Source organism: Chiroxiphia lanceolata, chromosome 5 (genome assembly GCF_009829145.1).
Source record: "Chiroxiphia lanceolata isolate bChiLan1 chromosome 5, bChiLan1.pri, whole genome shotgun sequence".
Classification (NCBI taxonomy): domain Eukaryota; kingdom Metazoa; phylum Chordata; class Aves; order Passeriformes; family Pipridae; genus Chiroxiphia; species Chiroxiphia lanceolata.
Genome location: NC_045641.1, coordinates 301,882 through 438,653, shown reverse-complemented (window position 1 = coordinate 438,653; position 136,772 = coordinate 301,882). Strand labels below are relative to the sequence as shown.

Here is a 136,772-nt window from a genome sequence, read left to right as displayed (position 1 = left end):
GGAGGGGGGTCCTGAGGGATCAGTGGGTTCCCAGGGCAGGAGGGGCTGTGGGAGGGGGGTCCTGAGGGATCAGTGGGTTCCCAGGGCAGGAGGGGCTGTGGGAGGGGGGTCCTGAGGGATCAGTGGGTTCCCAGGGCAGGAGGGGCTGTGGGAGGGGGATCCCAAGGGATCAGTGGGTTCCCAGGGCAGGAGGGGCTGTGGGAGGGGGATCCCAAGGGATCAGTGGGTTCCCAGGGCAGGAGGGGCTGTGGGAGGGGGATCCCAAGGGATCAGTGGGTTCCCAGGGCAGGAGAGGCTGTGGGAGCAGCCCGGGCTGTTTTTAGGCCGTGGGTAAATGTTGGTAGCCCTGTAATTATGCCCCGGGGTGCCAGTGCAGGGGGGTGATGGCTCCCCTGGGAAGCAACTGGAATTTGGCATCAGGTAAAAATAGAAGAGGTTCCTCCCCCAAACGCTTTTAGCAGCTCTGACCACACGGAGCCGCGGCCGGACACGACCATGGAGCTCCGGATGGACATTGGGATCCTCATCCCGGGGAACTGAGCCACAGCACCCACCCCAGGCCAGGGCATGGAGTCAGAGTCATGGAATGGGTTGGGCAGGAAGGGACCTTAAAGCCCATCCAGCCCCACCCCTGCCATGGGCAGGGACACCTTCTACCAGCCCAGGTTGCTCCAAGCCCCATCCAACCTGGCCTTGGACACTTCCAGGGATCCAGGGGCAGCCACAGCTTCTCTGGGCAACCTGGGCCAGGGCCTCCCCACCCTCCCAGCCAGGAATTCCTTCCCAATATCCCATCTGTCCCTGCCCTCTGGCACTGGGAAGCCATTCCCTGTGTCCTGTCCCTCCATCCCTTGTCCAAAGCCCCATTCCACCTGGCAAACAGGATTCTCCAGGAACTTTCACTGAAATGATGAATTTTGAGTTGTGCTTTGTACTGATTTGGGATTTTCAGTCCCAAACCCACCCAGGCTGTGCAGTCTGAGCTGGGCAAAGCTGTTTTCCATGAGGTTTGGGTCAGGGAGAGCCATGCTGTGCTTCCAGGAGTGGGATGGGGGATCTGTGTCCACTCATCCCCTGCCCCAGGGTGTGAGGCCGTCAACTCCATGGTGGGCACCAGCCTGAGCAGCAGGGAGGCACCAGGGCAGGGTCAGGTTGGATACTGGGAAAATTCCTTCTGGAAAGAGCTGTCCAGCCCTGGCACAGCTGCCCAGGGCAGGGCAGAGTCCCCATCCCTGGGGGGATTTCAAAGACCCTGTGGATGTGGCACCTGGGGACAGGGGTCAGTGGTGGCCTTGGCAGTGGTGGGGGAGAGTTGGACTCGATGGGCTCAGAGGGATTTTCCAGCCTAAATGATTCCGTGTTTCCACACAGCTTCCATCTCTCCAGATCACTCCTGGTCCCTCTTGGTTTGAAGGAACCCCCTTGGACAACCACCCCACTTTCTCCCAGGCACTGTCACCTGGACGTTTTTTATGGAATCCCAGAGGATTTGGGGTCTGAAGGGACCTTTAAAGGTCACCTGGGGTCCCCTAAAGCAGCTCCTGGGCCCTCCGCTTGTCACAGTTCTCCTGGAGGGCTCCTCCAAGGGGATCTCCGGCTCCAGCCCTGGGCTGGAAGAGCCGTGGGGCCCAGCCCCGTGTGAGGGGTGGTTTGGGGGCCCTGGGGCCGTGTCACCCCAGGGGTTTGTGGAAGGTTTCCTGTCCCAGCAGTGGCTCCGGTGGCAGCTGCGGAGCCTTATCCGTGTCCTGCTGCCAGGCCCCCTCCGGGCCCGCAGCGCTTTCCTGGGACGAGCTCTCGGAAACAGGCGGGTTTTTTTTTTGTTTAATTACTTCCTCTTCTGCCTTAATGTTTCTAAAGATAAACACAGCTCTCCCTTGGCACCAGATCAAGGAACAGCCGGGCTGTGCCAGGGACTCCGCTCCGTACGGGAATGTGCCGTGTCCGCTCTGCAGCCCCGCTGGAGCCGGTGGGAAATCTGTCACCCCCTGCCAGGGCAGGACTGATTCCACAGGGAGCTGTTCCCTCCTTCACCGAGCGTTCCCAGATCCCGGGATCTTCCCTGACCCGCTGGGGCGTGTGTTGAGTGTCATCCCGAAAGCGCCGTGTGTGGGCAGGAGCAGCATCCGCTGCGTGGGGACGTCCGAGTGGATCTTCCCGCGGGATCCGGGGCGGTGGGAGAGGGGAGAACCCCACATTCCACGGGCCCACGGGGGTTTTCCAGCCAGAGGGGTTTGCCAGCATTCCCGATCCCGTGAGTCCGCACCTCCAGGTCCCGGCAGGGTACCTGGCGCTGCCCCGGGGGTCCAACACAGCCAGGGGAGATGGGATCTCTCTGACACTTCTCATCCTTAATTTCAGAGGGATTAGGAAGAGGTTTGAGGAATAATGACAGCTCAGGGCCAGGGCTGGTGTGACAGAGCAGTGAGAGCCCTGCAAGGAGGATCAACTCTGTCCTCTCTTTCACCTGCTTCATTTAACTGCCTGTAAACACCTCGTCATCGTGGGGCTCATCCAGAGCCTCACGTGGGAGTGCCGGAATTGCCCTGCCGGGAACGAGAGCCCTGGAATTGCCGTGCTGGGAATGTGCCCTGGTCCCAGCACCCCGTGCCAGCCGGGCAGTGCCATCCCCGCTGAGTCTGCTCGAGGATGTTGTAACTGGAAGTGAGTGACCCCGGGGTGGAGGGCTCTGCCTCCTCTGGGAAGCGTTGGGTGGCTGGAAGGAGTGTTTCCAGCCGGGAGCTGGTTGGGATTGCATTGCATGCAGACACTGCTTCGGCCCGAGCTGTTTGTGTCTGATCGTTATCGGCCTGTTTACAGAGTCAGGCACGTCCTCACACATCGCCGGGGCCATCACTAAACACGGAATGAGGCTGCCTGGCCTTAATTTACCCCCTTTTTTTTAGCTGTGGTCAGGACAGGAGTTGGTGTTCCCGGTGTGACTTGTCTCTTTGCAGAGAGTTTTGCCCCGAATCCCATCCAAGGCCCGCTGGCAGAGCCGAAGGGGTCGGTGTCACCCTGATCCTGCCCTGCCCACCCACAGCCACCTGGAGTTCCTGCTGCCTGGGAAAGGGTGTTGTCCCTGCCCAAGCGCCTTGTCCCGTGGAATTGCACTAAAACCTGGAGAGAGGAGCACGAGTGGGTTGTTATTCCTTGGGATTGTTCACTCACCTGCTGTGCTGGGTTGTTATTCCTTGGGATTATTCACTCACCTGCCGTGCTGTCCCTGTGCCAGGGGCATGTCCCTGTGCCCACAGCAGGGATGTGGCCTTGGGGGCAGCCGGAGGGGACAGTGGGATTCCAGTAAGTGCCATCTCAGGAGGAATTTGTTGCTGGAAAGGGTGGTGAGGCCTTGGCAGGGGCTGCCCAGGGAGGTTTGGAGTGCCCATCCCTGGAGGTGTCCCAGGAAGGCCTGGCCGTGGCACTCAGTGCTCTGGGCTGGGGGCCAAGGTGGGGATGGGGCCCAGGGTGGATCCATGGGCTGGGAGGGCTTTTCCAACCTCAGGGATTCTGGGATTCATGGACACAATGCAGCAAAGTCCCTCCTCACACCGGTGGGTGGCACAGGGAGCTGCCAGCACCCACCATTGGTGCTGGTGGGGTCTGGGCTGTCCCCCCCCGTGCCAGGGGGACACTGCTCGTGGCCAGGTGTGGGGACAAGGGCTGTCCCCTCTCTCACCCTGGGCTGGGTGGGCTTTCCCCAGAGGCAGCCGTGGGGCCGTGGTGTGGCCGGAGCAGCGGGACAGCCCCAGCCCTCACACAGGCCTTTTGTTCCCCTCCATAGCAAAGCCATTCTTGGTGCTCCTTTCGGGAATACGTAAGGAGGGAACAGTGCCTGCATTGTCCCGGGGCAGACACTCGCAGTGTTGTTCTGGGCCAGCCCTGTGCTGGGGCTGGGGGGGCTCTGGGGTGGGGATGACTCCGTCCCTGCTCCGGCCTTATTCCTGTCCTGTTAATCCCCCAGAGCTTCTCCGGCCCTCCGTGAGGGAGGAGCTGGAACATCCCGGCTCTGCCCTCCCTCCGGTGTTGGCTCCCGGGGAACAGGAGGGCTGAGCGGTGCTCCGGCCGTCCGGGACACCTCTGAGCATCATGGAATGCTTTGGGTGGGAAGGGACCTTAAAGCCCCCTCAGTGCCACGTCCTGCCACGGGCAGGGACACCTTCCACTAGCCCAGGTTGCTCCAAGCCCTGTCCAACCTTTGGCACTTGGGATGGGGCCCGTCCCACCCCGTGGCCCCGCTCAGCCGGTGGTTGATGCAATCGCTCCCACATCTTACAGGGCATTTCCCAGGCCGTGGCGGGGCTGCCTCGGGGTTACGTGGATCTACGTGGATCTACGTGGATCCTGCCCCATTCCAGGAGCTCCATTAGTGACCTGCTGGGGCTGGGCCTCGTTGGCCTCTGCTGGAGCAGCTCCGGCTGTTTGGGGTTGTGGCGTCGGCACCGAGCGCTCTTGGCAGGAGCTCCTGGCCCCGGGCAGGCTGTGTGGCCTCGTGCCCGGTGCCTTTGCAAGGAGCCACCTCAGCGACTCCAGGCAGGGCTTTGGAGCACGAAGGGTTTCAGGGTGCTTCAAAACTGCTAAATTTGTCAGTGATTTCTGCGCTGAGGCAGCGAGAAGCTCTCGGCTAATGGTGATTCAAAGCAGGGATGAGGCTGGAAAATCACCGGTGGTGTGAAATGAACATTTTTGAAATAATTTAATGTGTCTGAAGTAACTGAATGTTTCTGAAGTGACCCCCCCCACCCTCTCCTGGCCAAGCTGACACCTTTGGAGCTGGTGACACAGCTGGGGGGAGGGAAGGGTGAAGCACATCTTGCTCCTGTGGTGAGGACTTAGAAGAACCACAGGATCATGGAATGGTTTGGGTGGGAAGGGACCTTAAAGCCCATCCAGTGTCCATTATCCTGGGTTGCTCCAAGCCCTGTCCAACCTGCCCTTGGACACTTCCAGGGATGGGGCAGCCAATGCTGAGCTGTGTTGGCTGAGCTTTGTGTTCCCCTGGATGATATCATCCCGAATTTCCGAGGTTTGGGCTGTGGGAGTCGTGTCTGAGCCTGCAGAGGCCCCCCTGTTCCTGGGCACTGGTGGTCCCGTGCCGTGGTGTCGGTCACTGGGAGTGGGGGGTGTTGGGTGGGAGGGGTGGGACAGGACTCCTGAACAAGGAAAAACTTTGCCTCAAACCCACATGCAAACTCCTCTCTCTGTGCTCTCCATCACCCCCGGCTCTGCAGGGAAGGACCAGGGAAGCTGCAGCACGGCTGGTTCCTCGCTGGCCAGGCCCCGTGGTGTCCCTGGGGCAGGACCTGGCTGTGGGACCGGGATGGGCTGGGCCACGGGGAGCATTCCAGGGAAGGTGGAACCTCTCTGTGGGGTCCAGGAACGCTCCAGACCCCGGAGATGGAGCCCTGGCTCTGTCTGTGCGTGGTGTTGGGGCTGAGCTGCCGTTGTCACATCATTTAAGGGGCGCTGGGAGCGAGGGGAGCGCCGGGAGCCGCTGGCGTGGCCGTGACCCCTGTCCGTGACCCCCGGCCGTGGCAGGGGCCGTTCCCGCCGTGCCAGCGCTCCCGGCGGGGTCATCCTGCGGCTGAGAGTTTAACTTTGTGCTTATTTAGAACTTCCTGCACTGCAATAACATCCCGTAAACTTCCCAGTGCAGCCGGTGGGGACGGGGACAGGGGCGGGGACAGGCTCCCCCAGGTGTCACCCCGGGCCTGCCGGAGCAGGAAGGAAAACAGGGAGCCAAGCAGCTGCGTGGAGGCCGAGGTTCACAGGCACACGTGCTTTCCCAGGAATCTCGGCCGGGAAAGCAGGAGAATGGATGGGGCAGGTCCAGTTCCCCCTGGCAGGAAGGGACGCGCCGATCCCACAGCCCGATACGGCCCTGCCTGTGCTGAATGCTGGGAAGTGGGAAGGCTGGGATCAGGCTGCCCGAGGAGCAGCTGAGGGAAGCACCGGGAGGTTGTCCAGGATCCCTGAGTCAGGCTGTTTGTTGGTGACAGTCCCTAAAATCAGGATGTACCTGCCTGCAGGTGGCTGAATGGTGTGGGAGCACTTGGCTCTGGGAAAACCCCAGGAGTCAAGTTTCCCTTGGCTCTCTACAGCTCTTGGAATGAGCCCAGAAACACCCCCCCTGCTGTGTCCTGGGCAGGGCAGGGGGGGATTCTGCCCCTCTGCCCCCTCAGGGGAGACCCCTCCCTCCTGCAGAGCTGCTCCAGCCCTGAGAACAACAGCAGGAGGACGTGGAGCTGCTGGAGAGAGTCCAGAGGAGGGCACGGAGCTGCTCCCAGGGCTGGAGCCCCTCTGCTCTGGAGCCAGGCTGGGAGAGCTGGGGGGGTTCCCCTGGAGAAGAGAAGGCTCCAGGGAGAGCTGAGAGCCCCTGGCAGGGCCTAAAAGGGCTCCAGGAGAGCTGGAGAGGGACTGGGGACAAGGGATAGAGGGACAGGACACAGGGAATGGCTTCCCAGTGCCAGAGGGCAGGGAGAGATGGGATATTGGGAAGGAATTGCTGGCTGGGAGGGTGGGGAGAGACTGGAGTGGATTTCCCAGAGCATCTGTGGCTGCCCCTGGATCCCTGGAAGTGTCCAAGGCCAGGTTGGAGGGGGCTTGGAGCAACCTGGGCCGGTGGGAGGTGTCCCTGCCCATGGCAGGGGTGGCACTGGATGGTCTCTAAGGTCCCTTTCCCACCCAACCCATTCCATGCCTCTGGGGTCTTGTATCTGTTTCCCCTGTGCCCGTGGATGTGCCAGCGGAGCCGCGTGCGCTCGTGGCAGGACTGGGGTGAGCTGATGTGGAGGGCACAGCTTGGAGCCATCAGAGCCATAGTCCTGACCCGTGGATCTAAAGGGATTTTCCTGACGGGAGCTTGAGCCGGGCCCTTGGCCCCGGGAGCAGGAGCCCTTGCCCAGGGTGTGAGGAGCAGGGCTGTGGTGTGGGAGCGCACGGGGCTGTGGTGTGGGAGCACGAGGCTGCGGGTCTGGTTAACCCCGTCCCTGTCTCTGTGTCTGCCCAGCTTGGCTCTGGCCTTTCCATTTTGGGCCTTGGGCTATAAATGGCACCTTTCCTGCTGCCCTGTCCTGCTAAATCCAGCTGTGGCTGCCGGGCGGGAGCGGGGCCCTGGGGACGCGGCCGCGCTCCCAAAATAACCCTTTGGGGCTGCGCTGCTCCTGTTCCCGGCCCCAAGGGCTGTTCCCTGGCCAGGACCCGGCTCCCAAATCCAGCAGGCGTGGGAGAGGCCCTGGGTGGTCCCCTGGATGATGCAGTGGATGTGATAATCCCTCAGCAGCTCTGGAAGGGGCTGGAGTAGCCGCCCTTTCTCCTTCATGGGCTGCCTGTGTTCATGGCTGTGCCAGAATCCTCGGGATCTCTGATCCCCAGCTTGATCCATGAGCAGTGTCATCGCTGGGAGGACGTGTCCAGTGTGGAAGTGCCTCCCCAGCCTGGCAGCTCCTGGAGGTGGCTCAGCTGTCACCTCAGGCTGTCCAAGGAGCTTCTGCCCCTGGAGCCCTTTCCATGCTGTCTGGGCCCACTCCGTTGGGAAACAGCAGGATTTAGTGTTTGGGTCGGTGTGGGCTGGGGGGCAGGTGAGGGTGGGAGTGCTCCCAGTGCTCCCAGTGCTCCCAGTGCTCCCTGCACAGCGTGGCACCACAAAGCCATGGGGCAGCAGGAGCTGCAGGGAAGCCAAAGGCAAAGCCGAGGACAGGATGAGGTTGTTTGGGAAAGGCCGAGTGCCAGGCTGGAGATAAGGAGCAGGGAATTGCCGCTGGACCCGGGGTGTGTGATCCCTGTCGGGTGTGTGATCCCTGTCATGTGATCCCTGTTGGGGTGTGTGATCCCTGTCGGGTGTGTGATCCCTGTCGGGTGTGTGATCCCTGTCCATGTGTGTGATCCCTGTCGAGGTGTGTGATCCCTGTCGAGGTGTGTGATCCCTGTCAGGTGTGTGATCCCTGTCCATGTGTGTGATCCCTGTTGGGGTGTGTGATCCCTGTCCATGTGTGTGATCCCTGTCAGGGTGTGTGATCCCTGTCCATGTGTGTGATCCCTGTCCATGTGTGTGATCCCTGTCCATGTGTGTGATCCCTGTCAGGGTGTGTGATCCCTGTCCATGTGTGTGATCCCTGTTGGGGTGTGTGATCCCTGTCAGGTGTGTGATCCCTGTTGGGGGGTGTGTATGATCCCTGTCCATGTGTGTGATCCCTGTTGGGGTGTGTGATCCCTGTCAGGTGTGTGATCCCTGTTGGGGTGTGTGTGTGATCCCTGTCCATGTATGTGATCCCTGTTGGGGGGTGTGTGTGATCCCTGTCCATGTGTGTGATCCCTGTCCATGTGCGTGATTCCTGTCAGGTGTGTGATCCCTGTTGGGGTGTGTGATCCCTGTCAGGTGTGTGATTCCTGTTGGGGGGTGTGTGTGATCCCTGTCAGGTGTGTGATCCCTGTCCGTGTGTGTGATCCCTGTCAGGTGTGTGATCCCTGTGGGGTGTGTGATCCCTGTCCGTGTGTGTGATCCCTGTCCATGTGTGTGATCCCTGTCAGGTGTGTGATCCCTGTCAGGGTGTTTGATTCCTGTTGGGGGGTGTGTGTGATCCCTGTCAGGTGTCTGATCCCTGTTGGTGTCACGAGGGAGGAGGCCTGGCCTGGAACGTGACCGGAGGTGCTGCCCCGCGGCCCTCGTGCTCCTCAGATAACACACCTGGAGCTGTTTGCTCCCGGATCCCTTGGAACTGCCGCCATTCCCTGCTGGGGTGGGCAGTGCCACCGTGCCTGTGGGATGAGCTGGGGTCTCTCCTGTGCTGCCTGTGTCCGTGGAGGGCTGAGGTGGTGCTGGAACATCCCAGTGCTGCTTCCAGCCTGGCATTCCTGGAGGTGGCTGTGCCAACGGGGGTTCCTGCTGCCTGCTCTCTAATCCCAGTGTTGCTTCCAGCCTGGCATTCCCGGGGGCTGGCACTCCTCTAATCCCTCTCTTGTCTCTACAGGGAGCGGGGATGGACAGGGACAGATCCTCCAGCGCTTCCCGGAGAAGGACTGGGAGGACAACCCCTTCCCACAGGGCATCGAGCTGGTGAGTCACTGTCCCTGGGGACCCTGGGGTGACACCGGGGTGGGTGACACGGGGACACATCCCACAGGGTCTGATGGGGGGAGGGGTTCCCACCTGCCCCCAGTGCAGCTCCAGCTCCAGAACACTCTGGAAACAGTGGGATCCAGCGTGCTGGCTCCTCTCCCTGCCTCTGTGCTCCCCTTCCTCCTCCGGGATCAGCTGCTGGGGGTGCTGGAATGTTTCCTGGAGGAGCCAGGGATGCAGCCTCAGGAGCGTGGTCAGGCCTTTCCCTGTGCCTTGCCCCTTCCAAGCAGGGGGAATCCCGAGGAGCTGCTGGGGCCTGGATCCCTCCCAGTGCTCCGGACACAGTCACCAGCTGTCACCAGAGTCCTTTGGGATCAGCTCAGTGCCAGGTCGTTCCCAGAACGTGGCACACCCAGCTGGATGTGGTGCTTCATGGGATCCTCCAAACCAGGAGAGTGGGATTGTTCCCCTTGGTTGCTAAATTGGAATGGAAGCTCTTCCCAAGTCCTGTGCTGTGCCCTGGTGCTCTGAGGACCCCAAGGGAGAGGAGCTGGAGCTCCACTGCCAGCGACAGGACAGACCCCAGACTGAGCCCCCCCGGGGGCTGCTCCGCTCCTCTCTGCACTTTGTGGAATCATGGAATCATTTAGGTTGGAAAATCCCTCTGGGCCCATTGAGTCCAGCAGTCCCCCTGCAGTGCCAAGGCCACCAGTGACCCCTGTCCCCAAGTGCCACATCCCCAGGGTTTTGAAATCTCTCCAGGGTGGGAACTCCCTCCCTGCCCTGGGCAGCTGTGCCAGGGCTGGACAGCTTCCCGTTGGCACTGGGATCAGTGGGAGCAACTGGCTCCTCTTCCCACTGGGATTGACAGTGTCCAGCCCCTCTTTCCATCGCGTGTTCCCCAAAACTCCAGCACGATTCCGGAGTTTTCTGGGCTGTTTTGTGTGAGGCAAAAATACACATTATTCTTCTGGTCCGAGTTTCCTGGTGTCTGCAGGGACTTGGGAACGGTCCCAAACAGGAGGAAAGCTGCTTTTTTCCCAGGGGTCAAACCGTCCAGCCAAAAAATCCCTGGAATTTAAACAATTGGAGCCCTGTCCTGTTGGGAGCCAGGGGTGGCTCCAGGGCTTCCCACAAGCTCTCCGAGGTGTCCCGGGGGAGCAGCACGCGGGGCTGAGCCGAGGGCAGCTCCCGAAAATCCGAGGGAGCCCATCGTGGGGGATTGGGTGGGACGTGACATTGCGGTCGCAGCTGGTTCTTTTTAGCAGCTTTTTTGGGGAGAAAAGGCTTTCTGGGGTGTCAGGGAGCTGCAATTTGTAGCTTCTGGCCTTGCGCGGCGCCCGACAGCAATTCCAAACAGAAACATCTCGTGTTGACGGAGCCGGTTCCTCTGGGGACACACACAGGATGTGGCCGTGTCCCTGCCACAGCTCCTCCCTCCCTGCCCAGAGCTCTCTCCTCCAGAGCCCCTGGAGCTGCCTGGAGTGGGCATTCCCAGGGGAGCAGCGGGAGAACCGAGGGATCCTGGTGGCAGTGGCTGCCCCGGCCCCGAGCGAGGTGTGCGATGGGAGCGGAGATTCCTGTAAATCCGGGGCCTCCGTGTGCTCCAGGGAGGGTCAGGGCCATTCCCACTCTCCCTTCTGGATCCTTCCCGTGGTGCTGGGCCTCCTGTCCTTCCATGCCGTGATCCCACAGCTCTGCCTGACATGGCACAGGATTTTCCGTGTCCTGGGGCGGCTCTGGGGTGGTTTTGGCACCCACTGGGTGCGCCCAGGCCTCCAGATCTGTTCCACCTCTGGCAGCACAACCAAGCCAGCATTCCAGACATCCAGCTTCCAGTGCCTAAGGGAGCTCTAAGAGAGCTGGAGAGGGACTTTGGATAAGAACCTGGAGGGACTGTGGCTGCCCCATCCCTGGAAGCGTTCCAGGCTGGGTGGGATGGGGCTTGGAGCAACTTGGACTAGTGGAAGGTGTCCACGTGGAAGGGGATGAGCTTTGAGGTGTGGATGTGACTCAATCTGTTGGACTTGGTGAAATTCCCTTTTAATTGTGTGTCATGTTTTTTGCTGAAGCTGGAAAATACTTAAGGTTTTGGAAAATTATTGAGGGGAAGAGGAGACAGGGAAGTAGTGGATTCCCCATCCCTGGAGGAATTTAAAAGCCATGTAGATGTGGCACTTGGCTGGGAGGGTGGGGAGGCCCTGGCACAGGGTGCCCAGAGAAGCTGTGGCTGCCCCTGGATCCCTGGAAGTGTCCAAGGCCAGGCTGGATGGGGCTGGAGCAACCTGGGCTGGTGGAAGGTGTCCCTGCCCATGGCAGAGGTGGCACTGGATGGGCTTTAAGGTCCCTTCCCACCCAGACTGTGCTGGGACTCTGTGATCTGTGACCCAACAGCAAATTCCTGGGGGGCAGCAGCTCCGTGGGCTTTGGGCTCCTCATTCCTGCGATGCCCAGGAGATGTTTGTGCTGAGCTGGGAGCTCGTGGTGGAGCCCAGTGAGGGGGGAACTGTTGTGTGGGGACAGTGACACCGTGTGCTCACCCCCGTGGCTGCTGAGCCAAACCTTCCTGCGGCAGGAGCACCGGGATGGAGAGCTCCCAGACATGGGTTTACAGGGGCACCCCTGGCAGAGCCTGGGAAGCAGTTTCTGGGGTGCCTTTGCCTGCCCTCCCATCCTGGGTGTCTGGGTAGATCCAAACTCCTGCCCCGTGGCCAGTGTCCAGCTCTTACCAGGGAGGAGAGGAGGTTCCATGTGCACCATGAGCACAGGGAGTGGTGAACAGCTGGAAAACTCACCAGGTGGGAACTTGGGTTCCTGAGGGTCTGGGCTGGGGCAGTGACTCCTCGTGTGTTGGGCCCCGTGGCCGGTCTGGCCCTGGTGCCACCTCGTTCTTGTCCTCGGGTTTGCTCAAGTCCCTTGTCCTCAGCATGGCCCCGGAAGGAGCCGAGCTGTCCCGCGCCCAGGGAGCTCCCAGCACTGCCGGGAATTTTCCACAGGGCTGAGGAAATGCGGAAAAACCCCTCGAGACTTGGAAACCTGGGGGAGTCCTGGGGCCGCTGGCTGGAATTACCCCCGGCCCTGGGAGGGGGTTTGGGAAGTCCCAGTGGCAGGTCCAGCGGGGTTGGGAGGTGGTGGCACAGCCAAGGGCAGTGTGTGCCCAGGGGAGCAGTGCCACCTCCTGGAGCCACCCCGGTGCCCATGTCCTGTGTGTGCCCAGGGGAGCGGTGCCACCTCCTGGAGCCACCCCGGTGCCCATGTCCTGCGTGTCCCCAGCAGTGCAGGATCACCTTTCCTTCCTGACCTTGTGGTGCCAACGTGTGGTTGCCTGGCACCGTGGTGGGCTGGAGTTGTGCAGAGCCTGGGGGGCTCAGTGCCTTGGTAGGCCTGGGGGTCTGTGCAGAGCCTGGGGGACCGTGCAGAGTTGGGGGGCTTGGTGCCAGGGGGGCTGCAGAGCTGTGCAGAGCCCAGCAGGTGAGGGGGACTCAGTGCCAGGTGCCAGCAGCCCCTGGCCCAGCCAAGCCCCTCACAGCCCCTGTGCTGGGGTTCCTGTGGTTGTGGGCAGGGTGCCCATCCTGGCCGAGGTCTCCCATCACCCTTTCTTCCCGCTTGGGTTTCTCCAGGCAGCTCCAGCTGTCCCTACAGAGAGGAGGGGATGGCACTGGCCCTGGGAGGGGGTTTGGGAAGTCCCAGAAGCCGGTCCAGGGTGTTGGGAGGGTGTCTGAGGTGCAGTGAGTGAGGGGAGGGGGGCTCTGCCCGGTGCTCTCCCCATTCCCAGATCACGGAGCTGCCCTTCCCTGCAATGTGGTGCCACACCGAGCTCCCTGTTCCCGGGATCCAGGGCCGGTGGGGTTGGGGTTTGCTCTCACCCCCTCCAGGGGTGCAGGGGTTGAGGGGCAGTGGTTGGCAGCCCCTCTGACCCCAGCCCTCCTTCCCCACAGTTCTGCCAGCCCAGCGGCTGGCAGCTCTTCCCGGAGAGGAATCCCCCCACCTTCTTCGTGGCCGTGCTGACCGACATCAACTCGGAGCGGCACTACTGCGCCTGCTTCACCTTCTGGGAGGCCGTGGAGAGCCCGCAGGTGCTGGGGGCACTGGGATGGGGGCAGCAGTGCTGGGGGGAGGCATCCCACTGCCACTGGCCCTGGCCAGTGGTTCCTGCCTTCCCTGTGCCACAGGAATCCGGGGATGGGTGGGAGTGGTGGGCAGCAGCACTGGTAGAGAAGCATCGGGCTTCCATTGGCTCTGGCCAGTGGTTCCTGCCTTCCCTGTGCCACAGGAAGCTGGGGGTGGGTGGGAAGGGTGGTCAGCAGCACTGGGGGAAGCATCCAGCTGCATTTAGCTCTGGCCAGTGGTTCCTGCCTTCCCTGTGCCAGGGGGATCCGTGGCTGGGTGGGAAGGGGGGTCAGCAGCAGAAAAGCAGTGGTTCCTGACTTCCCTGTGCCGGAGGAATCTGGACCCTGGCTCTGGGATCTTGGGAGAGGGAAGAGCACCCTTTAACCCCGTGCCCTGGCTGGTGTGTGTCTCCCCAGCCCCAGAGCCACCCCAGGAATGGTGAGGGCGAGGAGGGGGAGGAGGAGCCGTCGTCTCCCGTCCAACCTGCCCAGCTCTTCGCTCCCAAGAGCCTGGTGCTGGTGTCCCGGCTGGACCACGCCGAAGTGTTCAGGGTGAGTCCGGGATGGGGGAACCGGGATCCTGCTCGGGGAGCAGTGCTGGGAAAGGCTTCCTGACTCTGGGAGTGAGGGCTGCAGGAACAGCCTGGCACAGCACCCGTGGGAGCGAGGCCTGTTCCCATCCTGCCCTTTGCATCCGGAGCCGGGCCCAGTTGTGCTGACCCTGAACGGCCACGGGACACGGAGCCAGGGCCCCCCCGTGCCAGCTGGACCCACCTGGTTCATGGAACACAGGGAGGAACAGCCTGTTCCTGCAGAGTGTTGGTCTCTGCCAGCTGTGTTTGTGTGAAGGTGCTGCATTGTGTGCCTGGGAAGGGTTTGGGAGGGCTGGGGCTGGGAGCTGGGCTGTATCCATGGGGATGGGGCTGGGAGAGCTGGGGGGGTTCACCTGGAGAAGAGAAGGCTCCAAGGAGAGCTGAGAGCCCCTTCCAGGGCCTAAAGGGGCTCCAGGAGAGCTGGAGAGGGACCTGGGACAAGGCATGGAGGGACAGGCCAAGGAGGAATGGCTTCCCAGTGCCAGAGGGCAGGGTTGGATGGGATATTGGGAAGGAATTGCTGGCTGGGAGGGTGGGCAGGCCCTGGCCCAGGTTGCCCAGAGAAGCTGTGGAAGGAACCTACAGCAACCACCCAGGGCTGACCAGAGTCAAAGTGTGTTGTCAGGGGCATTGCCCAGATTTTGGGAACCTCGGCCAACCCTGCTGGGAAAGGGTCTCCTGCCCATCCCTTCCTTGGAGTATTTGTAGACTGGGAGTGCTGGGGGGCTGGAGAGCCCAGGTGTTCCCAGCCACTCTGCTCATGGAGCTGTGGGAAGCCCCTGCTGCTCCAAGGGGGTCAGTGTGGGGATGGGGATGTGCTGCTGACTGGAAGCAAACAGAGCCTGTGCCGAATATCCCATCCCTGTGGACGAGGAGGAGGAAGACCTGGAGCACTGCACCTGGGATTGGCAATCCCAGGGTGTGTTTGGCTGGGGACAAGCCCTGGGAGCCCCTCCAGGGGATGGGGTACCACGCTGGAGGGTCTCCCCAGCTCCCAGCCCTGCTCATCTGTGCCCTGCTCCCCCCTCCAGAACAGCCTGGGGTTGATCTACACCATCTACGTGGACGGGCTGAGCGTGTCCTTGGAGAACGTCATCGGGAACCTCCTCACCTGCACCATCCCCATCACGGGGGGAGCACAGGTGGGTGTCCTGCCCCTCCCTCTCCCTCTCCCTCCCTCTCTGTGCCCTTCCCTCTCCCTCTCCATGCTCTTCCCTCTCCCTCTCCATGCTCTGCCCCCTCAGCAGCTCTGTCAGAGCCAGGCCTGGGGTCCTGCTCAGCTGGGCTCTGGGTTTGCTGTGCTGGGTGAGCTGAGTGGGACCCGTGGGCAGGGCCTGGCTCCGTGCCCTGCTGCCTTCCCAAGTGCTTTGGAGCACAAACACCAAATTTCCGTGACGTGGAGCCGCTCAGCTGAGCAGGTCCTGCTGCTTGGCTGCACTGCACTTCCCATCCCAGCCAGTGGTCCTGGCTCCTGCTCCCTTGGGAAGGAGACCGGGGGCTCCACCACCAGCTGACGTGGGTGCTGCTCCGTCTGTGCAAACACAGTCCATGGGCCGTGGTCACTCCTGCACTCCTGGCTCCAGTTGCCCGGAGAGCTGCTCGGGGCCGAGTGGTCACGGGCCATCTGTGAGAGCAGGGCTGGGGCAGCTGCAGGGACACGGGCCAGGGAGGGCCAGTGATGCCAGACGGGCAGCCTGCAGCTCTCCTCGGAGCACTGGGCTGTTCCTGGGCCTGGGCCTGTGCCCGTGCCTGGTCCTGTGCCCATGCCTGGCCGGCGTCTCTGCTGGACAGGGCCTGTGCCCAGAGCTGAGGCCATCACACCCCCTGCCCCTCTCAGAGCCGAGTGTCCCTCCAGCAGCCTCCTCCTGCTCCAGGCAGCCCAGCTGGGCTCAGCAGATGGGACAGGGGGGGTCAGCTGAAGCTGCCTTGGGGATGGCACAGAGGGAGAGCCCAGCTGGACCCCCTGGCAGGTGATTGGGGACAGCAGCGCGATGCCCTGGGGCTTTCCTGCCATGGTGACACCTCAAATGTCACCAGGGAGGTGTGCTTGTCTCCCCTTTCAGCTGAGCTCCTCTTCCTCCAGCACAAAGTGACATTAATTATCCCACATCCAAGTGGGGGAGTCTTGGCAAGGCTGGAACAGCACCAGAGTGCACTGGGACAGCACCAGAGGGCACTGGGACAGCACCATGGGGCACTGGGACAGCACCAGAGTGCACTGGGGCAGCAGCAGAGGGCACTGGGACAGCACCATGGGGCACTGGGATGACACCAGAGGGCACTGGGACAGCACCACAGGGCACTGGGACAGCACCAGAGGGCATTGGGACAGCACCACAGACCCCCAGTGCCTCCAGACAGGGGTCTCCTTCCCCCTGTGCCCGTGACCCTGAGGGGGGTGTCCTTCCTGCCCCCGTGTCTGAGCAGGTTTTTGGGCAGGAGCCCCTGGAGCTGCCGTAGGTTTGGGGCTCCCTCTGAGCAACCAGAGCGCTGCAGATCCCGGGAGAGCCCGGCACTGCTCCCGGTGTCTGCAGAGAGGGATGGAGCCAGGACTGTCCAGTTCTCCGGAGAGGAGAGCGGGGTGCTGCCCACTGCCAGGGCACAGGGGCTGTGCCAGGCACCCTGGGTTTGCAATCCAATCCCGTGGGATCTGCCCGGATCCGGTTCCTCCCCGGCGGGACGAGGAGGGCTGGCCGGAGCAGGGCGGCTTCTGCAGCCGCTGTGGCTCGCTGGGTTTGGCTCAGATCCATCCCCCCAGCTGGGGCAGGACCGCTCTGTGCTGTGGGAACAGGGACTGTGTGACAGGGGGGACAGTTTGGTGGCACTTCCCTTCCCTTCCCGTGCTTTACCCGTTCTCCTGCCGTGTCCAAGGCTCTTTCCCAGTGCTGTAGCCATGGCTTTCACTCCATGTCTGTGTTTGTGTATGTGGGCTCCTCTCTGAGCATTGTCCCTGCTCGTGGCTGTCTCTGCCCGTGTCCGTGTCCCCCTTGTCCGGTTGTCCCTTGTCCGTGTGTCCTAACTGACTGTGCTCTCTGTCTGTCCCACCTCAGCCTGACGCGGACGACGAAGCAGCGGTACGAACTTCTTTTCTTTCCCACATTTCTTTCCCACATTTCTTTCCCACCTTGGGGTCTGTCCCCTCGTTAACAGCCTCTCTGTTAATTGCTCTGAGTGTGGCCCACCCAGGCCCGTGTCCTGGTGGTCTCAGGGCACCCTGGGGTGTCTGTGTCCGTGTGTGTCCCGGGACGTGTCCCTGGGCTCCGGGAAGGGGCTGCATTCCTGGCTGGCTCATCTGCCTCTCTGTGTGTTCTGGGGGTTGTGAAAGCTGGGCTGGAGGAGCAGGTCAGGGGTCTGGCTCTGCTCGGCCATGGCCCCGTCCAACACTGGATTTTGGGGCTGTTCCTGGTGGGATCTGGGAGCTCTTGTGGCTGCGGGGAGGTGGCGAAACCTGCTATTGCGGGAGTGTGTTCCCTGGAGAGGTGTGGAAAAAGGAGGAGAAGGGCCAGAGCTCCGCTCCTGCCCCAGCCCCTGCAGCCTCGAGGGAGCCTTGGGATGTGTAAGCGTCCCTGTGCCAACTGGGAATGGGTTCAGTCTGGGAATGATAAGCGGTGTTGGGGAAGAAGCAATGAGCCTGTGCCCCATCTGTCTGTCCCTTCACCGGGAGGCAGCAGGGCCTGCTCCTGCTGCCAGAGAGACTGTGGAGCTGGAGCTGCTCCTTGGTACAGCAGGGCTGGGTTGGCACAGACAGGGGAACTGCTCCCCTTGGGTCCAAGGGCCTGGAGAGCCCCCGTGGCTCTGGAGAGCTCTGGAGTCCTGGGGAGCCGTAGTGTCCCACATCCCCGTGCGGATCTGGGGACTGCCGGGATGTCACTGGTGCTGGCCAGGAATATTGGAACAGGTGCCCTTCCTCCCCTCAGCCCGTGGACCCAGTCAAACACCCAAGGGGTTCAGTGGCATCATCCTCTTCCTTCTTTCCTCTTCCTTCTTCCCTCTTTTCTCTTCCCTCTTCCCGCAGCAGCCGTGCTCCAGCCGTGCTGGGGGCGGGGGCTGTGCCAGGGGTGCCCTGTCCCCTGCACCGGGGGGGTTTGGCTGCCCCTGCCTTGCCCTCGTGCCATCCGGGGTGATCCCGGTGACCGGGTGTGTGTTCCCTTGCAGAGGACGATCTCCCTGGGGGCAGGGGACAGGCAGGTGATCCAGACTCCCATCAACGACTCGCTCCCCGTCAGCAGCTGCAGCGTGGCCCTGCTGTTCCGCCAGCTCGGTGAGACCCGTCCCCACCCTGCCATGACCTCGGGGTCCCTGCAGGTCATTCCCACCTGGCTTGTGGCTCCAGAGCCTCCCCGGACCCTTTCCCAGGGGGGTGGGATGCGGGGCAGGAGTCATGAGGAGCAGCCTGGGTGCAGGAGGAGAACCCAGAGCTGGTGTTGGCCTTGTGCCTCCCAGTAAAGGACTGGGGCAGCCCGGGAGCAGTGGGAGCATCTCTGGGAAGAGGGACTTCCCTGGGTGACCCGGGAGTGGCTCTTTGGGGGATGCTGAGCTCCTCTCTCGGGCAGGGTGTGGGGATGGGGAGTGGTCTCCAGCCCTGGGGGGCGGGTCAGGGGTCTCTGGAGGGGTGCAGGAGGGGTCCCCCCGTTTCTGAGTGCCCTCCCGTGCCCTGCCCAGGCATCACCAACGTGCTGTTCCTGTTCTGCGCGGCGCTGACCGAGCACAAGATCCTGTTCCTCTCCAGCAGTTACCAGAGGCTGACAGACGCCTGCCGGGCTCTCCTGGCTCTCATGTTCCCCCTCAAGTACAGGTGAGGGGTCCCTGAGCCCCCGACCCTCCACCCTGTGCCAGCTCTCCTGCCTCCCAGTGTGACTGGGCAGTCTCCCAGCCCTGCCTCCCTCCTCTCCAGGCAGGATGGGCTGAGCTGGGAAATGTTTTCCCTGGTGACCAGGGACAGCACCCAGGGAAGGGCTGGAGCTGTGCCAGGGCAGGGTCAGGCTGGATCTCAGGGAAAGGTTCTTCCCCCAGAGGGTGGTTGGGCACTGACCAGGCTCCCAGGGAATGGGCACAGCACCAAGGCTGCCAGAGCTCCAGGAGGGTTTGGACAACACTCTCAGGGACAGGGTGGGATTGTTGGGGTATCTGTGCAGGGCCAGGAGTTGGATCAATGATCCCTGTGGGTCCCTTCCAGCCCAGGATATTCCGTGATTCCATAAGCAGGAGTGAGGTGTTCCCAGCAGTGTCCCCAGCCCTGTTCCTGGCTGGGGCAGCTCTTGGCAGAGGGAGACAATCCCATCAGAGCATGGGATGTGATCCAGGGCTGTGCAATCACTGCATGGTGCACATGGGAGAGGCCAGAGGTGCTTCTGCCTCCAGAATCCATCCCTTTCCCTTGTCTCAGTGGGATCATATCATAGAATTATGGAATCGTGGAGTCCCAGGAGGGTTTGAGTGGGAAGGGGACCTTAAAGCCCATCCAGTGCCACCCCTGCCATGGGCAGGGACACCTTCCACTAGCCCAGGTTGCTCCAGCCTGGTCTTGGACACTTCCAGGGATCCAGGGGCAGCCACAGCTTCTCTGGGCAACCTGGGCCAGGGCCTGCCCACCCTCCCAGCCAGCAATTCCTTCCCAATATCCCATCTCACCCTGCCCTCTGGCACTGGGAAGCCATTCCCCCTTGTTCTGGCCTTGTCCAGAGTCCCTCTCCATAACACTTCCAGGGATGGGGTGACCACAGCTCCTCTGGGCAAGTGTCCACGAGCCTTCAGGAGCCGTGGGCAGGTGCTGCCCGAGGGACTGGGAGTGCCAGGGGCAGCCTGGGCACACATCCCCCCCTCTGGAGCCGGGATGGGGGCTGGTGCTGGGTGTGGGTGCAGAGCAGGGCCCAGGGGCTGCACTGAGGCTCTCTCTGGTTGCAGTTTCACCTACGTGCCCATCCTGCCTGCCCAGCTCCTGGAGGTGCTGAGCACCCCCACCCCCTTCATCATCGGGGTCCACTCCATCTTCCAGTCGGAGACGCAGGAGCTGGTGAGACACCGTGTTCCCTGTCCCCTGTTCCCTGTTCCCTGTTCCCTGTGCCAGGGGAGGGCTGGGCAGGAGCGGGGGGGGGGACAGCGGGGTTGGGGGACATCAGGCGTCATCCTCGGAGTGCCCGGGGCCACAGACTCTGTGTGCTCAGCTGGGACATCCAGGTGTCCTCATGAGCCCAGTGGGAATGGCTGGGTCCAGTGGGAATGGCTGGGTCCAGTGGGGATGGCTGGATTCAATGGGGATGGCTGGGTCCAGTGGGAATGGCTGGATCCAATGGGAATGGCTGGGTCCAGTGGGGATGGCTGGATCCAGTGGGGATGGCTGGGTCCAGTGGGGATGGCTGGATCCAGTGGGGATGGCTGGATCCAGTGGGGATGGCTGGGTCCAGTGGGGATGGCTGGGTCCAGTGGGGATGGCTGGATCCAGTGGGGATGGCTGGATCCAGTGGGGATGGCTGGGTCCAGTGGGGATGGCTGGATCCAGTGGGGATGGCTGGATCCAGTGGGGATGGCTGGGTCCAGTGGGGATGGCTGGGTCCAGTGGGGATGGCTGGGTCCAGTGGGGATGACTGGATCCAGTGGGAATGGCTGGGCCCCATGGGAATGGCTGGGCCCCACGGGGATGGCTGGGTCCAGTGGGACCTGTGGGCTGTGGGGTTGGGAAGCCAGGCCTCATCCCACCCTGTGCTGCCCTTCCAGCTGGATGTGGTGATCGCGGATCTGGATGGTGGGACCGTGAATGTTCCCGAGTGTGTCCACATCTCCCTGCTCCCCGAGCCCCTGCTCCAGCAGACCCGGGAAGCCCTTTCCATGGTAGGTGCTGCAGCATTCCCTCCATCCCTGAGGTGCTAAAACCCTGGGAATGACACACGTGTCCAGGGAGCTGGGAATGGAGCTGGGGCTCCTCAGAGAGCAGGGTCCACTCCTTGGGCTCCTCCTGATCCTGTCACAGGGACCATTCCCAATCCTGATCCGATGGCTCTGATGTGCAGCAGTGCCAGAGAGCCTCCTTTGCCAAAGGTTTCTGGGAATGGGAATGCTGGCTCCCAGCCCGTGGGCAGGAAGCAGCTGTGGCCCTGCAGCCCTTCTGGCTGTTCCTGTGTTCCCTGTGTGTGCCCAGGGCACTGTGCCCAGCAAACGCTGCAGCTCCAGCTCCTCAGCCCAGGGCACTGGGGAGGAAGGTCTCCCTGGCAGGGCCAGAGGGGCTCCCCCTTCCCTGGGACCCCCACTCTGCCAGCAGTGCTTCCCAAGGAAGGGTCAGACCGTGAGGCTTCCCGTGTCTGATCCCTGATGGTTTGTCTCCAAACCCCTCAGTGCTTTTCCAGGGGGACTGTGGGGTCTCTGGGGAACACTCCTTGGCTTTTCTGGCCGGGAAAGAAGCTGTGTGTGTTCCCTGGGCAGGTCCTGGACCCGGAGCTGGAGGTGGCTGATCTCGCCTTCCTCCCTTCCACCATTTCCGCCTCTTCCCTCAAGATGCAGGTGAGTGGAGCGGGGACCCCTCGTGGGGAGGCCATTCCTGATGGACACCCTGTCTGCCGGGCACCATTCCAGGCCTGTCTCCATCTCGATGTCACTGGCACTGCCCGGGCACCGAGGGCACTGCTCCGAGCCCTGGTTGGAGCCTGCAGTGCCCGTGGGTTCATGGCTGGGCTGGAGGCAGATGTGGAATGTTTGGGCCCTTCAGCAAACCCTGGGGCTGTGAGAGCCCCTTCTCCTCCCTGTGCAGCATCCGGGGGGCAGAGCAGTGAATCCAGGCTGCTGTGCCCCTTTTTCCCTGGAATCCCTGATGTGTTTCCTGCCCTGACCCAATGGCTTGATCCCCTCCCCTCGGCACTGGGGGGAAACTCCTGCCCCGGGAGCCGCCTCATCCACACCCTGTCCCACCTCGCCATGACCACTCCACGAGCAGGGTGTCCTTCCCTTTCCCAGGACAAGGAGATCCGAGCCGTGTTCCTGCGCCTGTTTGCTCAGCTGCTGCAGGGCTATCGCTGGTGCCTGCACATCATCCGCATCCACCCCGAGCCCGTCATCCGCTTCCACAAGGTGTGTGCGGGGCCTGTTCCAGGGGCAGGGCTGGGATGAGTTGGGCTGTGACAGCTGAATCCAAAAAACAATTCTGGGTTTCCAGCCCCGACATCCTTCCCGGGCCCACCTGCATCCCGTGTTTGTCCTTGAGCCTCCCGAGGTCTCTTGGATCGGGCAGCGCTTCCCTGGTCGTGCCCCCAAGTGCTCGGATGCTCCATGGCCATGTCCCTGCTCCTGCAGCCAGGGCAGCTCCCAGGCTCAGGGAGGAGGGAGCCCAGGCCTGGAGCTGGGGTTTTATTGAGACCTTGGCATTGGGGAGAGGACCCCTGGAATCCTGGGGCAGTTCTGGGCCCTCAGACAGGAGAGACCTGGAGGGGCTGGAGCGTGTGCAGGGAAGGGAAGGAAGCTGGGAAGGGTCTGGAGCAGCAGGAGGGGCTGAGGGAGCTGGGGGGGCTCAGCCTGGAGCAAAGGAGGCTCAGGGGGGACCTTCTGGCTCTGCAAGTCCCTGCCAGGAGGGGGGAGCCGGGGGGGGTCGGGCTCTGCGGCCAGGGAACAAGGGACAGGCCAAGGGGAAACGGCCTCAGGCTGGGCCAGGGGAGGCTCAGGTTGGGGCTGAGGAGGAATTTGTTGCTGGAAAGGGTGGTGAGACCTTGGCAGGGGCTGCCCAGGGAGGTTTGGAGTGCCCATCCCTGGAGGTGTCCCAGGAAGGCCTGGTCGTGGCACTCAGTACTCTGGGCTGTTCCTGTACCCCTGAATTCCTGTATCCCTGTGCCCATGTCCCTGTGCCCTTGTGTCCCTGTGTCTTGTGTCCTGTCTCTGCACACTGAGGTGACACTGGTGCTCTTCCCTTGCCACCCGTGTCCTGCTGCTGCAGGCCAGAGGTTCAGGTTTCCGTGCAGACCCTGTCCCCGTGCCCAGCTGGGACAGGGCAGGAGGTGGCACCTTCCGGGGTGTGTGTCCTTGGCTCCGTGTCCCCTCTGCTGACAGCACACGCTCTCCCCCTGCAGGCAGCGTTCCTGGGGCAGCGGGGGCTGACGGAGGACGATTTCCTGACCAAGGTGTTGGAGGGCATGGCCTTCGCCGGCTTCGTCACCGAGCGCGGGGCCCCGTACCGGCCCATCGACCTGTTCGACGAGGTGAGCGGGGCCCCTTCCCGGCCACCCCGGAGCCCCGATGGGATCTGCTGGGACCCTGGGGGCACACGGGGCTGTGGGAAGGGCTCCCCTCAGCTCCTGGGGGCACACGGGGCTGTGGGAAGGGCTCCCCTCAGCTCCTGGGGGCACACGGGGCTGTGGGAAGGGCTCCCCTCAGCTCCTGGGGGCACACGGGGCTGTGGGAAGGGCTCCCCTCAGCTCCTGGGGGCACACGGGGCTGTGGGAAGGGCTCCCCTCAGCTCCTGGGGGCACATGGGGCTGTGGGAAGGGCTCCCCTCAGCTCCGCCTCGTCCCCAGCTCGTGGCGTACGAGGTGAAGCGCATGCGGGCCGAGGAGGGGAACAAGCAGAAGATCCTGCGGCACATCAAGGAGCTGGCGGAGAAGCTGTACAAAAACGTGAGTCCTGCAGCCCCCAGGGCAGCACTGGGAAGGTGCTGGGAGGGTACAGGGTAGGGAAACCCTGGGTCACAGCACTGGTCGCTCTCTCCTCCCTCCGTAAGCTCTTGGGGCATGACCCTCTCCCCCTCTGCACTGTGACCCTGGTGTGAGCTGCTCCCAGGAGAGGGACTCCCTGGCTTTATAGAATCCCAGAATCCCAGAATCCCTGAAGTTAGAAAAGCCCTCTCAGCCCATGGATCCACCCTGGGCCCCATCCCCACCTTGGCCCCCAGCCCAGAGCACTGAGTGCCACGGCCAGGCCTTCCTGGGACACCTCCAGGGATGGGCACTCCAAACCTCCCTGGGCAGCCCCTGCCAAGGCCTCACCACCCTTTCCACCAACAAATTCCTCCTCAGCCCCAACCTGACCCTCCCCTGGCACAACTTGAGGTGTCCAGTGGCACTTGGCCAGCACAGGTCACCTGCCCATGGCACCCTCGGCTGTCTGGGATGGAGCTCCTGAGCAGGGCTTGGCTCTCTGTCCGTGGGGCTGGGCAGCAGGTCCTACTGGCACTGCAGGTTCCTGGGGGCTGTAGAATCCCGCTGGGAGCAGTGGAGGTGGCTGAGGGACACCTCGCTGGGGCTCCCACGCGGGGAGAGGACGTGCTGTGTCCTCAGGCCTGAAAGGAGCTGTCCTTGCCTTGGCAGGAGAACCCCTACCCCGCAGTGACCATGCACAAGGTGCAGAAGCCCACGGAAGGTTGTCACCTGCGGCTCCACCAGAAGCCCTTTCCCCGGCTGGACGAGGGGACGGTGCAGTGGATCATCGACCAGGCCACGGCCAAACTGCAGACGGCCCCTCCGGCCGTGAAGGCCGAGAAGAAGTGCATGGTGCCATCAGGGCCCCCCATCGGTACGTGTGGGTGCTGGGAGGGACAGAGGGACCCTCCTTGGCGTGTCCGAGGGGCCGTGGCAGCAAAACGTGGAGGAGCAGCAGCACCATCCTCCTTAACTCCTGCCCCTCGGGCTGCTCAGAGCGCCCTGGGGTCTGTCAGCACCCTGAGGGGGCACACCCCGGGGTCTCTTGGAGCCCAGACCCTGCCCACAGGGAGCAGGGGGGCACCATGTCCCCCCCCGGGGGTGCAGGTCCTGCCCTGACTGGACTGACGGGATTCTCTTCCCAGCTGCCATCCTGGAGCGCAACGGCAACGCCCTGGCCAACAGCGCCCGGCGCCTGGAGGTGGTCAGGAACTGCATCTCCTACGTCTTCGAGAACAAGATGCTGGAGGCCAAAAAGGTGGGGGGGGTCCTGAGGCTGGGGGGAGGAGAGGGGCGGGTTGCTCTCCTCCGTGGCAGCGTGAGGAGGACATTCCCTGCCCGTGTCCACATCTTTGCTGGTCGGCTTATGTTCATGGAATCATGGAATGCCATGAGGTTGGAAAAGCCCTCGGAGCCCATCGAGTCCAACCATCCCCCAGCTCTGCCAAGGCCACCACTGACCCATATCCCCAAGTGCCACATCCACAGGGCTTTAAAATCCCTCCAGGGATGGGGACTCCCTGGCAGCTGTGCCAGGGCTGGACAGCCCTTTCCAGGAAGGAATTTTCCCCAATATCCAACCTGACCCTCCCCTGGCCCAGCTTGAGGTCGTTTCCCCTTGTCCTGTCCCTTGTTCCCTGGGAGCAGAACCCGACCCCCCCTCAGTAATAGAACCATGGGGTCACTGAGGTTGGAAAATCCCTCTGGGACCTTCGAATCCGACCGTTCCCCAGCACTGCCAAGGCCACCACTGCCCCATGTCGTGTTCCCCCCTGAGCCTGCCCGTGTCCCACAGCTGTTCCCGGCGGTGCTGCGTGCCATGAAGGGCCGGGCCGCCCGGCACTGCCTCACCCAGGAGCTCAACCTGCACGTGCAGCAGAACCGGGCGGTGCTGGACCACCAGCAGTTCGACTTCGTCATCCGCATGATGAACTGCTGCCTGCAGGTGGGACGGGGCTGGCGGGAGCTGCTGCTCCCTCCTGGGAGCGGGGCCAGGCCTGGGAGTGGGGTCCTGGTCCCAGATCCCCCGTCACCCCCGCTCCCTTCCCCAGGACTGCACGGCCATGGACGAACACGGGATCGCCGCCGCGCTCCTGCCGCTGGTCACCGCCTTCTGCAGGGTGAGCTGGGTCAGGGCCCGGCACCTCAGAGTCCCTGGAGAGGGCAGAGGCTGAGGGTGGAAGGGCAGAGGGCCAGGGGGTTGTCCCGTCAGGGCTTCTCAGAGCACAGCTCCTGCCCAAACCTTCCAGCCCCTCACGGGCTCCCGGGGTGGCTGGAACACCTGTGGGAAGGGCACTGCTCTGGAATGCCAGCTTCATCTGTTGCTCTGGAATGTCAGCTTCATCTGTTGCTCTGGAATTCCAGCTTCATCTGTTGCTCTGGAATTCCAGCTTCATCTGTCCGTCAGGGCGGGCCGGGATGAGGTTCTACCTCCTGTAAAACAGTGGCACTGAGGGCTCTGGGTGGGCACTGAGCTGGAGAAGAGTTTTCAAGGAATCCTGGAGGAGCTCTGATGCAGACGTTCCCCCTGCCTGCCCAAGGACTGGGGGCTGTCCCAGCAGGTGGCTAGAGCAGGGATTGCCAGGGAGCAGAGCCTGGCACAAAGGCCACGTTTGTATGGGCCTTTTCCACCTTCTCCATCCACAGAAACTGAGCCCGGGCATCACACAGTTTGCCTACAGCTGCGTGCAGGAGCACGTGGTGTGGACCAACATCCAGTTCTGGGAGGCCATGTTCTACTGCGACGTGCAGAACCACATCCGGGCCCTGTACCTGGACAGCAGCGAGGAGAACCACGCGGAGGAGGTGAGGAGACCGTGACCGAGTCTGGGACGATGAGCAGCTCTTCACAGAGCTCTGCAAGCTGATCGTGGAATCGTGGAATGGCTTGGGTGGGAAGGGACCTTAAAGCCCCTTCCATCCCATGGGCAGGGACACCTTCCACTAGCCCAGGTTGCTCCAAACCCCGTCCAGCCTGGCCTTGGACACTTCCAGGGATCCAGGAGCAGCCACAGATGGTCTGTGCTAGTTGCCTGTTCTGGGCAACCTGCTCAGATGAGAATCAGGGACCTCATCCTGGTTCTGGGAGATTCCTGTGGGAACAGTGGGGTGAAGGCGGGTGGATCTGTCCATGCCAACAACCAACACCTCCCTCCAACCCCTTCAGGAGAGCATGGAGGAGCCCCAGGAAGCCAAGTCCGCCCTGGAGATCGCGTCGGAGCAGCTGCGGCTCTGGCCCACCATGAGCCGGGAGAAGCAGCAGGAGCTGATCCAGAAGGAGGAGAGCACCGTGTTCAGCCAGGCCATCCACTACGCCAACCGCATGAGCTACCTGCTCCTGCCCCTGGACACCAGCAAGAACCGGCTGCTCCGCAGCTCCGGCCTGGGGGACGTCGAGAGCGTCAGCAACAGCTTCGTCACCAACAGGTGAGGGGACACACGGGGGGACACCCGTGATGGGGACGGCAGCTCCTGGGGCACCCCGGTCAGTCACTGCCCTCGGGACACGGGAGATGTCCCTGCTCGCTGCAGGGAGGTTGGACCAGGTGGACTTCAAAGGTCCCTTCCGACCCCAGCCATGCTGGGATCCCAGGATTCTGTCAGGATTGAGGCAGGTTGTGGTGCCCAGGGGGTTTCTGGGAGTGGGAGCTCTCCTGTGTTCCTGTCAGGAGTGGGAGTTTTCCTAGATCCATACCAGGAGTGGGAGTTTTTCTAGATCCATATCAGGAGTGGGAGCTCTCCTGGATCCATATGAGGAGTGGGAGCTCTCCTGTGTTCCTATGAGGACTGGGAGCTCTTCTGGGTCCATATGAGGACTGGGAGCTTTCTTGTGTCCTATGAGGACTGGGAGCTCTTCTGGGTCCATATCAGGAGTGGGAGCTCTCCTGTGTTCCTATGAGGACTGGGAGCTCTTCTGGGTCCATATGAGGACTGGGAGCTTTCCTGTGTTCCTATCAGGACTGGGAGCTGTCCTGGGTCTGTATCAGGAGTGGGAGCTCTGCTGGAGCTCTCCTGCATTCCTACGAGGAGTGGGATCTCTTCTGGGATCCCACCAGGAGTGGAACCTCCCTGGAGCTGCTCCCAGCCCGGGTTGCAGCCAGGCAGGGCTGTTCCAGGTTGACCCTTCCCTGCTCCCCGGGCAGCATCGCCGGGAGCGTGGCCGAGAGCTACGACACCGAGAGCGGCTTCGAGGACGCCGAGAGCTCCGACGTGGCCAACTACGTGGTGAGGTTCATCAACCGCTTCGTGGACAAGGTGTGCACCGAGAGCGGCGTCACCAACGAGCACCTCAAGGGGCTGCACGTCATGATCCCAGGTGGGGACGCCGGGGGTGGGCACGGGGGTCCCGTGGGGAGCAGTGGAGGGCACGGGGTGGGCAGGGCAGGGCTCTGCTCCGGCCTCACCCCCTGCATGTCACAGACATTGTGCAGATGCACATCGAGACCCTGGACGCCGTGCACAGGGAGAGCAAGAGGCTTCCTCCCATCCAGAAGGTATGGGGGTCCCCCTGGGACGGGGCTGGAGCCGTGGGGGGCTGCGGAGACCCCCCTCCCGTGCTCCTCGGGGGCTGAACTCCCCATTGTCCCCCCCAGCCGAAGCTGCTGCGCCCCAACCTGCTGGTGGGGGAGGAGTGTGTGATGGAGGGGCTGCGCGTGTGCCTCATGCCCGACGGGCGCGAGGAGGCTGCCGGGGGCAGCATCGGGGGGCCGCCCCTGCTCCCCGCCGAGGGAGCCATCTTCCTCACCACCTACAGGATCATCTTCAAGGGAACCCCCACCGACCCGCTGGGTGAGGGGATGGGGCACCGCGGCCTCGGGGGGCAGCGGGGATCCCTGGGGAACAGGGGGATGGTTGGGGATCCCTGGGGAACAGCGGGATGGTTGGGGATCCCTGGGGAACAGTGAGAAGGTTGGGGATCCCTGGGGAACAGGGGGATGGTTGGGGATCTCTGGGGAACAGGGGGATGGTTGGGGATCCCTGGGGAGCAGCGGGATGGTTGAGGATCCCTGGGGAACAGTGAGATGGTTGGGGATCCCTGGGGAACAGGGGGATGGTTGAGGATCCCTGGGGAACAGTGAGATGGTTGGGGATCCCTGGGGAACAGGGGGATGGTTGGGGATCCCTGGGGAGCAATGGGATGGTTGGGGATCCCTGGGGAGCAATGGGATGGTTGGGGATCCCTGGGGAACAGTGGGATGGTTGAGGATCCCTGGGGAACAGTGGGATGGTTGGGGATCCCTGGGGAACAGGGGGATGGTTGGGGATCCCTGGGGAGCAATGGGATGGTTGGGGATCCCTGGGGAGCAGCAAAGGGAGGACTTGTCGGTGATCCCTGGGGAGAAAGGGGCTGGTTGGTGAACCTTGGGGAGCAGGGAACTTGTTGGAGATCCTTAGGGAAGAGGGGGCTGGTTAGTGATCCTTAGGGAGCAGGTTGTTGATCCCTGAGGATGAGGGGGCTGGCTGTATCCATCCTGCCCTGTTTCCAGCTACTGTGTCCTGGGGGACTCTGTGGTGGGCACAGCCACCGAGGGTGGCCCAGGGTGGCCCGTCCCTGTCCGTGCCTAGGCAGGGATGAACCTGACCCGTTCCCATCCCTGTGTGCAGTGGGGGAGCAGGTGGTGATCCGGTCCTTCCCCATCGCCTCACTGACCAAAGAGAAGAAGATCAGTATCCAGGCCCAGGCGGATCCGTTCCTCCAGGAGGGTTTGCAGCTGCGCTCGTGCACATTCCAGGTGAGACCCCGGGCTCTGGGGGGCTCTGGGGGGCTGTGGCTGCTCCCTGGCATTGCTCTGTCTCAGCTGGTGAGACCTGTGTGGCTGTGACCTGTGCCCGATGCCCACCTTGTCCCCCAGCCCAGAGCACTGAGTGCCATGTCCAGACCTTCCTTGGACACCTCCAGGGGTGGGCACTCCAAACCTCCCTGGGCAGCCCCTGCCAAGAAGGTGTGAGGCATCCCCACATGGGGCTCCAGGAGGTGGTTCTGCCAAACCTTGTACAGGTCCTGGGGGAGAGAAACACAGCAGGGAGAGATGTCACAGCAAATGGAGTTATTGGGCATTTTACATCTTTGAGAGATGTGTGGGAGAGAGCTCCTAGATTTTCTGGCTGCTCCTGCCGTGCTCAGAGCTGCCTTGACCAGTCACTGGGACACCCTGGAGCACCCTGGAGTCTCCAGGAGGAAAGGGAATGGGACAGAGTAACCAGCACGGAGGGTCAGGCAGGGCAGCCTCCCAACCTGGCCTGTGCCCGCTGCGCTCCCTGCTCCCGACGGGATCCGAGCCCTGCCCCGATCCTTGGGAAGGGTGGGTGACCCCTGGGCCTGCTCCCTGCCATCCCCAGCTGCTGAAGATCGCCTTCGACGAGGAGGTGGCTTCGGACAGCGCCGAGATCTTCCGGAAGCACCTGCACAAGCTGCGCTACCCCCAGCACGTGCGCGGCACCTTCGCCTTCACCGTGGGCCAGTCGCCCAAGCAGGCCATGCAGCCCAAGGCCAAGGAGAAGAACCCCTCGCTCAGGTACCTGTGCTGTGGGGACAGACACGCCTGGGATGGGCCTGATCCTCTGGGACACCTCGGGGCTCCTCCTGGCCCTTCTCCAGCCCCCCAGCTGAGCCACCAAACAGGGACCACTTGGGGAAATGGGGCACAGGGACCTGAGCTGGACATGGCTCCCTGAGCCCACCTTGCTCAGACCTGTCCTCACACAGGATTTCCACTGATTAGAGGTCAGAGAATGCTTTGGGTTGGAAAATCCTGCTGAGCCCATCGAGTCCAACCATCCCCAGCACTGCCAAGGCCACCACTGACCATGTCCCCAAGTGCCACATCCACAGGGCTTGGAAATCCCTCCAGATTGGGGACTCCCCCTGCCCTGGGCAGCTGTGCCAGGGCTGGACAACCCTTTCCATGAAGGAATTTTCCCAATATCCAACCTGACCCTTCCCTGGCACAGCTTGAGGCCATTTCCTCTTGTCCTGCCCCTTGTTCCCTGGGAGCAGAGCCCTTCCTGTCAGGGAGCTGTAGGGTGAAGAGCTGTAGGATGTCCCCTGTCCTGCAGAGGATGGGTCACATTGGGACCCAGGAGTTTGCTGCACTGGCATCCCCAGCCCTGCTGAGGAGGTGTCCCATGGGGGAGGTTCCAGTGGGCTGGGTGACTTGGAAATATGATCCTGCAGTGCTTGGGTGACCTGGGGACATGATCCTACAGTGCTGGGTAACTTGGAGACATGATCCTGCAGTGCTGGGTGACCTGGGGACACAGTCCTGAAGCACTGGGTGACTTGGGAACATGATCATGCAGTGCTGGGTGGCTCAGACACACAGTTCTGCAGTGCTGGGTGACTCGGGGACACGGTGCTGCAGTGCTGGGTGACTTGGGGACACGGTGCTGCAGTGCTGGGTGACTTGGGGACACGGTGCTCCTGCTATGAGTGACTTGGGAATGCAGTGCTGCAGTGCTGGGTGACTTGAGGACATGGTCCTGCAGTGCTGGGTGACTCAGGGACACAGTGCTCCTGCACTGGGTGGCTCAGGGTCGTGGTACTGCAGTGCTGGGTGACTTGGGACATGGTGCTGCGGTGCTGAGTGGCTCAGGGACATGGTCCTGCAGTGTGGGGTGGCTCGGGGACATGGTCCCACAGTGTGGGGTGGCTCAAGGACATGGTCCTACAGTGTGGGGTGGCTCAGGGACATGGTCCTGCAGGGCTGGATGACTTGAGGACACGGTCCTGCAGTGTGGGGTGGCTCAGGGACGTGGTCCTGCAGTGTGGGGTGGCTCAGGGACGTGGTCCTGCAGTGTGGGGTGGCTCAGGGATGTGGTCCTGCAGTGTGGGGTGGCTCAGGGATATGGTCCTGCAATGTGGGGTGGCTCAGGGACGTGGTCCTGCAGTGCTGGGTGACTCAACAGTGCAGTGCTCCTGCTCTGGGTGGCTCAGGACCACAGTGCTCCTGCACTGGGTGACATGGGGACATGGTGCTGCAGGGCTGGGTGACGTGGGGACATGGTGCTGCAGGGCTGGGTGGCTCAGGGGAGCAGTGCTGGGTGACCTGGGGACATGGTCCTGCAGCGCTGGGTGGCCGCTCTCGCTGTGCCCTGTGCCCTAAGCGTGTCGGTGTTTGTGACAGCTCCCAGCAGGTGACCCATCTGTTCCAGGGCCTGGCAGGGGGGGTGCTGTCCCTCGGGCACCTCGGCCATCCCAGCACGTAAGCTGCCTCCGGCCTGGGCGGGCGCTTCCGAGGTGGCGGCTCCGGCTCAGCCCTCCCTGCTCCCAGGGCTCCCTCTCCCTGCTCTGCATGTGGCTGTCCCTCGGGAATGCCCTTTCCCGGGCTGCCGGGTGTGGGGTCTCTCACCATCGCATCCTCTGGTGCTCCCTGGCACTGCTGGGTCGCAGGAGCTGTGCCTGTACCACTGACCCCGGGGGTTTCCAGAGCTCTGGCCTGTGCCCCGTCTCAGAACTTTATCTGGGTTTGTGACATGAGCCTTGTCACCCTTCCCAGTGCAATCCAGTGCCTCCACTGTCTGCAAGTCTTGTCCCTCCAGTTAGGAAGCTCTCCCGTTCCCAGCCTCTGTTCCTGAGCTTGTTCCCAGGACAGTGTTCCTTCTCAGTCCCGAGGCTTTCCCTCCCTTGGTACTTGTAGGGAGCATTGGGACTCCCTCACTGTCCACTTTGCAGAGCAAAACAAGGCACCTCCTGGTCTCCTTTTAGCCCCCACCTTGAGAGGAGGAAATCCCAGGAATCTTAGCATCAGTGTGGCTCTTGTCCTGGGCTGGACAGGACTCCTTCCCTGGCTCATGGATATCCCACATCCCCTGGGCTGGATGTGGCTCCTTCCCTGGCTGATGGATATCCCACATCCCCTGGGCTGGATGTGGCCCCTTCCCTGTATCCCACATCTCCTTTATTTCCCCCCTTGGAGCCCAGGACTCACCGAGATGGTGACAAGGCCGAGGCCCTGCGTGTGGTGAGGCTGTTCCTGCCTTCAGGAATTCCTGCCCTCTGGAGCTCTGTGGGGCAGAGCCTGTTCTGACCACACAGCCCAATCCCTGTGGGTTTGGCAGCTCTCCCTTCCCGAATTTCCCCAAGTGCCTCGGGAGCACCTGAGCCCAGCTTTGCTCTCCCTGTTCCTGCTGTGCCATCAAGGTCACTCCCAGGGAGGAGCAGCCCTGCACCCAGGATGGGCTGGCAGGGACCCCCTGCTCCATGTGGTGGATCCCCAGGTCCTTGCTGTGGATCCCCTGATCCCAGCAGCAGATCCCTTGGTTCCTGCCATGGATTCCTGATCCCAGTAGTGGATCCCCAGGTCCCTGTTGTGGATCCTCTGATCCCAGTGGTGGATCCCCAGGTTCCTGCCATGGATTCCTGATCCCAGTGGTGGGTCCCCAGGTCCCTGTTGTGGATCCCCTGATCCCAGCAGCAGATCCCCTGGTTCCTGCCATGGATCCCCTGGTCCCTGTGGCAGATTCCCTGGGCACTGTGGTGGTTTCCCTGGTCCCTGTCATCGATCCCCTGGGCCCTACCATTGATCCTATGATCCCAGCAGCAGATCCCCTGGTGATGGATCCTGACCCCTGCAGTGGATTCCGTGGCCCCTGTGGCAGATCCCCTGTCCCTGCCACGAGCTGGAGCCCTGTTCCTCTGGGATGAGCTGTGGTGGCTCCAATGTGGAGGACACTGTTAGTACTGGGATGAGGCTGGATCCCCTCGGATCCGGAGGGGCTCTGCCCCCGCCCTGGTGCCCCCAGGGCCGAGGTGCTGGCAGGTGACACGTCCCCTCCCACATGGCAGTGACTGAGCGGGGCCGGGGCTGCTCCTGTCGCTGCTTTGCTGGGTGACAGTGTTGTCTCTGACCCTCTGGGCTCCTCTGGCCCTGCTGGCTCTGGTCACACCCGGGCAGGAGGTGTCACTGGGCTCAAGGCCCTGTCTGGTTTCCCAGGACGCTCTCCAAGAACCTGGTGAAGAACGCCAAGAAGACCATCGGCCGGCAGTACGTGACACGCAAGAAGTACACGCCGCCCGCCTGGGAGCAGCGCGGCAGCCAGCACTTCCCTGAGGACAACGAGGACGAGATCTCAGGTGGGGAACGCCCCGCGCAGGGGTGGGAGCATCGTCCACCGGGGAGAAGCCCCTTGTTCCGAGGGGAGCAGGGTGGGAGATCCCTGGTGCAGAGCACTGCCCCCACGGGACCCTCTCCCCGCTCCCGACAGCCCCAGCTCTTGGCTGCTGGTGGTGCCCAGTCAGAGCTCAACCTGCTTCCAACACAGAGGGAGGAGGGAGGTCTTTGGGCAGTGTCTTTGGCTCCTCAAGTGGAAAATCATGGATTTGAGGTGCAGGAGGGCAGGTGAGGGTGGACAGAAGAGCTGGACTGGTTTAGGAGCAGCGAGAGACTGGAAGGGACAGGAGCCCTGTGTGTGGAAGTTTAGAACCTGCCCAGGTGGGAAGCCTGGAGGAGGTGTGGTGGATGGGATTTAGGGTTTCCATGGGGGATCCAGTCCCAGTTCTGCCCAGCTCTCTGGTTTCAGGTGAGGGAGCCAGGAGGCAGCTCAGTCCCTGTCCTGCCCCTGCGGGTTTGGAGATGCCTCCATCCCATCCCATCCCATCCCATCCCATCCCATCCCATCCCATCCCATCCCATCCCATCCCATCCCATCCCATCCCACCCCACCCCACCCCATCCCATCCCATCCCACCCCATCCCTCTCCTCCACGGTGGGACACCATGTGTCCATGCCGAGCGTGTCCCCAGACCCCAACTTGTCCCCGCAGTGTCCGAAGACATGGACAGAAGCACTTTGACCCCCAGCACCACCATGAGGCCCTCGGACAAGATGACCAACGCGCACGTGGTGGAGCGTGCCTGCTGCCGGGACTACCAGCGGCTGGGGCTGGGCACGCTGAGCAGCAGCCTGACCCGCTCCAAGAACGAGCCCTTCCGCATCTCCACCGTCAACCGCATGTATGCCATCTGCCGCAGGTGAGCTGGGCCCGGGGGGTCCCGCCGCCCCAGGGGGTCCTTCCCGCCCCAGGGGGTCCTTCCTGCCCCATGGGACCCTGCTGAGCCCCGCTGTGTCCCGCAGCTACCCCGGGCTGCTCATCGTGCCGCAGAGCATCCCGGACAACACCATCCAGCGCATCTCCCGCTGCTACCGCCAGAACCGCTTCCCGGTGGTGTGCTGGAGGAACTCCCGCACCAAGGCCGTGCTGCTCCGCTCGGGGGGGCTCCACGGCAAGGGCGTCGTCGGCCTCTTCAAGTCCCAGAACGCCCCGACCGCAGGTGCCCGTCCCCCCGCCCCGGGAACGTGGAGCCAGGGGGCTGCGGGGCCCCCCCGGGCTCTGGGGTGGTCACGCTCGGGGGTCTCCCTGTCCAGGCCCCTCCCAGACGGATTCCACGAGTCTGGAGCAGGAGAAGTACCTGCAGGCCGTGATCAATTCCATGCCCCACTACTCCGATGCCAGCGGGCGCAACACACTCAGCGGGTTCACCTCGGCACACATGAGCAGTGCAGGTGAGGGAGGGGGGCACAGAGGGGGTGGGGGGCATGGAGAGGGGTGAGGGGATGCAGGTGGGCTCCTGCCAGCATCCTCCTGTGCATCCCAAGTGACCTGCTCTCCCAGGCTCTGGCATCCAAGGAGGCAGCAGAGCCTCTCCAGAGCTCCCAGCTCCAGCTGGATCCCCGTGGCTGGTGGTGGGGTTGGGTTTTGGGACACCTGGTGAGCACTGGGAGCCCTGATTTTGGGAGATGCAGTGGCTGTGGACCTGTGAGCACCGAGAGCCCCAGGGAGTTTGGGAGACCCAATGTCCCCAGATCTGTGAGCACTGGGAGCCCTTAGTGCACTCTCTGGAGCTCCAAACTCCAGCTGGGACTCCGTGGCCGGTGGTGGGGATGGGAGCCCTGATTTTGGGAGATGCAGTGGCTGTGGACCTGTGAGCACTGGGAGCCCCGAGGGATTTGGGAGCCCCGGTGTCCCTGGAGCTGCAAGCACTGGGAGCCCCAGCCTGTGCTGGGATCCAGGCACTCACTGGGGCTGGCAGGGACAGACCCTTCCAGCCGGGATCTCGGCACCATGTGCCTCCCCTGCACACGTCTGGGGTCTGTCCGGGGACCCCCGGTAAGTCCGTGCACACCTTGATGCCCCACTAGTCCAGTCGGGCCTTTCCCTGCAGGACAGAGCTCCACCCACCGCCCTGCTCCAGCACCAACCGTCCTGTCCCAGCCATTCCATCCCATCCCAGCCATTCCATCCCATCCCAGCCATTCAACTCATCATCCCTTCAAGGGGGGTGTGGGGAGCTGGGGGGATCCCTGAGCTGGGGGGGGGATAGAGGACATGCCGAGAGCCCCTCCGAGGCTCCTCCTCGGCGGGGGGACGTGCCGGGAGGAGGGGGCTCAGCCAGCGCTGGGGGGGCACAGTGACCTGGCAGGGCAGGGGCTGGGACAGGGTGATCCCCCACCCGGGGGGGCAGGGCCGGGTCGAGCCCCCTCCCACACGGCCGCACCAGGCGCCTCTTGGCCGTGGCTCCAGCGGGACGGTGTTTCCCACACGCTGGGCTCTGGCTCCTGGCTCCGGGTGCACGGTGCTTCCCTGGCTCGGGTGGATGGTGCTTCCCTGGCTCGGGTGGACGGTGCTTCCCTGGCTCGGGTGGACGGTGCTTCCATGGATCCGTGTGCACGGTGCTTCCCTGGCTTGGGTGGACGGTGCTTCCCGCGCACTGGGCTCCGCATCCCGGCCCCGGGGGCTCCGCTTGCTGCCGCTTTCTCTGAGCCCCTTCCCCTCCCTCGGAGCAGCCGAGGGGAGGCCGGGAGGGCCCTCGGGAGCTGACGTTCTCTTGGTGCTGCAGATTTCTCCGACAAGAGGCAGCAGCCTAAGCTGGGATCGCTCATGAAGCAGGTGATGGGAGGGAAGGACGAAGGGCCTGGGACTTTTAGCCGCGGAGGTGAGGACATGCGGGGGGTCACTGCCTCGGGGGGCCTCGCCGAGACCCCCGGTCCGGGCAGCTCTCGTAGAGTAGACGCTCCCCGAGCCGAGCAACCGCTTCTGCTCCGCGGGGCGGCCGCAGGGAGGGGGGGAGGGACCCTCCGCACCCCCGGCGCCATCGCCTCCATCCCACCCGTTGTCCATCGCTCCGCCCCCGTCCCTCGCTGAGCTCGCTTTGTCCTGTGCCCCCAGGGCTGGGTCACAGAGCCCGGGTCATCACCCTGTCCACCCCCAAGTGCGCGTCGCCGAAGGGCCGCGAGACGCCCCGAGGTACGAAAGCGCGGCCGCCCGACCCGCCCGGGCACCCACTGACCCACTGACCCCCCACTGCCACCCCTCACACCACTAATGCCCCAGTAACCCCCCCTCAGTCCCCACGCCTGCTCCGAGCGTGCCACGGGCACAGGTAAGTACCGGGCAGCCTCGCCAGGTTTGCTTTGGGCTCCTCGTGCCGCTGCGGGTGCCGGGTGGCGGTGCCAGGGCTGGGTGCGGTGCCGGGGCTGGGTGCGGTGCCAGGGCTGGGTGCCGGTGGCACGGTCGGGGTGCAGGTGGCGGGTCCCGGCGATGCCAGAGCGCGGTTTGGCGATGCCAGTGATGGGATATGGAGCAGCCGGGGTCAGGCTCCGAATCCAGCGGGCAGGAATTCCTGCAGCGCCCGGCGGGGAGCAGGAGCCAAAGCAAACCTGGTGCCCAGCACGTCCCCGGCATGTGCTCCCAGGGCTGGGCTGGGGGGCACAGCACTCGGCCCCCCCGCTCGCCCTGTGGCCCCCCGGCTGGGGGTGAGCCCCCGGACCCGCATCCCGACCCGTCCCGTGGCTCCCGCAGGGAAGTGGGGCAGCATCCGGGCCAGCGGCCGCATGAGCAGCTACGCCCTGAACGTGGAGATCGGGTCCCGCCTGGCGGGGAAGGACCTGCTGGGGGCCCAGCACAACGGGACCCCCGCCGAGACCACCTTCCTGCGGCAGCACCGAGCCTCCCTCTACATCATCGGAGACAAGTCCCAGCTGAAGGTGACCCCACCCCCGGCACGGCCCGCGGGGGAACAGGGCTGGGGAAAGGAACGGAGCCGGGAAGGGGCTGGAGCTCTGGGGAAGGGGCTGGAGCAGCAGGAGGGGCTGAGGGAGCTGGGGGGGCTCATCCTGGAGCAAAGGAGGCTCGGGGGGACCTTCTGGCTCTGCAAGTCCCTGCCAGGAGGGGAGAGCCGGGGGGGTGTCGGGCTCTGCTGCCAGGGAACAAGGGACAGGCCAAGGGGAAACAGCCTCAGGCTGGGCCAGGGAAGGGTCAGGTTGGATACTGGAGAAATTCCTTCTGGAAAGGGCTGTCCAGTCCTGGCACAGCTGCCCAGGGCAGGGGGGAGTCCCCACCCCTGGAGGGATTTCCAAGCTGTATGGATGTGGCACTTGGGGACAGGGGTCAGTGGTGGCCTTGGCAGTGCTGGGGGAGGGTTGGAGTTGGTGATCTCAGAGGGCTTTTCCAACCTCAGCGATTCCATGATCTTGAGGGGGGGGTGTGGCTCTGCTGGGGGTGTCCCTCAGGACATCCTGACTCTCTGCTCTCCCAGGGGGTGAAGCCGGACCCTCTGCAGCACTGGGAGGTGGTTCCCATCGAGGTGTTCGACGTGCGGCAGGTCAAGGCCAGCTTCAAGAAGCTGATGAAGGCCTGTGTGCCCGGCTGCCCCTCCAGCGACCCCAGCGTGGCCTACCTGCGCTCCCTGGAGGAGTCAGAGTGGCTGTCCCAGGTCAGGGTCAGCACAGCCCTGGGTCCTGTCCCCCCCTTTGCCCGAGGCTGTGGGCTCCTGTGCTCTGCCCTCCCGGCCACCCGAGGACGGGGGTCCCCGTGCCCTGCCCAGAGCAGCCCTGGGACACGGAGTGGGGGACACAGCTTGGTGTGAGGGACAGGGATGGAACAATCCAGAGCTCTGCTCCGTGGTGCTGGATGTGGGCGCTGCAGGTCTGGGGCAGCTGCTGGATGGGGAAACCAGACAGGACCCCCAGGAAATGCCCCTCTGGAGGGGCTGGGATGAGGCAGTGCCAGCAGTGACTGGGGTCACCAGGTGGCAGCTGCCTGGTGAGACTGGTCCCAGTGTGAGCTGTGGGAGGGGTCCCACTCTGGCTGCTGGAGGGAGTGAAGGTCTCCTGGCTCTGTCGCTGCTGCCGTGTCCAAGTGTGGGGTTGTGGCCCCGTGTGACTCCCGAGCGTGACCTTGCTTGGGAGAAGGGGACACTGCCCCAGCCCCCAGCACAGGAGTTCCCTGCACCCTCCTAACTCCTGGCCCTGCCCTTGGCAGATCCACAAGATCCTGCAGATCTCGGTGCTGGTGGTGGAGCTGCTGGACACGGGCTCCTCCGTGCTGGTCAGTCTGGAGGACGGCTGGGACATCACCACGCAGGTGAGAGCCCACCAGGGCCTGAGGTGGCCGTGGCCCCCCAGCAGTGCCTGGAGCCCCCTGTCCCTGTCCCTGTCCCCGTCCCTGCAGGTGGTGTCGCTGGTGCAGCTCCTGTCAGACCGCTATTACCGGACGCTGGAGGGGTTCCGGCTGCTGGTGGAGAAGGAGTGGCTTTCCTTCGGCCACCGCTTCAGCCACCGCGGTGCCCAGACCCTGGCGGGGCAGAGCAGCGGCTTCGCCCCCATCTTCCTGCAGTTCCTGGACTGTGTGCACCAGGTGAGCCCGGGATCTGTGCCAGCGGGGCCCCCGGGCACCCACCGGGCACCCACCGGGACCCCTGAACATCGGGAGCGCTCCAGGGGCAGTGGGAGGGGCCCAGAGCTCCGTGTGATTTTGGGTCCCGGGGGTCTCACCTCGCCGCTCCCCACAGATCCACCTGCAGTTCCCCATGGAGTTCGAGTTCAGCCAGTACTACCTGAAGTTCCTCAGCTACCACTACATTTCCAACCGATTCCGGACATTCCTGCTGGACTCGGACTACGAGCGGATCGAGCTGGGTGAGGGCACCGTGCGGGGCCCACGGGGGGACACCCAGACCCCCACCCCAAATAACACCCCTTCCGCCCTCCGTGCCCCCCAGGGCTCCTGTATGAGGAGAAGGGCGAGAGGAAGAGCCAGCAGGTCCACAAATCCATCTGGGATTACATCGACCGGATCAACAGGAAAACTCCCGTGTTCTTCAACTACATGTTTGCTCCCGAGGATGGGGAGGTGAGAGCTCCTGTCCCAGGGCATCCGGGGAGCTTGGATGGGTCTCCAGGGACATCACATTGTCCTCTCAGCCTGGCCAGGAATGTCCTTCCTGATCCCAACCCTGCCCGTTCCACAGGTGCTGAGGCCGTACAGCAACATTTCCAACCTGAAGGTGTGGGATTACTACACGGAGGAGACGCTGTCCGAGGGCCCCTCCTACGACTGGGAGCTGACGCAGGGGCAGCCGGAGCACGTGGAGGAGCCGGACCGGCAGGACACCGGAGCCCCCCAGAGCAAGCGCAGGATCATCTGGCCCTGCTACGACAACCGGAGCCGCGTGGAGCCCGACGCCATCTCCAGACTGCTGCAGGTCAGGGCTCCGGGGGGGACACGGCGGGGGGGGACACACAGGGACACACAGGGACACACGGGGACACACAGGGAACATGGCTCGAGGGCTGGGCTCGGTTGGGTCCCCGGGATGGGGACGGCGGTGCCAGGGATCTTGTCCCCAGCGGGGCTGATGCCCGAATCCCCCACAGGAGCTGCACAACCTGAAGATGGAGCTGGGGCACGTCCAGGAGCGCTGGAAGGAGACGTGGGACGGGGTGAAAGCGTCGCAGAGAACTGAGGCACGGCAGGAGGGCAGCAGGGTAGGTGGGGGTGTGACAGGGCTGTGACAGAGGCTGTACTGGGGGGTGTGACAGGGCTCTGGCATGGGCTGGAGAACAGGAGTGGCTTTACTCACAGGTGCCCTGAGCAAAGGGCTGTTTGCTCCCGAACCCCAGGGCCAGGGAGGGGTCTCAGTGCTGGGTTCTGGTTCTGGGTGCTGATGTGGGTGCTGCTGCTGGATGCTGGTGCTAGTTTGGGTGCTGGTGCTGTTCTGAGTGCTGGTTTGGGTGCTGGTTTGGGTGCTGGTTTGGGTGCTGGTTTGGGTGCTGGGTGCTGGTGCTCAGCCCCACGCTGGGGCTCCCGGGGGTCACAGCCCCCTCCCCATCAGGCCGTTCCCTCTGTTGCAGACCCCCAGCTCCCTCCTGATGTCCTCGGGGCTGTCCCACCACCGGCGCTCGCTGGGCGTGTACCTGCAGGAGAGCGGGGTGGGCTCCACCCTCAACCTCAGCCTGGACAGCGACACCAGCAGCACCTCCACCCCGTCCAGCGGGAAGCCGGGCGGGCGCCGCAGCACCTCCACCCTCTACAGCCAGTTCCAGACCTCCGAGAGCGAGAACAGGCAGGGGGGGCTCAGGGGGCTGGGGGGACCCCTCCCTGGGGGGTGAAGTGCTGCAGGGCATGGCCCTCCATGGGCTCCCGTCCCTGATCCCTGTTCCCGGTGCTCCTTCCCACCCACAGGTCCTACGAGGGCTCCCTGTACAAGAAAGGCGCCTTCATGAAGCCGTGGAAGCCTCGCTGGTTCGTGCTGGATAAAACCAAACATCAGGTACTGGGGGGGCGGGGGGGCCCCGGGGTCTGTCCTGTCCCTCCATCCCCATCCATCCCTCCCATCCCAAATCCTGACAGGCGCATCCTCTCTCCCACAGCTCCGGTACTACGACAGCCGGATGGACACGGAGTGCAAAGGGGTCATCGACCTGGCCGAGGTGGAGTCCATCACCCCGGGGACCCCCACCATGGGGGCCCCCAAGACAGTGGATGAGAAAGCCTTCTTTGATGTGAGTGTGCCCTGGGGGACACTGGGCAGCCACGGCCCCACCGGACACTCCAGGCTCCGGCTGTGGTGCCATCAGGAAGGTGGTGGGGATGAGAAAATCAGGTGGGAATAGGGCTGTGGTCAGTGGGAGTGGCTGAGAGCAGCATCGCTGCTCAAGTGGAGGTGAACAACCCGGGCTGAGCTTAACGGGGCCCTGAGGCCACTGGCAGGGTGCGGATCCCAGGGGAGGTTGCCCAGGCCGTGCCCCGGGATGGTGGGAGGGCAGAGCGGGCTGAGGGGCCCCGCCTGGCTCAGCTCCCGGCCCCGCTCACCCCCTCCCGTCCCGTCCCGCAGCTGAAGACGACAAAACGAGTTTACAATTTCTGCGCCCAGGACGTGCAGTTGGCCCAGCAATGGATCGACCGCATCCAGAGCTGCCTGTCGGACGCGTGAGCGGCCCCGCGGAGCCGCAATTCCAGGCACGGCTGCCGGCCCCGAGCCGGGAGCAGAGGCAGCGCCAGGCTCTGCCTGAGCCTGGGACTGAGGAGAGGAGGGGATGGCCTTCCTCCCGCCCGCCCCGGGCAGGGCGGGGCCGTTTCCCGGGGGTAGGACGGCGCAGGGAGGGATTCCTGAGGCATCCCTCGCGTTGGAGCGGGCGGGGGGACCCGGCCCCACCCGGCCCTGTCTGAGCCCTGTCGTGACTCCGTGTCCTCCGTGTGCCCGAGCCCCATCCCGCACCCTGGGCAGGGCGGTCCTGGCCCCGCGCCCCCCACCCCACACTGCTGGAGGAGCAGGAGCTGCCCCTCATCCCGCCACCACTTGCATGTCCTGCCAGAGCCCCCGGAACCTGCCCTGCTCCTCCCACCGGGAGCGTGTCCTGGGCTCCGCTCCCGTCCCCGGGGATGTGCAGCGCAGGGGATGGCGTAGGTGACACAGCGGAGCCCTGGGACCATCGTGTGTCCCAGCCCCGGAGCCCCCGCGCTCCCAGCCCAGGATCGGGAATGCTGGGATGCTGCAGGTGCCGTGTCCCGGAGGGGACGTGGACGTGGCCGTGGCTGGAGCCCCCTCGGGCTGTGCCGGGGTCCCTGTGCTGGCTGGGACAGTCTCTACCTCCACGGCCAGACCGGCTGTCCCGGGGGGAGCACGTTCCCTGGGGGAGGTGCCAAATGCTGGAGCCTCCTGGGTGCCCCTCTGACCCCTGTGTCGGGGGGACCAGCCCAGCCCCCTCCCCAGGATGAGGGTCCCCTCCGGGCGGTGGCAGTGACAGGGCTGGCACAGGCCGGGACGGTGGCCCTGCAGGTGCCACCTGGTCTCTTTGCACAGGTCACCCCCCAGAACCCCCTGTGTGAAGGGGGGGCAGCACCAGGAGGGGCACCACACACGCTGAGCTCTTCTCCCCCCACCCCAGGGCTGTCCCCTACCCCAAAGCCCCCCGTGTTCCCCCCTCTGTGCTCTGCCTGGGGGGCTTGGCTGGAGCCCCCGGCCCCCCGGAGGGCAGGTCCGTGTCCCCCCTGCCCCTCCCCGCTTGCTGCCGTGTCAGTGAGGGGGACCCTCGGTACAGACCCTGCTCCTGCAGCCCCCCCGCACTGGTGTGAACTGGGGGTTCAGCCCCCCCAGGGGCCGTGGGGGGACCCCGACCCGGCACCGTGTGGTCTCTCCGGCCCCGCTGCCTCCCGGGACCCCCCCGGCGCCCCCAGACTGCCCCCCCACCCCCACCCCCGTGTTGTTTTTAAAGCCCCTTTCCCCGTGCAGAGCCCCTTGTACAGTCCCCGTTCACTGCCCCAGCCCGGCTGTGCAGGTGTAACACGGAGGTTTGTAACTTACCTGAGCAGTTGTAGATTATTGAAGTTTCTGTACATTGTGTCAAACATGCAGAGTCCTTGTATTGTATTTGTGCCTAGAGGAAAAGGTTATTCTATAAAGAGAAAACTAACGGAATTTAATAAAAAAATTAATATGACAGATGCCCTTTTGTCCCTCTGAGCCTCGGGAACTGGGAAAACACCACGGCAGACACGGGATCCAGGCTGAGCTCCTGCCCTCGGGATTCACTGTCCTGTGTCCCGGGACAGAGCTCAGGGAGGGATCCTGGCACAGCACTGGACACATGGACAGACCTTTGTCCTGTGCTGGATCCGCTCTGTCCCTCCTGCCACCCATCAGACCTGCCAGGAGGGGGGAGGCCCCAAAGGGGTCGGCCTCTACTGCCAGGGAACAAGGGACAGGCCAAGGGGAAACGGCCTCAGGCTGGGCCAGGGGAGGGTCAGGTTGGGGCTGAGGAGGAATTTGTTGCTGGAAAGGGTGGTGAGGCCTTGGCAGGGGCTGCCCAGGGAGGTTTGGAGTGCCCATCCCTGGAGGTGTCCCAGGAAGGCCTGGCCATGGCACTCAGTGCTCTGGGCTGGGGGCCAAGGTGGGGATGGGGCCCAGGGTGGATCCATGGGCTGGGAGGGCTTTTCCAGCCTCAGGGATCCTGGGATTCTGGGATTTGCCCCTCTCTGAGGGACTGGGCTGACGAGCCCCTGTCGGTGTCACCAAGGCTCAGCTGTGCTGGGTCCCTGCCTGGGCTCAGGCCCTGCAGCAGAATCACCTCCAGGAAAAGAGGAGAAATTCAGGTTGGGCACTGGGGAAATTCCTTCTGGAAAGGGCTGTCCAGCCCTGGCACAGCTGCCCAGGGCAGGGGGTAGTCCCCACCCCGGGGGGATTTAGGAGCCCTGTGGATGTGCTCTGTGGTGCTCCAGGGCAGCAGCAGGGTCACCTCAGCCCCTTTGTACCTTCTCCAGGAGCTGGGATGCCCCAAATCCATCCCACGGAGCTGCCGCTCTGCCGGCGTGTCCTGCAGGACGAGGAACCCACCACTGGCACGTGAATTTTGAGCTTTTATTGATAGTTGGAATTTACAGCCTAAAACTGACAACATAGAGAGATGCAGACTTTTTTTGTTGTTTTTTCCTTTTTCTTTTTTTTTCTTGTGTTTTTTCGTTGCTTTTTTAAAAAAAAAAAAAAAAAAGAAAAAAAAAACCCACAAAAAAAAAATCCAAACCAAAAACCAAAATAACCAAAAAGCCACCAGCATCAGATTTACAATATAAAAGTTTTGACAGTAGAGAGACTAAAGTACATCTGGAATTACTCAGAAAAATAAACAGGGCAAAAGGCAGTAATTTAAAATTTGTCCCTCATATATACACATAATACACAGACATTGCTTACAAAGACCCGGATTCAACATTTAAGGGCAGTTGGCATCATGAGAAAAGGCTCCCCCACGTCATTGCACTAATTAAGGACCCCCGGGGGCACCCCCTGTGCTGCCCCTTCCCGCTGGAGAGGTCGCCTGGAGCAGGCCGGGATCAGCTCCCGGGATCAGCTCCTGGGATTCGGGATCAGCTCCCGGGATTCGGGATCAGCTCCCGGGATTTCCCTCCCTCGGGGCCGCTCCGTGGTTTTATTGCTTTACAGAGCACAGCCCGGCACGGCAGGAAAGGCATCGAGTGCCCCCCGACTCGCTCTTCCCACCAGGAAAACCCCTCCCTCGGGACGGCCCCGCCCGGCAGATTTCCAGGGAAACTCCGGACACCACGACGGGATTTTGGGAAGAGTGGGAAAAGGAGCTGTGGAGCGACACTGAAAACCTGGGCCTGGTACCACCACTGCAACATTCCCAAATCCATGGATCCCCATCCCCACGGCAGCAACGCCTTCCCCTGCTGGGATTCCTGGATTTATGGGGTCTCCAGTCCTCAGGAAAGGCTCCACCTCACATCCCACAGCCTGGAATTAGCTCTGCCTCAGCTGGGACACGGGGATGGCAGAGGGGGCCATTCCCAAGGGCTTATCCCAGAATGAGCCAAGGCCAAGAACTGAGCATGGCCACGGGTGCCCTGGGATGGCCATGGACCATCCCGGATGGAATCTGCTCCCTCCGGAGCTACCTGGCAGCTCCCAGGCACCCCTGTGTTCCCAGAGCCTCCAACTCTCCCAGAAACCAGGAACAACTTAAAACCCCACCAGTTTTGGTTCATTTTCAGTTTGAACGGGAATTTCGGGTCCCTCAGCCGGAGGGTTTTCCTGGGGGATGGGCCCTCAATCCCTGGTTTGTGCTTAACAGTCAAAGAGCCGAACGTTCCCACTGAGCCCGAGCCCAACAAACCCCTGGGAAGGACGGAAAGCCCTGGAGATGCCACTCCGGAAGCTCCAACGGAACAGCAACGAATCGGGAATACTCCCCCGTGTCCGAGTGGACGGGTGAGGAGCCTACGGAGGGATTTGTGGGGATTCCTCGGAGCAGATTCCCCCTGCACAACCCCCCCAGAGCCCTGGAGACTGGGGGGAGGATCACGGATATCATGGATATCACCCACTCCACGACCGCCTGGAGCAGATCCCGTGCCAGGACTTGGCGTGGGATAAAGAAAAGGTTTGGAAAACATCAGATCCAGAAAAATGTCCATAAAACTCGGCCTTTCCACCCAAACTCCTCCCAACCGCCGTCGCTCCCGGGTCGGACACGAAAGGCAAAGACAGAGACAAGGAACGAAAGGGAAAATCCACGACCTGCTCCGTGAGCCCGAGGCCAACGCCAGGGACACCCTGGGGCTGCTCCGGCCCGGGGAAAACGGGAACGGGGGTAAAAAAAGGGAACGAGTCGTTCCATTCTCAGCCCTCGGCCCCCTGGAATTCCCCCGGAATTCCCGGCCCCGCCCAGTACCCGCGGTGGGTCGGACTGGGCTCGTTTGTACCGACGCCCTTGGAAGGTGCAAATCTCCTGCTCGAGGAGTTCTCGGCAAAGCCAAAAGCTCTGAGGAAAACAGGATTCGGGGGACTTTAGAAACCTCTGGAATATATTTATATAAATAGTCCCTATTTACAGCAACAACCAGGATGGGGCGGAGGGAGGGAGGGAGGAGCCGGGACACGCTCCCAGCGCTCGGAGCCACCACCCCTCGCCCTCGGGATGCTCCTGCCTGTCCCAGTAGTATCCCAGCCCTCTTCCCACAGATCCCTCACCCCTGGGATGTCCTACCTCTCCCAGCAGTATCCCAGCAGAATCCCAGCCCTCTTCCCACAGATCCCTCACCCCTGGGATGCTCCTGCTGGAGGAAGAAACCATTTTCCTCCCTGGAATCCCAAGGATGCTTTTAATCCCAAGGTCTCTCCTTGTCCATCTCACAGTCCAACCCTGGAGTCCTGCTGGACTCAGCCAAATGGGAAAGCCCTGGGAAAGGCTGTCACTCCCATGGATGCTGGGAAAATGGCTACGGAGTGGTGTGGGGGGTCAGGTCTTGTTCAGAAATTGGCCATAAATCCACGTGCAGCACCGGGATACTCCGGAATCCGGCTGCACCCACCCAGCTCCAACGCCAGGAGTCCTTCCCTGTGTGCCTCCTGTGATCCCAGCCAGGGAAAGGCCGATCCCAACCATGGGAATCCTGACCCCAGCCAAGGAAGGTCCAACATAAACTAGGAAAATGCCGACCCTGACCAGGGAAAGCCTGACCCAAACCAGGCCGAGGCCAGAGGGTGTCAATTCCATACAATATTCCCGGCGTTCTCTGCTCTTGGCATCGGCTGCAACGGAAGGGATGAACAATTTTAAGAAGGAAAAGCTCTTCAAGGATTTCTCTGGGACTGTTTGGGCTGGAAAATCATTTTTCATTGCAAAAAAACCCTCAAAATTCATCAGAGGAATATTTATATTCCACAAGGGGAAAATATTTACAGGCCAGGGAGTTTTTATTTTAAATTACACCTTAAATAATAAAATATTTGGTATTAAATATTAGTTCTATTCAAGCAGAAAAAGAGGGATAACCCATTTTTTCGGTGCTTTCAAGCCCAGTTTCTCTCCTGCTCGGACACATCCGACGCCCAGGTTGGAGCTGGGATCCATCTGGAGCTGATGGCAGGACACAGACACCACATTATCCCTGCATCCCAAATCCATGGCAAGTCCAGCAAGGGAGGGGAAGGGGCCTTGGGGGTCCTTCTGAATCCTCGGGGGTCCCTGGGGCAGCTCCCAGTGACCACGTCCCGTCTGGCTCCACTGGGAGCTGGAATTGCAGCCAGGGCTCCGGGATGGCACCAGGGATGGACTGACTGGGGTACAGGGATGGACTGACTGGGATACAGGGATGGACTGACTGGAATACAGGGATGGACTGACTGGGATACAGGGATGGACTGACTGGGGTACAGGGATGGACTGACTGGGGTACAGGGATGGACTGACTGGGATACAGGGATGGACTGACTGGGATACAGGGATAAGTAGCTGAGAGGTGTAAGAGGAAGAGCACAGGGAACAGAAATACCTTTGCTGGGATCTGGATGGATTTAAGGCACTCGGAACAACAGTGGGATATTTGGGAATGGTCACTGTCCGCACAGCGTGGGCTCTGGGATGCAGGATGTTCCCCTTCCCTGTGTCCTGGGGATGGAACATGCCTTGGCTCCAAGCTGGAATGAGAAGCAATGGCTCCTTCCAGACTGAATCCAAGGCCCTGGGATTACACTGGACCTTCCCCTTGGATCAGTGCTGTGCCCTGGAGAGCTCAGGGCTCCGAGGGCTCGGAGCTGGAGGTGCCCGAGGGAGCAAAATGCCTGTTCTTGGGAAAGCCACAGCAGGTCCAGAGAAAGAGGAGGAGCTTGGAGCTTCCCATGGGAATAGCAGGGATGTGATATGGGAATTACATGCAAATTAACAGGATACAGGTCGGGAAGGGAAGGGAAGGGAAGGGAAGGGAAGGGAAGGGAAGGGGAAAGGGGAAAGGGGAAAGGGGAAAGGGGAAAGGGGAAAGAGGAAAGGGGAAAGGGGAAAGAGGAAAGGGGAAAGGGGAAAGGGGAAAGGGGAAGGGGGAAAGGGGAAAGGGGTGGATTTTCCACACAAAGCCATTTTTCCAGATGTGCTGTGGCCAGTGAGCCACTGTTTGGAGTTTGAACCTTGGGATGATGAGAGAGAGGAGCAGGGAAAGGGGTGAAGTCTCAGTGCAAAGTCACTGCCACAGAAGGGGAGGAGCACAGAATGACTGCCAGGACCATGGAACGACTGCCAGGACCATGGAACAACCGTGAAGACCATGAACAGCTGTGAGGAACAAGGAACAACTGCCATGCCCACGGCAGGACACACGTGAGGCCCTCGGGACACACCCCAGAGCTCGCTCCAAACCCACCACCAGCAGGGGAATCTCTACAGCATTCCTAGAATTCCTACAAAGTTCTGCAAAACTACCTCTGAGCATCAAAATTACAGGATAAAAGATTTTTTTTCATAGTTTACATCTTGTCCAAGGAATCTGAGGGAATCAAAAATAGAAGGGGAAGGATCTGCCCTCTAGAAAAGCCCCGACGCCGGGGAGGGAAGAACATCCCTCCCTCCCCATCAGCATCAGATACAAAAATACACTTTACACAGGGGAATGTCCCACTGTCCCACTGTTGCTGGGAGGGGGGACAGCCCCCGGAAACACAGGGAATTCCTGTACAAATCCAAGCAGGAGATCACCACAAAGCCCTTCCAGGGATGAGGTAAGTGAGGTTTGGATGAGAAAAGTCAACGTTGAGGAGCCAAATTGTTTCATTTTCTGTACATCTGTCACAAAGTTCAGTCATAAATGTCCGTGGAAAAGTGGGTTTGCCAGGAATTCCCACCAGCAGCAACCATGGAGGGAAACCAGGATCAGAAATCTCCTTCTCATCCCAAAGCCAGAGTTGATCCAACCCATCTTCCAAAGAGTCTTAAACTTTCACTGAACTGAACACTAGAGATGGTCCAACCCCGAGGTCCCCATTCGTGTCACCTGCCACACGTCACTAATTAACTGACACCTGGAATTATTAATTAATGCTGCAGAATTCCGGGGCTGGAATGCGCCGCTCCCCCGGCCACGGGGGTTTGGGGTTTGGATCTTGCCCTGCAGAGGTAAAACCACGACTTCAAACTTCTCCCCGAGCTGCCCTCAGATTTCCCAGGAAGGGCACGGTGTGCTCAGAGAGCCCAACTCCGGAGCCTGGGATCCGGCACCGCCTCTGGAGTCGAGAATGTCCCCCCGGGAAACGGGAGCTCGGGGTCATCGGCTCCTCTGAGGTGGGATGAGCTACACCCGGGGCTGGGATGGTCTTCAGTTTGGGTTGTTTTCAAGTTTGGGATGATCCTGAGTTTGGGATGGTCTCAAATTTGGGATGGTCTCAAGTTTGGGATGGTCCTGAGTTTGGGTTATTCCAGAGTTTGGGTTGTTCTAAGGTTTAGGATGATCTCAAGTTTGGGATGTTCTCGGGTCTGGGATGTTCTCAAGTTTGGGACATTTTCAAGTTTGGGATGGTCTCAAGTTTGGGATGTTCTCGAGTTTGGGACCCTTTTTTGCTCAAAATCTGTTTCTTGCTTGGATGGAGAACCCCCCCTGTCAGTACCTTCTGTCCACAACCCCAAACCAGCCGAGACAATACTTATTAATACAGAGCACTAAAAATCCCTGGCACAAAGTCCCTCCCAGCCCATGGACAGAGGTTGGAGTCCCCATTCCCAGCACATGGAGCTCTCACATGCTGCCCTGGGACAGCAGACACAGGACCCTCCTCGAGCTCCGGTTCTGGAATGCTCTGATCCCAAAGGGAAGAGTTGTGACGGGTCCATCACACCTGCAAAGCACCACAACCCAAATCCAGGCTCAGCAAAGGGAACGGATCCATCCGACACCGCCCCAAGGGCAGAGCAGGCCCAAACAAACACCTAAATCCAGGCTTTTCAGGGATACACACGACTGCTCCCAACACCAACACACCCGACAGCCTCCAAGGCCAAAGGCTTCCAAGGAGCCTCCAGCTCTGCCCTGCCCAGGCTGCTCTGGAAAACCAGACTCAATCCTAAAGCCCAGCACAGTCGGGGTTCCAGGGTGGCACATTCCTTTTGCCCTGAAGAGGGAAACAACCAAGTCAGGAGGAGAAGAGCGAGAGGGACAGGACATGTCATGGAGCCAGGAGCCAACAGGGATGGGAAGTGCCCTCTGGAAGTGCAGGAACAGCTCCAGCCCCGGCGTGTGCGGTGGCAGCGGCGACGAGGCCACGGGAATTCTCTGGGGGCAGCACCAACCCAAGGAGCCCCAGTCTAAACCAGTTCACAGCAAGTCCCCAAGAGACTCAACATCAGCAAGATGGGTACACCCCCAATACACCCCCGATACACCCTGGATACACCCTGGATATGCCCTGGATACGCCCTGGATATGCCCTGGCACAGCTCCCCAGCCCCTCAGCTCTTTCCTGTGCATCACATTTGGGGGTTTTCATTCCACGGAGCCCCCGCCCCTCACCCTGTGAACAGACACTACAAGGTCTCCTCAGAATCAGGGCCCTCCCCACCCTTGGTTGGTTGGGTTTGGGGGCCTGTGGTGCCCAAAGCACACAAACACTCTCCTGTTTGGGTGGGTTTTCCTGGCCTGTGGTGTCCAAAGCACGGAATTCCCCAGGCCAACAGCCACGCTCCCAAATCATGGACCCAGAGCCCCCACACGCCCTCTCAGAGCCTCCCCTTGCCCAGGGCTCTCCCTGGGCACCCCGGGCTGGGAGGGGAGGCAGGAACTGAACTTCACCTCTGGAAGAAGCAGCTGGGAAGGTTTTATTTTAAAGCTGGGCTTGGCAAAGAGCGTGTGAGGGCTGAGGCTGCCTTGGGAGCACCCAAGGGCACCTCTTCCACAGCCTTCTGGGTAGGAACTGGGGCTCTGCCACCTCCCAGAGTTCACCCAGCCAGGGGAACTGAACCACTGAGGAAAGGGGGCTCTTGGATCGGCACAAAACCCACCGGATGAGCAAACGGTGATGAAGTCCCCCAGGAGATGGTTCAGTGCAGAGATGTCACCTCAGGCAGCCCTGGCAGAGCTCCTGCCCTGGGCTGGGCAGGAGGGACAGGAAGGCACCTGGCGGCTGCAGGGACCAAGCCCAGGCTGGAGCACGACGGAGCCACAACGTGGAGTAACCGCGGAGTGACCGGCACGGGGTCGTGCTCCAGGTGATGCCACTGAGAAACCAGGATTGTAATTACAGCTCACTGGCTAACCAGGGGGGGAAATGGTTCTGGGATGCCACTGGAGAACAAAAAAGCCACTGGAATTGTATTTCCTTCAGATATGTTCTTTGGGAATGCCCCTTCACCTTCCCCCAGCCGGTGCCCCAGGCCTTGCCCTGGCAATGGGATGTCTGACCCTTCTGGAACAGATGCTGAGGGCAACACTCAGCTTTTTTTGGGATTTTTTTTTTAGTGATTTTTTGTCATTTTTTTAATCTGTGCACTTTGGGTTTCCATTCTGCTGCCCACCTGCAGCTCTCCAAGGAGATGTTCTTGACGAAACCTTGGGATGAAACCTTGGGTTTCATGCCAAGGGCAGCAAAGCCTTGGGACACTCACAAAAGTTCTGTCAGGCTTTGCTGAGGACACAGTATCCAAACAACCACCTGGGATTTTGCCTGCCATGACTGTTACAGCTCAAGAGAAGCAGGAATTCTATTTTCGGGGGGGGAAAATGTTGTCAGAAGATGGGTGAAACTCCAGCTTTATCCACTGTGGGATCAGGTCTCCACAGCTCCACTCTCCCCACACCTCTGCTCACAGGGGTTCTGGACTCCAAACCCTTCAGCCGTGCTCCCCTTCCCCACCCAACCCCCAGGGACTGCCCACGGAGCTGGGACCCCTGGAGAGGCCCCTGATGTGCCCATGGATGGCAGCGCTCCCAAGGCCGTGTTATCCATGGATCCCTTCTCCCATCACCCGAGGAGCCCCTTTCCCACAGTGTTATCCATGGATCCATCTCCCATCACCCAAGGAGCCCCTTTCCCACAGTGTTATCCATGGATCCCTTCTCCCATCACCCAAGGAGCCCCTTTCCCACAGTGTTATCCATGGATCCATCTCCCATCACCCAAGGAGCCCCTTTCCCACAGTGTTATCCATGGATCCCTTCTCCCATCACCCAAGGAGCCCCTTTCCAACAGTGTTATCCATGGATCCCATCTCCCATCACCCAAGGAGCCCCTTTCCAACAGTGTTATCCATGGATCCCATCTCCCATCACCCAAGGAGCCCCTTTCCAACAGTGTTATCCATGGATCCCATCTCCCATCACCCAAGGAGCCCCTTTCCAACAGTGTTATCCATGGATCCCATCTCCCATCACCCAAGGAGCCCCTTTCCAACAGTGTTATCCATGGATCCCTTCTCCCATCACCCAAGGAGCCCCTTTCCCACAGCCCAACCAGAGACAAACGTGCTGTGATCCAGGAACTGGCCAGACTGGGGGGTTTAGGAGCCAATTGTGCCCTCCCCCAGTGAGGTGGCCGTGCTGGTTCCCCTGGGGATGGTTTGCTGGTGCTCCCAGAGCTGCCCAGGATCACAGTCTGGCTCGCTGGGCTCCCAGGGGCTCCTTGCCCAGGTTTCTCCCAACATCCCCCTGCGTGTGCACAAATATCCATGGAATAACACAAACACGGATCTACAGACAGGTCAATCCTACCAGGACAGACACCCTGTGGATATGGACAGATTCCAATCTCTGCACAGAGGGAGGAGGGACAGCAGAACCTGGGCCGAGTCCTCATCGCTTTGGACACAGAGCTGAGCAAGCCCAGGGGCTTAAATGGACAGGTGGAGTCAGGAAATCCATGTTCACAGCCAACAGATCCTGCTCCAGCCCCAGGAGATGGGAAGCTCAGACTCAGAAGGACATTTATTCCTGGTTTACCTATAAAATCAGCGGAGCCAGGTAAGGAACCCCCCCGACTCTGGATCTGTTCCGAACTGCAAACCCCAACACACCAAGCAGGAGGAATGTTTTGTGGGTCAGGATCACCTCGTGGCTGGTGTGAAGGACAGTCCCAGGAAGTGATGAGGTAATTCTGAGCTCCAGTCCCAAACGAGGAGGGATCATTCAGTGGCACCAAAGCCACGGAGCTCGTGCATCTCTACAGCTCTGACCAACCACCGGTGACACACCTGAGCTCAGACTGGGCACAGGCAATCAAATTAATCCACCAAGATAACGAGTGCTTGGAGCTGCTCACAGGACACGCCCAGGGATATTGTTATTAAAGCTCTCCCTGGCGTTCAGAGACTCGAAGCAAGAGCTGAGGAATGCCAAGTTCGGAATCTGCAGCGAAAGGCACAGACAGACACGTCCTCTTGGAGCCATCCCAGGGGTTATTGCTGCCAGCAGCCCTGTGTCCCTGTCCAGGGGGAATTACTGCTCCCAAACCACAGCATTCCGAGCACACCAGGCGGGTGAGCCGATGGTGACCCCGACTGGTCCCTCGGGGGAGCCCCGACTGGGACACGACCCAACGCAAAGATCATTTCTCTGACTGAGGAGGGGATGAAAACAGATCGAAGCCAGAAGGATGAGCAAACTGTGCCTGCTATGGACATTTCCCCCTCAGCTCCTGATCCCAAATGGATTTGCTCATAACTGGTCACGGTGGAACCAACAAGAACAGGCTGGAGGAGCCCCGTGGCCTCCCCGGGCCCGGAGCCCAGCCGTGGTGTCCAGCAGACAAATGATCTCTCAGCTCTCACAGATCAGTTCTGGGGGCTGCAAGAATGCCCAGAGAGACCCTGATTTTCAGCAGAACTCTAGCACCAATCCTGGGAAAATTAAGACTTGAATGTGTCTCCAGCCAGGAACTCAAACCCGCTCACCACTTGTGACAGCCCTGGCTCAGAGTGGGATCGATCCCCGCACACCAAGCAGCAGAACCAAAGCACAGCGTGAGATTTTTCCCTCCCCAGTGCAACGTAACTTGAAATTATTTCTTTTAAATTACAAGGAGTGAGTGAAGACTTCCAGAAAGACCACGGCAGCACCTGCTTCCCGAGGAACTGCAGCTGGAGAATCCCCAGCCCTGCCAGCAGCACACGAGTGGCCCACAGCCCCAGCACAGCCCCTGGGACCCTCCAGTAACCCCCATTTCCCGGGATTCCAGCAAGGCAAAACCCCCATTTTCCCCCGGAGCAGAGCTGAGCAGCGCTGGGGCACACAGGGATGAGCCGGTGCGGCAGGAACGGCGCCGCCGGACACCGACACGGCCGGACACACTGACCCAGCTGGACACACCGACCTGGCCGGACACACCGACCCGGCCGGACACACCAACCCAGCTGGACATACCAACCCAGCTGGACATACCAACCCAGCTGGACACACCGACCTGGCCAGACACAGTGACCCAGCTGGACACACCGACCCGGCCGGACACACCGACCCAGCTGGACATACCAACCCAGCTGGACACACCGACCCGGCCGGACACACCGACCCAGCTGGACATACCAACCCAGCTGGACACACCGACCTGGCCGGACACAGTGACCCGGCCGGACACACCGACCCGGCCGGACACACCGACCGGAACTGCGGGAACACCTCGTGCTCCTCACTCCCCCTTCACACACGTTACCACAGGGAAGGACGTTCCACGAGCACCACAGACATCACAGCAAAAACAAAGGGGTTCTGAGGAAGCCCCAGGGCTGGAGCCGCCCGTGCTCGGAGCCATGGGAGGAACTTTCACACCCCAGGGCAAAGCCCCTCCCGATGCTCAGGTGAGAATCTCCCTGACAGCAGCTACTCGGCTCCCTCTGTGTCAAGCTCCATGAGCTCACTCCCAAGGGAATGATTTTCCAGGCCTTGGATCGCTAAGGAGGTGGCTCTGGACACCTGCCAGGTGGGTTCCAGCACAGCGGCGGGTCCAGCTCGGGGGCAGAGGAGCCCCCAGACCCAGGTGACCCCACACCCTCACCCGTGTCACCTGTGCCCCAACAGCCCAGCGGTGCCACAGCACAACCTTCCCAGGAGCAGGTGCTCCAGGCTGGGCAGATCCTGTGTCCCAGCTCCAGGGGCTGCCCCTCACCTGGCCCTGCTCTCCCCCCACGGTGTGACCCCCAAAGCCCTCTCTGGGCAGGGACACCAGGGGTGCCTGCCTGGAGCTGGGAGGGGCCGTGTCCCTCTCCAATGTTGTCACAAGGTACAAAGTGCAAAAGTGTTGCTGTTCCTGCATCCATTAAAAAACTTTAAAAACAGAACAAAACAAACAGAAAAAGGATTTCCATAATCATTTGAAAATACATTAAGTCTCCAAAAAGCCACCAAAGCCCTGGTCACCTCTGTGTGCTCTGGGTCCTGCTGGGCAGCAGAGCCATGGGCAGTGTCCTCTCTCCGGACACACCTGGACCACACCCAGCAGGGACATCGGCCGGGCTCGGACAGGAGAGGCCAAGTGCTGACCCAGCCCAAACGCTGCTCTGAACCACCAGTCTCCATGGGAGAGCAGGGAGCCACCCTTGGAATGCAGAGACACCTCACACCCCTTGGCCTCTGGCTCGGGACACCACGGCCTTCCCTCCCCCCCAAACCTGCACCTCCAGCCCTCCCTGCTCCGTCCCGTGGAAGTGTTTGCATTTCTCCTCCTATGAAATGTTTCTGATAAGGCTTTATTGCTATACAAAAGCGGTGCAAAGGCTGCCCGAGGACAGCTCCATCAGGAACTTTGGTCACACGACTGCGGGACTCTTGTGCACTGTCCCCGTCCCGGCGTTAGACCTGCTACCTTTCCCAAGAGAAGCTGAATACTGTGTGCAATAACACTCGGAAAATAGGACTTGAACCCCAAATACAAAACAAAAACGAGGGAGACGGGGAAAGGGGACAACTCAAATCAGGCAGAAGGCTTTGCTTGGGAAGAGCCCGTCATTCCTGTGAGGACTAAACTGCTCAATGCTACATTTGGACAATGCAAAGTGTCTCTCCGGACAGACCGTTGGTGTTGGAACTGCGTGTCTGGTCCTCAATGCCAGCTCGCTCTCATCAATGCAGCATTTATTAAAAAATAAAATTAAAATGGAAAAAAAAAATAATAAGAATTGACAAATTGCATCACCAGGAGCAGCCTGGCCTGGGTCACACACGTCCCGTGGCAGCGGCGGCATCAAGCGGGGCCGTTCAACGTGGCTTCGGCGCAGGGCAAGGCCTCTTCTTTCCTGGGGAGAAACCCAGAGCAGCATTAGGGACAGGGAACTGCTGGGACACGCTGGCTCCTAAGGCTTCCTCCATCCTGGCTGCAAATTCACCTCTCTGGTGGGATCTGAGCCACCCTTCCTCTAGTTTTGTTTCTCCTGCCTCCTGAAGTGTCACCAGCTTCCAACAAGAACCTTCTCAGAGTCCTTCACAAATTAGGACATTGAAAAATCACAGTGGAGCCATGGAATGGTTTGGGTGGGAAGGTACCTTAAACCCACCCAGTTCCACCCCCTGCCAAGGGGATTAGGGGGATAGAGCAGCTCTCCTATGAGGAAAAGGCTGGGAGAATTGGGATTGTTCACTTGGAGAAGAGAAGGCTCCAGGGAAAGCTGAGAGCCCCTTGCAGGGCCTAAAGGGGCTCCAGGAGAGCTGGAGAGGGACTGGGGACAAGGCCTGGAGGGACAGGACACAGGGAATGGCTTCCCAGTGCCAGAGGGCAGGGAGAGATGGGAGATTGGGAAGGAATTCCTGGCTGGGAGGGTGGGCAGGCCCTGGCACAGGTTGCCCAGAGAAGCTGTGGCTGCTCCTGGATCCCTGGAAGTGTCCAAGGCCAGGTTGGCCGGGGCTTGGAGCAACCTGGGCTGGTGGAAGGTGTCCCTGCCCATGGCAGGGGTGGCACTGGATGGGCTTTAAAGGTTTGTCCCCAGCCCTCAGCAGACCCAGCCTGTCCCCACAGGGCAGGTCTGTCCCCACCCTCACCTGTCTTTCGTGGCCGTTTCCGTGACGGTTGTGACAGTGGCCACTTTCTGGTGCCCCTCCGAGTGTGGGGCCACGTTGTTGAGGGCTTTGGGGGCCTTGGGTGACCCCAGGTCGGCGATGGCCATTTTCTCCACCACCACGGAGTCGGTGTCGCTGTGGGAACAGGGCAGGGCCACGTTAGAATGGCAGCTGAGCTCAGGGCAAAGCCAAGGTCACACCGATAGGGGAACGAACGGGGCTTAAACTCCAACGGAGGAAAAAGTCCTCCTCCTTCTCTCCTTGCACAGGCCACAAAAATCCCGCAGAGAAATGAGAACTGGGACTGAAACGCAGTGTCCTGGAGGCTCTGGGTCCTAAAATCAACAAGACAGCCCAAGAAGGTCAGTTCCCCCAGGCAGGCATTCCCATTTCCTGCTGCACAGTCCGCTCTGAGGGTTCCCAGAACTGCCACTCTGCCTGCCAAGCTCAGCTCTCCCTGAACTGCTGCTTTGGCAAAGCCTGTTCTGCTCTGACACGGGCACTGACACTGCTCTGCTCCACACACTCTTCTCCCAAGTGGCCCCTGAGGCTTCCGTGGGCACCTGGAAAATACCAAATTTAAGGACAGCACCTAAGATCCTGTGGAAGAAAAGCCCATGGACTGGACGTCCATGAACAGAACGTTCAGAAGTCAAACCCATGAAATGAACTCGCTCTGGTACCAGGGAGGTGCCACAATGCAGGGTCCTACAGCAAAACAGGGCCTCAGATCCTGGAAAAGGAGAAACTGTGGGCACAGACCCTCCAAATCTCCTCTGTTGGGACTGAAACCACCCAAATTTCTAACTGGGGAAGGGATTTTTGTGAAATTTTGGCCTCCCAGGCAGAGGAGAAGCTTCCCCATGAACCATCTTCTCCCCGGGTTTCATCACTTCCCTCCCTCTCTTTCAGAGAGCAAACCTTCCCAAACAGCAGGAAAGCTCAGGGATGGCTGAGCTGGAATCCTGTTACCAGCTGCCAGGGGAGCTTTAATGGAATAAAAGAATCACAGCCTGGTAACGAGACATGTGATGGAGATTTGAGATCAAGGTTCTATTTCTGCAGCTGCTTTTCCTGAAAAAAACACAACCATAAAAATGAGGAATAAAGAGATCAAAACACTTCCCTTCCTCAAGGGCTCACATGCTCTTCAAAAGGAACGACAGCAAGTACAAAAATACACCTTGGAGAGAGGACAGGGACAGAGGAGACAGCAGAGAACTGAGCTGAATTCCCAGGAATGTCATTAGGAAACCACTTCCCACACGAGAAACTGGAGCTCGTGAGATTCCAGTGGCTCAAAGATAAACTAAAAATCAACCACTGAAGTTTCCATGACACGAGGATTCCAGTGTTACCTGACCACTGAGGGGGACAAGGAAATTCCTCTCTCTGCACCAGGCTCCTGGAAAATCACAGCTGGGCAGGGAAACCTCCACCAGGGACACAAACAGACAAACCAAGGGGTGACACAAGCCCAGAGGGGGAGTTTGTGTGGGGCTGTGGCCCAGGCAGGAGGTTGATCACAAGACCTAATGCCAGTCTAGAACAAACTCTGGTACCTATAAATACTTGGCATCAGTGTCCCAGTCTCAGCTGGTTTTAGCAGCTCCCTGAGTCCATAAAGGCCTGTCTGGGGTGAGCTGACAGAGAAGGGAAACCAATGGGGACAGAAGGGACAGAAGGTGTCACCTGTGCCCTCACCTGAATCCCAGGATCCCCGAGGTTGGAAAAGCCCTCCCAGCCCATGGATCCACCCTGGGCCCCATCCCCACCTTGGCCCCCAGCCCAGAGCACTCAGTGCCACGGCCAGGCCTTCCTGGGACACCTCCAGGGATGGGCACTCCAAACCTCCCTGGGCAGCCCCTGCCAAAATGAGATGCTGAGACTAATTAAGGATCTGCATCTCCCAGACTAAGGGTCTGTAAGGGATTCTGGCTGTGGTCCCAAATGATCCAAGAGCTGTAGGTACAGGATACAATTCCAGCAAACTGCTGCCCAGCTGCTCACAAATCCCAGGATGTGCTCCAGCTTTTCCTGGTATTTTGTGGTTTTTGTCATTTTATTGGCTTTGACACTGAGGGGACAATGTTAACCCTTCCCCTGCCCGGCTGGACACTGACCCCAGCTCAGCCCTCCCAGGGGGACTTTGCTCCCCTTTTCCGTGTGACCCTGCCCTGAGCCCGGATCCTCCTGTCTGACACTGGAACCCTCCAGAGATCCCTTCCCACCCAGAGATCCCTTCCCACCTGAAGATCTCTTCCCACCTGGAGATCCCTTCCCACCCGGAGATCCTTTCCCACCTGGAGATCTCTTCCCACCCAGAGATCCCTTCCCACCTGGAGATCCCTTCCCACCTGGAGATCCCTTCCCACCCGGAGATCCCTTCCCACCTGGAGATCCCTTCCCACCCAGAGATCCCTTCCCACCTGGAGATCCCTTCCCACCTGGAGATCACCGCCGTGTCCTTCCTGGCCTCCCCGGGGCCCTGGCTGCCCTCCTGCCCCGGGGCCGTGCCCGCGGGGGCCGTGCCGGGCTCGGCCTTGTCGTCGTCGTCGTCGCTGTCGGAGCCGCCCGAGGAGCTGCTGTCCGAGGCCACCAGCGGCGCCTTCCGTGTCACACACACGTTCCACACGCAGGGGGAGCCGGGGCTGACTGCGAGGGGAGGGCCCACGTCAACCCCGGCACGGCCCCAGGAACGACCCCAGGCAAGGAGGGTGGTGTCAAACCCTAAAAACTGGAGGGGGGTTTGGACAAGGGATGGAGGGACAGGACACAGGGAATGGCTTCCCAGTGCCAGAGGGCAGGGAGAGATGGGATATGGGGAAGGAATTGCTGGCTGGGAGGGTGGGGAGGCCCTGGCCCAAGTTGCCCAGAGAAGCTGTGGCTGCCCCTGGATCCCTCAAAGTGTCCCAGGCCAGGTTGGACAGGGTTTGGAGCAACCTGGGCTGGTGGAAGGTGTCCCTGCCCATGGCAGGAGTGGGGCTGGATGGGCTTTAAGGTCCCTTCCCACACAAACCTTCCTGGGATTCTGCAACCCAGGTAGGGCTTTATTGAATGGGCACTCCAGCTCCACAGGGAGAGCATCCCAAAAACTCCATGTGGCAGAAGACTGTCCCGTGCTTTCCCCCCCCCCAGTGTCACCCACCTTCCCATGGCTGCTACACACACAGGTTTCATTTACTTCCACCCAAGTCCTTTGTCAAATGGAGTTTTTCCTTGCTCAGGACAGAGGAGAGAAGGGTGTCACATGGACTCCCAATGCCTCAGCACAACCATCACCAGAGGGACTTACCCTGACCCTGGGCAAGTGGTTTTATAATCAAGCATAGTTAAAACAGGACTTTTGAGCAGTTTATAGAATCCTGGAATGGTTTGGGTGTGAAGGGACCTTAAAGCCCACCCTGTCCCATCCCATGCCAAGGGCAGGGACACCTTCCACTACCCCAGGTTGCTCCAAGCCCCATCCAATCAGGCCCTGGACACTTCCAGGATAAATGAAATGTCTCTGTGATGGCAACTCCAACCCACTTCAGCTCCTTGCTGACAATGTTGTCCCAACAAACCCCCAGGATTCCTGAGTTTACCTCGACAGCCCGACCCTGGTGCGAAAGGAGCCCTCGGGGTGGGTGACACTGCAGGGACATTCTCCCTACACCCAGTGCAGGATTCCCAAGAGCTCAGTGACACCCTGTGTGTCCAGCCATGCTCTCACTCACAGTTCTTGTCCTGGCCCTGCTTCGGGGTCCCGTCGGAGTCGCCGCTTTCCGTGTCCACGGGGGAGCTGCAGCGGGGGCCTGACTCTGAGCTGGGGGGAGAAGAGCCTTGAGAAGGGGAACAGGATCCCACTGCTTCCAAACAGCCCCAGCAGAAGGAATCATCAGGCCTCGACCTTTCCTTCCATAAATATTTTTAACTCGTATAAACCTTATTAATTTACTGATTTTACTCCCCAAGTGCAGGAGCAGCAGCAATGGCACAGGAGGTGCCCTAAGACAGGAATGCCAGCACCACTTAGGAGCACTGGGAAGCAGTGGGAAGCACGATCCAGGATAATCAGACAATATTAAACAATAAAAAGGGAAGCAGTGGGAAGGGGAAGGGAAGAAGAGAGGCTTACAGCCAAGGTACCCCACTGAAATGCATTCCAAATACTCTTCCACCCCAAAGCCCCAAGGAAGCTGGGATGCCGTGGCTCTTACCAGCAGAAGGGCTGGAAGTCTGTGAACTTGGCCCAGCCCTTCTCCTCGGGCGCGGAGCTCTGCGGGGCGGCCGAGTCCCACACGCTGGACCCCACGTCCATGGCCACGCAGGGCGTGGGGGGCTTGGAGCTCACGGGCTCGAACACCGCCGTCCAGCCGGCCCCTGGGGACAACAAACAACACCTCTGCAGCCAGGAGTGCAGGGGGCCAGGGGGCCAACACCTCTGCAGCCAGGAATGCAGGGGGCCAGGGGGCCAACACCTCTGCAGCCCAGAATGCAGGGGGCCAGGGGGCCAACACCTCTGCAGCCAGGAATGCAGGGGGCCAGGGGGCCAACACCTCTGCAGCCAGGAATGCAGGGGGCCAGGGGGCCAGGGATCCAGGGATCCAGGGCAGGACACACCAGCCAGGGGCGCTCCTTCCCGACCCGCCTGTCTCACACAGCCTGGGAATGCAGGGATCCAGGGATCCAGGGCAGGACATGCCATCCAAGGATGCTCCTTCCCGACCCGCCTGTCTCACACAGCCTGGGAATCCTCTGCAGATAAATATCCCTGTGACCCACAGGAGAGGCACTGACACAGAGACATGACACTGTGGATGCCTTCAGCCCTGAGCCCTGAGTGATTCCCAGCTGAACTCCAGGTCCCTCAGCTCCTTTCAGCCATTCCAGCCCTAACTGAATTCTGGCACACACAGGTAAGGAATTGATAAATGGATTAAAATGTTCAAGATCCCAGAAGTCACTTGACAGTTTGTTTTTTACAGTCCTGGCCTATTCCTTCTTCACCAGAACCTACTGCCACCTCCAGTCCTACCCCGTGCTTCCAGTCCCACAAATCCCACCTTTTGAAATACTGTTTTTCCTTACCTTTTCTTGGGAAAGGGAAAGGATTGCAGAGCTCTGCAAACTGCTCTGCAGCCACAGAATGAGCAGGGGAGACCCCCCCAGGGCTGCACCCCCCAGAAACTGAGCCCAAATTCCAGCTGAGGGCTCTGGAAGGGTGACAGGGCTGTCACACACAACCCACTGGGAGTGCCTGGTTTAATCTGGTCCTTCCTAATAAACTGGAAACACCTGACACTTCCAGAGGGGTGCAGAGAGCAGGTAACTGGGATGGCTCTGCCCAATGTTCCCAGTTACAACACAAAGGCACCACCCCAAAAAAGAAATGTTTTAAAATTGAAAATGCTGAAGAAAGTCTGAGAAAACGTTTCTGACCTCTGGACTTGCTCTTCTGCCAACACCGTGTGTCTCCTGCACCTCCACAGCGTTGTTTACATGGTGAGGTGGGAAAACCCCTGAAGGGGCCAACAAGGAGGATGGAGAGGACTCTGGACAAGGGATGGAGGGACAGGACACAGGGAATGGCTTCCCAGTGCCAGAGGGCAGGGAGAGATGGGAGATTGGGAAGGAATTCCTGGCTGGGAGGGTGGGCAGGCCCTGGCCCAGGTTGCCCAGAGCATCTGTGGCTGCCCCTGGATCCCTGGGAGTGTCCAAGGGCAGGTTGGATGGAGCTTTCAACCTGGGCTAGTAGAAGGTGTCCCTGCCTGCGGCACTGGATGGGCTTTAAGGTCCTTTCCCACCCAACCATCCCATGATTGCATGAAAATCCTGTCCCTCTGCAGTCTTCCTGCAGGCACTGTAAGGATGGGTTTGCAGCAGGTAAAACAGCTGGAAAAGCAGGAGAACAGACAGAGACCCAGAGTGTGGAGACACTTGGCAAAGGTCTGCACAGAACCCTTATCATGTGATGTGAGGGGTTCATGTCCTAATCCTCCAGTGATGCTTTGATCAGGATTTGCACTAAAACAGTTGGGATTCACAGAGTCACAGAATCATGGAGTGCTTTGGTTGGAAAGCACCTTCAAAACCATCTCATTCCAACGCCCTGCCACGGGCAGGGACACCTTCCCCTGGGATTATCCTTGTGCCCGTGGCTGCCTGAGCACAGCTGCTGTTCTGAAGGAGCTGGGCAGGACTCCAGATAGCTCAGAGACAGAAATGGACCCTGAAATTCCCATTTCTCTGTGCACAGGTGGAATCGTGGACTCTGCACAGGAACCTGGCACTGTGCAAAGTGCTGCTGTGCTGCAGATCTCCCCCCAGCACACATCCTGCTGTGCACCCTTTACCTTCAGAGGTGTCAGAGGACTCCTTCTGCTCAGAAATGCTGCTCTTGGGGCTGTTTGCTGAGGGGGGAGGCGGCTGCTGCTCGGGCTCCTCCTCCTCCTCCGAGTCCACGCTCCCGTCGTGGTCTCCGTTCTCCAGGTCGCTCTTGGACGAGCCCTCCGAGGTCTGTGACGCTCCAAACCTGCCCCACAGAGCCCAGGTGAGCAGGACTCCAGCCCCCCCAGCCCTCAGCTGCCCTCTCCCTGCTCCAGGGACACAGCCCAGGGGCTGCCCAGTGCCTTTTCCAGGGTTATTTCCCTCCGAATGCACAGCCAGGCAGGAATCTGGGAGATCCCTCCAGTGACAGCCCCGAGGGCTCTGCCAGTCCAGACTCATCTGCAGAGGCAGGAATGTGCTGCAGGGACAGAGCCAGGGCTGGAGCCTGGTGGGACCACACAAACCAGTGGCAAAGAGGAGCATACTGGTGTGGAATGGACCCTGTGTGTGAGCAGGACCATCGGGGTGCTGGTGCTTGGCAAGGAAACATTGAGCTCCTGGTGGTTTTTCCTGATCATATTTCCAGATACAGAATTAGAGAAGTGACTTTATTCAATAACTGGCTCCATCAAAGGGATGAAGAAGGATTTGCAGAGCCAGAGATGCCCCTGGGAGGTCCCTTGTTCCCATGAAAAACATCACCTTTTTTTCTTAATATTCTGAAGAAGTTCTGTCTGCTTCTCTCAGTTTTAACTCCTCCTCCTCCTCCCCGAAGATGAAGGAGTAAGTTCTAAGTATTTCACACTAAGGGTGGAGATTTTTTAATACATTTGATTTTACACCATGACAGACCCAGTCCCCGGGTTTTTCCATTGTTATTGAATTCCCTTACACTGGATCTCTGTTGCACATCCAAGACAAGCCCCCAGCACACGTGGCACGGGGAGTCCTCAGGGCTGTCAGACAAAGACCTCAGGGCCCCTCAATAACATAAATATCAAACACCTAAGCTCAGCCTTGACTGAAATGTGCAGCTTCCCAGCATTGAGGGGGAGAAATGAGTGCTCTGTGTTCACCTTACCGTGTTCTTGATTTGACCTGGGTTGCATAGGTGATCTCCTTCTCCTCCCAGATGTCCTCCTCCTCCTCGTTGTCGTCGAACTGCTGGATCCGCTCGTTGCAACAGGCTTCAAACAGGGAGGCATTGGGCTGAGGGACAGGGAGGAGAAACCAAATCCCAGTCATTCCTTGGGAAAGACTGAGGAAACCAAAGTCTGAGTATTGGCCCAACCAAGCTTTGCTCAGGAGCTGAGTGTGGGATCCCCTGGGGGGAATCACCACTGTCCAGCTGCTGCTTTGCTTTGGGGCAATTCAACGGGAAAGACCAGACACAGCCCAGCAATATTTAGATCCATAAGAAATCCAGCCCTCTCCATGCTTCCCTAATCTGTGTCTGGAAAGATTATCAAAGGCTGGGAGAATTGGGATTGTTCACCCAGAGAAGGGAAGGCTCCAGGGAGAGCTGAGAGCCCCTTGCAGGGCCTGAAGGGGCTCCAGGAGAGCTGGAGAGGGACTGGGGACAAGGCATGGAGGGACAGGACACAAGGAATGGCTTCCCAGTGCCAGAGGGCAGGGATAGATGGGAGATTGGGAAGGAATTGCTGGCTGGGAGGGTGGGGAGGCCCTGGCCCAGGTTGCCCAGAGAAGCTGTGGCTGCCCCTGGATCCCTGGAAGTGTCCAAGGCCAGGTTGGACGGGGCTTGGAGCAACCTGGGCTGGTGGAAGGTGTCCCTGCCCATGGCAGGGGTGGCACTGGATGGGCTTTAAGGTCCCCTTCCCACCCAAACCATTCCATGATTCTGTGCTTCTATGGACAACAGATTGCCACTCCAGAGAGGGAGAAAAATTCCTTAAATGCCAGGAGTGGAATTTTGAGGAAATACTTCTGGGGGAGATGCTCCAGGGTATTTGCAGTGCCCCCAGTTCCTTAACTGGACTCAGTGCCCAGGGGGACACCTCTGCACTGACCAAAAACCCCACCAAACATTTGTTCTTTCCAAATGAAAGAGGCCCTTGGCAGGTTAAACCGACCCCCAGACCCCACTCACGCTGTCGTCATCGGCGTCGATGTTGAAGTTGATCTCCGCGATCCTGTCGAAGGGAGCGCTGCCCGGAGGAGGGAAAGAGCCTTCAGGGATGGCACAGAGGGACCTGGGCATCCCCAGCACCACCCAGCCCCAGAGCCCCTCCAGGTGTCTGTTCCCTGAGCAGCCACTCCTGTATCCGTGCCATGGTCTCCTCTCCTTGAGATGAAGGGTCAGTTCATCCCAGAACATTCCCTGTCCATGGCAGGGGGTGGAACTGGAGGGGCTAATCCCTCCCAACCCAACCCACTCCAGGATTCCACGGGTCAGACTTCCCCTCCTGGGGCTGATTCAACCCCTGAGGGAGCAGCCTTTGCCATGAGCTCCTTGCTGTGGGGTTTTGGGGCTCTTGGCCCCCAGCAGGGTCGGGCTGTTCCGAACTCTCGTGGTGCCTGGGGAACACCACAGCCAGCTCTGCTTTCCCCAGATCCCTCCAGCTGATCCCAATCCCACTGGAAAAAATTTAAATAAACTCATCATTAATGAAAAAGAGAAGAAGCTGCAGCCAGCTGCTCTGGAATTCCAGTCCTATGCTCCCCCAGGAGTTCCATGGGGCTGCATGAGACAGACTCAGAGATGGCACTGATGGCACTGGGGAGGCCCCCCTGGAATCCCGGGGGCAGTTCTGGGGCCTCAGACAGGAGAGATCTGGAGGGGCTGGAGCGTGTGCAGGGAAGGGAAGGGAGCTGGGAAGGGGCTGGAGCAGCAGGAGGGGCTGAGGGAGCTGGGGGGGCTCATCCTGGAGCAAAGGAGGCTCAGGGGGGACCTTCTGATCTGGGAGGGCTTTTCCAACCCCAGGGATTCTGGAATTCTGTGAATCTCAGTGTGTGAGTGGCTCACACCCCCGGTGTGTCACTGTGCTGCAAAAACCCTAAAATGACCCAGTTTCCTGCGTGGCCCCAGAGGAGCCCGTTGGGAGAACAGCAGAGGGAGCTGCAGCCCAAAAACTCCACATTCCCACAGAGCTGGGGCCAGGCAGAGTTTATCCATCCTGTTCATGCAGCTCTACCTTTGGACAGTGGTATTTTCTTTAAAGACTGCTCAGTTTAAAATACCGTCCTGCAAATCCCCAGGACACTGAAACATTATTAATATTTGTTAACTACTCCAATTCCCATCTCCCACAGTGTCCAACAGCTGGCAGGGAGCACCACTCTCACAATATTCCGTGTTTTGTAGTACATTCTCCTTTTCCAACCACAAATAAAGTGATAAAATCCCAGTCACAGACTTTTTTCAGCCTGGTGTTCATTTTACAATGGTCACGAGGCACTTTTGGCAGCTCCTCATGGAATTTAACTCCTCCCCTGCACCTACACACACACATGGGGTCACATTTGCTGCTGACACAAGTGAAAAATCTGTTTATTTTTTTCAGTGTGTAGAACGAAGTAATTTCTGTTCAATTAAACTCTGATTCAGTCTGGAACTTTCTGGCCTTATTAAAGTTCTGACATCTACAAGGCTCAGGAAGAACCTTGGAGGAAGGACAGAGGTGTTGCCACACTTCCCTGTCACCTGGGATCCCAAAGAATTCTTGTGAGGGAGACAAACCCTCCAGCAGCTGAAGTGAAGGGGCAAAGCTGAGGAGCAGAACATTGGGATCCCCTGGAGCACTTCTGTGCCCAGAACTAAATGGTTCCAATTTCAGAACCATTATGGCCAAGTGGGATAATCACAGTCCCAGGTACATCTTCAAGGAGAGAAGATGAGCTGCAGTTTTAATGGGATTAAAGTAATTCTATAAAAGCAGCAAATTCTGAGCTCTGAACTCAGCAAGTTGTGTAACGTTAAATCCCCCTCTCCTGCCTCCTCTGAGCTGCCCTTGCTCCTCCTTATCTCTGTTCCCTTTCTCAGAAGGGAGAAAATGGCTCATTTTTCCATGGACTCCATCAAACCACGACTCTTCCATTCCTAATTTCAATAAGGATTTAATTCCTTGGACAATATGTGTTTAATTGCCCAGAATTCGCTCTAATGCTTTGCTTTCTCTGCAATTAAACTTCTCCTAGAGCAGGGCTAGTTAATAATTGCCTGTTTTATTTAAAACATTCCTCTTTAAAATGAAGAAATACTTTTCCTCTGTTCTACAACTGCCTTTGGAGATCAGGGCTGGGCTCCCACAAAAACAGCTCCGTGTTTTCCCAGCCAGTGATCCCTCCCCTGCTCCTTTCAAACCCCAGGAGGGAGGAGGAGTCCATTTTAAACCCTGAACCAGAAGGAAGGGGAGATGCAAAGAGGCTGAAATGCCCAGAGCCACAAACTCACTTGATGTTGTCGTCCTGGTCTGCAAACTCCTCGTCGTTGAAGCCGAACTGATCCACGAAGTTGGCCGTCATCTGCTGGATCTGGTACTCGGAGAAGGCCTGGAGAGGGACCCAACCCAGCATCACCAGGGTGTCCTGAGACATCCCAGGACACTGCCCCGAGCTGGGGGAAAAACCTGCCCTACCAAAGCATCAGTAGCACCAAAAAGGGGCAGACCCTTCCCAAAGCAGGATCGTGCACACTGCTGGGAGGCCTGGGCTGACAACTCTCCCATCTGCTCCCAGCTCCTCCCAAAGAGAGGCAGGAATTTCCAGAGGGAACCACTTGTTGGCTTCACTGGGTTGTTTTCCCCCAGTGGTGCAAGTGAAACCCACCACAGACATCCAGAGGGTACTTCTGGCTTCCTCCAAAGGCAAACCAGAGCAGCAGGTTTCCCGGGAATAGGGGTGTGTTGTCCACTCACCTGCTGGAGAGTAAGTTCATTGGGAAAAGCACTTTCGATGTCCTCATCCTCACTGGAGGAGTGCAGGTGGTGGGTGCTCACCTGGGGGAAGAACCAAGGAATGAGCACAAGGGAAAGCTGAGAAAGCTCCAATATTTCAGTTCTACCCCCCAAAGACCAAACTCCTGCCAGGCAGCAACTGGCCCAAGGGATAACATGGACTGGAGTTCACCAGCATGGGTCAGCTGCTGCTTGGAGAACTGTTACGGAACATGTTTTCTACACTCTGCCCTTGAAATTCTTCAGAAAAACCAGCACAATGAGAACAAACCCCAGGAATATCCCTTTTTCTAGTGAAAGGAGGTCCAGGAGCCCTCGGGCCCAGGCTCTCTGTGCTCACCAAATCCACCGTGTTCCTCCGGTTCGTCTCCGTCAGCGTCTCCTCCACGAAGCTCTCCCACCTCCCCCGGCAGTCCTCGGGCAGCTCTGCAACGACAAGAGCACCCCAAGGATCAGCTCTGAGGGTAGATGGCCCAGGGGCACCCTGGAGCCCAGCAGGCTGTGAGGGCTCTGCAGAGGGAGTCACTTCACTCGTGGTTTTCCAACCTCAGCAAAATCTGCCCAGGAAGGCTCAGCTCCCGGGAGGCCAAACCATCAGATGTGACTGGTGTGAACAACCTGAGCTCCTCTGGAGCTATGGGGGCTAAAGATACACAACTTCTACTCCACCTTTGTGCAAACAGCCAGAAGTGTGGCTGAAGTTGTGCTTTTCAATTCTTGTGTCTCTCTTTCAGGTGTAATAATTCTGTTATGGAATGGTTTGAGTTGGAGGGACCTTAAAGCCCATCCAGCCCCACCCCTGTCATGGGAAGGGACACCTTCCACTAGCCCAGGTTGCTCCAAGCCCTGTCCAACCTGGCCTTGGACACTTCCAGGGATCCAGGGGCAGCCACAGCTTCTCTGGGCAACCTGGGCCAGGGCCTCTCCACCCTTCCAGCCAGCAATTCCTTCCCAATATCCCATCTATCCCTGCCCTCCGGCACTGGGAACCCATTCTCCCTTGTCCTGTCACTCAGGTCCTCATGGACAAGGAATAAGGAAGCACAGACCTCCCCGGAACGCTGCATATCAGCCCCATAAATCCAGAGGAAAAGCAGCCCTGTGGCCCCAAAGGAGCCCCTCAGTCTCTGGTTGCACAAACAAAGCTCCAGCATGTTGAGCCTCACTGTGTGAAAGCAAAGAGCAGCCAGATTCCTCAGCATATCCTGAAGTTCTGGGAGGCTGTGGTGTTCCACCAGGAATCCTGGGCACTGGCACAGGGCCCTGCAGGGGATGGGGGTGCAGAGCCCCGGCAGGAGCCCTGGGGGTGTTCCCTGAGGAGCAGGGGCTGGGGCCAGGAGGTACCTTTGATGAAGTCGCTGATCTGGGCCTGCATGGGGCCCTTCTCCATGTTGTGCACCACGGCGTTGGCGATGCGGGTCAGGTGGCCCATGTTCCCCCTCCTCATCCCTCCTTCTGCCCTGCGGACACACAACGGGCGGTAGCACCGGGAACGGCCTCACAGCCCCCCGGAATTCCAGCAGCTCCTGCCCCAGGAACGGCCTCACAGCCCCCCGGAATTCCAGCAGCTCCTGCCCCAGGAACGGCCTCACAGCCCTCTGGAATTCCAGCAGCTCCTGCCCCAGGAACGGCCTCACAGCCCCCCGGAATTCCAGCAGCTCCTGCCCCAGGAACAGCCTCCCAGCCCCCCTGGCATTCCAGCAGCTCCTGCCCCAGGAACAGCCTCCCAGCCCCCCGGAATTCCAGGAGCTGCTGCCCCAGGAACAGCCTTCCAGCCCCCCAGAATTCCAGCAGCTCCTGCCACAGGACCCTGCCAGCTCCCTACTCATGGAATTGGGAAAACTCTTAAGGAACAACCAGGGATATTTTTGGTCCCTACAGAACTGGACACTGGGCAAGGAAGTTACCAGCAGAATTTGTCATCGAGGCAAGGGGTTGTAAGAGGGAAAAGACCAAAAACCCCCAAAAACCCAACCCAACAACAACGAAATCAAACCAAACCCCAACCCAGCAGTTCTGGCCTAAATCAGCTCCAGCTCCATCAAGAGCTCAAAACAGTGAGGGAAGACCAAAACATTCAACTGGACAAGGAAACTGAAGCCTCCAAAGTATTTTCACTTTAATATGTTTTAGGATTTTTTTAATTCTTTAGTTCTTATCACTGGAATCAGCACATATCCAAGGAGCTTATGAAGGTAAAATACCAAATCCAGGGCACAAATGCTTGGCCACCTTAGTTTCCACAGTTTCCACTGTAGGGAGAACATAATTATGGATTTAAAACAAAAACACAAGAAAGAAAAAAGAAAAAAAGTGAATATTCTTTGTGATTTCCTGGGAAAGCAGCAGATTGTGTGTTTGGAATGAGGTGTTAGAGACACCCCAAAAAATCATCAGGCTTTCAAATTCTATGTGTATTTGGGGAATTTGGCTTTTTAACATGCAAACCACCCCAATTCCAAATCCCAACCAAAATCCCAGTAGGTTCAGACACCACTAAGCTGTAAATCCTCCCAGTGGTTCAATGTGCAGCCCTGGGGCACCAATTCCTTACTGGATTTTGTCATTGGCTTCCCAGGCATCCAGTATCCTCTGCACCAGGCAGCACTTCTGGAACAGCTGGAGGGGAGAAGAGGGAGAACAGTCAGGATTTTCCAAAGGGACACTCACAGCTCAGGAGTCTGAACGTGGGTTCTTCAGTTCCTCCCTTCACTCCCCAAACCCTCAAATTCCAGCACTTCCCTTGCCCAAGAATTCCTTCTTTCCCAATTATTTTCCCCGAGGATCTTCCCAGGGAGAACAGCAACACCTGTAACATCCCCCCCTCTCTTGGGCTTTCCAGCAGCAGGAATGGAAACACTGTCAGCATTTGGAACCACAGCACCGAGGTCTCACCAGGAGGGACCCCAGAGGGAAGCTGAAATGTGCTCAGGGAGGTTTTTTGGTCCCAAATTTATAGGTGTTTTTACTAAAAAAAATGGAATTAAATACCAATGGATTCAGGAGCCCGTTAAATGCGGTGATTTTGACGTTTATTTTGCAACAGGATGCTAAAAATAAATGTACAAAAGCACGTGCGGAGCCATGAGAACCAACAACAAACAACAGCAAACTAATAGGAGTAAAAATCCACGCTCTGGAATGGCTGATCCACCAATTCCTGGTTAATCCAGTGCAGAGGGGCCCCAGAGTGTGGTGACTCACGTGGGTGACCATGAGGTTCTCGGGGGTGTTTGCCGGAGGCTCCGCGTGCGCCGCGGTCCCGTTGGGAGCCTCCTCTTTGCTCTCCTGTTCACTCGTGGGGGGCTTTCCCTCTTGCACAGAGTGGGACAGAATAGCTGCTATGGACAGTTCCACTTGGAAATGCAAAAAGTTATTCCACGTGTATTTAAAAAATAAGTCCTGCAAGGAAAAGGGAGAGAGGCAGAAGGATTTAGTCGGGATAAATCTTCCACCTGCAGGGACCTTTCCAACCCCACCCATCCCGGGATTCTGTGACTTTGTGACATTAAATCATTGCCCAACTTGTTTAATCAGCAATTCCACTAAAACAATTCTCCTTCTCCACCCCAGTAGCCACCGAGGGCTGGCTGAGCTCTGCTGCCCCTGGATTCCCAAGCGCTCAGTTCACTGGGAAATAAATGAACATTTCCTAATAAACTTGGGAATCCTCTCACTCCCAGGCAGGACTCACAGCACAGACATGCTGAAAAAACCGATCTAACTATTCTGTGGCTGAATTAATGCTACGAAAAAGAGTAACTAATAATTTTTAAGTATGGAAATAATTCCCTTAAGGTTGCCCAGATTATACCAGAACCTTCCAGCCCCGGTCCCTGTTCCCAGCGGGACAACCTTTATCCATGGTCTGGATCAGGGATCGAGGGCTCCCTCAGTAAGTTCATGGATGGCACCACGCTGGGGGGGATGTGGGTCTGCTGGAGGGTAGAAGCTCTGCAGAGGGAGCTGGACAGGCTGGATCCATGGAATCCATGGGATCCATGGGCCGAGGCCAGTGGGATGCAGGTCAACCAGGCCAAGTGCCGGGTCCTGCCCTTGGGTCACCCCAACCCCAGGAACGCTCCAGGCTGGGGCAGAGGGGCTGGAAAGCTGGAAAAGGCCCTGGGGGTGCTGGTGGCAGCGGCTGGATGTGAGCCCAGCTGTGCCCAGGGGGGCAGGAGGCCAATGGCCCCGGGGCTGTGGCAGCCCCAGCGTGGGCACAGGCCCAGGGCAGGGATTGTCCCTGTGCTGGGAACTGGGGAGGCCCCCCTGGAATCCCGAGGGCAGTTCTGGGCCCTCAGACAGGAGAGACCTGGAGGGGCTGGAGCGTGTGCAGGGAAGGGAAGGGAGCTGGGAAGGGTCTGGAGCAGCAGGAGGGGCTGAGGGAGCTGGGGGGGCTCATCCTGGAGCAAAGGAGGCTCAGGGGGGACCTTCTGGCTCTGCAAGTCCCTGCCAGGAGGGGGGAGCTGGGGGGGGTCGGGCTCTGCTGCCAGGGAACAAGGGACAGGCCAAGGGGAAACGGCCTCAGGCTGGGCCAGGGGAGGGTCAGGTTGGGGCTGAGGAGGAATTTGTTGGTGGAAAGGGTGGTGAGGCCTTGGCAGGGGCTGCCCAGGGAGGTTTGGAGTGCCCATCCCTGGAGGTGTCCCAGGAAGGCCTGGCCGTGGCACTCAGTGCTCTGGGCTGGGGGCCAAGGTGGGGATGGGGTCCAGGGTGGATCCATGGGCTGGGAGGGCTTTTCCAGCCTCAGGGATCCTGGGATTCTGTGAGGAAGCCCAGCTCCCAGCACTACAGGAGCTCACACACACACCACAACCAGATTGTTTCACACACCCTCCACTGCATTAACAAGAAATGTTAAGTGTGAGGCTCAGCTCCAAATCCCAAACAATTGGATGTGGGTTACAGAGGCTGTTCCAGGGCTGGATGCTCCTGCAGCAGATTAGAGCAGTAATTAGGCTCCGGCCCCCCTCGCACAGAAGAGATGAAAGGGAAAGCAAAACTGCTCCCAGCGGGAAGTCCTGCCCCTCTCCCCGCTCCCAGTGTCCCGCTGGGATACTCACAAGTAATAAATCCATGGTACTGAGTCTGCATAGTTCCTGATTAATACTGGGAGTGTTGGTGTGCAGCAGCGCCGCGATGAGCCGGGAGCCGTGGAGCCGCGCGTTCCCCAGCGGCTCCTCCAGCACCCCGATCGTGGTCAGGATTGCGGATTTCTGGGGGAACAGGGCAGGGTCAGCTCACCCCAGCACCCCTCAGGGCACACACACACAGGGGGGTGCTCCCCAGGGGGCCCAGGGACAGGAGCAGGAGCAACAGCCAGAAATTAAACCACAAGTTCCACCTCAACAGCAGGAAGAACTTCTTCCCACGGAGGTGGCAGAGCCTGGAACAGCTGCCCAGGGAGGGGGACGAGTCTCCCTCTCCAGAGACATTCCAAACCCACCTGGACATGTTCCCGTGTCACCTGCCTGGGTAGGGGTGTTGGACTGAATGGTCTCCAGAGAGCCCTTCCAACCCTGACTATCCTGGGATTCTGGGATTTCACAGAACCAGTTCCTTTCAGGAATGTTCCCTGCAGGGAAACCTAAACCACCCTCCCAGTCCTGTGACCACGGGGAGACTTTGACTTCCAAATCCGAAGAGTAAAACCCAAATATCCACTAATTCAAAGTTCCCTGCTCTTCACCACCCTCCCTCAATCCCCCAGTCCCACGTGTCTGTACTTCTTGGATTTCCCTGAGCACAACAGCTCTCAGGTTCCTCCTGCCTGATCCCTGAACCCCTGAACTACCACACTGGAGTGTGGATTTTCCTCCCCAAGCCCTCTGTCTGTGGCAGCCTCCTGCTCCTGGCAGTGCCCAGGGTATCTGTGTGCAAGGACAGGGCCAGGCCTACCTTGGGTGGGCTGAGCAGCAGCTGGTGGAAGTCCTTGAGCCGAGGCTCGATCCCGTGGAGGATGCTGCTGTTGACAGTGTAAGACCTTTCGAATCCCTGAGTGTACGAGTCCATCAGTCCTTCCACCCTGCCAGGGGAAGAGCAGGACAATTCCCTCGGGATAAATCTTACCGTTTTTAACCACCAGGTGGTATCACACGGTCTCACAGGTCCATTCCAACCCCAGCCATCCCGGGATTTGGTGACTTTGTGATAATAAATCACGGCCCAACTTGTTCAATCAGAACTCCACTAAAACAACTTCCCTTCACACCTCAGTGTCCACTGAGGTGGAGATTCGATAAAACCTTACAAGGGTCTCCAGTCTCACTGCCCATGTCAGTGATTTTCTCTGAAAAAATAACTGTCAATATGAAAAATAATAATTTCCAGCCACTGAATATATTTACATAATATATTTACATATGTTATATTAATATATCATTTACAAGATGCTCTTCACATACCAAACCTGATATCAAACTTCGTGTGTCAAACCTGTGCCTGAGGTGACAGAGACACATTCCTGCTCTTTAAAAGTTCCCAAACATTTGAGAACCAAGTTAACTCCAAATATTTGTTAAAAGCTGTAAATCCTCCCCAGGTGTTCAGAAAGATGCACACAAAGACACCAAGGGATGGAAAGCCCGAGGGGCTGGAGCTGTGCTCCTCACCCCTCTTCACTGGTAGGGAGTAAATCACAGCAGCTCTGCCACCCAACTGCAGTAACACAAACACTCTCACTCCATCAGGGAATGGGATTCCAGACAGTCAGGAATGAGCTGGACAGGAATCCCTGAGCCCCCAGCTCACACAGCTCCAGAGATCCCAGGAGCCAGCCCTGGCACAGTTCCTGGCTCAGTCCCTTCTCAGTTCAGCTCTACGCGAGACCTTCTGACCAACACCTTGTTTCCCCAGTGCCCCCTCCTGTCCTGCTCTCCAGGGCCTCTTCCTGAAGCTCCATGATCTTCACCCTTCCTGATCCCTCCTTTTTGAACAGTGAGATGTTCGCTGTCTCACTTCCCTCCACAAAACTCTCTTTGCCTTTTCTCTCCTCTTTCTCCATAAGAAGAGATAAAAGGGGACACAACTTTTAAAAACAAAATTAGAACTATACAGTCACACACAGAGAATCATGGAATTGTGGAATGGTTTGGATTGGAGGGACCTTAAAGCCCACCCAGCACCACCCCTGCCATGGGCAGGGACACCTCCCACCAGCCCAGGTTGCTCCAAGCCCCGTCCAACCTGGCCTTGGACACTTCCAGGGATCCAGGGGCAGCCACAGCTTCTCTGGGCAACCTGGGCCAGGGCCTCCCCACCCTCCCAGCCAGGAATTCCCTCCCAATATCCCATCTAAATCTCCCCTCTCCAGCTCAGTCATTTCCTCTTGTCCTGGTACTGCTTGTCCTCGCAGACATTTCTAGGCAGCACTTCAGACCAGGCCACAAAACGTCCTTTTTGCCCAAGGAAACTGGACTGGGGTTCCCATTCCCGCTGTTCCTGGAGGGAAGGAATTCCCACTCACCCGGAGCGCCGCGTCTCCAGCAGGGTCAGCAGAACCTGGGTTCCATTGACGATGCAGTTCTCCGTCTGCTCTCCATCAAACATGTTCCTCAGGAGCTGCTCCACACATTCCTGCCTGTGGGGTGACACAACAGGGTAAGAATGACACGGACTTGGCAGCTGCTTTCATCACCAAACACCCACGTGGGGTCTTCTGGAAGAAAAGGGCTGCCACATTTATTGAATTACTTGGGGAAGGAGTAAAGACACTCGGTGACGTCCCACAGGACGTGGCTGGTTCTGCACCCGCTTCCTGAACCTGGGCACTGATCCCTCAGGCAACACCTGGCTACCAACACCCCGACTCCAAACCAACCTGTCCTTCTCCTTCACCACCTCGCAGTTCTAACCTGGAACACAACCCCAGTGCCAACTCAGTGCAAGTTATTAAAGACAAGGTGAAGCTACTGCTGATCATCCACAATTATCCACCAGAACCATGGGAGGACAACACAGTGGAGGAGAACCCTTCCTGAGGGGCACGGTGAGAGCCAGGGCTGGACACTGCGGCCAACAAAGCAAATGTCAGTAACATCCACACTGCAGGGGGCTCAGCCACGATCCCCTTCCAGAATCCCAGGATCCCTGAGGCTGGAAAAGCCCTCCCAGCCCATGGATCCACCCTGGGCCCCATCCCCACCTTGGCCCCAGCCCAGAGCACTCAGTGCCACGGCCAGGCCTTCCTGGGACACCTCCAGGGATGGGCACTCCAAACCTCCCTGGGCAGCCCCTGCCAAGGCCTCACCACCCTTTCCACCAACAAATTCCTCCTCAGCCCCAACCTGACCCTCCCCTGGCCCAGCCTGAGGCCGTCTCCCCTTGGCCTGTCCCTTGTTCCCTGGCAGCAGAGCCCGACCCCCCCCGGCTCCCCCCTCCTGGCAGGGACTTGCAGAGCCAGAAGGTCCCCCCTGAGCCTCCTTTGCTCCAGGATGAGCCCCCCCAGCTCCCTCAGCCCCTCCTGCTGCTCCAGACCCTTCCCAGCTCCCTTCCCTTCCCTGCACACGCTCCAGCCCCTCCAGGTCTCTCCTGTCTGAGGGCCCAGAGCTGCCCCCGGGATTCCAGGGGGGCCTCCCCAGTTCCCAGCACAGGGACAATCCCTGCCCTGGGCCTGTGCCCACGCTGGGGCACAGTGAAATATTTTAACATTTGAATCAATTCCCCTCTCTGAGCCCCTGCCCCAGGAGCAGGTGCCTGCCCAGCCCTGAGAGAGCTGGGCAGGGATCACCAAGGAAGGGTTGAGCTCTGGGGCTGGGCCTTTCCAGCACTGAAATCAGCCTGGAACAGCCTCACAACTGAAGAACAACCAGCACAGAGGTAACACCCCACTGTTCTCCCTGCTCTCTGCCCTGGGAATGAATAACAGAGGAACAGGAGGTTGAGCCCAGCTCTGCTCCCCAGCTCCTCCTGGTTCCTCACAGAATTCAGGCTCTTGAATCCTGAGGATGTCAACGACAGCTCCCCAAACCCCAGCACTCAGCAGGTGCCTTCCCTGCCCTCCTAACTCACAGGTCCAGCTCAAACCAGCATTCCTGGAGTTCACAGCTGAATTTGTACTATTTTCTAACACATTCCCGTTGGTATAAATAAAATATGAGATAAAAATGTAAAAATAGATGAATAATGCATGAGAGAGGATTATGTTAATGAGGAGCCTCTAAAAACACCCCGTCAGCAAAGGCAGGAGAGGCAGAGGCAGGAAAAAAAAAAGTAAATTTGCTGTAATTAACCGAGTTCACTGTTTTTTCACCCAGCCAGCAGCCACTGAAATCTGGATTTGGGGTTTATTCCATAACCCTGGTCCTGGCTCCTTCATCCTGCCCCAGCTGATCATTAATTCCTGACTCAGAGATGATAAAAGTTATCCAAAATCAAAAAGGTCACCAGTAATGTCGGGGAAAAAAGTAATGGGATCTGTGACCTTCAGCAGAAAGGGAAGAGAAGCAAAAAAATCACTTTTGCTCAAAGATCCTTTATTTTGAACAATGAAGTGGTACCAGGAATTTCAGAGATGTTTTTGGAAGTGCAGGGTCCCACAGCCCTCTGCAAAAGTACCAAAAAAGTTCCCAATGACCAAAAGAGTGTGAAAGCCCCACGTTCTCCATGGTCAGCACCCTCCCACTGCAGGAGCTCGGGACCCTCACTAAAGGTCCTGGGATTCCCAGGGGGAACCACTGAGGTTTCCAACCTCATCTCTGAGACTGGAAAGGCTCAGAACTGAGACAGACTGAGGAGAGGCTGAAGGATCCACAGGGATGGGACCTGTAGAGCTGCTCCAGCCCTGGGAACAACAGCAGGAAGATGTGGAGCTGCTGGAGAGAGTCCAGAGGAGGGCACGGAGCTGCTGCCAGGGCTGGAGCCCCTCTGCTCTGGAGCCAGGCTGGGAGAGCTGGGGGGGTTCCCCTGGAGAAGAGAAGGCTCCAGGGAGAGCTGAGAGCCCCTTGCAGGGCCTGAAGGGGCTCCAGGAGAGCTGGAGAGGGACTGGGGACAAGGGATGGAGGGACAGGACACAGGGAATGGCTTCCCAGTGCCAGAGGGCAGGGTTGGATGGGATATTGGGAAGGAATTGCTGGGTGGGAGGGTGGGGAGGCCCTGGCCCAGGTTTCCCAGAGAAGCTGTGGCTGCCCCTGGATCCCTGGAAGTGTCCAAGGGCAGGTTGGATGGGGCTTGGAGCAACCTGGGCCGGTGGAAGGTGTCCCTGCCCATGGCAGAGAGATGATCTTTAAGGTCCCTGCCCACCCAAACCATCCTGGAACTCCATGAAAATCCAACCCTGTGCTATTTTGCCAGGACAGGATTATGTCTATGGCACAAAGATCTGCCCCATTCCTGCAGGTGCAGCAAAGGAAATGAAGCATTTAAGGAAGAGCAGCAGGTCCTGGCAGGGGCAGAGCTCCATGTCAAGCCCAGAAAGGTCCTGGTGGCTTCCCAGTGCTTGTGTGCAGCAGGATCCACATCCCATTCCCACCCACCCACACTGGCTCCTGTGCCAGGGATGCCCTCACAGTCCTGTAGGAACTGAGAGCTCTGAATGAGGAGGAAACACCAGCACTGGCACAGGGACTGAGGAGCTCTGGGTGGACACAAACACGTCCAGGGGGAGTTGGAAGCCCCAGCTGCAGCTGCTCTGCTGTTCATTGCATGGCTCCTTTCAGCCCTTCCCTGTCACAATGTCCCCTCCAGGCCTGGAAGAGCCTGGTTTTGGTTTAAATCTCATGGAGAATCTCCAGGAAAATTTTAGGTTTGAAGCAAATACAAGAAGCAGAAAAGAGGGTACATAAATAATTTAGATGTACATTACAAAGAGCAAAGAAACAACACCAAGGGAAGGGAGCAAAGCAGGAAAATCAACGCCTGTGGTGCACGGCTCACACTGGATGTTATCTAGGATATCACGGAGTTATGGAATGCTTTGGGTGGGAAGGGACCTCAGAGACACCCAGTGCCACCCCTGCCATGGGCAGGGACACCTTCCATCGGCCCAGGTTGCTCCAAGTCCCATCCAACCTGGCCTTGGACACTTCCAGGGATCCAGCTTCTCTGGGCAACCTGGGCCAGGGCCTCCCCACCCTCCCAGCCAGCAATTCCTTCCCAATATCCAACCTAAATTTCCCCTCTTTCAGTTTGAACCCATTCCCCCTTGTCCTGGCACTCCAGTTCCTGATGGAGTCCCTTTCCACTTCCCTGCAGCCCTTTCAGACCCTGAAGGTGCTGTGAGGTCTCACAACCTGCTGCTCTCCAGGCTGAACACCCCGACTCTCCCAGCCTGAAATCCCTTGGCTTTTGCCTCATATTGCACCCAGCCAGGAATTCTGGGCTCCCTGACCCCCCTCTCCTGCCTTCAGAGGGAGCCACGAAGCCCCACACCTAAGAGGGGTCGTTCAGAGCACCCCCCTGGCTGGCACAGGAGCTGTGCCAAGCCGGACAGAGCCCGTGTGCCCGGAGCGATCCCGGAGGGAACAGCCGGGTACTCACGATTCCAGTGCTGTGAGAAGGGGATCCGGCTCTGGGGCGTCCTGGAGCTGTGTGCTCTGGTCCCTGCTCAGCCTGATGATGTCACACAGGGTCTGGGAAGCGTTGGATTGCCTCTGGAACAAGGACACGGAGCAGGGTCAGGGGAAACGGAGCTGAGCTGGGAGTGCAACAACACGGGTCAATCCCAGCTTTTCCCACCACACTGAAGGAGACTCATCTGTTAGGTACAACCTTGATTAGAACACTAACAGATCACAGAACTGAACAGGAGATTGGCCTAACTTAACCATTAACTGCAGGTCAGGAGCTGAAATGAAGGTTCTTTCTAATCTCCCTCCTCAGCTCCATCAACCTGCACATTCCCAACACAGACATTCCATTTTTCCTCCTCCCTGCTCAGGTTTCCCGCCGGAAGAAAAAGAAACGCTTTGATAAAACCCTTTACAACTTAATTATTGTGGATTCAAAGGCTTTGCAGGGCTACTTTGAGGGATTAATCCTCTCGTTCTGGCCATCAATCAAAGCCTCTCTGGAGCTGCTGACAGCTCTGCTCCAGCACACACATCCACCAGGCACTGCCCAGTTTTGCTCCCAGAGGTGTAACTTTGGCTGGGATGAGCTGAGGGAATCAGGGTTGGCACTGCCACTTTTTCAGGGCTCGGAGAACTCATCTTGCAGATTTTAGGGCTGAATTCCTGTTTATGGGCTAAAAGACGTGAGAATCGCACAGTCTGGTCAGTTTGAAAAGATTTTCAATGAACAGCAGGTTCCTACTGGAAGCCAGTGAAGTTCTCACTGTCTGCAGGTTTGAGATGAACTGATGCAGCAGCAAAATGAACCAAGGAATTGGGAGTAAAAACCAGATTAAAACCAGATTAAAACCAAAACAAAGGGCTTTGGTGCTGAGCAAGAAGAGGACAGGACACTCTGAGGTCGTCCCTCAGCTCCTCCACAGGTCACCAGGACATCTCCAAAGGGACCTGGGAGTCTCCTGGACGGACCCTGCAGGACCCACCATCCCCAGAGCCAAGACCCTGGTCACACTCACGTCCTCGTCCTGGCTGGAATGGATCAGCTCCACGAGTCTCTGGATAATCTTCGCTTCATTGAGCCACTGGAGGGAAAGAAAATCCTGGTTTGATTTCCCAGAACTCGGAACAAGAGGAGCTTTGAGAAGCTTTTCAGGCTTTTCAGGAAGGGGAAGCCCTTCCTCCTCTCTCCTAATCCCAGCCACAGGCAGGACCCAAATTCCCCGAGCGCGGACAGGGATGGATTCTGATTTCCACCCTGCCATGGAACTAAAACCTAAATAACTCTGGGAACCATGGAATGGACCAGGGACAAACAGTGTCTCCTCTGGGCAGCATCACCACACTGATCAACACATTCTTCTCCCCCCAGTTCCTCCTCTTCCTGCTGTTCCCACTCAGTAATTCCTGACCTTCCAGATGCCACAACGCTGCTGTTGTACCTCGATCTTGCCCTCGGTGTAAACCATCCCTTATCTCCCCTTCCCAGCCCAGGCAAACCAGGAATGTCACCTCAAAACACTCCCTTCCCCTCCTCCTTCCCCAGCCTCCCCTACAAGCTCATCCTCATCCCCACCCAACTGTTCCAGGCCAACTGCTGGATGTGGCATCCCTCAGAACAACCACCCCAAAGCATTCCCAGCTGCTTTTGGAATAACTCACCTAACACTAAGGAAAAGGAAAAAGACTTTGGAGGTTTCTGCAATGACAGAATCTCGAACAATGGAATCATGGAATCACAGGATGGTTTGGTTTGGAATGGACTGTAAAGCTCATGGAATCATGGAATTGGTTGGGTTGGGCTGGGAGGGACCTCAAAGCTCATCCAGTGTCACCCCCTATCCACATATCCCACTAGCCCAGGTTGCTCCAAGCCCCATCCAACCTGGCCTTGGACACTTCCAAGGATCCAGGGGCAGCCACAGCTTCTCTGGGCAGCCTGTGCCAGGGCCTGTTCTCAGAATCAGTGACCCACAGGACTCTGGTTCCCCCCAGAGCCCCATTCCTGGCTGCAGAGCCCCAGGAGGGCAGTCCCAGCTCCAGAGGCACAGCCCAGGAGGGTAGTGCCAGCCCTGGTGGCACAGCCCAGCAGGGCAGTGCCAGCCCATCCCCAGCCCAGGCTCACGTTGAGCACGTCGTGCCGCAGCGCCGCGGGCTCCACGCAGCTGATGAGCCGCAGCAGCAGGTCCATCATGGCTGATGTGTCGATGTGCTTTAGCACCAGGCTGATGAATTTGTCCTTTTTCCTTAGAAACGCAATCACCTGGAAGGAAAGGAGCCCCCATCAGCTGCCAGCACCACACACAACTCCCTGGGTTCACCTCCTCGCCCCAACCCTGATCCCAACGGAGACGAGGTTGGGAACTCTCCAGAGAACGGGACAATAACGTTCTTATCTCATGGCAGGACTAAATAAAATCCTTTTAGCCAGCTTTTGTCTCCTCTGCACCACAAGGAAGCCCAAGGCCACAGAGTAAGAGCATCAAGTGGAGCTGGAGAATTGTCCTTTTCTCGCAGTCTATGACAGCCTTCATTTTAAAATCCAGTATTTAACTGGGATGTGCACGTTCCCAAATCCCTGCTCAGCCCATGCTTCCAGCACCCCTTTCATAGGGATGAGACTGAGGCTCTGATGACCCAAGGGTGCCTCAATATGCCTTAGTATGAAAAATAAACCTTCGGCTGTGGCATGGGAGTACCCCGACTGTGGCAGATCCCACCCCAAAGCTCTGGGAAGGTGTCTGCCTAAGCCAGCACCTCCCTCAAGTGAGGAATCCCAAGAACTTTTGGGAGCCTACATTTCAACTCCAACCTCTAAGCCGACTGTGAGCCCATCCCGAGCTCCCGGGGCAGCCCAGCCCCCCCAGGATCACCTGTGCCCCGGCAGGACAGAGCCCAGCACTACCTGCTCCGTTTTCCGGGCAATGAGGTTCCCGATAGTCTTACTGAAGAAACTGGCAAGCAAAGGGTTCAGGGGAGGCTCGTGATCCAGGAAGTCGTAGAGGATGTTGAGCAGAGTCTCGTCCCCGCCCAGCTTGTCGTTGATCTGCGGCACGTCCGAGGTGAGCAGCTCGCAGGCCGTGTTGGGGTACCTGCAACACAGAGCGCACACGCTGCGGCTCCAGAGGGAACTCCCCGGGAAACCTCCCCTTGGGGCAGCTCCTACTGAACATGTTCTTCCCTGGGAGGGTGGGCAGGCCGTGGCACAGAGTGCCCAGGGAAGCTGTGGCTGCCCCTGGATCCCTGGAAGTGTCCAAGGCCAGGCTGGAGCAACCTGGGCTGGTGGAAGGTGTCCCTGCCCATGGTAGGGTGGGACTGGATGGGCTTTAAGGTTCTTCCAACCCAAACCATCCCACAAGAGGATGATTCCTCTTGTGAGGATGTACTTTTACCTTCAAAGGGTCATTTGTTTCTAATCAAACCAGGTTTCTACATCAGTGTCCTTTTCAATCTTTGCAACGCAAGCTCTTCACCCACCATGAGCCACTAAAACATTCCCAGGCCAGCTGGAAGCTTTGCCCCCTTTCCCAGCACCATTCACTTCCCAACCAGGCTCCTTGTATTCATGTAGGTCCAGTCCTAAGAGTTCCAACCCCCCCCAAGCCCCCAGTGATGCTGTTTCTGTGCTCTTTGCTGCTCAGAGGACATGAAAGGTCAGGGCATTATGGTTACCATACACAGGGATTTACAGCATCACATTTCTCATTGCCCCCAAGGGGACATGGAGAGTCATTTCTCCTTCTTCTGGTTCATTGCTCCATGCAAAAGGCATCCACCATTCCTAAAAATCCATGTGTGGTGCTTCTCTGTGCACAGGGGAGAAATGAAACCTCTCCTTGTTCCTGCACGTTCTGTTCCTGCAGCCTTCACACCCCCAGGTCCTGATCCATCACCTCACCCTTCCCATTCAGGCACCTCGTCCCAGTGCTGCTGCTTTCCAGGCTGCAGGGAACTCACCTCACCTGACACTCACCCTCTGTCCCCCAGAGCACCCTCTGACACCCCGGGAGTTGTGCTCTCCCCACCCCGTGCTCTCAGTAGGTTCTGGGGACACCCACAACGTCACCAGTTCATTCCAAACAGCCACGACAGCTCCAAGAGTTCACGCTCTCCTTTCTTGCTCCAGGTCTCCCTCCAGGTGCTCAATTCCACACATTCTGCTTGGATGGGGCTTTACTGTGGAGTTTTGCTCTTTGTAGTTCCCTTCTGAACTTCAGGAACTTCCACCCCAGCCTCCCAAGAAGGAAGGATGTGATGATCCCCTTTCCCCAGCTCACACCATCCCGAGCCACACATCCTTCCAGACCTATCGAGTTTCTCCCCATTCCACCTCACAAACTTTCACAACCTTTTCTGAAGAGCCAAAACTGGGATTCCATCTGGATTTAGACAGAGTCCATTCTTACTGCTTGGCCTTTATTTATTCCAAAAGCTTCCCAGCTTCTAACAAGCTCAAACCCTCTCTGCCCTCTCCTGCCCCTCCCCAGGCTCTGGAAACGCTTCTGTGCCTTGTCTGCCCCAGAGACTGAAGTGCTTCCAAGAACTGCTCCATCAAGGTCAGCCACAGTGACCCAGAGGAATTTGCTCCTTGAAACCTCTGTCTCTGTCCCCACCTTCCCTGTTTCATTACAATCATGGAATCATGGAATGGTTTGGGTGGGAAGGGACCTCAAAGCCCATCTCATCCCATCCCCTGCCATGGGCAGGGACACCTTCCACTGGCCTGGGTTGCTCCAACCTGGCCTTGGACACTTCCAGGGATCCAGGGGCAGCCACAGATGCTCTGGGCAACCTGGGCCAGCCCCTCCCCACCCTCCCAGCCAGGAATTCCTTCCCAATATCCCATCTCTCCCTGCCCTCTGGCACTAGGAAGCCATTCCCTGTGTCCTGTCCCTCCAGGCCTTGTCCCCAGTCCCTCTCCAGCTCTCCTGGAGCCCCTTCAGGCCCTGCAAGGGGCTCTCAGCTCTCCCTGGAGCCTTCTCTTCTCCAGGGGAACCCCCCCAGCTCTCCCAGCCTGGCTCCAGAGCAGAGGGGCTCCAGCCCTGGCAGCAGCTCCGGGGCCTCCTCTGGACTCTCTCCAGCAGCTCCACGTCCTCCTGCTGTTGTTCCCAGGGCTGGAGCAGCTCTACAGGGGGGTCTCAAATTCACCTTTTACAGCAGGATCCTTGCAAAAGCAGCCATAGCATATTCCAGATTACTACAGGACATATTCCCTGGCATTCCCTCACCTGGAACAGTCACCTAATCACAGCTATCAACTGTCTCACCTGACAATAGACCCAAACATTCCCATTTCTGTGGGCTTTGAGCAATGGCCAACACTGACCCATTCCCACCAGGAAAAACCTGCCTGGATTTATTTATTTACAGTCAGAGCAACCCTTTATTTTTATATAAACTTAACAAAGACAAACAAACTTCCCAACTCCAAAATGTAAATATTCTGAAGTATACATTCAGCTAGAAGTGGATAAACACAAGCTGCTGTGAGAACCAAAGCCGTGTGAGGAGCTCAGAGCGCTCTGAGTGCAGCCAGGCCCTCTGGAGCTGTGATCCCTGAAACCAGCAGGGGCTGAATGTCCAGCACATTGAGAATATTACATTTTCCACTCACTTTACAGCTCACTTTCTTCTGGGGGTTTGAAAACCCATTGGCTTCAGAGATTTCTCCCTCTTGTGCTACAGTTCCAACAAAACCCTGCTCAAGGGGTTTTGGAGCCGCTGATTTTGAGTGAACAACAAGAGATATTTTTGTAAGACAAGCTCCATGTTAAACTGCTAAAAATAAAGCAGAAAGGGTCTGAAAATCCCCTACAAGCCCCAAAATGCTGTGAAACACCCCCAGTGCTCCCCCACTGAGGAGGTTACACCCCTGGCACTGGAGGAGAGGCCCAGGTGGAAGCCTGGGGATCTGTGGGGTGGGAGGGCAGGACCCCAATACCTACTTGAATCGGACCTTCTCGTCCATGTCCAGGGGGGGCTCATGGGTGATGAGGGTGACCAGCTGCTCCATGCAGTGCTGCTGGCACAGGAAGTCCAGCAGCCGGCGGTTCTGGGCCTTGCACTCCTGCAGGACGTCATCCTCGTCCATCAGCTCCTCCAGTGTCACATCCTCCTTGTCCAGCAGCTTGTCCACGTGCGACGTTGTGTTCAAATCAAACTTCCAGAACATGGTGATGGGACACGACTGGCTGGGAGGCAGAAAGGGACAGGTTAATGCTGCACCTCTGCTGCCCCTCACCGTGGAACTGTCAGGGCTGGAAAAGACCCCCGAGATCACCGAGCCCAACCACCACACACGGGCACCACCAACCCACTGCTCCAGTGCCACATCCACACCACTCTGAACACCTCCAGGATGGTGACTCTGCCACTGCCCTGAGCACTTCCCTCCAGGAACACTGACTGACAGGGGCTCTCCCTTCCAGCCACCAGAGCAGGGCCATGGAAAAGGCTGAACACCCCACCTTTTTCATTAGATTTTAAATATCTGGGTCCTTCACAGAGTAACTTTCACACTGAACCTTCAACTGAAGCACTTACAGGAACCATGGCATGAACACAGGAAAGAAACTTTTGAGTTCCTTTTACACCTGGAATCCTGGGGGCAGTTCTGGGCCCTCAGACAGGAGAGACCTGGAGGGGCTGGAGCGTGTGCAGGGAAGGGAAGGGAGCTGGGAAGGGGTTGGAGCAGCAGGAGGGGCTGAGGGAGCTGGGGGGGCTCATCCTGGAGCAAAGGAGGCTCAGGGGGGACCTTCTGGCTCTGCAAGTCCCTGCCAGGAGGGGGGAGCCGGGGGGGAGTCAAGCTCTTTTCTCAAAAAACAAGTAACAGGATCAGAGGAAATGGCCTCAAGTTGCACCAGGGGAGGGTCAGGTTGGGGCTGAGGAGGAATTTGTTGGTGGAAAGGGTGGTGAGGCCTTGGCAGGGGCTGCCCAGGGAGGTTTGGAGTGCCCATCCCTGGAGGTGTCCCAGGAAGGCCTGGCCGTGGCACTCAGTGCTCTGGGCTGGGGGCCAAGGTGGGGATGGGGCCCAGGGTGGATCCATGGGCTGGGAGGGCTTTTCCAACCTCAGGGATCCTGGGATTTCAGCAACTAAATTTTGGGGTTGGGAACAGCCATCGGAGTGTTCAACCTACGTGACACTGCAGTGACAGTGATGCTGTTGGGCTCGGTGTGTTCCTTACAAACTGTTCTTCAGATATTTTTAACTATCTCTGCTTGGTTATAAATTCACCAAGGGAAAATGTAGCATAAGAGGCCTTAAATGCAGAAGGTTTGGGTGCACAGTTAACCCAAATACATAAATATTCCCTACATATATGTGGAATCCACACGTAAATCTCACCTTTCAAATTTAAAACCATTATAAACCTGGCAATTCTACAGTTTTCCAAAACTTTTCATCCATCTCTAGGAAGAGCTCTCTGATCTTCCCTGGGCTGTCTGAGGCCCTGGCCCAGGGTGCCCAGAGAAGCTGTGGCTGCCCCTGGATCCCTGGAAGTGTCCCAGGCCAGGTTGGAGCAACCTGAGCTGGTGGAAGGTGTCCCTGCCCATGGCAGGGTGGCACTGGATGGGCTTTAAGGTCCCTCCAATCCAAACCATTCCATGAGTCCATGATTTTACCACCTGTACTCAGCTCCTCCCCTGTCCCCTTCCCCCTCAGCTCCCACCACAAACCCCCTCCCTCCATCTCCTCCCTCCCCACATTTCAGTTCCCTGCTCTGTGCAGCCAGACAGGCCCTGAGCTGCCCGAGGATCTGCAGGGATCAGCAGCTGTGAACAGCCCAAAATAAGCTTTCCAAAAGTGGTGGTTTCCTCATGGAGCTGCCATCCCTCAGCTCCAGCCTGGGGCCTGCCTGGGGTCCCAGCCATGGGGATATTCCAAACAATCCCTGGTACACAACTGCTCGAGTTTCACTTTCCCTCCTTAAACAAGAGGGAGAAGGAGCTGGAGCAGAGGATGAGAGCACGAGGATAAATGTGTCAGGGTCACACATTCCTGCTGCCCAAGATAACTCCGGCTATTTTGCTTCCCAAGCTGTTTCCAGCTCTTATATTTGGGGATAAAAGCACAATGTGCTCAGTGTGAGAGCTCCAGTGAGCCTTGTGCAGCCTGAAGCTCCCGGCAGCAGGAACAGCCCACCCAGCTCCCCCCGATCCGGGCAGAGCCGGGACCTCCCCGGCAGCAGGAGCCTGGATGGATCCACGGGAATTCATCCGGACTGCAGGGATCAGCATCCTTGTGGAAACACAGATCAGAGAAGGGCAGGGAGCAGCTCCACCTCCCAGCCAGCTGGAGATGCTGCTTGGATGGGACTGGAGGCCTTAATTATGGAATCATGGAATGGTTTGGTGGGAAGGGACCTTAAAGATCATCTCGTTCCACTGGAGAGAGACTATTACGAGGGATGGAGGGACAGGACACAGGGAATGGCTTCCCACTGCCAGAGGGCAGGGTTAGATGGGATATTAGAAGGAATTCTTCCCTGTGAGGGTGGGCAGGCCCTGGCCCAGGTTGCCCAGAGAAGCTGTGGCTGCCCCTGGATCCCTGGAAGTGTCCAAGGCCAGGTTGGAGCAACCTGGGCTGGTGGAAGGTGTCCCTGCCCATGGCAGGGTGGCACTGGGTGGGCTTTAAGGCCCCTTACCACCCAAACCATTCCAGGACTCCAGGATTCCATGATATCTGCCACATCTCAGGCCTCAGCACTTCAATTCAGGTCACTTTTGTCACCAGTAAATCAGAAATCTCTTTCCTTTTTCCAAGTGGACTCTCAAAGCCCTTCCAAGCTGCTCCTTTATCCCTGGAGTAACCAACGAAAGGAAAACCACGGTGGCTTCAGGAAACCAGTTTCCTCTGAGTACCTGCTGCCAGTGCTGGAGCTGAGCTGCTGCACACCAGCACTTCCCAGCCTGATCCCTGGAAATCAAACTGTGCCTCCAACCCCCCCTGTCTCCAACACTGCCCCACAGGGAGCTGTAACGCTGGAAGGAGCACAGAGGCTTTGCTCAAGGAGAACACACGAGGCCATCCCTGACTCTGTGGTTTGGGGCAGATGGTTAACAATGTAAAACTGGAAACAGTCCTCCAGGTGTGCTTCGAAAGATCATGGAATCCTGGAATGAGTTGGGTGGGAAGGGACCTCCCAGCCAGCAATTCCCTCCCCATATCCCATCTAACCCTGCCCTCCTTCAGTTCAAGCCCATCAGGGGACAGGAGGTTGCTGGAGGTGTGTTTGGGCCTCACCTGGATCAACCCCTCCGTGCCCTGGTGCAGCAGGACAAGTTTCTAACCCACACAGTTAATTCCTATTAATAATAAAATGGCAAGGTTGGGGTATTTAACTCGTCTGGGACAAGTAGGAAATATTTAATCTCCCTGTTCCGACACAGAATTCCAAGACTAACAGACTCTGCCTCCTCGGGGTTGGGTTTATTGTAATTCTTGCCAACAAAACACAAGCTGAGTTTACAAAATGTTCCAACGATTAAATTCACTTGCTGTTCAAAAACACCAACCAAGGGACCCCTTTTGCCACCTCTGCTCTGGGCAATTCTTTCTCCATCTGCTCAGGAGCCTGTTTTTCTATTTTATTTGTTAAATATTGTTGTTTTTATCCCACCTAGAGCCAGGCTGGTCCCTCCTCCCCGTGCCTGGAAAGCTCCTCAGCAGCAGAAAGGAAAAATATCCCCCTTTTACAGAGGATGTTCTGAGCCCAATGTGCTCCTTCTGGGTGCTGCAACAGGAGATTTGTCCTCCCATTGTTTATTTTCAATGCCTGAACTCTCAGCTTCCTGCTGAGCAGCCCCAGGGAATGGCCTGTTCCTGGTTCCCTGGGGTGATGGAGCACACCTGGCTTTCCAGACCCCTGGAACTCCCCGTGAGGACAGAGGGAAAGGAGATCAGGGCACTTGTTGCTCTGGGCTGGGTGACAAGGGGGGAATCGGGCACAGGTTGGGCTCAGTGCTCTGGGAGGCCTTTCCAGCCTCAGTGATTCCAGGATTCTGGGATTATCCAAGCTCTGTCCCAGTGTTATTTCTCCCAGGGTTATTCCCACAGGCAGTTTTGTGCCTCACTGGACACGGGCACAGACGAACACCCACAGCATTCCCGACCTCCCCAGTGCTCTCCAGGACCAAGAACAGTGAGCACTGAGGGCCAGGAATCCCCCCAGGAACTCCTCCTGGAAACTGGGAGGGAATCACCAGGATGGACTGATCTTTTATTTCAGCCTAGTCAAGCCCATTCCTGACAAAATCAAACATTTAATGTTTTCCACTTAGTTACTAAGTGGAAACACATGGAAATGCTGAGGGAAGGATGTTATCCTGCTTGTTCCCAAAAGGAGTTTCTGAATCCTTCTGACATTCCAGTGACATCCTTCCTGGTCTAAAAGCCCCCAGAGAGCCCCAGCTCCAGCAGCTCTGGCCCAGCTGAACACCCTGCCCAGCTCCCATCCCATTCAGCCTGGCCTCCAGCCTCCACAGACACACATTCCTGAGGGCAATTTTAACGCTACTGCTGGTTTTGGCCAGGTTTTAATACAAAATCTGCTCTGTTTCCTCTGTAAGAATAAGTAAGTTTAAGCTTTGCTACCCAAAGCAACAAAAGGACCCCAAAATGTGGAGAATTCTCCCCAGTTCCAGCGTGTGAGGAAGTTCTGAGCATGTCAGGTGGGGCCAGAGCCCCAGGAACACCCGGCTTTGTCCAAGAGCTTCCACCTTTAAACCCAGTTATCCAATAACCAACTGCAGGGAATAGAGTCTCACTTTACTGAACCTGCTGAACTTGAGCCCCAGATGAGCTTTTCCAGCAAACTGTTCCACAGCTGGAAAGCCCCCCAGGAAAGCACAGGTGGACAAGGCCAGGCCAGGCCATGGCTCAGCTGAATTCCCACCCAAGGGAATGGGAGTCTCCAAACAGCTTTAAAGCAACACTCACGAGCTTTTGTGACTCAGCAGCTGGTTAAAACATGGGAAATAAACCCAAACTGAGCTCAAAAATATACCAAGGCACAGGATGGTCCCAAATCAAGACTGTTCCATGGATTTATAAGTGGTCCCAGAAGGAAGATGAACAGCAGGGAGGTAACACTTGCTTGGACAGAAAACTTATTAGACTGAGCCTTCCAAAGCTGTCCCAATAACTGCAGGATAATCCCATGTTCAGAAGCAGCCAAAAGGATCATAGAATAAAATCATGGAATGGTTTGGGTTGGAAGGGGCCTCAAAGCCCATCCAGCACCACCCCTGCCATGGGCAGGGACACCTTCCACCAGCCCAGGTTGCTCCAAGCCCCGTCCAACCTGGCCTTGGACACTTCCAGGGATCCAGGGGCAGGTACAGCTTCTCTGTGCCAGGGCCTCTCCACCCTCCCAGCCAGGAATTGCTTCCCAATATCCCATCTAACCAACCCAATCTATGAATCTTTAATTCATAACCTATTCCCCTGGGAGAACCTGCTTTATGTAAAACTCTTCCCTTGGGAGCACTAGGAAAGCTTTTCCCAGGTAGATCACCCACAGGAAAATGCCCGAGCCAAGCAGCCCCCCTGCTGGCACTGGGAAGGATCCCGGTGCTCCCAGGACACCTCCAGAGAATCCTGAGGCAGCGAGTCCCCAAAGGAATTCCACAGTGCAGGAAAGGGCAGTTCCTCTAGTGTGCCTTCCACTGCTCTCTGGATGTTCCCAGTTCCTCCCTCAGGAACACCTGTGGGTAACCCCAGCTCACTCCCCTGCCCAGGGACAGCTGTGTCCCTTCCACAGGGCATTCCTGGAACAGCCTCGGGCAGAGCCAGGGCAGGAAGAAGAAGTTCCACCCTCTTCCCATCCATTCTGTACAGCAAATCAGAGCTCAGGTTTTGAGAGGCACTTCCCAGTCAAGTGAGGTTTTAGAGTAACCAGCCCAACATGCCCAACATGCCATGAATCCCAGAATCCCTGAGGTTGGAAAAGCCCTCCCAGCCCATGGATCCACCCTGGGCCCCATCCCCACCTTGGCCCCCAGCCCAGAGCACTGAGTGCCACGGCCAGGCCTTCCTGGGACACCTCCAGGGATGGGCACTCCAAACCTCCCTGGGCAGCCCCTGCCAAGGCCTGACCCCCTTTCCAGGAGGATGAACTCCACTGCACGTAACCAGCTCGGAGTCTCCTCAGCAGGACCATCCCTGTGACACCACAGCTCCCTCTCCAATGACTCCAGGTATTAAATATCCAGAGCAATCCCACAGGGAGCCACCAGAGCACATCCCACAGATCCCAGGGCATGTTGTTGTCACTGAGATTAAAAATGGTCATTAATAGGAAGCTCCACACACCCCATCCGTGTGTGCTGGGACCCCAAACCCCTGCCCTGGGCTGATCCCACAGGGATCGTGGGCAGCAGGGCAGGGGGGAATTCTGCCCCTCTGCCCCCTCAGCTGAGACCCCCCTGCAGAGCTGCTCCAGCCCTGGGAACAACAGCAGGAGGACGTGGAGCTGCTGGAGAGAGTCCAGAGGAGGCCCCGGAGCTGCTCCCAGGGCTGGAGCCCCTCTGCTCTGGAGCCAGGCTGGGAGAGCTGGGGGGGTTCCCCTGGAGAAGAGAAGGCTCCAGGGAGAGCTGAGAGCCCCTTGCAGGGCCTAAAGGGGCTCCAGGAGAGCTGGAGAGGGACTGGGGACAAGGCCTGGAGGGACAGGACACAGGGAATGGCTTCCCAGTGCCAGAGGGCAGGGTCAGATGGGATATTGGGAAGGAATTGCTGGCTGGGAGGGTGGGGAGGCCCTGGCCCAGGTTGCCCACGGAAGCTGTGGCTGCCCCTGGATCCCTGGAAGTGTCCAAGGGGCTTGGAGCAACCTGGGCTGGTGGAAGGTGTCCCTGCCCGTGGCAGGGAAATGATCTGTAAGGTCCCTTCCCACCCAAACCATTCCATGACAGAAGCAAAGGCAGATGTTCATACCTTCAGTAGAAGTTATTTCAAACGTCAGATCTTCTCCACGGACAGAGACACATTTGGGTCACAGTTCCTGGAATATGCCCAGCTTCAGAAAATGGTTTCCATCCAGTGCAAATTCCTTCTCAAGCTTCCAATCCTGGAAAATATTTTTAAAAGTTACCATTAACCAAAGGTACCCGAGGGCCAAGGATTTTTATCTGTCTCCCCTACGAAAACTTCCACAGAACCTTTTAGCCCAAAGAAAAACCAGAGCAAGACCGTAGGGGATGATCCCCCCTCCAAATCCCCCATGATCCTCCCCCTTATCCCAGTGAGCCCCTCCTGCAGCACTGGGAAACGGGAACTGCCCAGCCCTGCCAGTGTCCAAGGCCAGGCTGGATGGGCTTGGAGCAACCTGGGACAGTGGAAGGTGATTCACAAGAGAGCCAAGCTCAGCTCAGCCCACTGAGCTCCCCCAGCACTGCAGAGCTGGGTTTAACCACGAATCCAGGAATTCCTGCTGAGCTGTGGGGATACAACCCAACAGAAAAAGCCCAGCAGCCAGCCCCTACATGGGAGAGAAGTAAAATATACTGTAAATGTAAATGTGTTGCCTCAGCCTCTAATCAGTGATTGCTTAACTGCAGGTACAACACTCACCAAAACTGAGCTCACCAACCTGGAGACTCTTGATGGGTTTATTGCATTTAAAGTCTTTTGATGCCTTTTCCCCCACCATTTGTACCATAAAGTCTTTCCTCACAGAATCCCAGAATCCCAGAGGCTGGAAAAGCCCTCCCAGCCCATGGATCCACCCTGGGCCCCATCCCCACCTTGGCCCCCAGCCCAGAGCACTCAGTGCCACGGCCAGGCCTTCCTGGGACACCTCCAGGGATGGGCACTCCAAACCTCCCTGGGCAGCCCCTGCCAAGGCCTCACCACCCTTTCCACCAACAAATTCCTCCTCAGCCCCAACCTGACCCTCCCCTGGCCCAGCCTGAGGCCTCTTGTCCTGTCCCTGTTCCCAGGAGCAGAGCCCAACCCCTTTGGGGGTCACTGACTCCAACCCTGCCCTGAGCAGGGACACCTTCCCCAAGGAGCTCATCCACCACTCCCTGCTGAGCCCCAAACACTGGGAGAGCAGTAAAATCCTACAGATCCCTGGCTTCAGTGGACACTGAACATTGGGAGAGCAGTAAAATCCTACAGATCCCTGGCTTCAGTGGACACTGAACATTGGGAGAGCAGTAAAATCCTACAGATCCCTGGCTTCAGTGGACACTGAACTTTGGGAGAGCAGTAAAATCCTACAGATCCCTGGCTTCAGTGGACACTGAACATTGGGAGAGCAGTAAAATCCTACAGATCCCTGGCTTCAGTGGACACTGAACTTTGGGAGAGCAGTAAAATCCTACAGATCCCTGGCTTCAGTGGACACTGAACTTTGGGAGAGCTCCAGGCTGCAGCTGGAAGGGCCATGGGAGAACACACAGAAATCCTCAGCCTGGACAGAACAATCTGCTGAGGGCAGAGGGAGGAATGAGGGGGTTGGAAGGGAGAGCTTCCCTTGTTCTTCCAAGTCAGCTTTGCATCCCACAGGCATGGAATCAAGGAATGGTTTGGGGGGAAGGGACCTTAAAGCCCATCTCATTCCCACCCCTGCCATGGGCAGGGACACCTTCCACTGTCCCAGGTTGCTCCAAGGCCCGTCCAACCTGGCCTGGGACACTTCCAGGGATCCAGGGGCAGGAGTTTACAGGGATACAGTTTAGTTCTAAGCCATGATGAAACCAAAGTGTGTTGCAGATTTCCCACACATCTCTGTTCCAACACCCCATGAGCAGAGCCCACCTTCCCCACCACAGGCCTTAGGACAGCATCATTCCAAGGTATTCCACAGCCTTTTCGTGGAATCCACTCAGGCAACAAGGAGAGCTCCTTAACCAGCAGCCTAAAACCCATTCTAAACCCCTCCAGTGCCTTTGGAAGAGCACAACAGATCAGCACAACAGAGCCCTCCTCAGAGAAGATCCTCTCCAGGCACAGCAAGAGAGGAACAGGACTCCTGCCTTCCCTGCACATTCCAGTGGTACCTCCCAGCAGGGAGCAGTGGGATGGAAGTGTATGGAAAAGGACACACACGGATGAAAAGGAGCTATTTTTAATGAAATTTAAAGTCTTCCCACTGCCTTAGTTACTTTAACAGGGTTGATCAGAAATACCAAACCAGATGAACTAAATTCAACCTTTTATATAAGTTATAATGTCCCTCAAGATTTTACTAATAAAGGAAGAATTTCAGTTCTTTGAATTAAGGGAAAAAAGCCTTTCCCAGGGTACCTGCAATGCAACCAAAGAGTCTGACACGGGACCAGGAACAACCATTAATGATTCTCTGAGCAGTCTGACCTCCACTTGGAGATATTCTGGGATACATTCAGTCTCTTCCCACCTGCTTTAAGAGTGACCACAACAAAAATTACAGAATCCCAGGATCCCAGAGGCTGGAAAAGCCCTCCCAGCCCATGGATCCACCCTGTGCCCCATCCCCACCTTGGCCCCAGCCCAGAGCACTGAGTGCCACGGCCAGGCCTTCCTGGGACACCTCCAGGGATGGGCACTCCAAACCTCCCTGGGCAGCCCCTGCCAGTGCTATTTAAAGGGAAAAATCCCATCCCAGTCTAGAGCAGCCAACCTTCCCAGCTTCTCCTCTCCAGCACAAGTGAGAGGTGCCAGGAACGTGGAAGACAACCCAGAAATTCTCCCATTTTTGGGGTTTACACCATCAACACTCACATGGAGTTTCTGAAGTTGTGTTGTCCTGAGATCACCAACTCTCTCCTAACCCTACTTCTCCCTGCCAGGAATTCAGGGATAAAGGGGTGGAATGGCTGTAAAATGACTGAGGCACTGCACCAACCCTCAGCCAGAACTGCCAAGTTACACAGACATCAAATGACCCAGATGGTCACTGCAGACCCATTCCAGTCCCCAAAACCCTGCACCCTGCTCCTTCCCCCACACAGCTCCAGGATCACCGGGATATGTTTGCTCCTTTCCCCTTCCTCATTTCCAGGAAATAAAGGAAGAAAGAAAGAAAGATCCTTCCACCAACTTTCTGAAAGTTACTTACTCCCATGTAAGTTAAATATTGCCACAGTCCCGGGTCTGACAGCAAATACACACCAACCCAAACAAACTGCTGGAGCAGGTCCAGAGAACATGGGCATGATCAGAGGGATTGGCATCTCTGCTCTGGGAGAGCTGGGGGGTTCCCCTGGAGAAGAGAAGGCTCCAGGGAGAGCTGAGAGCCTCTGGTAGGGCCTGAAGGGGCTCCAGGAGAGCTGGAGAGGGACTGGGGACAAGGCATGGAGGGACAGGACACAGGGAATGCCCATGGGCAGGGACACCTTCCACCAGCCCAGGTTGCTCCAAGCCCCATCCAACCTGCCCTTGGACACTTCCAGGGATCCAGGGGCAGCCACAGCTTCTCTGGGCAACCTGTTCCACGGCCTCCCCACCCTCCCAGCAGCAATTCCTTCCCAATATCCCACCTAACCCTGCCCTCTGGCAGTTTTTTGGAATCCCTGTTCCCTCCCAGTGGAGGAGCAGCTCCCTGTCCCTCTCTCCCTGGTGCTGGTGGCTGTTCCCAGTGCCTGTGGCTCACCCCTCACACTCCACACACACAGGCCTCGTGGCAAACACTGGGTTCAACACATCTTTATCAACTCAGGTTCACAGTGACAGCAAATTTCTTCTCCTCCCCATGTGGACATTTGCAAAATGAGATGCAAATCATGAGATCCCTGGAATGATCCTGGTAACTGAAGAGGGAACTGAGGCAGGCACTATTTTAAACTCTTGGCCAAGCTCTGGGAATGTCTTTCACAGGAGCTGACCCGGCACAGAACCAGCACGTGGTGGTGACAGAGCTTGATCCAAACCCTTTCCAATCTGCATGGAGCTGTGTCAGGGCAGGGTCAGGCGGGATCTCAGGACAAGGTCCTTCCCCCAGAGGGTGGTTGGCACTGCCCAGGCTCCCCAGGGCAGTGGGCACAGCCCCAAGGCTGCCAGAGCTCCAGGAGGGTTTGGACAATGCTCTCAGGGACAGGGTGGGATTGTTGGGGTGTCTGTGCAGGGCCAGGAGTTGGATAAATGATCCCTGTGGGTCCCTTGAGGCTCAGTACATTCCATGATTCCAAGTCCAACCCAGGATGAATGTGAAGCTGTCGTGGATCTTTGACTGGACAATGAAACCCACAGAAGGTCCATCCCAAGGTCAGGCAGCCCTGGACAAGGAAAGGCAGCTGAGGACTCTCCAGTGCTGTTATTTATGGCCATGAACTGCCCAAACCCGCAAGGACAGGGCTCTAGTGCCAAATGGGCTGGTGGGAAGGAAGCTGGAGTCTCCAGTACATCACTGGGGGGGGATGGAAGGTCCCAGGTGTCCCAGTGAGGCCCAGTGACTCCCAGGGCAGGGGCCAGTGTCACCCCAAGCCACTGTGCAGCTGGTGCCAGTGCAGCCCAGGGCTGTGCCTGCTCCCAGCCCTCCTGGAAGGCAGCCCTCAGCCATTCTCAGACCTGTCAAGCCACTCAAACGAAACAAGGCGAGGAGCGTTGCCAGGTTTGTACATAACACCACGCTCCAACCTCCCAGCAGCTTACAGCTCCTGTATTTTTATCCCTGAGCTCTTCCCAAGAAATTGGATCATTTGGGTTATCGAGATTTTTCGACTGCACCATTTCGGTTGCCTAAAAAGGGCCCAACTTTCCAGGAGAGAGAAGTAAACACCCTCCAAAATTCAGAGCACGCTATAAATGTCTCAAGTCATCCCTGACAAGAGTCTGCAGGCACATCTCAAAGTCTTCCTGCTGGAGAAGGGAGACAGAGATTCACCATCCTGGAGAAATTCAGGAGGAATTTGTTGGTGGAAAGGGTGGTGAGGCCTTGGCAGGGGCTGCCCAGGGAGGTTTGGAGTGCCCATCCCTGGAGGTGTCCCAGGAAGGCCTGGCCGTGGCACTCAGTGCTCTGGGCTGGGGGCCAAGGGGGGGATGGGGCCCAGGGTGGATCCATGGGCTGGGAGGGCTTTTCCAACCTCAGGGGTTCTGGGGTTCTGGGATTCAGTCTGTCAGGGGAAGGGAATCAAGAGCTATGGAATTATTTTAGAGCTCACTCTCAGCCCCCTCAGGCTCCTGCCTTGCACTCCCCAGGAACACACTCTCGGTTGCTGCTTCCAAGATGAAACAACACTGAGAGAGAATGTCCTCATTCACCTTCTAACACAGCCAGGATTAAATCCTAGATCTGCGTGGATTCCTCTTCCATTCACAAGAGGCTTGAAGGACCCAGAAGGGGGAAGGACACCCTTCCTCTGTAAATAAAAACTGGAGCTCAGGGCCAGGCTGGATGGGGCTTGGATAACCCGGGATAGTGGAAGGTGTCCCTGCCCATGGCACTGGATCAGCTCTAATGTCCTTCCCAACCCCAGCCAGCCTGGGATTCCAGGATTCCATGAAAGCAGCCCCTCTGTTCCCAAATCAACACCACGCCACGAGCCCCCCTCACTGGAACAGCCATGGGATACAGGGAGGGACAGGGGGATTCCAGGGGTTCTCCACCCGAATGCAGCCCCAGGACCCCCTCAGAACTCACAGCACAGCAGTGAAGCGACTCCTTTAACCCCAGAAGTGTCCATAACTCCACTGTCACTCATCACTGAGCTCTCTGCTCCCTGCCCTCACTCCTTTGCTCGTTCCCTTTTAACATCCCTGCCCAAAAGGCAGAGCAGGACACGCTGGAGGCCTCGGAGGCAGCCACGACCCCAGCAGATGTTCCCAACCCCAGGCAGGATCTGCAGCCCACTGGACACCAAACTCTCGTGATCTCAGCTATTTCTGCCAAGCACATCAAAGCCTCAAGAACATCAAACCCAGCAATGAATGAGAGCCTTTATTCCCTCCCACAGCCCAGTGTATAAAATTATCAATTGCCTCTGTTGTACACAGTGAGCTTTGGAGTTAGTTATTAAATTAGTTCCGGGATAATTTCAATACCCAAAACCTTAAACTTTGCATCTGATACCGGGTTTCAGTCTTAGTAAAAAAAATGGACTTAGTACATCATTATTATATTACTTTATCTTCCTTCCACAGCCTCAAAGCCTCGGAACCTTCAGAGGTGAATGGTGAAAGGGTCACGAGTTTGTTTTGTGCAGGTCAAAGATGCAACTCTGGGCAGGACAAACCAAAACTGAGCATTTTTTGCCTGTCAGCCACTCGCAGAGCAGGAGGTCACCAAAGCCTTGGTGAAGGGCAGAATGGCTTCCCAAGGGCTTCTGCAGTGGAAAGAGCTCCCTCGAGGGGCAGCTCCAATCCCTGCTCTGGGGAGCAGGGCCAGGACCCAGGGAAGGGCTGGAGCTGTGCCAGGGCAGGGTCAGGCTGGATCTCAGGGAAAGGTTCTTCCCCCAGAGGGGGGTCGGGCACTGACCAGGGAAGAGGTCACAGCACCAGAGCTCAGGGAGCGTTTGCACAACTCAGGGCCAGGGTGGGACTGTTGGGGTGTCTGAGCAGGGCCAGCACTTGGATGGATGATCCTGTGGGTCCCTTCCCACTCAGGACATTCCATGGTGAGGGCAGCCCTGCACTCCAGCACAGACCATTCCATGGTGAGGGCAGCCCTGCACTCCAGCACAGACCAGTCCATGGTGAGGGCAGCCCTGCACTCCAGCACAGACCATTCCATGGTGAGAGCAGCCCTGCACTCCAGCACAGACCATTCCATGGTGAGGGCAGCCCTGCACTCCAGCACAGGACACTCCAGGGGTGAGGGCAGCCCTGCACTCCAGCACAGACCAGTCCATGGTGAGGGTAGCCCTGCACTCCAGCACTGGACATTCCATGGTGAGAGCAGCCCTGCACTCCAGCACAGACCAGTCCATGGTGAGGGCAGCCCTGCACTCCAGCACAGACCAGTCCATGGTGAGGGCAGCCCTGCACTCCAGCACAGCACCCGCTGCTGCCTTCCCAGCTCCAGAGGGAAGGACAGGTCCCCCCTGCCAGAGCCACCTCCGGAGCAAGGGAAGGGCAGCCCTGGCTGTTGGGGTAGGGCAGCACTGGATCCAGTCTGGGTGCTCAGGCACAGACACACCTCCCACAGGGGCACAGCGCTGCCATCCAGCCCATGGGCACCCCAGCAGGCTCCTCTCCCCCAGCCCTGCCTCGGGACTCGCTTCCCCTCAGGATCAGAAACACTCAGAGCACATCCCTGCCCCAAATCCACCCTCCAGGGAGGGTGAACAGCCCCTGAGTGCCCCACACAGGGCACTGGTGTCGCTCCATGGCCACAGTGAGTGTGTGGGGATGGAGAACATGGAACAGAGGGATCTGTTCACCCTCAGTGGTAACACAGCCCCAGAGCTGTGTGCACTGCAGCACCCCAGGATCCCTGAGGTTGGAAAAGCCCTCCCAGCCCATGGATCCACCCTGGGCCCCATCCCCACCTTGGCCCCCAGCCCAGAGCACTGAGTGCCATGGCCAGGCCTTCCTGGGACACCTCCAGGGATGGGCACTCCAAACCTCCCTGGGCAGCCCCTGCCAAGGCCTCACCACCCTTTCCACCAACAAATTCCTCCTCAGCCCCAACCTGACCCTCCCCTGGCCCAGCCTGAGGCCGTTTCCCCTTGGCCTGTCCCTTGTTCCCTGGCAGCAGAGCCCGACCCCCCCCGGCTCCCCCCTCCTGGCAGGGACTTGCAGAGCCAGAAGGTCCCCCCTGAGCCTCCTTTGCTCCAGGATGAGCCCCCCCAGCTCCCTCAGCCCCTCCTGCTGCTCCAGACCCTTCCCAGCTCCCTTCCCTTCCCTGCACACGCTCCAGCCCCTCCAGGTCTCTCCTGTCTGAGGGCCCAGAGCTGCCCCCGGGATTCCAGGGGGGCCTCCCCAGTTCCCAGCACAGGGACAATCCCTGCCCTGGGCCTGTGCCCACGCTGGGGCTGCCACAGCCCCGGGGCCATTGGCCTCCTGCCCCCCTGGGCACAGCTGGGCTCACGTCCAGCCGCTGCCACCAGCACCCCCAGGGCCTTTTCCAGCTTTCCAGCCCCTCTGCCCCAGCCTGGAGCGTTCCTGGGGTTGGGGTGACCCAAGGGCAGGACCCGGCACTTGGCCTGGTTGACCTGCATCCCACTGGCCTCGGCCCATGGATCCCATGGATTCCATGGATCCAGCCTGTCCAGCTCCCTCTGCAGAGCTTCTACCCTCCAGCAGACCCACATCCCCCCCAGCGTGGTGCCATCCTGCACTCCCTGCACAGAGCAGGACCTGTGGTGCTGCCCACATGGAAAGGGGCTCCTTTGGCTTTTCTTTCCCTGAAAAGCTGCCGTGGGCCAACCCATTCTGAAGGCCTGTGAGCTGTAGGAATGTGCACCCAAAACGAAGAGCTACTTCTGATTCTTGTTGGCTTCTGAGGTTCCCTAATAAAGAGATGGTATCAAGAAGTGCTTTGTTTTGATGATCAACCTTATCCTCACCCAGTATCTCGTTAAACAGCCTCCTAATTGCTGCCCTACCCCATGCTAAGGACAGAATTTGCAAAGCTTCTTGATTTAAATGTGACTTTTTTAATTAACTGCAACACACCCAGACACTGGAGAAACCACAGCGCTTCAGAAGATGCAGGAAAAAGCTGCAGAAAAAGATCCCAAATATCCTGGGAATGGAGTGGCAGAAAAAGGCCTTTTTTACCCAGCCAGTCAGAAGCACATGGAGCTGAGCTCATCCCAAAAATTCAGCTCCACAGACTGCCAGGCTCACGCCAGCAGTGAGGGCAGAGCGACCCCCCAGTCTGTGCCGTGCATTTCCCCAGTGCTGTGACAAGGTGAGCACTTCCAGCTGCTCCCCACGGAAGGGAAGCCCAGCAGCAGCCCCAGGGAGCCCCGGGGGGGTTTCTGTGCCTCACATTAAACATTAACCTCCGAGGGCAGCATTTGCAACCCCATTTGAATATTAAACAGGCAAAACAAAGTCCCGGGGTGCCCTGAGCGCTGATTTACAGCCCTTGCAGGACCCGAGGCTCCTCCTCCCCTTCCCTGCCAGGACCAACAGCACTTTGATGCCACTCAGGGCTGTTTACTACGGCTTGTTTAAGCAACAAGTTTCGTTTCTTTCCTGGATCACCGCAGCTGAACCCTTCAGAAATAATGGATCCCAAAGCCCAGGCTTGGGTTTACTGGGATTCACCAGCGTTTCCCCAAAATCCCAGTCTGACAAGTTGCTCTCCACACCGAGCTACCGACCTTGGACATTTTAATTTTTGCTGCCCACACAGAATGAGGCAAAATTCCAAAAGCAGCATCTTTCTGCTCAGAATAATGGGCAGCGAAGCAGCAGCATTTGCAAACTGAGATTTCCTGCTGCGCTCCAGTGAAGATCAAGAGCTGCACGTTCCAGATACACCTTTTTTATCAGCACCACGGCCCCAAAGGAGCAAGAAAAACAACTGTTTGTGGTCCTTTCATGGTCCTTTGTTCAAGTTCAAAGCTTCCCAAGTGCTTTTGTGTCTCAACCCACACTAGAACAGCCCGACCTGTCGTACACTGCAGTTTTAACCAGAATATTCCAAAGCTGCCCTGTTCTCCCACCCAGCCAACACACAAACGAGGCCCCAGTGAACCAGAGCCTTAAACCTGGGATTAAACAAAGTGCAGGAACCTTCCAGGACACTGCAGACACAGGCCACACAAAGCTGTAGGAGTTCCACAGTTAAAACACATATTAGGACACTCCAGAAGTATCCCAGGATCCCTGGGGTTGGAAAAGCCCTCCCAGCCCATGGATCCACCCTGGGCCCCATCCCCACCTTGGCCCCCAGCCCAGAGCACTCAGTGCCACGGCCAGGCCTTCCTGGGACACCTCCAGGGATGGGCACTCCAAACCTCCAGTGCCTGACAACCCCTCCCATGAAGAGATTCCTCCCCCTTGACCCAATTCCTCGGCACTGGGCGAAACACCTTCTCCATGACAAGGGACCACCAGCCTGTTTTCCCTGTGTGGCACCACTTAAACTGTATTTATGGACAAGCTCCATCCGTAAAACACCCTGAAAGGAAGACAATCCTTGGGAAATCTCAGACCCACCCTCGGGAGTTCCGTGGGTTTTACCTGGACAAAGAAACATCAAAGCTCAGGTAGCTCTTGAAAAAAACCAGCACGACGTGCTCCTGATTTCAGGCCACATTTTGCTGTGTATTTAAACCTGCACTGCTGGAAAAAAATGGTTTTCCTTTTCCAGGCAGTATTAGCAGGGAAAAAAATAAATCAGCTGGATCATTCCCCCAGAGTGGTTCCCAACATCGTTGCCCAAATGCTGTGCCAACAAGGAGGGAGGGCAGGGAAGGGCTGAAGGAAGAGCAGGAAGGGGACAACGTTCCAGCAGCAGATCCAGCTGAAATGCCCATCCAACCACGGCCTGGAGCACTGGTTCCAAGAACTCATTCCCACTGTGACTGAAGTCCCTTAGTCTTAACCAAAACCCCTCACAAAGGGCATGGAATCTGTACAGTGAGGATTTCAAATCACCCAGAAGGAGGACATTTATCTTTCCGAGCTTAACAGGGAATTCCAGGGATTGTATTAACTTTGGGAAAATAAATTAACATCAGCCTTGCACAAAAGATCATCGAGAGTTGTCCTGATCATGGAATTATGGAATGATTTGGGTGGGGCTTGGAGCAACCTGGGCCAGTGGGAGGTGTCCCTGCCCGTGGCAGGGGTGGCACTGGATGGGCTTTGGGGTCCCTTTTCCCACCCAAACCATTGCAGGACTCTCTGAGTGCCCATCAGGAGTTCAAACCAGCCAACACACAGGAACTGTGGGGATCCCCTCCAGCAACAACTGCCTCTCAAGCATTAAAACCTGAACCCATCAGTCAGCAAAACACTGTTCCTTTTATCCGGGGCCTTCGAGATCCTCCTGTTGCTCCAAACACTGGCTCTGCTGGTTGGTTGTTGGTGATTCCACCTGCTTTTCCCAAAATAACATATTCCTGAGCAGGGCACAGTCCAGCAGCTCTAAACAAACCAGGATTACGCAACGAGACCTTCCCCACATGGCAAAAGCCTCCCGTGACCACCAGTGAGTCCCTTTCACTTCCCTGCTCCTCGTTAAGGCTCCAGCACTGATCCAACCCCCCAGGACACACAAAACATCTCCTGAAACTAAAAATAACTACATAGTTTTGTTCTTGGGAACTTCCAGGTATTTGAGCAAACAGCACGTAGAAGCTTGAAGAATCCCAGGATCCCTGAGGTTGGAAAAGCCCTCCCAGCCCATGGATCCACCCTGGGCCCCATCCCCACCTTGGCCCCCAGCCCAGAGCACTCAGTGCCACGGCCAGGCCTTCCTGGGACACCTCCAGGGATGGGCACTCCAAACCTCCCTGGGCAGCCCCTGCCAAGGCCTCACCACCCTTTCCACCAACAAATTCCTCCTGACATCCAAAATCCACCAACGAAAAATGAAATTGAAGTGGTGATTTTTTTTTTTCTGCAAGACACAACATTCCTTAGCAGAGGAAAGGAAAACAGAGGGAGAACCAGGAGTGGGGAGGCCACAGACCCACTGGAAAGCACCCCCACATCAACACTGATGCCCCGTAACAGTTAATTTATGAGTTAGCTCAGGCCCGGGGTGACAGAAGCCACAGGAAAACAGCAGCAATGAAACGAGCTGCCTGTTTTGCAAGAGGAAGCGGCGGGTTCGGTGTAACATCCACGGAACACACAGTCCCTCCTGGCACCGCATCCCCAAACACCCCAGCCACGCCGGGCATCCTCGGGCCCTGTCATAGCTCTGTGAACTCCTCTGCTGCCTCACCCCTGAGCCTTCACAGCCCTCAGTCCCACCAAGGACAAGGAAACAACTGCCTGCACCAGTGAGAAACCTCTCCTCAGCCTCGGGGCCTCTCCGTGACAAACCCCCTGTGCTGCCCCACCGAGCTGACAGAGCAGCCATCACCCAACCTGCATGGTCCCAACACACAGCTCCTCCTCTGGCTCACACCTCTTCCCAGAATCATGGAATCATGGAATGGGTTGGGTGGGAAGGGACCTTAAAGCCCATCCAGTGCCACCCCCTGCTGTGGGCAGGGACACCTTCCACCAGCCCAGGTTGCTCCAGCCTGGCCTTGGACACTTCCAGGGATCCAGGGGCAGCCACAGCTTCTCTGGGAAACCTGGGCCAGGGCCTCCCCACCCTCCCAGCCAGCAATTCCTTCCCAATATCCCATCTAACTCTGCCCTCTGGCAGTGGGAAGCCATTCCCTGTGTCCTGTCCCTCCTTGTCCCCAGTCCCTCTCCAGCTCTCCTGGAGCCCCTTTAGGCCCTGCCAGGGGCTCTCAGCTCTCCCTGGAGCCTTCTCTTCTCCAGGGGAACCCCCCCAGCTCTCCCAGCCTGGCTCCAGAGGGAAGATGCTCCTGTCCCCTAATCAGCTTGGTGGCCTCCTCTGGACCTGCTCCCACAGCTCCATGTCCTTCTGCAGTTGGGAGCCCCAGAGCTGTGCCCAGTAACCCCTCAAACAGTTCTGGAAAACCAACTGTGCAGGACAACAACTCCAGTCTGGTTTAATGCTTTGGTCTTACAGAGGTGCCTGCACGATCCCAAACCCTTCACAGCCCTGCTTCCAGCTGCAAACTCATCCAGCAGCCACGGGCCATCCCCCAGCAGAGCCCAGGGCACGTGGCAAAGCACAGCCAGTGTCTCCCCACCCCACAGTCCTGGAGGCTGAGCAGAGCTCCCAGCCCATGGAGCCCCAGCTGCTGGCTCGTGCCCCCGGCCCAGGTGAGCAGGTCCCTGTCACAGCCCTGCCCTGAGAGTGGCTCCTGCTCCCGGAGCCGTGTCTCCTAATGGGGAGATATTTATACTGTGGATGACTAATCCCAATTAGTCACCCAGACTCCCTTTGCAGGAGGGGAGAAGCGAGCACTTCTCCAGCAAAACTCAGCTTTATTTTAGACTTCTGCACGGAAAGGGAATAAGCATCTGGTTCTCTCCACCGACTAAAAACAGATTCCTAAATGTTACCTCAGAAGTGGGGATTTACATCCCAGAGCTGTGAACTCTGGGGAGAGGTTCCAGCCCCTTGAACGTGAAGGCAGAGTCTGAAACACAACGTCGGGGGGGAAAGGACTTAGAAAGTCATGGAAGAAAATAAAAAACATTTAAAGGAATTTAGTATATACCACAGACAAGGCAACCTTAAAAAGGGAAATCATGGAATGGCTTAGGTGGGAAGAGACTCTAAAGACAATCTCATTCCAACCACAGGCAGGGGAACAAGGACTAGGAGTGAAAAACAACTGAGCACCGAGAAAAACAATCTTCCAATTAAAAAAATGAAAAGGAAACACACAAGAGAACTAAGTTGAAAACTCATCATTTAGTGCTTTCTAACGTGTTAAACAACGTGCTGACTGAGCAGCTGGGGCAGGGGCTGAGGGCTCTCGGGATGACCTGGATATTCCATTCCCAAGGCTCAGCTTGACTGACTCTACCAGGGAGTCCCAGCTGATGCTGTCACCACTGCAGCCCCAGTCCAGCCCCCGGCACATCCAACTGCCCAGGAACATCCCAGCACTGGGGCTCGTGGTCAGGGAAACAGAAGCAGAGAATCGTGGAATGGGATGGGTGGGAAGGGACCTTAAAGCCCATCTGTCAGGGCAGGGACACCTTCCACTAGACCCTGGCCTGGGACATTCCCAGGGATCCAGGGGCAGCCACAGCTTCTCTGGGAAACCTGGGCCAGGGCCTGCCCACCCTCCCAGCCAGCAGTTCCTTCCCAATATCCCATCCATCCCTGCCCTCTGGCACTGGGAAGCCATTCCCTGTGTCCTGTCCCTCCAGGCCTTGTCCCCAGTCCCTCTCCAGCTCTCCTGGAGCCCCTTTAGGCCCTGCAAGGGGCTCTCAGCTCTCCCTGGAGCCTTCTCTTCTCCAGGGGAACCCCCCCAGCTCTCCCAGCCTGGCTCCAGAGCAGAGGGGCTCCAGCCCTGGCAGCAGCTCTGGGGCCTCCTCTGGACTCTCTCCAGCAGCTCCACATCTTCCCAGTGGTGGGAGCCTCAGAGCTCTACAATGAACCCTGAGAAGCTCCCAGGAGAGGGGAGGTGTCCCCTGCCAGACCTGCTCCCCGCAGGCCCGGGGCCGGCACAGACACACCAGGAACACGTTGCACCACAAGCGCCGAGATCCAACCACGCCCTGTTTAAATCCCCAGCAGAGCCCTGGCTCTGTCACTGCTCCTTCCTGGGTCACCTGTCCCTGCACCCTCCCTTGGGGCAGCGCTGGCTGGCAGCTCCACCCGCGCCCAGGAGCTCTGGGCACACAGGGCAGGGCTGGCACGGGGCCGTGGGCTCTCCGAGGTCTCATCCCCCGCGGATCCCGGAGCCGGCACAGCCCAGCCTGGCCCCGGGCCTGCGCCTGTGGAACTGTGCAACTGTGCCCTTCGTCCTCTGGCTCGGGGACACGGGGTACAGCTTTCAACCTGTCAGCCCAGAGCCTCAATTATCCTCCGAAAGGGAAAGAAATCCATCTTAACATAAAAGAATTCAATTAAACGGCCTCCCGGGGATCTGCTGAGGGAGGAAAACACAAATAAACAGCTCAAGAAACACAGCGTTTCTCATCCCACCCCGCTGCACAGGCAGGCGAGGAGCTGGAACCATCTGCAGGCTTTGCAAGGCCGGGAGGAGGGACAGAAAGGAAGGAATTGCCACACGGAAGAGAACCCAACCTGCCAAGGCAGCCCCATCCTGCCTTCTCTGAGCTCACAGAATTCAGTCACCGCAGAAAACCAAAGGCAAAACCGAAACTGAGGTAGCTTGTATGCTGTTTGCTTCTTCCTTCCTGGAGCTGCAGCAAGACAGGCCATCTCCTCTCCTGCAGCCTCAGCAGTTCTGTCTCCCCCAGTGCCAGGCTCTGCTCTGCTGCCATTGCTCCGAAAGCTGCCCAGCAGAATCACAATCAAAGTGCTCCAGAGTTATCAGTGTCACTCCAGGCCACAGAGCTCTGAACAGCAGCAAACTGCAGCACTGAATCCAATCTAACCCCCAGCCCCCAGCACAGGCACGCTGGAAGAGCAGCAGGGCCACTGCCAGCTCCACACGACCCCTGCACTGAGCAATCCTTGTTTTGGGAAGCTTTCTTTGCAAACCCACCAAACCAGAGTTCCACAGGGTTCCATCTTCAGCCCAGTGCTCTTCAACAGCTCCAGGAAGGACCTGGACACAGCTCCAAGGGATAAGAGGTAAGTCTGCAGATGACACAGAAATGGGAGGAGTTGCTGACTCCCCCAAAGGCAGAGAGGCCCTGCAAGGAGACCTGCACAAATCCGAGGGCTGGGAACCACCATGTGTGGAGTTTAACACAGACAAGGGCAGCTCCCATCTCTGCTCCCATCTCTGCTCCCTGTGAGCAGGGACAGCACCCAGGGAAGGGCTGGAGCTGTGCCAGGGCAGGGTCAGGTGGGATCTCAGGACAAGGTCCTTCCCCCAGGCTCCCCAGGGCAGTGGGCACAGCCCCAAGGCTGCCAGAGCTCAGGGAGCGCTTGGACAACGCTCCCAGGGACAGGGTGGGATTGCTGGGGTGTCCTGGGCAGGGCCAGGAGCCGGACTTTGATCCATGTGGCTCCTTCCAGCTCAGGACACTCTATATTCTGTGGAAAGCTGAGACAGTGAAGCTCGTGGGTCTGCCGTGGTCAGGAAGAGCTGTGAGCTCTCCCTGCCTCCAGTGACTCCCTGACCTTTGCCATTTCACAGGAGGTTGTTTTCTCACGCCTTCCGGCTTCCCCTCCTGCCCAGATAAGCCCCGTGTCCTCAGGCACCCGGCGCTGACTGGGGAAGGAACGGGCTGTTTGTGGTGCTGGGACACCGGGCACGGCCACCCCCCGCTCCCAGGGAACAGGTGGACACAGGGAAAGGGAGAGGGAGAGGGAAAGGAGGAGCATCCCGGCCGCACAGCTGCCGGCTCAGCCCGAGATCTGAACTGCCCTCTGACATCACCCTCAGCCTCACTTTGCTGACACCCCCGTGCAAGGCCCGGGGTTTGGTTTGAAGGGGCCCCTGCCAAAAATGACAGCCTTCCTCAGGCTGCAGGCCCTGCCGTGCAGAGGTTTATTATCTCAACTGTTCACGGCGTCTCCGCTTCATCTGGGGCTGCATGGCCCAAATAAACCCAGGGCTGGAACGTCAACCTTCCCCCTTCCGGCCCTGATCCAGCACCAACGTGTGTGGCATTCAGATTCCACCCAAATCCGAGCCCCTTTCGTCTGAGATTTTTAAGCTTGGCTGCGAAAGCGTCATTTCCTGAGCTAACTGATATTTATTTGCCCAAGTTTCCCTCCGAACCAGAGGTAGCACATAGGTAAGAACAGCTGACAATAATGTCAATATTGGTTACTGCAGTGCTGGCAGATCAAAACCAGGAGCAGGGAAGCCCATCCTGGAGGAGGGGGAGGATGGTGGCAGGAGCAGAGACCCAGAGAGGGAAAGGGAAAAGCACGAGTAGAGAAACACAGCAGCGGCCAGAAAAGACAACACACTCCTGCTTCCAATAATATTGAATCAAAGGAGACACTTAAGACCCTTTGTTGCTGCTCCTGGTCACACAGAGGCCACATTCCTTCCCTGAGCCTTCCATAAACCCCCCGACATCTGCGGATTTTCCGTGAGAAGGAGGTAACACACACTCCAGCCCACAAATGTAATTCAGAGCAGGGCTGTGCTCCCTGTGACCGGGGCCAGGAGTGAGCGGCTGCTGCTCCCGGGGCTGCTCCGTGTCCAGCGGCTGGGCCCCGTCACTCATTAACACACTCTATTAACTCCCCAATTAGTCTGTCGGTCGTTCTGCATCCAGCAAAACAAGACCTCCCACAAATCTCCCTCCTTGCAAAGTTCTCTGAAGTCCTGTCAGCCTGGACCGGGCTGCCCCGGGCAGCGGTCACGGCTCCAGAGCTCCAGGAGCGTTTGGGCAGTGCTCTCAGGGACACAGTGGGATTCAGAGCTCCAGGAGCGTTTGGGCAGTGCTCACAGGGACACAGTGGGATTCAGAGCTCCAGGAGCGTTTGGGCAGTGCTCACAGGGACACAGTGGGATTCAGAGCTCCAGGAGCGTTTGGGCAGTGCTCTCAGGGACACAGTGGGATTCAGAGCTCCAGGAGCGTTTGGGCAGTGCTCACAGGGACACAGTGGGATTCAGAGCTCCAGGAGCGTTTGGGCAGTGCTCTCAGGGACACAGTGGGATTCAGAGCTCCAGGAGCGTTTGGGCAGTGCTCACAGGGACACAGTGGGATTCAGAGCTCCAGGAGCGTTTGGGCAGTGCTCTCAGGGACACAGTGGGATTCAGAGCTCCAGGAGCGTTTGGGCAGTGCTCTCAGGGACACAGTGGGATTCAGAGCTCCAGGAGCGTTTGGGCAGTGCTCACAGGGACACAGTGGGATTCAGAGCTTCAGGAGCATTTGGACAGTGCTCTCAGGGACACAGTGGGATTCAGAGCTCCAGGAGTGTTTGGGCAGTGCTCTCAGGGACACAGTGGGATTCAGAGCTCCAGGAGTGTTTGGGCAGTGCTCTCAGGGACACAGTGGGATTCAGAGCTTCAGGAGCATTTGGACAGTGCTCACAGGGACACAGTGGGATTCAGAGCTCCAGGAGCGTTTGGGCAGTGCTCACAGGGACACAGTGGGATTCTGGGGGTCCTGTGCGGGGCCAGGAGTTGGACTTTGATCCCTGTGGGTCCCCTCCAGCTCAGGATATTCCATGATTCCACGACTGAACCACCCCACTTCTGCTTTGCTCTCGACTCACCGACCTCACCCGCCTTTCCCGCGCCATTTACACCCAAATTTCCCAGTTCTTCTTGTTGTTCTACTCTTGTTCCAAAAACATTTACTCCAGCAAGAGACTCTCCTCTTTCTTGGCATTCCAGTTTGCCCATTTTTATGGCTGAGCTTATTCCAGTGCTGCAGCTGCCCTTCAGGCACTGCACTCTGACTCCCAGCCCCTGTTAGAATCCATCCTGCTGGATGAATCCGTGGGGTCACGATCCCAAACACGATCCCAAACACATAATCCACGGCTTTTCCCTTGCACACACCTGACTGGCAGCAAGGCAGAGCAGGAAGCTCAGCCCCCTGTTCCCAGTTGTGAGCCCTCTCCAAACCCTGGTGACCAGGACAGGACCCAGGGAAGGGCTGGAGCTGTGCCAGGGCAGGCTCAGGTTGGATCTCAGGACATGGTCCTTCCCCCAGAGGGTGGCTGGGCACTGCCCAGGCTCCCAGGGAATGGGCACGACCCCAAGGCTGCCAGAGCTCCAGGAGGGTTTGGACAACGCTCTCAGGGACAGGGTGGGATTGTTGGGGTGTCCTGGGCAGGGCCAGGAGTTGGATCAATGATCCCTGTGGGTCCCTTCCAGCCCAGGACATCCCAGGACCCTGTGATGCTGGAATTCCTCTGTACCACTGCTGGGCTCAGGGAAGAACAGTTTTGGGTTTCCTTTGCCACCACAAAGCTCCAGGGAGAACTCCAACAAAGCACAGAGCATGGAAAACACCACGGGAAAACGCCTTGGATATCTCCCCACCAAAGAGGAGCAGAAGCTTAACAAACAGATTCCTCCTTCACTCAGGATCCCACTGTGTGGGGACAGCAGGGATGTAATTCCCTCCAGCTGGCTCCCAGTCCAACCAGTAAACTGTGCTCAGGACTGGGGATCCCAGCTGGAGCAGAGCCAGGCCCCACCAGCCCCCCCTCCCCCAGGGAAGCTCTGCAATCCAGGCTGTGCCACTCCCAGCACAGGCCTGGAGCTTCCCAAAAATCCCTTAAGCCCACAGACTGCTTCTTCCCTGGTAAAAAGCCCCAAACATCAGCTCTCAGAGAGAGCTGCCTCTTCGTTATTATTTTTGACAGTCTCCAAGTCCTGAAGTCAGAAATCCCTCCCACAGCACAAGGCAGAGCTCGTGGAACACCAGGTGGAGCAGGAGGATGCTCCAGAGCTCCTGCATCCCACAGCCAACGTTCTCCCCCACCCCGAGGCTCTGCAGGAACTGATTCCCACAGGGCTCTGCCCAGCACCTGCTGCAGCACTGCCCAGCCAGCACCACTTCCAGACCCTGTCCCACACCCCTGGAACTGCAACGGTAACCCACAGCACAAAACCCACCCGAAATATCAGTGTACACACGGGAAACGAGCCTTAACTGCAGCCCAGTTTGTTCCTGTCCAACCCCTATCACCCTCTCCTGAGCAAATGTCACTCAGACCAGCCCAGGCCATGATGTGCTCCCACTGCACAGCCCAAAATTTAACTTTGCTTCCCATGAGATCACCATGGGTTGCCATGGAAATCCCTATACTACCATCCACCAGGGTTTTTTTTTTAACCACTGAAGTATTTTGGCAGCACATTCACTTTTAAGTGTCAGAGTAATAAGAGAAAACATCAATGTTTATTCTCTCATCAGTCTCAAAACGGAGCTTTATAACCCAAATCTGCTCCCAAGAGCTTGGCTCAAACCTGTGGGGCTGGGCAGGGCCGGAATCACAACTTGGTCCTTTCTGAGAGAGAAAATGAAATGACGAAAACAAGCCTCAAGTTTTTAAAATATTGATTTTCAAGTGGGGGATGGAGGAAGGAAAAACCCCTCAGGTCCCTCCGAGTTCTCTCAGTTTCTCTTTTTCACTTCCTAGTTTGGTTGTTTTTTTTTTTTTAGCTGGTGGCAAAACAAGGCCCTCAGATCCAGCAGGGCCCTCCCAGGAGCTGTTTCTCTGTCAGATCAGGTCCTGTGGTGATTCCTTCACTGGCCTCGGCTCCCACCCCGGTTTATGGTCGTTAATTAAACCACCCCAGGGACATTTATGGCCAAATTCTGCACCCCGAGGTTGGCAGGTCCCCGGTAGGGTGACACCCCTGGGAGGGTGACATCCCTGGGAGGGTGACACCCCACCTCTGACCCCCGGGGGGTGACCTGACCCCGAGGAAGGAGTGCCTGACCCTGGGAAAGGGGGATCACCAACCGCTGACCCCCGGAGGAGGAACCCGACCCCCGGGAGGGTGACCTGAGCCCCGGGGGGGGAACTGACCCTTGGGAAGGGGACCAGACCCCAGGAGGAGGATCTGACTCCCAGAGGAGGAATCAGACCCTCGGGAGGATGAACCTCAGGAGGGGAACCTGACCCCAAAGGGAGGGTCCTGACCCCCGGGAGGGGGGGCCAGAACCCCCAGAACGGGACCAGCTGCTCGGGAGGGCGACCTGACCCCTGAGAGGGGGATCTGACCCCTGAGAGGGGGATCTGACCCCCCAGAATGGGACAAGACTCTCGAGAGAGGGAGCAGAGCCTCGGGAGGGGGACATGACCCTCGGGAGGATGAGCCCCAGGAGGGTGCCCCGGCCCTCGGGAGAGGGGCCCTGACCGCTGACCCCCAACCTCTGACCCCCCGGAGGGATGTGACCCCCGGGAGGTGACACCAGACCCTCGGGAGGGGGACCTGACCCCCGAGAGGAGTGACCTGCCCCCCGCCCTGACCTTGTCACCACCGTTCCCAACAGCCCCAGCCCTCGCCCGCGGGCCGGGTGCGATCCCGGTGTGATCCCGGCGCCCCCGGACCCCGCAGTCCCCCCCGGCCCGCCCCGCTCGCACCAAAACACGGGAAAAGGAAACTGTCACGCGCAGCCCGGGCGGATTTAACCCAGATCCGCACGAACCGGGGCGGCGGGGGCCCGGCCCGGGGCTCGGCGGCGGAGGTTGTTAACCCCCCAAACGGTGCCGAACACCCGGAGCGCGGGGGAGGCTCCCGGAGGCCGGAGCGGAGGCGGGGGGGCGGCGGGGCCCGGCCCGCGGCGCCGGGCCCGGCCCGACCCCGGCCCCGCGCGGGAGGACGGCGGTGCCGGGCGGGTCTCACCTGCGGTGCCGGGCTGGCCGCGGGCGCTGCCGGGCCGGGCGGGGGCCGGGCCCGGGGCTGGGCCGGCCGGGGCTGCGGGGCAGCGGCGGCGGAGCGGCGGCGGCGGCGGCTCCAAAATGGCGGCGGCGCCGCGGCTCCCTCAGGGCGGGGGGAGGGGGCGGGGCCAGCGGGAGGGGCGGGGCGGGGGCTGGGGAGGGGGTGGGGCCACGGCCGAAGGGGCGGGGCTTCGGCGGGGGGCGGCACCGCGAGGGGCGGGAACGGGGACACCAGGATGGGGACATGGGGATGGGGATATGGGGATGGGGACAGGGATGGGGACACTGGGATGGGGACACTGGGATGGGGACACCGCGATGGGGACATGGATGGGGACATGGATGGGGATACGGGGATGGGGACATGGATGGGGACATGGATGGGGATACGGGGATGGGGATATGGATGGGGACATGGATGGGGACATGGATGGGGACAGGGATGGGGACAGGGATGGGGACACTGGGATGGGGATGCGGGGCTGGGGACACCGCGATGGGGACATGGATGGGGACATGGGGATGGGGATATGGGGATGGGGACACCGGGATGGGGATGTACGGGGATGGGGACACCGGGATGGGGACAGGGGGATGGGGACATGGATGGGGATGGGAACACCAGGATGGGCATACGGGAATGGGGACACGGGGACGGGGACGAGGGAACAGGGACGGGGACACGGGGATGGAGTAGGGAAAAGGGAAGGGGACACTGACAGATGGATGGGGATGGGGACAGGGACAACAGAGTCGGGGACACGTGGACGGGGATGGTGGCAGAGATGGGGACACGGGGACGGGAACTGTGGGACGAGGACTGAAGCACGGGGACGAGGATAGGGATGAAGGTGGGCCGGGACCGGGAATGGGGCCGGGGACGGAGACAGTGGGACGGGGCGGGGCGATGGGGACACGGAGGCGGGGACAGTGACAGGGGGACGGGGTCATGGGGACGGGGGAACGGGGATGGCGGGGCGGCCCCAGCCCCGCGGACGGAGTTGGGGGCGAGGGGACAGGTCACAGCCCGCGACAGCCCCCGGGACCTCGGGGGTGGATCACGGCCTCGGGGGGAGCAGGAGGAGCGGGGGGATCCCGGGGCCGGCCAGGGGACATGGGGACAGCGGGAGCCTTCCCGTGGCCACTGCCCTCGGGCGGGAGGGGGAAGATCCCCCGTTCCCCCCTTCCCACCTGTGGGGATGGCCCCGGAGAGCGGCCCTGTCCGGGGTCTGGGGGTTAAACGGGGGCGACAGCGTCCCCCGTGCTCAGAGAGGCGGGATGAGCGTGGAGCGGGGAGGGAAAAGAGGAGGAGGAGGGAGAAGGGCCACCAGGGCCGGGGGAAGGACAGCTCTGAGCCCTGCTGGCAGCCCGGGCTCCCTGGAGTCGCTGTCACCGTGCCCGGATCTGCCTTCATTCGTGGACAAATTGCTTTCCAAGTGCCAGCACCCTCCAGGAACCCGGCAGGAACCCATCCAACCCCTAATTCCACAGGGAATTCCTGCCACCAGATTTACCACTAATCTGCCCTTCAGGGCCTTGACCTTGCAAATATTCCTGCACGGGGTTAAAGTTTACAGGGAAATCGGGGGCTTTGCCACACAAAACCCCCCACACTTTTGTCCTGCCATGTTTACAGGGCTCATGGAATCATGGAATCATGGAATGGTGTGGGTTGGAAGGGACCTTAAAGCTCATCTGGTTGCACTCCCCCCCCCAGGGGCAGCGGTTTTGCCACAGAAATGCCACCAAAAATGTCCCCCGTGACTAAATGGGTAAAATTCCTCGTTCATGGCTGGTTTTTCACCATGAGGGCTGGAAGGGAAAGACTCCAAGAATTTATCCTGCCCCCAGTGTGGTAATTAGCACTTTGGGGGCCATTAATAAGGGAAAAAATAGCCCAGCCTCAGGAGTTTCACTTCTCTGTTTTGTCTGTTGGGGGGAAATGAGCTTATAAAGCATTTTCTGTGGCTTATTGTGGCTTCTGGGGACAGGATGACACCCATCTGAGCAGTTCCCAAATCTTCCAGCCCGCCCAGAGTGTTTTCCCGTCCCCAGGCAGCGCAGGAGGGATGGGACTGTACACCCTGTCTCCTCCAGCTGATTTCTAGAGTTCCAGTCTTGGAAGAGCTTCCTTGTTTTCTGCTCCAGCCCTCTGGAACACACTAAAATACAGCTGAACTCTGTGCTTGGCAGCAGCAGGGGCAGGAGCTGCCAGCTCAGCTCACCTCTCCCGGCCAGCACAGGGACAGCACAGGGGCAGGACAGGGGCAGGGACAGGGGCAGGGACAGGGCATGACAGGGGCAGGGACAGGGGCAGCACAGGGACAGGGACAGGGGCAGGGGCAGCACAGGGGCAGGGACAGGGGCAGGGGCAGGACAGGGACAGGACAGGGACAGGGACAGGGGCAGGGGCAGGACAGGGACAGGACAGGGGCAGGACAGGGACAGGGGCAGGACAGGGACAGGGACAGGGGCAGGGGCAGCACAGGGGCAGGGACAGGGGCAGGGGCAGGACAGGGACAGGACAGGGACAGGACAGGGGCAGGGACAGCACAGGGACAGGGGCAGCACAGGGGCAGGGACAGGGGCAGGGGCAGGGACAGGGGCAGGGACAGGGACAGCCACCCCAGCCCGTGGGGTCAAGCCCTGGCTGTGTCCCAGGGCCACTGGATCCCACTGGGAACCAACTGCTGGACTCTTTTCCAGCACCCACACGCGGGAGCTGAGCACAGGACGGGGCTTGGAGCAACCTGGGACAGTGGGAGGTGTCCCTGCCCACGGCAGGGGTGGCACTGGATGGGCTTTAAGGCCCCTTCCAACCCAAAGCATTCCATGATTCCATGGTTCTACCTGTATCTGCAGACCCTCAGCACAAGGAGCATTTTGGCTGCAGACCCTGAGCTCCCCAGGCCTGGAAGTGGAGGAAGGAACTCTGCCTGAGCAGGATTCCCACTGGGAATGGGATCAGGCACACGTTTGGTAGGAGGCTGCACCACCAGAAACAGGCTGTGGATGATGAAGAACTCTGGGATCTATTCTCGGCTCAGAACTGAAGCGTGATCTGGTGCCTACAACAGACATTAAACAGGATCTCCCAGCTACAGTTTGACATTAATCTGAGAAACCCTGAGGGGAGGAGGGGAAGAGCCTGCCTTCCTTCTCCTGCAGCCACAGACTCTTTCCTAAACACACTCTCTTTGTGCGTTAGGCTTTCCAGACCCCAAGATTTATATTTGGCTGCCTTTGGGGGCGAGCGACAAGGCCTTGTTCAAATAACAAAGCTCTGAACGCCCCGAGTATAAACAGCACGGAGCAGCATTTCTTGGCGGGCGGCTCCTCGCACGTTCCTCGGGGCTGCAGGGAATGTTCCCCTCCCGCCGGGGGAACACTATCCCGGCCGGCAGCGCGGGAGCAGGGGCAGACGGAGGGGAGCTGGACGCAGAGGATCCTGCAGGATCTGGTGGCTCCTGAGAGCCGCGATGCAGGAGATAATTATAGCGGAGGCGCGGGGGCTGCGGCCGGGGTTGAGCAATGTTGTGTTTCCCGGCGTTGCCGGGGAGATGTGGAGCGGCCCCAGCGCTGCCCCGGAGCCCCGAGCCGGGAGCGGGACCGGGATCAGGGCTGCAGGGCTGGATCTGCACAGCCAGCAGTGCCCAAATATGGGCCAGCAGCACCGAGGCGCTGCCAGGGCTCACGCTGGGGTCTGGGATCAGCTGCCCCGTGGGACCGGGAGCTCAGTGGCTCCTCTGGAGGGGATCGGACTCTTTTCTCGGAGCAAACCCCACTGTGCAGTGGGATGTGACACCTCCTCTGCCCTGGTCAGAGCCCAACACCCACCCGGGCTCAAACCTGCCCCGGGCTGTGCCAAGAGGAGCTGAGAAAATGAATTATAAGGTCTCTGGTGTTCAGACAACATGAAACCAAAAATCCCTCGGGGCAGGGCCTCAGCTCATGTGAACCTTCCCTGGGAGCCAGGCTGGGAGAGCTGGGGGGGTTCCCCTGGAGAAGAGAAGGCTCCAGGGAGAGCTGAGAGCCCCTTGCAGGGCCTAAAGGGGCTCCAGGAGAGCTGGAGAGGGACTGGGGACAAGGGATGGAGGGACAGGACACAGGGAATGGCTTCCCAGTGCCAGAGGGCAGGGTCAGATGGGATATTGGGAAGGAATTGCTGGCTGGGAGGGTGGGCAGGCCCTGGCCCAGGTTGCCCAGAGAAGCTGTGGCTGCTCCTGGATCCCTGGAAGTGTCCAAGGCCAGGTTGGACGGGGCTTGGAGCAACCTGGGCTAGTGGAAGGTGTCCCTGCCCATGGCAGGGGGTGGAACATCAGGAGATGACCTTTAAGGTCCCTCTCATCCCAAACCATTCCAGGATTCTGTGATTCCAACACTTGCCTGTCCTGCCACACAACCCCAGGGAATTCTCTGTGAAGGGAGAAATGGGGACCTTGGATCTGACTCTGCATGTGACAGTTCCCTGCTCAGAGTAAAGCTGTGTTTCCATATTAAATTAAAGCCTTCAGCCCCCATTTTTATACTTCTCAGGTTGTTCTCAGCACTTTCATCACCCGTTTTATTCACAGTAAATTTCATTCTGCTTGCCAAGCTGGTCATGTATGTGTGGCTGCAGTGAAACCTAAGTGAGACCCTTGGAATAAAACTAAAAGTGATTTTTATTATGGGACAAAGAATTATGGGGCAATAAATTGTCCAATATTTTTTTATCCAGGTTATTTTTTTTGACCTTTTCATCCTGTCCCTTCCCTGGCAAGAATCACCTCTAGGTCTGGCAACACTTTTTTCACTTATTTTCTCTGAAAAATGGGCAGGGACACCTTCCACTGTCCCAGGTTGCTCCAAGCCCCATCCAACCTGGCCTTGGACACTCCCAGGGTGGAACTGTTCTTCTTACACTTTCTCTTTCCAGTGATCCCACTCCTTCCCTGCTCCAGGGCTGACACTGGCTGAGCAGCAGTCTGGCAATAAATAAAACCCCCAAAGCCTCTGGGTTTCACCAGCGCCTCAAATGTGCCACAAAACTCATTTATCCCTGATATTTCCCATTTCCCAGGTGCCACTGTCCTCCCACTCCGAGCACTGAACGAGTCCCCTGGGGAAGCAGCTCGTGCCACAGCCTTCACGTGCCTGAAATCCCACAAAAACCACCACGTGGGATGGTCCCGGTCCAGCCTTTGCCCTTTGCTTTGGCAAACATCCACCTGTGCCCGGCTCTGCCAACGCGCCCCGGGGGCACCGCTCGGGGTGTCCCCAGGATGAGCCACCTGTCCCCAGGATGAGTTACCTGGATCTCCTCAGCTTTTGTGAACGTGATGGTGCCGTCAGGTAACTCCTGCAAAAGGAATTGATGCCACTTTCTCACCTTTCGAAAACGTAACTATGTCGTCAGGTAACTTCTACGGTAGAAGCTGCTTAATAAAGAAAAGAAATCCGAGCGTCAAGCATCGCGTAAAATTCCGTCCCGAAATGAATATGCATTAGGCAGGCGGGGAATATACATGAGACAGGCGGGGTCATGTAAATTTGGCTGTCCAAAAGATGGAACTTTTTAGCCCTTACTGTGCTTGGTTTGTGAAAGCTCCCCGCGCAGAATAAACAGCGTCTGCTTTTTAAATGTGTCTGCGTTTAGAGAGCTCCTAAAATCGGCCCCGCTCTCGGCCGGGATGGGCACCGGGCCTGGGGGCTGCGAACGGGGGGTCGGGGAGGCCCGCACCGGGGACACGGCGGCGGAAGCCACGCACAGCTGGGGGACCAGGGGATAAGCGGTGACGCCGCAGTGGGTTCAGCGGCCCTCAGACCCTCCTCAGACCCCCGCGGCCGCCCCCGAGCCCCGCGGAGCCGCCGCTCCCCTCACAGCGCCGCCCCCGGCCGCCATGACACCCGCCCCGCGCCGCTCTGCGCGCCCCGACCCGTCTCGATGGTGCGGGAGGTGCTCTCGGGACCTCCGGGCCGGCAGGGGGCGCGGCGGAGCGCGGCGGGGCGGGGCGGGCGCGGGACCTCCGGGCCGGCAGGGGGCGCGGCGGAGCGCGGCGGGCGGCGCGCGGGCCGGCGCCGCCATGGACGCGCTGAGCCGGGCAGGGCCCCGGGCCCGCCGCGCCCCCATCGCCCCCGGGCCCGGCCCGTCCCCGCTGCCCTGGGGCCGCTTCGCCGCCTGGATCGACTGCGTGTGTGTCGTCACCTTCGACCTGGAGCTCGGGCAGGCCATGGAGGTGCGCGGGCACCGGGGCGCGGAGGGGCAGCGATGGGGGCGTGAGAAAGGGGTCAGGGGATGGGGAAAGGGGGGATCGGGGATGGGGGTGCGGGGACATCAGGGATAGGAGTGGGGACATCAGGGATAGGAGTGGGGACATCAGGGATAGGAGTGGGGACATCAGGGATAGGAGTCTGGGTGGCAGGGATGGGGAGAGAGGGGGATCGGGGATGGTGGGGATCAGGGATGGAGGGTCAGGGTACAAGTTCGGGAGGGTCTGTGGGTACAAACTCGGGGGTCTCTGGATACAAACTCGGAGGTCTGTGGGTACAGACTCGGGGGGTCCTGTGGGTATAAACCCAAGGGAGGCTCTGGGTACAGCCTCAGTGTTCTGTGGGAACAAATTCACGTTCTGTGGGTACAAACTCAGGTTCTGTGGGTACAAACTCAGATTTGTGGGTACAAACTCGGGGGTCTGTGGGTACAGACTCACAGCCAAGCCCTTGCTTGGGGGCCGCTCAGGATCCTGAATTCCATGTGTTTTCTGTTCCGTGCCCCTGTCTCTCAGTGTACTTCTGTCGTTGGCCTGGAATTCAGCTCTGAAAGCTTCAGAGATTCGAAAGATTCTGATAAAGATTCAAAATATTCTGTAATTCAGGGGTTCCCCCTGTGCTGCTGTTTGCAGAGACAGCAGGAAAGCTGCTAGAAAGGAAAGCACAGGTCGTTGCAGAAATTAGGTGTCATTTCTGTCTCTGACCCCTCCACCCATTTACATTTCTTCAAATAGTCGATGACAGAAGGGAAAAGTGCCAGGGAGGGAGGAGCCAGGTCTGGGATGCTCTCCCTGCCCTCCCCACCAGCCCTTTGCCCTCCAACCCCCCCGAGGCTCTGACTTCTCCCCAGAGCCACAGAAACGCTGGAAATCCCTCCCCGTGGTTCCAAACCATCCCTGGTGTCACTGGCACAGGCTGCTCCCTGCCCAGCCTTCCCAAACACAGGCACTCCGTCAGGCTGGGCTCCTCCAGGGGCATTTCCTGGGATGTTGGCCCCGTTGCCATGGCAGCAGCCCTTGGCACCTCCCGGGATCCAGAGTTTGGGGTGCCGGGATCCCTTTCCAACAACGTGTGTCTCCTCCTTGCTCCTTCATTCCCATGGATGGGGAGAGCACTTATCACACATTATGACGTGGCTTAAGCCCTTTTGGACTTTCACACATCAAACATTCCTTTTTACTTACCATTTTTTTTGCTTTTGAGAAGCTGTAGCCACATGGATTGGTAGCTACAATCCAATCTGGTTTGGATTTGGAGGTTTTAATCTTGTGGATATTTAGTGATTTCCCCCCACCCCAAACGCAGAGGAATGTCAGACTTAAAGGGAGGGGGAACTAAAGATGCAAAATCAGAGAATAATTAAGGTTGGAAAAGGCCTCCAAGATCATCAAGTCCAACCCTGGAAGTCAAGGCCTGATTTTCAAACCATTTACTTGCAGAAAGACCCTCCCCAAAATGCAGCAGGAGAAGTAGGAGCCTTGTCTCGACTCTTGACCTGAGTTAGACCTTCAGCAAATGTGGAAAGCTGGGTGTCATGGGATTCCTGGGCTCCTGGGGAATCAGGATCAGCTGCCCAGGTCTCCCTGTTCCTGCTCTGGTCACTATTCCATGGGAATTAACCAAGTCCATGTTTGGCTGGAGATTAAATCAGTCCCAGCCCCGGGGATGTGCTCCGTGTCCTGAGGCAGAAATGGAGCAGAGGGAAGCGTGTCCTGTGACCTCCCCGATCCCCTCTGCAGCATCCCGACCCTTCCCTGCCCGTGGTCCTCCCCCTGGAGCTGCCCTGGGCTGGTTTTCCCCCCGTGTTGCAGCAGCTCCCTGCTCCCAGAGCCGCTCCCACCGAGGGCTGGGCACTGGCACTGTTACCTGGGAGTTTGGCTCTGGCTGAGACGCCCTTGCCAAGGAACCCCTGGGGAACTGTCAGGGCTCCCTGAACTTCCAGCACCCTGGCACGGTGCCACCTGTGCTATTTATAGCCCGGAAAGGAGAGTCAAGCACTGCTTGGAGCTCCTGATTTGAGAAGCAGCTGCCTCTGGAGCAGAGTTCCCGGGGCTGGGACAGATCTCTGTGTCCCATCTCAACCTGGGCTGGTTCCTTCCTCCTCTACCCATTTAAAGCCTCCTGCAATTCCTGCATTTTCCCACCAGGAAAGGCTGTGTGGGCCAAGGTACCTCCTTGTGGGATCTGTTACTTTGGGGAAAATAAGGCATTTTTGGTGTGTAGAAGTCGGGGAACGCACTGACTGACTGTCTCCCGTCTCTTTGGCAGCTGGTGTATCCTCACGACTTCAGACTGACAGAGAAAGAGGTAACAACTATTTATTCCCTTTTTTCTCCCCCATTTTTAAGCCACTCAGCAGCTCTGATGGGGGAATTCTTACTGGGTGTCTTGGGTTTTTTTGCAGAAAACGAGTATCTGCTACTTGTCCTTCCCAGACTCCTACTCAGGTAGGTGGCACCAGGGGTGAAGGAAATGGGTCCAGGGTGGAAGGGCTGAGTTATCCCCTGGGATGCAGCACAGGCTGATGGGCTGCATCCTCTAGAACTGGGGTTCTGGTGCCGTCAGGGCTGAGCAAAGAGGCTTCTTGTCCTGTTGGTTGATGTCTGCATATAGAATCTGTGATCTGCTGGGTGGTTCCTCTAGAAACTCGTGCACTCCTGCTTCCCCTGTGCCAGTGAAACATCCAAAGAAACAGGAAGGGTTCCCTGAGGTGGCAGCTCTTGGGTCTCACATTCCTGTGTTTGTGAGTGCCCAGTGAGGAGCAGGAGCTGGGAGAGGACAATTCCACAGCAAAAGTGTTCCCAAAGCCTGTGTTTATAAACCAGGAAGGGGACAATAAGAATTAAGTCTCAATCCAAGCCTGGTTACTTAAGGGTGGTTCCTGACTGTTGGTTTCCTGCAGCTTCCATGGGCTTATGGAATGGGTTGGGTGGGAAGGGACCTCAAATGTTGTCCAGTGCTACCCAGGGACACCTTCCACTGTCCCAGGTTGCTCCAAGCCCCATCCAACCTGCCCTTGGACACTTCCAGGGGTGGGGCAGCCACGGCTTCTCTGGGCACCCTGTGCCAGGGCCTCCCCACCCTGCCAGGGAAGAACATTTTCCTGACACTTCCTTCCCTCCCCTCGTGTCTCGTGCTGTCTCTCGGGGGTTTCTTTATGCTGTTCCTCTCCGTTTCAGCGTTGGAGCTCCCTGCAGACCCCCCTCCCTGCCCCACGGGAGCCATCCCCAGCTCTCCTGAGCCCTGTGCTGTTCTCTGTCCCAGGTGGCCTTGGGGACACCCAGTTCAGCTTCCGCCTGCGGCAGTCGGGGGGCCCCAGGACCTCCCCGTTCCAGGACGACGGTCGGTACAACCGGGAGGCCCCCCTGACGCTGCAGGTCGGTCCTGGCTCTGCTCACCCCCCCCGGGGCACACAGGGCTGGCTGGGGACACAGCCACACCTGCCGGGGGGCCGTGGGCTCGGGGGGAAGTGCCCCTTTTCTCTGGCCGTGGGAATAGTCAGGACAGGAGGAGGATTTCGGGACAGGGATTTGCTGCCACGTCAGTGCTCACAGAGAGAATGGAGATGGAACTGTGCTGGGAGAGGGAACTGCACCGGGGGGATCCAGTGTGCTGGGAAATAGAGCTGGATCAGGGGACTCCCAGCTGGTTTGGGAGAGGGAACTGAATCCCAGGGATTAAAGATGGAACTGGCTCAGGGGCCCCCAGTTACACTGGGAGATGGAACTGGATCAGGGGACTCCAGTTACAGGAGATGGAACTGGATCAGGGGACTCCAGTTATACTGGGAGATGGAACTGGATTGGGGGACCCCAGTTGTACTGGGAGATGGAACTGGATCAGGGGACTCCAGTTATACTGGGAGATGGAACTGGATCAGGGGACTCCAGTTATACTGGGAGATGGAACTGGATCAGGGGACCCCAGTTATACTGGGAGATGGAACTAGATCAGGGGACCCCAGTTGTACTGGGAGATGGAACTGGATCAGGGGACTCCAGTTACAGCAGGAGATGGAACTGGATCAGGGGACCCCAGTTGTACTGGGAGATGGAACTGGATCAGGGGGAGCCCAGGTCAGAGCAGTGTCACCCCCAGCTGCAGCCCCAGGAGCAGCAGTGGCACGCAGGGAGTCCCACAGGGAATCCCACAGGGAATCCCACAGGGAATCCCACAGGGAATCCCACAGGGATCTGGCTGCCTGTGCACGTTCCCAGGAGGAAACCCAGGAGCGTCCCTGTCTGTGGTCAGTGTTCCCCTCCTGTGTGCAGGGGTGGTGGTTGTTTTCCTTTGTTGCAGGACCTGTGGGTGTAAAGGCAGCTGTGGAATGCCACAAATCCCCCCTTGGGCTGCCTCTGAGGGGTGGGTCAGCCATTCCCAACCCCTCCTGTCCTCCAGCTGTGGTTTTCCATGGGGGAACTGTCCATTCCCTGCAGGGGATGGATGTGCTGAGCTCTGTGGCTTTTCCAAACTGTGCAGGTGGAATCAGCTCTGTCCTCTCCTGCTTTCCCCTCTGAGGTGCTGCTTCCTGTGCATGGGCCTTTCTAACCCTTCCACAGCCTTTTTGTGGGACACCTCAACCCTGGGATTGAGGGTTGCTGCTCTGAGAGGCAGTGGGAGGATTTCTTTCCCTAAGTTCTGGTCTAGAGATTTTTGAGCTTGAATACATCTTTGTAGCACTGGGACACTGCCACGAGTCACCCAGCTTTAGAGTGAGGGAAGTAAAACTCCCAAAGTGCTGGATTCTGTTGTGGGAAAAGAATATTTGGGAAGAGAAAGGTGCCTTTAACTCTGGGGCTTCAAAAATGATGTTAAGGATGCCTGTGTTCAGCACTGATAACGATCCTTCCTCCTTGCTGTGGGATCTTAGAGGCAATAATGAGCTTGAACTGATCCCTGGGGATTTGTGCTGCATCCCTTAGTTTTCCTGGATGTGGAGGAAACAACACCCAGCTTTGTGCCACCCTGAGCAGAGGTTGTGCAGTGCTGCCTTCACTGCTGAGGGAGGAGGAATGCAGGGGCAGGGGACAGGACATTTCCTCCCCTGGCTGAGGATGGATTCCTTCCTCAACAATTCCCTGGCCTCCAGCTGGCAAGGGAGCTGACAGTGGGAGCAGGAGGAGCTCAGTGGGTTGGCCCAGCTGGTCCTCTGTGGAAATCTCCATTAACCCTTTAGATGCTGGGCCTGAAGGTGCTGCAGGAAGGGGCCACTGAAGGTGCTACCTGGAGGCTGGAATGGTTTTTGTTATAGGATAGAATCATGTCATGGAATGGTTTGGGTGGGAAGAGACCTTAAAGATCATCCCACCCTTGCCATGGGCAGGGACACTTGCCACTAGCCCAGGTTGCTCCAAGCCCTGTCCAGCCTGGCCTTGGACACTTCCAGGGATCCAGAGGCAGCCACAGCTTCTCTGGGCAACCTGTGCCAGGGCCTCCCCACTCTCCCAGCTAGGAATTCCTTCCCAATATCCCATCTCTCCCTGCCCTCTGTCACTTTGAAGCCATTCCCTGTGTCCTGTCCCTCCATCCCTTGTCCCCAGTCCCTCTCCAGCTCTCCTGGAGCCCCTTCAGGCCCTGCAAGGGGCTCTCAGCTCTCCCTGGGGCCTTCTCTTCTCCAGGGGAACCCCCCCAGCTCTCCCAGCCTGGCTCCAGAGGGGCTCCAGCCCCAGCTGTGTCCCCTCCCTCTCCCATTTGGGAAGCTGTCCCAGTGAGTTGGGCACAGGGAGCTGTAACTGAGGGAGTGCTGGGCTGTGTAAGAGCAGGAGGGAGGTGGGTGTGGGGTCAGGGGCTGGGGTTGGTGGCCCAGCACTGGTTTGTGCCTCACTCTGGGGGTCTCTTGCAGCGCGAGGCCGCTCATTACTTCGGGTACGTGTACTTCAGACAGGTCAAGGACAACTCCATGAGGAGGGGGTACTTCCAGAAGGTGAGTGCTGAATCCCTGAGGCTGGAAAAGCCCTCCCAGCCCATGGATCCACCCTGGGCCCCATCCCCACCTTGGCCCCCAGCCCAGAGCACTGAGTGCCACGGCCAGGCCTTCCTGGGACACCTCCAGGGATGGGCACTCCAAACCTCCCTGGGCAGCCCCTGCCAAGGCCTCCCCACCCTTTCCACCAACAAATTCCTCCTCAGTCCCAACCTGACCCTCCCCTGGCCCAGCCTGAGGCCGTTTCCCCTTGGCCTGTCCCTTGTTCCCTGGCAGCAGAGCCCGACCCCCCCGGCTCCCCCCTCCTGGCAGGGACTTGCAGAGCCAGAAGGTCCCCCCTGAGCCTCCTTTGCTCCAGGATGAGCCCCCCCAGCTCCCTCAGCTGCCCCTCGTGCAGTGCTGAAGGGGTGGTGTTTGACTGTTTGACTCCCAGCTGTGCCCTTTTGCAGTCCCTGGTGCTCGTGTCCCGCCTGCCCTACGTGAACCTCTTCCAGTCCCTGCTCCAGCTCATTGCTCCCGAATACTTCGACAAGCTGGAGCCGTGCCTGGAGGCAGGTGAGCAGGGGGGGCTGGGAGGGAGGGTCTGCAGCCTGAAATCCTGCAGGGGTGTGATCAGGAGGTTCCGGAAAGACGGCTGAAATGTTCCAGATTGGTTCGTTCTGTAACAAATTCCAACAGGGAAGAACTTTTCATCCGCTTGTCCAAATGACAGCCGGCTGTAAAGGAGGCATGGATGGGAAGGGGAGGGATGGGGCTGTCAGTGTGTTCCCAGAGACAGGAAGAACTGCTGCTGCTGCATCTCTGGCAGGTCTTTTTTGCCTTGTTCAGCTTAATCCTGGTTTGTTAACACCGTGGTGCTGCTGTGGGAATGAGGGGGCTTTGCTGTGAGTCAGGGGGACATGTGGGCTGGGAACAGGCAGTGATGCAGTGCCAGAACTCCCAGGAGCAGCAGGACGAGCTGGGTCTTCCTCCAGGTGACACCTTTCCCTTGTCCTGTGTCCCTCAGTGTGCAACGAGATCGACCAGTGGCCTCCTCCTGTGCCAGGACAGACCCTGAACCTGCCCGTGATGGGAGTTGTCATCCAGGTACCTGTGGCAGGGTGGGAAGGGGAATCTGTGTTCCTTCATTCTGGTTGGTAAAATAGCTGTTCACCCCAGATGCTTCCCCTTTGGTCCCAACCTTTTTGGTCCCCACCATTGGAGTTGGGGATGAGGAAGTTTTCTCTCGTGGGGGGTTGTAGGGAAGGGAGGTGTGTGATGCTGATCCCATCTCCAGGGGTGACCTCTGCTCTTGTGTGTGATCCAGGTGAGGATCCCATCCAGGGTGGATAAACCAGGATCAAGCCCAGTGAAGCAGTTCAATCAAGAGGTGAGTTAAGCTTGGCCCAGGCCAGTGGTGAGCAGAGCCTGGACCACTGAGGGAGGAGGGTGGGAAGAGCTGGAGCTCTTAAATCCTGTTTGAAGAGCCTGGGATCAGTGTGGACTCAGTCACACACTTGGTTAAACTTCAGGCTCTCGTGGCTGGGAGTCAAACAGGGCTCTCAGCACAGAGTCTGTGTGCTCTGAGTGGTTGTTCCCCTTGCTTTTCCTGGGAATTCAGGCCCAAGGAGGTCTCCTGCCTTCATCTTCTGAGCTGTGGTGCAGCCTTTGTTCTCTGAGCAGCTTCACTGCTTTGGTTCAGCTTTGATTTCAGTTCTTGTCGTGTCATTGTTCCCCTTTTCTCTCCTTTGGCTGATGTTGGTTTGGGACCCACATTTCTAACCCTTACTGGCTCTGTGTCCCAAGCTCTGTCTTTCCCCAGAGGAGACTCTGGAAAACAAAGGAGCAGACCTGGGCAGCCTTTCACATCTTGAAAGGAAGGGATTTTTGTCAGTTTATAGGCAAGGGACTTAATTTGGACCTTGAATGCTCAATCCAGGCCTGTTCCTGCTCACACCTCTGAGTGTTTACCTTGTTCTCTTCTTTCTGTGTTGCTTTGTGGTTGATGGCTCAGTTTAGATGGAATTCCAGTCAGGATGCTTCCATTTCCTGACAGCTTTACTAACATTTGCTAACAGGCTTTTCTACCTTCTTCCTTCAGAATCTGTTACCAGCCCCACTGGTTCTCCCCAGTGTCCATGAGCTGGACCTGTTCAGGTGAGAGCCACCATTTCAACCCTCTCCCCTCCACCTGAATCCTCTCTTCCTGCTCAGAGTGTCCCAGATATCACAGGGATGATGCAGAATCACAAATGGCTCTCAATGAGGAAAGGCTGGGAGAACTGGGATTGTTCACCTGGAAAAGGGAAGGCTCCAGGGAGACCTTGGAGTCCCTTCCAGTGCCTAAAGGGGCTCCAGGAGAGCTGGAGAGGGACTGGGGACAAGGCCTGGAGGGACAGGACACAGGGAATGGCTTCCCAGTGCCAGAGAATTGGGGAGGGAATTCCTGGCTGGGAGGGTGGGGAGGCCCTGGCCCAGGTTGCCCAGAGAAGCTGTGGCTGCCTCTGGATCCCTGGAAGTGTCCAAGGGCAGGTTGGAGCAACCTGGAATAGTGGAAGGTGTCCCTGAACATCAGGAGATGATCCTTAAGGTCCCTTCCCACCCAACCCATCCCATGGCTGTGTGATCAGGCTGCTTGACATTGCTAAAGAATTTCCTCTAAACGTGTATAAAATGATTGAGGGACAGGACGTGCAAAGACACCTGAATTCCATAGTGGAATGCTAAAAATCCATCCTAGATCTCAAATTCCTGGATGGAAGCACATCTGGGTAGGTTTGTGTGGAACTGCTGTGTCTGGTCTTTCCTGAGCTGCCTTTCTACCCTCCCACCACTCTCAGGTGTTTCCAGCCAGTGCTGATTCACATCCAGATGCTGTGGGAGCTGATGCTGCTGGGAGAGCCCATGGTGGTGATGGCACCGTCCCCAACTGTCTCCTCAGAAATGGTTCTGGCCCTCACCAGGTAATGCCCTCGGATTCTGACAGACTGGGAGCTGTAAAAATCAATTCTGGCAGCTTTTCTCCCTCAGCTCCAGTCCCTGCTGGTCGATGGGGTTGGGTTGGGTTTTCACAGGGAAGCTTTGCAGGATGAACAGCACAGTGAGAGTCCTGCTCGTGTCCCCCCAGGGCAGAGAGGAGGGCAGGGGAACCTCCTCAGTGGTGGTCCACAGCTCTGACCTCTGCTTTAGCCCAAAAACCCAAAACCCTGGAATTCTCTGTAGTGGTTTGACCAGGCCAAGTGCTGGGTCCTGCCCTTGGGTCACCCCAACCCCAGGAACGCTCCAGGCTGGGGCAGAGGGGCTGGAAAGCTGGAAAGGGCCCTGGGGGTGCTGGTGGCAGCAGCTGGACGTGAGCCCAGCTGTGCCCAGGGGGGCAGGAGGGCAATGGCCCCGGGGCTGTGGCAGCCCCAGCGTGGGCACAGGCCCAGGGCAGGGATTGTCCCTGTGCTGGGAACTGGGGAGGCCCCCCTGGAATCCCGGGGGCAGCTCTGGGCCCTCAGACAGGAGAGACCTGGAGGGGCTGGAGCGTGTGCAGGGAAGGGAAGGGAGCTGGGAAGGGTCTGGAGCAGCAGGAGGGGCTGAGGGAGCTGGGGGGGCTCATCCTGGAGCAAAGGAGGCTCAGGGGGGACCTTCTGGCTCTGCAAGTCCCTGCCAGGAGGGGGGAGCCGGGGGGGGTCGGGCTCTGCTGCCAGGGAACAAGGGACAGGCCAAGGGGAAACGGCCTCAGGCTGGGCCAGGGGAGGGTCAGGTTGGGGCTGAGGAGGAATTTGTTGGTGGAAAGGGTGGTGAGGCCTTGGCAGGGGCTGCCCAGGGAGGTTTGGAGTGCCCATCCCTGGAGGTGTCCCAGGAAGGCCTGGCCGTGGCACTGAGTGCTCTGGGCTGGGGGCCAAGGTGGGGATGGGGCCCAGGGTGGATCCATGGGCTGGGAGGGCTTTTCCAGCCTCGGGGATTCCAGGATTGTGTTGCTGTGGCAGCACAAAGCCCTGCCCCAGCCCCAGGCTGCAGTGCCCTGTGTTGCAGTGTCCTGGCCCCGCTCCGGTACTGCTGCGATTTCCGGCCCTACTTCACCATCCACGACAGCGAGTTCAAGGAGTACACGACCCGCACTCAGGCCCCGTGAGTACCCCCCGGGCCCCTCCTGCCCCTCTGGGTGAGGAGACCCCCCCATGTTTCCATTGTCCTGCTTTCTCCCCCCTCTCCAGGCCGAACATCGTCGTGGGCGTCACAAACCCTTTCTTTATCAAAACCCTCCAGCACTGGCCTCACATCCTGCGGGTGGGGGAGCTCAGGATGTCAGGTGAGGGTGGCACCGAGGTCCTGTGGGGCTGGTGGGCTGTGCAGGGGGCTGGCAGGGAGCTGCAGGGGCTGTGATTTTACTCATCTTTGTTCCTGGGAGAGCTGGGAAGCCAGGAGAGGTGTGGACGGGGGCTCAGACCACGTGCAGGGGGGGAGACAGGTTCTGGTGAGGATGATTTGCTGTGTTTTCCTTCTCAGAAAGGGAGAAGCCCTTCCTGGGCAGGAAAGAGAAAACTGCCTTGAGAGCAAGAAAAAGGTGGAGGGAGAGGCTGAATTATTAACTGTGAAACCAAGAGACCTCAAGGCTGAGGAGCTGGTTTTGTGCAATGCCTCCTTAACACATCCTTGTTCCACAATGGTAGCAGGACAGTGAGATGAGGCTTCTGTGAGGGTAGAGGGGAGGGAGGGTGTGAGTTAGGATGGCCAAGTGTAGGGCTGGGTGTTCTCAAGGGCAAAGTGTCTCCCGGGGGCAGAGGCAGAGCCTGAACTGTCACCCCTGTCTGTCACAGGCGACCTGCCCAAGCAGGTGAAGGTGAAGAAACTGGCCAAGCTCAAAACCCTGGACACAAAACCAGGTCAGTCCTCTTCTCAGCCACAATCCAATCTTGTTTACCCTTCCGTGGAGGGGATTTTGCAGGAATGAGAATGTTGTGTCCATCCTTCTTTGCTTCCCACCAAGTGGGTGTGTTGGTGTTGCCACCTCCTCACACCTGATCTGCTGCCCAGGGACATCCATGTCAGATCCAGGAAAACTGCACACCTTTGTTCTGGGGTGGGAAAACCCAATTTGAGTTATTGTAGCACATTATCCCAGTGTTTCCATGGGTTTATTTTGTGTACCACACCTGCTGTTTAGGTGTGATGGCAGTGAGGGGAACTTGCTCAGCTGTCGCAGCTGAGAGTCCCTCCCAGCCCCTGCCAAAAGCTGCCTCCAGGAAGTTCTCTCACCATAAACTCAGTGTAAGAAGGTGCTGGAGGCAGTTCAGAGCCCTTTAATCCTGCTGGGAGTACTGCCTGCCTTAGCAATTCCACGATTTTGTGATTTAATGATTTAAATGATTTAATGATTTTTGTAATTGCACACACAGCTCCCAGGGTCTGTGCTGGGGATCTCAGTCCTGCCCTCCCTGCACTGTGTGACAGTGTCTCCTCCAGAGAAACAGGCAAAAATTCGTTTCTCGTTTCTGGGTTTTTTTCCTGATTTTATGGTTTTTTTTCCAACCTAGGAATCTACACTTCTTATAAAACATTCCTTCACAAAGACAAATCCCTGATAAAAAGATTGCTAAAGGTAAGCACTTCCCACTCTCTCCTGCATCTTGGGTGGGAAATCTGTGCCACCAGCTTGGTTTAAACAAACAGAACCCTCCAAAAGGAACAGGCTTACAGTGATTTAGTTGGGTGTATTTGGACATATCTCTCATGTCAGATTTAGGATTTTTCACATGATATTAAGGATTAAATGCTGGTTCTAACGATGCCCTGAGTGAGAAGAATTGATACCAAAATGCAGCCCAAACCCCAGGTTTTGTGTGGTGCCGTTTGCAGTTTTAGGATGTTTAAGTGTGGATTGGAGGCTGTGTTTGGCAGCCCAGCCCCAGCCCAGCCCCAGCCCTGTGTGTGGCTGTTCTGTGTCCGTGGGTGACACCCCAGTGACCTGGGGGGGGTTGTGCTTCCAGGGGATCCAGAGGAAACGTCCCTCCGAGGTGCAGAGTGCCCTGCTGAGGCGTCACCTCCTGGAGCTCACCCAGAGCTTCATCATTCCCCTGGTGAGTGCCAGGGAGTCCCTGGGGGAGAGGGGAGGGCACAGCAGGGTGAGGGGTTTGCTCTTCCCTGGAACAGCGTCTGTACCAGGCTCAGGAGCGTGGAATCCTGGAATGGTTTGGGTGGGAAGGGACCCTTAAACTCATCCCAGCCCCCGCCATGGGCAGGGACACCTTCCTCTAGCCCAGATTGCTCCGAGCCCCATCCAGGGGTTTTAGTGCCAGGGATTCCAGTCCCTCCTGCCAACCTCTTCCCACCTCACCTGTTCTCTCATGGCACACTTGGGGTTCCTGCATTTTGTGACCTAGATCCTGGTGGGAAACCAGCTGGGACACTTGGACTCACATAAAATGCGACTGTGAAGGAAAAAATGGAGGAAAAACCTGAAGTATGAGGCTGTTGTTGGGCCTGGGATGCTCTGGAGAAACCCTCAAACTCCATGACCTCACAAGAGTCTCCTCAGTTGTTGTAACTTCTTTATCACTGTTTTAATTTGGGGGGTTTATTTCTTCCCAGGAGCACTATATTGCCAGCCTGATGCCTCTGCAGAGAGCCATCACTCCCTGGAAGGTAGGTTGGGTTTTCCAGTTCCTCCTTCTTCCCTGTGGCTGCAGGGTTGGGAATTGTTGCCCCACGTGCTGGTCACACGCTCTGATACTCCATGTAACGTCCCTCCTTAAAGGAAGAGGGTTTGTTATTCCTTTAAAACTACAATAAAGAAGTTGAAACAAACCTTAGGACAGATGTTTCCTGTTTTGCCACGAGCTGAGCTTTGGGAATTTCATTGGAAGGTTAACCTTAAGGTGTTCCTGCAGTTCTATCCTGAGCTTGTGCTTTGTGCACCTTTTCCAGTGTAAATACAGGCCTCACTTTCCTGGTTTCTTTTGGAGTTCTCTAACCTGGACTTTGTGTGTGCAGAACCCTCCCCAGATCCGTCCTTTCTGTCAGGAGGATTTCATGAAGACCCTGGAACACGCTGGGCCTCAGCTCACCTGTGTGCTCAAGGGGGACTGGTTAGGCCTCTACAGGTAGGGTTTGGGTCATTAATTCTCTTATCCCATCAACAGTTATTAGTTATAATGAACATCAAACCCCAAATTAGGACTGGGAGCAAAGAGGGAGCTTTGGGACTGGTCACCTGCAGAACTTATCCTATGAATTGATTAATTCAGAATGGTCGGGAAGAGCAACATCGGGGCAGAGTGAACCCGGTGGTTTGTGGGTCTTAATGAGCAGAGCCCCTGCAGGAGAGTTTGTCCACAGTTACAGTAAGGCTGATTAAATGCAATGGAAAGGACAGTACAATATGAGTGGAAAGAATTCAGAAGTTGGATACTCAGTGGGAAGGAAAAGGAGAAGGGAAAAAATCCAAGAGAGTGATCAGAAACAGTAATCACGGAATTCCAGAGTCCTGGAATGGTTTGGGTGGGAAGGGACCTTAAAGCCCATCCAGTGCCACCCCCTGCCATGGACAGGGACACCTTCCACTGGCCCAGGTTGCTCCAAGCCCTGTCCAGCCTGACCTGGGACACTTCCAAAGCCGGGGAGTCCCTCTCTGCTCAGCCTGTGCTGGGCCCGGCATTCCCGGAGCCAGCTCTGGATCCCCCTGTCCCCTTCCCAGCATCACCTCGTGGAGCTCTTGGGCACATGGGGGGATGTTGGGGTGTCCTGTGCAGGCCCAGCAGTTGGACTGGCTGATCCTGGGGTCCCTTCCAGCTCAGGGTGCTCCATGATTCCATGATTCCCGGGCCTCTCTCCCTGCAGGCGTTTCTTCAAGTCCCCGAACTTCGACGGCTGGTTCCGGCAGCGGCACCGGGAGATGACCCACAAGCTGGAGGCCCTTCACCTGGAGGCCATCTGTGAGGCGGTATGTGCCAGCCATAGGGGTTGGGGCAGTGCCAGGGGACCCCTGGGACCAGGAGTGAGGGCACTGCTGCCTCGGGCACTCCCTGGTCCTGCTCCGATGGGATCTGTGCCCTTGGGATCACGGCCCTGCCTCGTGTCCCTCAGGGCACAGGGATAACCTGGGACAGCTCAGCTCCCACGTCCTGCTCCCACTGCTCCTGCCAGCTCTTTGCCATTCCTCAGGCTCTTCCCAAGCCAGGCTGGAAGCACCAAGGGCTTTTAGTTTATTTGGCCCAGATAGTAGGAAGAAATTCTTTACTCAGAGAAGAGAAGGCTCCAGGGAGAGCTGAGAGCCCCTGGCAGGGCCTAAAGGGGCTCCAGGAGAGCTGGAGAGGGACTGGGGACAAGGGATGGAGGGACAGGACACAGGGAATGGCTTCCCACTGCCAGAGGGCAGGGTCAGGTGGGATATTGGGAAGGAATTGCTGGCTGGGAGGGTGGGGAGGCCCTGGCACAGGTTGCCCAGAGAAGCTGTGGCTACCCCTGGATCCCTGGAAGTGTCCAAGGCCAGGTTGGACAGGGCTTGGAGCAACCTGGGCTGCTGGGAGGTGTCCCTGCCCATGGCAAGGGTGGCACTGGATGGGCTTTCAGGTCCCTTTTCCCACCCAAATTATTCCATGATCATCTGTTGTGGCTTCCTTAATGCCTGATGAAAATAGGGAAGATTTTGGGCAGTGCCTGCTGGGACAATTCCTTGAGCTGAGCAGCTGCTGGAGTCCCCCAGGAGCCCTGGAATCCCTCCAGGTGCATCTCCAGCTGCTTCCACCCCTGGCAGCAGTGCAGGTCCTTGTCCATGGCGTGGGCAATGCCAGAGCTGCTCCTGGCTGGAAATGGGTTGAAATCCTGGGCACTGCTCCTGCAGGGAAGAACCTGTGCTGTTGTGGCCAGGACAGTGGGAGGAGCTCTGTCTCCCTCGTTTGGGAATGAGGATGAGAAACCTGTCCTCACCTTTGTTTCAGGCTTTGCTTAGGGGTATCCTCTGGGCAGTGTCCCTGAGGAAGGCCCCTCTCTCTCTGTAGGACATCGTGGCCTGGATGAAGGACAAGTCTGAGGTGGAGATCGTGGACCTGGTGCTCAAACTCCGGGAGAAGCTGGTGAGTTCTGCCCTCTCCCTGCACTCGCTGCTCTCACTCTCCATGGCAGGGACAGACCAGGGACATGGATCACACCTGTACCTTGGAAGCTTTGTTCTCACTCCCTGGAGAACCGGGAAATGGGACAATTGGGAAACCTTGTGTAAAATGCTCAGAGTTCTGAGGGTTTGGGTTCTTCGCCTCCCTGAGGCCCAGGGGGTGTTTCCTTGTTGTCTCATATCCCAGACTAGAGCGCCCACGTGCCAGAGCCGAAGGCAGAGGGGAAAGGGGAGCCCCTGAAGGTGTTTTGCCCCCGTGTCTGTCCCTGCAGGTGCGGGCCCGGTGCCAGCACGTGCCGGTGAGGGAGGAGACGCTGCAGCGCGTGGGGCTCTACATTGACACCATCATCGGCTCCCTGCCCGAGGACCTGCAGGCCGTGCTGCACCACCCCTGAGCACAGGGGGGCTCCTGGAGAGCCAGGGACCCTCCCACCCCGCTCCCACCCCGCTCCCACCCGGCTCTGGGCAGCTGCAGTTGTGTTTGGAGAGGAAGTTCCGTCCCGGATCCCGCCGGCGGGGCCCGGATCTCCCCTGGGGGGGACTCGGAGCGTGGGTCGGAGCCGTGGCTGCCCTGGGGAGCCTGTGCACTGCTCCCTGTCTGATCCCGCTCCGAGGGGCTGGGCTGGGGCTGTCCACCAGGAATTGTCCCCCGTGTGGCTGCCAACAGGGCAGGAAGTGCCACCAGGCCTCCAGCAGCACGTGCCAGGCTGTGCCCGGCGTGCGGTGCCCGCTCAGACACACATCCTGGTCCAGCGTATTCCCATGGCCTCATCCTGCCTGGAAGGAGCAGGAGCAGCCCTGGTTGGGCTCAGGACAGCTCCTGATGATGCGGATGAGGTGAAGAAGCTGCCCCTGCCCTGAGCAGCCCTGGCTCAGCCCAGTGGGAGCTCCAGCTGCAGATGGAGTGGGAAGAGGAATCCTGGACATGGAAAGCTGCTGGATTCTCTCTGGAGCAGAGCCAGAGAAGGAGGGGCTGGTGCATCCCCAAGGATCAGAGCTCTCCAGGGTGCCTGGGGTGGCTGCTGGGAGGAGCTGGCTCCAAATGCCATTCCCTCTGCTTGGAGAGTCGGGTCTGTGACTGGGGCTGTGCCCGGGGCACTGGGAGGGCTGAGCTCAGCCTGCTTCCCGAGAAAACCTGTTGGAAAATCTGATTCCTACAGTCCATGCCAAGAGGGAATGCACAGGATTGGGCCCTGCTCCTCTGTTCCTGCCTTCAGAGGGAGCTCCCCCTGCCTGGAATCCCCTTCCTGCCCTGGGAATGGATCCTCTGTGAGCCCAAGGCCTTTGCTGCTCCATGTCTGCATTTCCCCGTCTGCGTGTCTGGCCAGGGCTGAAATTTTTGCCTAAAAAAAGGGATTAGGAGGGATCTGGCAGCCTTGTCCTGTCAGAAGCCTGCTGTGGTTGAACTTGGCACCTTTGCAGGTGGCAGGATGGATCCTGCCCAGAGCCGTGGCATTCCCAGTGCTCCCAGTGGAAGCTGCTCCGTTTCCATCGCTCTGCCCCTTCTCGGGGCTGGGGAGGTGTGGGGGGCTCAGGGCTGGCTGAACTCCTGCATTCCCCCTCTGGAGCCAGGCACGGAGCAGCAGGAGCCCCCTGGGCCTCCCAGTGCCTCTGCCCTCCCTGGAGCCTGGAATTCTGTACAGTATCCTTAGGGACAGTGTATATTCTGTACATAGTCTGTGTGTGTCCGTGCACAGCTCTGGGGGCCCTGCTGGCCCCAAACACTCTGTAAAGTAGAAAATATTAGTTTAAAAAAAACCAAACCTGAAGCCAAGCTGGGTCCTGGTTTGGAGTCTCCAGAGTTTATTTGGTTTGGGGTGGGCTGTCCCTGCTGTGGGGTTTGGTCACTCCTGGCCATCGGCATCCGAGTCCTCCGGGGGGTTCACAGCACCCGGCCTGGTGTGTGTCCCTCTGTCCTTCCCAGGGCAGGGGATCATGGAATCATTTGGGTTGGAAAATCCCCTGAGCCCAGGGAGTCCAACCATCCCCCAGCACTGCCAAGGCCACCACTGCCCCATGTCCC

At 58.4% G+C, this 136,772-nt stretch overlaps 4 protein-coding genes across 10 annotated transcripts in view; 2 read left to right on the top strand and 2 right to left on the bottom strand.

The window, feature by feature from the left end:
* The window catches only part of SBF1 (SET binding factor 1), a 62,177-nt gene extending 19,087 nt beyond the window's left edge, over positions 1-43,090 (top strand). The window contains exons 2-43 of one of the 6 annotated variants that reach the window (XM_032688078.1): positions 8,967-9,052; positions 12,994-13,131; positions 13,582-13,716; positions 14,789-14,899; positions 16,808-16,831; positions 17,913-18,018; positions 18,420-18,552; positions 19,662-19,770; positions 20,472-20,585; positions 21,174-21,251; positions 21,702-21,815; positions 22,805-22,933; positions 23,249-23,347; positions 24,038-24,242; positions 24,514-24,626; positions 25,164-25,313; positions 25,420-25,488; positions 26,015-26,173; positions 26,535-26,794; positions 27,511-27,683; positions 27,788-27,861; positions 27,961-28,156; positions 28,973-29,100; positions 29,708-29,883; positions 33,301-33,440; positions 34,131-34,338; positions 34,442-34,638; positions 34,733-34,870; positions 36,205-36,300; positions 36,534-36,611; positions 37,167-37,351; positions 37,903-38,079; positions 38,628-38,729; positions 38,817-39,002; positions 39,157-39,283; positions 39,367-39,497; positions 39,616-39,849; positions 40,022-40,132; positions 40,499-40,710; positions 40,830-40,917; positions 41,018-41,149; positions 41,482-43,090. In XM_032688078.1, the coding sequence (XP_032543969.1) occupies positions 8,967-9,052; positions 12,994-13,131; positions 13,582-13,716; positions 14,789-14,899; positions 16,808-16,831; positions 17,913-18,018; positions 18,420-18,552; positions 19,662-19,770; positions 20,472-20,585; positions 21,174-21,251; positions 21,702-21,815; positions 22,805-22,933; positions 23,249-23,347; positions 24,038-24,242; positions 24,514-24,626; positions 25,164-25,313; positions 25,420-25,488; positions 26,015-26,173; positions 26,535-26,794; positions 27,511-27,683; positions 27,788-27,861; positions 27,961-28,156; positions 28,973-29,100; positions 29,708-29,883; positions 33,301-33,440; positions 34,131-34,338; positions 34,442-34,638; positions 34,733-34,870; positions 36,205-36,300; positions 36,534-36,611; positions 37,167-37,351; positions 37,903-38,079; positions 38,628-38,729; positions 38,817-39,002; positions 39,157-39,283; positions 39,367-39,497; positions 39,616-39,849; positions 40,022-40,132; positions 40,499-40,710; positions 40,830-40,917; positions 41,018-41,149; positions 41,482-41,580 (5,720 nt within the window). In that variant the 3' untranslated portion in view covers positions 41,581-43,090. The remainder of the gene's footprint in view (positions 1-8,966; positions 9,053-12,993; positions 13,132-13,581; positions 13,717-14,788; positions 14,900-16,807; positions 16,832-17,912; positions 18,019-18,419; positions 18,553-19,661; positions 19,771-20,471; positions 20,586-21,173; positions 21,252-21,701; positions 21,816-22,804; positions 22,934-23,248; positions 23,348-24,037; positions 24,243-24,513; positions 24,627-25,163; positions 25,314-25,419; positions 25,489-26,014; positions 26,174-26,534; positions 26,795-27,510; positions 27,684-27,787; positions 27,862-27,960; positions 28,157-28,972; positions 29,101-29,707; positions 29,884-33,300; positions 33,441-34,130; positions 34,339-34,441; positions 34,639-34,732; positions 34,871-36,204; positions 36,301-36,533; positions 36,612-37,166; positions 37,352-37,902; positions 38,080-38,627; positions 38,730-38,816; positions 39,003-39,156; positions 39,284-39,366; positions 39,498-39,615; positions 39,850-40,021; positions 40,133-40,498; positions 40,711-40,829; positions 40,918-41,017; positions 41,150-41,481) is intronic. The other 5 variants (XM_032688079.1, XM_032688080.1, XM_032688082.1 and 2 more) reach the window with 5 other exon arrangements.
* Positions 43,091-43,990: 900 nt separating this feature from the next.
* LOC116786939 lies at positions 43,991-51,899 on the bottom strand. Its single transcript, XM_032688108.1, has 2 exons — positions 46,151-51,899; positions 43,991-46,091 (listed from the first exon to the last, which is right to left on the bottom strand). Exons 1-2 carry the CDS (start codon positions 46,235-46,237, stop codon positions 44,916-44,918), a joined length of 1,263 nt encoding a protein of 420 aa, XP_032543999.1. The 5' UTR covers positions 46,238-51,899; the 3' UTR covers positions 43,991-44,915.
* Positions 51,900-55,576: 3,677 nt separating this feature from the next.
* On the bottom strand, positions 55,577-113,524 carry PPP6R2 (protein phosphatase 6 regulatory subunit 2). Of its 2 annotated transcripts, none has more exons than XM_032688086.1 (24): positions 113,464-113,524; positions 92,558-92,690; positions 85,572-85,817; positions 82,532-82,718; positions 81,752-81,889; positions 80,646-80,711; positions 79,598-79,710; positions 75,588-75,701; positions 74,021-74,147; positions 73,186-73,338; positions 71,330-71,527; positions 70,680-70,744; positions 69,470-69,585; positions 68,466-68,551; positions 68,087-68,167; positions 67,624-67,721; positions 65,320-65,377; positions 64,294-64,421; positions 63,239-63,417; positions 61,103-61,265; positions 60,620-60,708; positions 59,348-59,555; positions 56,883-57,035; positions 55,577-56,143 (listed from the first exon to the last, which is right to left on the bottom strand). In XM_032688086.1, the coding sequence occupies exons 3-24, from the start codon at positions 85,796-85,798 to the stop codon at positions 56,092-56,094; spliced, it is 2,799 nt and encodes a 932-aa protein (XP_032543977.1). In that variant the 5' UTR covers positions 85,799-85,817; positions 92,558-92,690; positions 113,464-113,524; the 3' UTR covers positions 55,577-56,091. The 2 variants fall into 2 exon arrangements, with proteins under 2 accessions (XP_032543977.1, XP_032543978.1); XM_032688087.1 differs by having other exon boundaries at positions 56,092-56,143; positions 85,572-85,813.
* Positions 113,525-119,555: 6,031 nt separating this feature from the next.
* On the top strand, positions 119,556-136,523 carry DENND6B (DENN domain containing 6B). Its single transcript, XM_032688097.1, has 20 exons — positions 119,556-119,716; positions 122,019-122,057; positions 122,155-122,197; positions 123,015-123,127; positions 125,593-125,673; positions 126,123-126,228; positions 126,680-126,759; positions 126,980-127,042; positions 127,754-127,809; positions 128,493-128,615; positions 129,673-129,768; positions 129,855-129,949; positions 130,458-130,523; positions 131,175-131,239; positions 131,628-131,717; positions 132,229-132,282; positions 132,631-132,740; positions 133,477-133,579; positions 134,637-134,711; positions 135,022-136,523. The coding sequence occupies exons 1-20, from the start codon at positions 119,564-119,566 to the stop codon at positions 135,142-135,144; spliced, it is 1,734 nt and encodes a 577-aa protein (XP_032543988.1). The 5' UTR covers positions 119,556-119,563; the 3' UTR covers positions 135,145-136,523.
* Positions 136,524-136,772: the final 249 nt, after the last annotated feature.

Coding starts and splice junctions, on each gene's coding strand:
- LOC116786939 (XM_032688108.1), bottom strand. CDS start 46,237: ATGGTTTCTTCCTCCAGCAGGAGCATCCCAGGGGTGAGGGATCTGTGG. Junction 46,092..46,150: donor CTGGGATACTGCTGGGAGAG/GTAGGACATCCC, acceptor CTACTGGGACAG/GCAGGAGCATCCCGAGGGCG.
- PPP6R2 (XM_032688086.1), bottom strand. CDS start 85,798: ATGTTCTGGAAGTTTGATTTGAACACAACGTCGCACGTGGACAAGCTG. Junction 81,890..82,531: donor TTGCCCGGAAAACGGAGCAG/GTAGTGCTGGGC, acceptor CTTTCCTTCCAG/GTGATTGCGTTTCTAAGGAA. Junction 69,586..70,679: donor GAAGCCAATGACAAAATCCA/GTAAGGAATTGG, acceptor GTGTGTCCGCAG/GGCAGAAGGAGGGATGAGGA.
- DENND6B (XM_032688097.1), top strand. CDS start 119,564: ATGGACGCGCTGAGCCGGGCAGGGCCCCGGGCCCGCCGCGCCCCCATC. Junction 125,674..126,122: donor GGAGGGGGTACTTCCAGAAG/GTGAGTGCTGAA, acceptor GCCCTTTTGCAG/TCCCTGGTGCTCGTGTCCCG. Junction 134,712..135,021: donor TCAAACTCCGGGAGAAGCTG/GTGAGTTCTGCC, acceptor CTGTCCCTGCAG/GTGCGGGCCCGGTGCCAGCA.